This window comes from Strongylocentrotus purpuratus, unplaced genomic scaffold, assembly GCF_000002235.5.
Source record: "Strongylocentrotus purpuratus isolate Spur 01 unplaced genomic scaffold, Spur_5.0 spur5_scaffold_3, whole genome shotgun sequence".
Classification (NCBI taxonomy): Eukaryota; Metazoa; Echinodermata; class Echinoidea; order Camarodonta; family Strongylocentrotidae; genus Strongylocentrotus; species Strongylocentrotus purpuratus.
Genome location: NW_022145609.1, coordinates 28294567 through 28438745, shown reverse-complemented (window position 1 = coordinate 28438745; position 144179 = coordinate 28294567). Strand labels below are relative to the sequence as shown.

General features: G+C 36.1%; 6 protein-coding genes across 9 annotated transcripts in view; 1 reads left to right on the top strand and 5 right to left on the bottom strand.

Moving 5' to 3' along the window:
• The first annotated feature begins 1785 nt into the window (after positions 1-1785).
• On the top strand, positions 1786-39072 carry LOC100893985. 2 transcript variants are annotated; one of them, XM_030996230.1, is made up of 29 exons: positions 1786-1877; positions 3229-3510; positions 4320-4580; positions 5661-5795; positions 6894-7043; positions 8818-8946; positions 10038-10205; positions 11178-11306; positions 13780-14049; positions 14980-15122; positions 15663-15849; positions 17365-17536; positions 19320-19405; positions 20268-20530; positions 21054-21141; positions 21923-21999; positions 22543-22579; positions 25777-25874; positions 26303-26425; positions 27102-27253; positions 28243-28378; positions 29763-29912; positions 31039-31132; positions 31867-31946; positions 34295-34423; positions 35564-35689; positions 36267-36457; positions 37596-37731; positions 38723-39072. In XM_030996230.1, the coding sequence occupies exons 1-29, from the start codon at positions 1808-1810 to the stop codon at positions 38888-38890; spliced, it is 4230 nt and encodes a 1409-aa protein (XP_030852090.1). In that variant the 5' UTR covers positions 1786-1807; the 3' UTR covers positions 38891-39072. The 2 variants fall into 2 exon arrangements, with proteins under 2 accessions (XP_030852090.1, XP_030852089.1); XM_030996229.1 differs by having other exon boundaries at positions 20265-20530; positions 38723-39070.
• Positions 39073-45253: 6181 nt separating this feature from the next.
• Positions 45254-63019, bottom strand: LOC753250 (beta-1,3-glucan-binding protein). 2 transcript variants are annotated; one of them, XM_030996570.1, is made up of 13 exons: positions 62718-63019; positions 60598-60699; positions 59815-59940; positions 57381-57494; positions 53224-53366; positions 52625-52699; positions 51939-51999; positions 51364-51546; positions 50674-50751; positions 49198-49315; positions 47637-47711; positions 46466-46607; positions 45254-45893 (listed from the first exon to the last, which is right to left on the bottom strand). In XM_030996570.1, exons 1-13 carry the CDS (start codon positions 62839-62841, stop codon positions 45660-45662), a joined length of 1575 nt encoding a protein of 524 aa, XP_030852430.1. In that variant the 5' UTR covers positions 62842-63019; the 3' UTR covers positions 45254-45659. The 2 variants fall into 2 exon arrangements, with proteins under 2 accessions (XP_030852430.1, XP_030852431.1); XM_030996571.1 differs by lacking the exons at positions 57381-57494; positions 59815-59940; positions 60598-60699; positions 62718-63019 and adding an exon at positions 53892-54137.
• A 2977-nt stretch (positions 63020-65996) lies between these two features.
• Positions 65997-84154, bottom strand: LOC591008 (beta-1,3-glucan-binding protein-like). The gene is made up of 14 exons (XM_030996817.1): positions 83771-84154; positions 82441-82619; positions 80375-80476; positions 79609-79734; positions 77944-78132; positions 73056-73201; positions 72455-72529; positions 71501-71561; positions 70585-70767; positions 69967-70044; positions 69224-69341; positions 68470-68544; positions 67577-67718; positions 65997-67157 (listed from the first exon to the last, which is right to left on the bottom strand). The coding sequence occupies exons 2-14, from the start codon at positions 82562-82564 to the stop codon at positions 66924-66926; spliced, it is 1653 nt and encodes a 550-aa protein (XP_030852677.1). The 5' UTR covers positions 82565-82619; positions 83771-84154; the 3' UTR covers positions 65997-66923.
• A 4516-nt stretch (positions 84155-88670) lies between these two features.
• On the bottom strand, positions 88671-109378 carry LOC100893902 (receptor-type tyrosine-protein phosphatase kappa). 2 transcript variants are annotated; one of them, XM_030996309.1, is made up of 19 exons: positions 109317-109378; positions 107570-107639; positions 104914-105041; positions 102079-102452; positions 100887-100974; positions 100162-100238; positions 99656-99692; positions 97511-97608; positions 96528-96650; positions 95504-95652; positions 94707-94842; positions 94351-94503; positions 93253-93352; positions 92586-92662; positions 91704-91835; positions 91056-91178; positions 89950-90089; positions 89351-89486; positions 88671-89025 (listed from the first exon to the last, which is right to left on the bottom strand). In XM_030996309.1, the coding sequence occupies exons 1-19, from the start codon at positions 109342-109344 to the stop codon at positions 88717-88719; spliced, it is 2478 nt and encodes an 825-aa protein (XP_030852169.1). In that variant the 5' UTR covers positions 109345-109378; the 3' UTR covers positions 88671-88716. The 2 variants fall into 2 exon arrangements, with proteins under 2 accessions (XP_030852169.1, XP_030852170.1); XM_030996310.1 differs by lacking the exons at positions 104914-105041; positions 107570-107639; positions 109317-109378 and adding an exon at positions 102707-103288.
• An 8058-nt stretch (positions 109379-117436) lies between these two features.
• LOC115919008 (CMP-N-acetylneuraminate-poly-alpha-2,8-sialyltransferase-like) lies at positions 117437-126132 on the bottom strand. Its single transcript, XM_030996854.1, has 8 exons — positions 125979-126132; positions 125132-125375; positions 123782-123907; positions 122405-122576; positions 121257-121369; positions 120118-120207; positions 118790-119028; positions 117437-117780 (listed from the first exon to the last, which is right to left on the bottom strand). Exons 1-8 carry the CDS (start codon positions 125995-125997, stop codon positions 117548-117550), a joined length of 1236 nt encoding a protein of 411 aa, XP_030852714.1. The 5' UTR covers positions 125998-126132; the 3' UTR covers positions 117437-117547.
• Positions 126133-130255: 4123 nt separating this feature from the next.
• Positions 130256-144179, bottom strand: part of LOC100892251 (MAM and LDL-receptor class A domain-containing protein 1-like) — a 43286-nt gene continuing 29362 nt past the window's right edge. The window contains exons 10-20 of the mRNA XM_030995868.1: positions 142453-142718; positions 140395-140485; positions 139363-139614; positions 138515-138798; positions 137924-138032; positions 136430-136558; positions 135497-135768; positions 134298-134523; positions 133321-133610; positions 131395-131482; positions 130256-130881 (exon numbers count right to left, since the gene is read on the bottom strand). Coding sequence (XP_030851728.1) covers positions 130586-130881; positions 131395-131482; positions 133321-133610; positions 134298-134523; positions 135497-135768; positions 136430-136558; positions 137924-138032; positions 138515-138798; positions 139363-139614; positions 140395-140485; positions 142453-142718 — 2303 coding nt within the window. The 3' untranslated portion in view covers positions 130256-130585. The remainder of the gene's footprint in view (positions 130882-131394; positions 131483-133320; positions 133611-134297; positions 134524-135496; positions 135769-136429; positions 136559-137923; positions 138033-138514; positions 138799-139362; positions 139615-140394; positions 140486-142452; positions 142719-144179) is intronic.

The following is a 144179-nucleotide window of genomic DNA, read 5'->3' as shown; positions in this document are numbered from 1 at the left end:
GGTACGAACTACTATAGTATATTATATAGACATTTTGTTACGTATCTGCATGGTCCTTTAAAATCTACCCACATGTGCGTATCGCTTATAGAACCATGATTTGATGATCCCACAAAATCAATTAAACATACCTTAACTTCATCTTTTTAAACAATTCCATTATTTTCATGTAAAGATGAAAGTTTGCAAAGTAATCATGGCTAACAGCCCATAAAAAGCTTAATGTCGGTCTCTCAACTTCCTCATGTCTCCAATCTGATCTTTTTTGTTAAAGGGTTCTCGAGATCGACAGTTCATCATGTCATTAGTGGTCTCATTACCCCCACCCCCACTCGCGAGGTTGACAAACCGGGGATTAAACGTTTTTGTCATGATACAACAATTATGAGGAAGTAGTAGGTATTGCTCTTGACCATCCTGTGGAAAAGAAATAGCTACGTGAAAGCCTATACTCACGTTTATGAAGACAAATAACTACAAAATATCGTAGCCATGTGATAGGCCTACGATAGTTTGATTTATCTCTTTAAACAAATTGATTACACTCATTTCATTTTCTTTAAAAAAAAAAATTCCAATTTATTCTCCTTCATATCATTTTAGATATTTTTATCCCTTCCTATACAGTGCATCCCAGAAAAATCGGAACCGAGAATTATCGATATGTTATCATAACTTAATCACAATTATAATTGATAAATGACACATATTTATAAAGCTTAGATCCTCCTCTTTCATTTGATATATCTCATATAATGCATATTTCACGCATGAGTGATTAAAATCAATTTGAAGAGAGGAAACCATTTGGCGAGAAAAATTGTATCTGAATTTCAACGAGAAAATCACATTTCCAGAAAGTTGAGTTTCTGCCCTTTCGTATGACACCTCAATCATGAAAAATGAGCGAGGAAATATCATAACAATTAGTTCTGTTCGTTTCGACGACGCATAGTTTTTTATGACCATGCTGTACAAGAAGTATGCAATGCAACTTAAAAATGTACTCTCTCTTTTACACAATTCTGCATGGATCCGATCCTGCACGTACATGATAAATTTAATCATAAGTTCCATGAGACGATCTATATGACAAAATGAAATATGAATGAATTTCTGCTGAATGTGATATATCAATTCAAATATTGGCAACTACCATGCAATAATACCCCGGAATAATACCTATATCTACTTTGTTCAACGAGAATCTCTGCTCCATACGGGAAAGCATGAAATATATGTTAAACGGTTTGAATGTTTTTTTTTTTTTTTTTTTTATCTTTACTCGATAATCCGACATTATCAATAAAATTTGTAGGAACCAATTCCCAGACTCTGTATAGATCTAGGCATTATTTGGTCCGGACAAATTGTTCTGATTATTTGATTATCAAATTTAAAAAAAAAAAATGTTTTTATATTTTATATTAGTGACTAGATTTAAACACACAAAATATTTCCTCATGTTTATTCGGTGACACCAAGATTTTGACTGCATGCCGGATCCAGCCCCAGGGGGGTCACTCCCAACATGACTGGCTACGCACCCGCGCGTCCAGAAAAAGCGTCGTGATCGCACAAAAACCGAAAAAAGGGACCTTTTCAGATTCACAGGTTTAGCGTCGTCGACATTTTCTTTAAAAAAGGGTCATTTCAGAAAAGGTGCGATACGCCCTTACGGATCCATTTCGATATTTCAGAGGTTGGTTGATATGTATGCGAGTGCCCCCCCCCCCCCCCCCCCCCCCCGGGATCAAGCTATATAGCTAGCACTTCATCTTCAATTACGGACAATGAATCCAAAATCATGGAACTGGTAGTCCGTTTCCGGGTGATATTTTTACTGATTTTGAGCAGTTGGATATTCTTTGTACCAGGTAAACTTCATAAACAACTTTTTATTTAAAAAATGTTCACACATAGTTTAATCTAAGTTGATTTTATCGTTTTTCTCACTGAAATTTAGAGAGTTATATGATATATGTGATGGCGCAACTGAAATTTCAATAACCAGTGGCGATTGCTACAGCACGGTCCCAAAGGTTAGATCTCATGTAGGGTAACTCCAGGGAGCTCCGACGCCAAGGGCGGCGGCGGAGCTCCCTACCCTCCCTGGCCCTGCACTGCACTTCTGGAGTTACATGTAGGGGGTAGTATAGAACTAGAAGTAGATAGTAGTGGGTCTTGATGTTTAGTTTTGTACTTTTGTTTTCTGATTTTGCATTCAACAATAAATGTATGTATCACTATCAGATAAACGTATGCAAGAGGGTGTTAAGCCGTCAGTTCAGGCAATTTTATTTTAAAAAATCCAATGGCTGCTCATTTATTCACTTGCATGTCTGCGGTCATCCGATATCGGCGAATCGCTGTCTCATTTGACTAAATTCGCGCCGACAAGGGCCCTTCTTACTGGCTATCGCTGGCTTCCATTCAGTCAATGTTTATAAGATATTTGTGCAGGGAGCAAGTTTACAATTTTCCATTTCATTTGATACCAAAATTATGATATTTCAGTCAAACCCGGCCTCTAGACTATTTGTTACAATTTTTTCAGCATCCTTAAAAGATTAAGTATTTCACTTAAGTTTCAGTCTTATGTAACTATTTTGTAATATTTAAGGTACAAACTCAAACTTTTTTCTGAAATGTTCGTTGATTTTTCTATTTTATGTGTGTGCAATGCCATGTGTGCATCAGTTATGTGTGAAGTGCATCACCTGTTCAAAGCATGACATGTCAGTGTGTTATGTAATATTACGTATTGGCATTACCCTTAGACTAAAGTTGCGCTTAAGTAGGCCCTCCCTCACTTAAATTCAAAGCCACTCGAGTGGATCGGCCAATGGGAGCGCGTAAACTGACTGTACAGCGCTCAATGCGCAAGTTCTACATGTACGCGCGGCGTTTCAAGCCTTCAATTCATTCATCTTTGTCATTGATGTCAGATCAATCCCAGTTCTGTCTTGAGGCTGATTGTTGTTCGGGGGTCTGGTGGGAATAGGTTCCCACTCTCATATCGTGATGTATTCGCTTAGTGATATTTTTCTAGTAGTTGCTCACCGATTAAGTACATCGACCACCAGGACTCCGACTCAGCTCACAATGCTTTTTTAGGAAAACTGAAAAGGTAAAAATCTAGTGCAGTTTTGATATAAATGAAGTGATAATGTTTTGAAATAATTTATATTTATGTATTTTATATTTTACTTTCTTTTCTTTCTGCAGTTGAAAGCATTTCTATTATAGGTGTTACTTCTACACCCTATGGAGCTGGCCAGGAAGCGAGGTTTGCCTTCCTTACAAAGTCTGGAACTTCCACTGTTATAAGAGCTGTCAAGCTAGGCAGCAATCCATCGTTAGAGAACCTGTCTACATTGAATTATGGATATGACTCAACAACACTTAACTTCTTAAGCACAAACAATAACAATGCAGTAGGAGCATTCCGTGGTACGGACACTACTGGAGATGGTCAAGATACAACCATTATCATTCATGCTTCCAATAGTAAGTTAGATTTCTCTTTATCTAGACCTTTGTAGTCTTGTGGATAATAAGCTACTGGAAGGATTATAAGATACAAGGTTTGAGTACATTATGTACCTGCCACCACTGGCATACTTTTAATTGTACTTTTCATAAATATCCCCCCCCCCCCCCCCCCCCCCACAGCAGAAAATAATAATAATGATTAATAAAGACACCGTCCAACTGTCCATACATTCCTGGTGGTAGTAGTAGTAGTAGTGGTGGTGGTGGGGGTAATGGTGGTGGAGGTAGTAGGAGTAGTAGTAGTAGTAGTGGTGGTGGTGGTGGTGGTAATGGAGGTGGTGGGGGTGGTAATGGTAATGGTGGTGGAGGTAGTAGTTGTAGTAGTAGTGGTGGTGGTGGTAATGGTAATTTTGGTGGAGGTAGTAGTAGTAGTAGTAGTGGTGGCAGTGGTGGTGATGGTAATGGTAGTGGGGTTGGGGGTGGTGGTGGTAATGGTGGTGGAGGTAGTAGTAGTATTAGTGGTGGTGGTGGTGGTGGTGGTGGTGGTGGTGGTGGTGGTAATGGTAATGGTGGTCTTTGTAAGATGTCTTTGTAGACAGGTTCCTATAGTACATTTTTCAATGAGAAACCATTTTCAAGGGGTTACGCAAAAAGTGGTCTTTGTAGACAGGTGGTCACTAAAGCAGGTTTGACTGTAGTGACTGGCTCATTATGTTGGTTGATATCGGACTCTAATGTCCTCATGTGTGAATTAGGTTTGTGACATGGATTCTAATATCCCTCAAAAACTTACTATTTTTCAATGTATAATTGTGTTTCCCCAGGGGACTTTGAGCCCTCCGGAGGACGTGTAACAGTGAGAGCTAACATAGGAGACACAATCACACTGTCGGTGGAGAATCTGGTTGGTGCGAATGAGAGTGGGGTGGAATGGCAACGCTTCTCAGACTTCACTTCTGTTCAGATGGGCGGTCTTTCATACACTATAGTAGATGTACAACCAGAGGATGCTGATTATTATGGCACCTTCCAGACAGGCCAGAGAGTACTACTCAGATACAGCCTTATCAAACTTATTATTAGAGGTATCCAGTCTTTTTGTTCTTAGGCCTTAAAGGTAAAGACCAGTATTGGAAATGCCCCAATTTCAAAAAAATGATACGGAAGCTCTTATTACCAATCATGTGAAAGAATATGTTTTGACTAATACATGATGATAACAATTTTGCCGGAAAACCGCCTACCGGTACTAATTGATATAATTGGTAAATTAGTTTATCTATTGGTAACTGAGAGATAAACGCACGTGTCACGCACATGTGCGTAGTCCCATATACATCTTTCTGTGTACAGTGCTTGTAACTTTACGAAGACTGGGCCAAATTTCTTATCATTTTGATGATTCCAGAACCTTACACTACACACCAATACTTATATGCTAGATGATCAACCTTCTCTGATCGATTCCACAACATTTCTTTCACAATGCAATCAGATGACCAGAACTGATCTTTATCTTTAACAAAAAAAATGTTGTATTGCCCTTTGCAACTGACCCTAAAATCTTGAAATCTAGTCGGCTTTAAAAAAAAGTTTTTTCTTTTTTCAAAGTTAAAAAAAAAATGTTTAAAGAATATAAAATGTTGTATTCAAGCATTAAAAACTGAGAAATATCAGCCCAAAGAGGAAGGAAAACAATTTTTAAAAAGTTTTTTAAAAAAAAGGATTTCCGACCGACCAACCCATGTTTTGGCAACTAAAGGGCAATACAATTTTTTTTTGTTAGGCCTTATAGTGTCACTCGACTCACTTGTGAAAACCAAATACACTGAAGGACAGTGAGTCATTAGCTCAGGAAAGCTCTGATAGAGCTGTGGAAAATATTTGTGAAAAAATTAGGGTCTGAAAAAAAGAGGCATCACAATTTGTGCCTTTTTCATCTTGATTCAAACATTGTTTCTGTTGAAACATTTCATGTATATGTATTATATTAAAAAAAGAATAAATAGATGGAGAAAATGGCCAGTTTCTTTTTGTCTAAAATATGAAATTTGACATTATGCCAGTATAAATATATGTTCACTGCAATGTAAATTGCTTGAAACCAGAATTTCAACAGAATTGATACTAGTGATTTAACATTGTATTTTCATTTTATTTTTCAGCTTGTCCAGCTGGTTATTACAGTGCACCTTCATGTAATGTTGTATGTCCTAACTGCTACAATGGAGGTGTGTGTAGTGATGTAACTGGGGAATGTATATGTGCCCCAGGCTTCGATGGACCTAACTGTCTAACAGGTAATGACAACAAGAAATTGTTTGATGGAAACAAAAAATCATAGTAACTTGTTTTTACATCCAGATGCATGTACATGTACATGATCATGTTAAAGCCCCACTGTCCTACTTGTAGCTACTTGCTCCCTCTATATAGAAAAATTCCCCAATCGGTGCCTGTTGGTCCCCTGTGATCCTCTATTTCCTATGTTATTTGAGAGCTGAGTTGATGAGATAGCCACCTGTCAGTGACCTCGCTGTGTGGTTTATAATCCCTCATAGCCACACTAGTATTGATTCTCTTTAAATGAAAATGTAATAAGCTGAGTGCTTCTAGATTATTGCATGTTTATTTCCTTCCTGAATGACCATAAAATGCAAATGCAATATATAATGTTGATAACCTTTAAATGAAAATGTAATAAGCTGAGTGCTTCTAGATTATTGCAAGTTTATTTCCTTCCTGAATGACCATAAAATGCAATACCACTGATTACAAAAAAAGGAAAAGTTTTATGCCCTTAGATACATGTAGGGCACCATTTGTAATATACTATGTTTCCTGTATGATTACATACTTCTTGTATACAGAGTTGCACACATTGCAGCTGATTTGACATTCCTTTGCAACATATATTGTTAAATGTAGTTATTATTGGTACCCTTTCTAATATCCAGTTTTAATCCTTTGTTGATGTCCTTGAACAAGGGGTTGTATGATTTGCACATGTATGTCTCTCTCTCTCTCTCTACCATGTATAGTGAGTGGTACACATGAATGTACTTTCTTGTTTACATGTTTCGGACTTGTGCTATGAATTATGTTGATGCACCACCCTCTCTGCCCTACATGAAGGTGATACATCCAACTGAGAATATTCATGATGTACTATGTCTGGACAAACTAAAACTAGATTTTATTTAATGAAATAGAAATTAGAAACAAGTATTTAGTCTATATTTTCAAGGTTGTTTTTAAGAAATAATTTTTTTGCATAAATCTGGCAATGTGTTAGTTCATTTGTAAATTTTTTTCATAAAGTTACTTGAACAATACAGATTAATTTGTTTATTGTTAGGCAATCTGATTGTTTTCACAATTTGTATCTTTTATTTGAGGTTGTGGTGAGTCTAAGTTTGGTTGGGACTGTAGTCAATCCTGTGGAGAAGGCAATGCATTAGCTGTGTGCGCTGGTAGTCATGCATGTCTTCCTGATCCGTATGGATGTAATTGTCTCTCAGGATTTACTGGAAACGACTGTAACTCAGGTGAGTACAAGCGAATTTCAGCTAATATTTTTTATCAATCTACATATCAATAAACTGTTCTGAAGTCATCTTATTAAGCAAATGACAAATATTGATTTTATAATATGTAATATGCATTGTACATGTATGTATCTGTAATCTCTTGGAAAAGGTGATGACTACGTTCTAGTTTCCTAAAGGTAAAGACCAGTTTTGGAAACACCCCCCTCTCAAAAAATGAAATGGAAGCTCTTATTACCAATCATGTGAAAGAATATGTTTTGACTGATACGTGATCATACAAATTTTGCCGAGAAACCGCCTACTAATTGATATATTTTGTAAATTATTATATCTATTTGGACCTGATGGATATAACGCACGTGTCACGCAAGTGTTGCGTAGTCCCATATACGTCTTTCTGTGTACATTGCTTGTAACTTTACCAAGACTGGGCCAAATTTCTTATCATTTTGATGATTCCAGAACCTTGCAGTACATACCAATACTTATATGCTAGATGATCAACCTTTTCTGATCGATTCCACAACGTTTCTTTCACAATGAAATCGCATGACCATAACTGGTCTTTATCTTGAATCCATGTGGGAGGTCAATTTGATGTTTCATTTTATTATGCCTATATATTTTGATCATAGGAAGCCAGTAAGAGAGCATTAGCATGTGCACAGACATTTTCTTTAATAATTGCTGTTGTTATTGCTTAGATACATGGCAGAATGAAATAGACATTATACTTGGTTTATGGATAATCTATCTCATCATTGAATGTGTACATGTACATGTAAATTTTAGGAGAGTTACGTCCTCACTTTTGTCAAATGTACATTATTTTATATTTTTCAGATAATATTTTTAATAAGGTAGCCTACAAACTGAAATTAAAGATAAACTCGAGTTCTGGTAGAAAAAGAAAAGAAATTCTCACAGAATCAAACGAAACTTACACTGAATGTTCAAGATTACAAATAAATGTTATTTGCCAAACAATTTTGATAGAAAATGTATAATGACTGAGTAATGAGCATAGAAAGATAAGGAAATCAAGGTGTCGGGCACCGACACCATTTGTGTAGTCCCATATACATCTTTCTGTGTACAGTGCTTGTTACTTTACCAAGACTGGGCCAAATTTATTATGATTTTGATGACTCCAGAACCTTGCAGTACACACCAATACTTACATGCTACATGATCAACTTTTTCTAATCCATTCCACACCTTTTCATGCACAATGCAATCGCATGAACAGAACTCAATTTTATCTTTAACATGTAGTTTGAGGTTAATTCCCGTTTCATAACTGCAAAACAACAAAAAACAAATCCCTTTTTATAATGATAATAATGATGGTATTAAGGAGAAGATGAAGAAGAATAAGAAGGAGGAGGAAAATGATTTTACCCTCATGATCCTCTGGGACCTGTTTCACAAGGCCTTTTTTCAATGACAAATGACAAAAATCAGTGACAAATCTGCTGATAACCAATCAGAAGCAAGGATTTCAGTAGCTTATAAACAAAAACTGTCATTTGTCACCGATGACAAGTTTTGTGAAATGGGGCTCTGGTGTATACATGATACTTTCTTGCAGCTCTGGGACCCTTTTCACAAAGCCTTTTTTCAATGAAAAAGGACAAAAATCAGTGACAAATCTGCTGATAACCAATCAGAAGCAAGGATTTCAGTAGCTTATAACAAAAACTGTCACTTGTCACTGATGACAAGTTTTGTGAAACGGGGCTCTGGTGTATATTATGATATTTTCTTGCAGCTTGTCCTGCTGGTATGTATGGAGCTGGTTGTAGTGAGAGCTGTCACTGTGTTGCATCATGTGATAGGTTTACTGGTCAATGCTCTGATGCTCAATGTGAAGATGGATGGTCTGGATCAAATTGTCAAGGTAACTATCTCAAATCCATCCAGTACAATGAACACAAATATTATGTGTATATGAATGGCGAGTGGAGCTGAAGAAACGTTATGGTCCGAATTCACCAAGGAGGTTTACATTTAACCCATGGTTTAAACCTTCATTTACATAACCCATGGTTTAAAATTAGCGCAAAATAAGCGCAACACAGTCAGAGGTCCAATATTAGACTCGCACCAGGCAATGGGTTAAATGTAAACCTCCTTTGTGAATTCGGGCATATGAGATTTGCGTATCATTGAGTCAAATATTTTATCATGAACTGCATACTGTATACATAGACTTGTTTCACAGTTGGTACAGATTGAATTATTTAGTATCTATACTGTACGTACAGTATGAAGCCCTTGTTTCAATGTCAACATCTGTATTGAAGAGCATAGAATGAAAATATAGGCTGTTGTGCACTTGGGCCCTTTTGATGTCAAGACCTGCATGAAGCTTTTGTTTCTAATACAGGGTCAAGCAAAGAGTAGGCTTGGGTGCTTGAGCATTCCAAATTTCTTACCAAATTAGTCTGCTACTTTGATGTTTGCAGGGATGAGATTCCTACGCCGATTTCAAGACCGTTTCTTTTTCTTCTTCTAACCCTTACCCTAACCCGAACGCGAACCTGAACCCCAGCCAGGAGCATTGCCCCCAGACCCCTATTTAATCTTCCTCCTTTTGGGGGATTTCTCTGTCTCATCCCTGTGTTTCCCAGACTGTATTGAATCTATACTTTTGTCTTCCAGTACATGTAGTTCCTAAAGACTGTATTTAATCTTAGTATGCCCATGAAGAAGATACTCTCTGCGACTGCGGAGAGACTCAGACCATGGACCACACCTTGCAGTGTGGCGGAACGGGTTGCACAGATGAAGACCTGGCCCTTGTTAATGAAATGGCCATTGCAGCAATCGGGCGATGGAAGACCTTAATTTAATTTAATTTAATTTAATTTAATTTAATTAAGGAATGTTACATAACTATCTTGATCTAAGGAGACACAAACGAACGATTCCCTTGTTGCAGCTACTTCCTGAAGGCTTATAATAACACTTTCCATGTTGTATTGACAGTTCCTGCAACATGTCCTGAGGGCTACTATGGGGTGAACTGTACAGATCTGTGTCACTGTTTAGACAATGGAGCTTGTGATAAAACAAGTGGTAACTGTTACAATACTGGAGGACTATGTATGCCTGGCTATGCTTCTAATCAAGTTCAACTTGCTGACTGTCAATCATGTAAGTTCTCTCTCCTGGTCAGTATTGAGATTAACCTTATGTCTCTGCAGAGGTGCCCACCAGTACGATTTAATCATATTTAGTATGATAATAAGAGTGGAATACGATAATAAAAAAATTTATTCTTTAATACCCATAAAAACCACGGAATCGCATTAAAACATAAACAAGTAAACCCCCGCAGCCCCAACAAAAACTTTGCTTTACAATTTTCGTTTAAAATTTTAATGAAAGAGCAAACATTTTACTTGACTGTACGTACCAGTATCACATTTTTCTGAAATTTTACTGGCCCGGGGCCAACCGGCCATTGGTAGTGTCGAGTTTTCGTGAAAATCTGATTTTTCTCTCCAAAATCTGATATTTTTTTTTAGGATACTCAGTCTGTTTTTTGTGTCAAGAGGTTGGCATCTCTGCCTCTGGGAACCATGTGGTCCATGTATTTAGCCTTGGAGAATGAGAAAAGTCAGTTGTTAATGGGTTAATTTGCTTTACACCAACCATTCAGAATAGAAATGAAATCAACACCACATTATTTATCTGGTCTGTGTTTAATAAAACTTGTTATCAAGAACAAGTTCCAGTAACTGTTATAAGCTACTGAAGTCATGCATTTGTTATTGATAACAAGTTGTATGACCGATAGTTCCCTGCACTCATCTAGGTGTACTGGGTGTTGTTATGATAAAGCCCAGCGCCAGTAGAACATAGAGAAGGAAAGGAAAATGAAAAATAAAATAAAATAAAATGGGGGATGCAGTTCCGCCTCCTAGTTTCAGAGTACATTTCATGTTATTTCAAATAAGCCTCTTTAAAGTTTTGACGGGATGTTATAGCACATTCTTTCTAAAAGTTGATACATCATTCTATATTGTATGTATATTATTCTTGTACATGTAGCTTATGTTATATCTTAGAGGCGTATTGTACTCCTATTTTTGATATTTGTCTATCTTTTTTTTTCTTCCTCAGTTGAGGGATGCTTTGAGAATTGTAGTAAAACCTGTCACTGTCGGGGTGGTGCCTCGTCATGTGATGATGTAACTGGAGAATGTGCAGTGAGATGTCAATCAGAATGGATAGGACCGGCATGTCAAACAGGTAAGACACTAAGACACAGTCCTTCATCTCCGGCATCACATCACCGATTAATATCTTGGCATCAATAAGTAGTTCCTCATTTTCAACTTTGATTGACATGAAATGAATTCCTTTTACATTACATTGAGAGGCCTTAACCCTATTTAGCCCGGGCTATTTTGAAACTGCATAGCCCGGGGGTGGGGGGGGGGGGGGGGCTTCTAAGGCCCCCCCCCCCCCCCCCCCCTCCCTATGATCTTGGCCGTGAAACGACCGATCGCCGCAAACATGTCAAGTGAAGTGTATAGAATACTATGGTAATTTCAATTTTTTGAAAAATTCACTCATTTGCATATTTATGGTAATTTATGCAAATAAGGTCATGAAATTCACATTTTTGCCCATAAATCAGACATTATTCATATTTAAGCATTCTTTCTCACTACATATATTTGTTAGACCATTCGGAATAATAATACAACACAAAAAATTGAAAAACCATTTTTTTAATAATTTCTTATGTATTTGTTTTTTTAACTTATGTATTTTATTTTTTTTGTTGTTTTATTTCATTTCCAACTATAATTCAACTATTTTGACCTCAAAATAAACATCTCAACTATAAACAAGACCAAATAACCAATGTTTTATCTCTTTATTTGAAAAATGAGATTTCCATATGTTTTGTACACAAATCACAAAAATGAGCGATTTTCAGGCTGACATGCAAATACAAAAAGACACGTGGCTTTGTAATGGTAGGTCCGATTTATGTGCAAGACTCGAAAGAAAAAAAGTCACAAAATTTCAGTGCAAGATTTTCTTGCGTTAAAAAATTATCGCGAAAAATGTCGAGGCTTTAGAAGCCCCCCCCCCCCCGGGCTAAATAGGGTTAATGGTTGTAAATGTGCCAATTTTCAAATTATCACAAAAAGGATTAATTTGTGAAGATAATAAGCATGAAAATGAAAATAATTTGAAGCCTTTTTAAAAGCACTATTCAGAGAACCTTCAAAAGATATATCATCAACAGGACACTGAGAATAAAATCATTTTCTTTTTAATCGTGTTCCTAACATCTTTTAGCAGGTTTTTCACTTATATCACGCACACAAAGTTTATTGAAAACATTAACTTATTTGCTAACTCTTTTTTTTACCTTCCGTGTTATTGTATTTCAAAAAATAGACACGGTAAATATTTGATTTCGATATAGTTTACCAAATCCACTTTAAACTGACTACACCTTATAATAACATCAGTAATTTAAAACCAAAAATCCATCGTCATTGCCGTAATGAGAATTGAACAACTTCCTTATCTTCAGAAATTCATGTACAAAGATGAGGATATCTTTCTTCTTTTTTTCATTAATTCTGTGTTAATGTATCTAAAAAATAGACAAGGTAAATATTTTATGTGGCCATCGATATAGTATACCAAATCCACCTTAAACTGTCTACACCCTTATAATAACATTAGTAATTTAAAACCAAAATCCATCGTCACGGTAATTGCCGTAATGAGAATTGAGCAACTTCCTTATCTTCAGAAATTTATGTACAAAGATGAGGATATCTTTCTTCTTTTTTTCATTAATTCCGTGTTAATGTATCTACAAAATAGACAAGGTAAATATTTTATGTGGCCTTCGATATATAGTATACCAAATCCACTTCAAACTGTCTACACCCTTATAATAACATTAGTAATTTAAAACCAAAATCCATCGTCATTGCCGTTATGAGAATTGAGCAACTTTCTACTTTCAGTAATTTATGTACGAAAACAAAAAAATTCTCAATTATTTAGAGCAATGTGCAATCTGCTTTAATAACATGAAACCTATACTGTTTTTCACCTGTGGTATAGGCACAGCAAGAGTAAAGATCAATCAATCAATTCATCCATCCATCCATCCATCCATCAATTGGTCAATCGGTCAACAAATTAAAATAAATGTTAAAAAATGTTAATTTAAGATCATTAAGAAGTTTTGAGTTGTGAAACTTGTAAAAGAAATGTTACATTGTAGTCTTTTTTTTTAAACAGCCTCCTAATACAAATAGTGGTAAAGGATGATTGTTATACTAGTATCAAAAACTAAAACTTACAAAATACATGTAAAATATCCCATTCTCGGATGTAAAATGAATTAGAATCCTCTTATTTTAAACACTGAAAAGGTCAGGGATATTTCTTTTAATCTTTATTTAAAAAATGTTTTCTTTTAAGTTATAAAAAAAAAAAAAATTGCTTTCATGTAAGTGATATTATTGAATGACACTCTGTAGTTTAAAGCAAAGATCAAAGCAAACTGTTTAAACATCTAAAGTGTAGAGTTTGTAGCTGATGAAGACGCAAATTAGCTGGCTAATTTGAGATCGGGCTAGTTAAAATAGCGGGTTATTTTGCAACTTCGGTCTGATGAAAACAGGCCTAATGAGTTTTGATGTGTAGATAATGTTTTCCATGTCATTTCTCTTCATTACAGGTGTTGTTCACTCATCCTATAAGAAGGTCAACCAAGGTCAACCTGTTAGTGTGATGTGTGTATTCCAGTCTCCCGAGAGCATGTCTTCCTTGACCGTGTCGGTCAGGCCTGGTGCAGCTGATGGTCCTCTGGTAAACTCCACCGACATTGAGATGGTTGGAAACCTCTTCAATGTGACGTTTATAGTTACTAATGGAGAGACTGTAATCTACTGTGAAGTCTCTACTGATGGACAGTCAGCTTCTTCGGGAGTTCCTCTTGAATATTTTGGTAAAATCAATTTTCAAAACTTTATTCTATGACGAATACCTTGTCCACATTTTCCCCTCAAAAAGTTTGTAATATATCTACTGATGGACAGTCAGCTTCTTCAGGAGTTCCTCTTGAATATTTTGGTAAAATCAATTTTCAAAACTTTATTCTATGACGAATACCTTGTCCACATTTTCCCCTCAAAACGTTTTGTAATATATCTACTGGTGGATTGTCTGCTTCTTCGGGAGTTCCTCTTGAATATTTTGGTAAAATCAATTTTCAAAACTTTATTCTATAACAAATACCTTGTCCACACTTTCCCCTCAAAACATTTTGTAATATATTGTACTGTCTTGTAGTTAGATGCAGTGAGATTTCTGGTGTAGTGAGATTTCTGGTGTATCAGTTTGAGCAAAATGTAAATGACATCAACATGTACTGACTGCTTTTTCTGAGTTTATTTCTCACTTTTAAAATTAACTTCTTTTTCTCCATTAAAATAGATACTTATTCAGATTGCATGAGTTCCGAAATCTAGCTTATGTCCCCAATGACATAAATTTGATTGCAATTAAAACAGTACACATCATTGGGAATATGTATTGAGGATCCTCCTCTGTGAAATTAATGCATTCATGCCAACTGTTCCAATTTTCTGAATTTTTAAAACCTCAAAATTCTGAATGACCAAATATTATTGTTTTCTTATTTTTAAAGCCAAATTTGTCTTGTTTTGCCATGTGCCCCGATTTGAGAGTTCCCTTATTGGGTGTGTTGAATGGCTGCCCGATCGAGTAGCGAATTCGCTTTTTTGCATAGATTTACCGCGTATTGCCAGTTACACTGCTGCTGCATACAAGGCCATGGTAAGGCCGTGCGATCGCCTGTTCAATACATGCTACATACATGTATATCTTTACTTTATCTACTTATTTTTACTTTCAGCTCTTCCAACATTGACGATGCCTCCCTCTGTTCTTAGCTATGCTAATGAGAATGCTACTATTGACTGGCTTGGTTGGAAAGCAGAGAATAGTTCACTAGATGCGGGAGAGGGTCCGATTGTTGGATACATCGTATATTATCATGTAAGTGAAGCTTATTATTTCACTTATTTATTCCTATACGTAAACTGAATGAATGTAAAAGTCTACTAATGTATAAACTTTAAAAAACACCTCTACCTGGCATTCTATATAAGGAGTACATGTATGAGCAATGTTCATATGCATGTATATATTTCATATTGTATCTTTATATCAACTTTTTGTTTTGGAATTCAATTTACTCTGCTTTACTCTAAATTGTATTGTTCATGTATTCTGTATTGCAGTTTAATTTTGGTAATTTTTAGCAAAGGAAATACAAAAATTAAATACTTTTAAAGATATACATTTTATTATAGAGAATGAACTATTATAAATATGGATTATTGACTAATTGGTATCTTTATGTGCACACATGTTGTAGCCATTTCTTATTTCATTCTTTCCTACATGTATCAACATTGGCAATCCCATTGAGACAGTAATGCCTTAAAAACACATCTGGTAAGTTTATATGTAAATATGCATTGATGTAGAAACTATAGAAACTACATTTATTTACTATAATTATAATGTCTTTAGGTTGATGGGAGTGTGCAGATGGCTGAGTTTGTATCATCTGATGAGAGTGGTATGATGGGACGCTATGAATACACTGTGATAAACCTCTCACCAGGCATCACATACAGCTTCTCTGTAGCAGCAGTGAGAGAAGGAGAAGGGGGAGAGGGACCTAAAGGCCCTACCTCACAACCAGTAACACTACCAGGTCAGTTCCTTGATATCTCCTCTGATCCAGCATATATCAACCCATTTTCAGTCATGTCACCCTTTTTGCGTCATCCCAATCCCAAATTCATCACAGAATATTGATTGTGCTTCAATCTGAAACTTGTCAAGTACCATGTACACACTTACGAGCACAAAAAAATGACACGTTTAATGTTATGTTAAAAATAATTTTTGTAATCAACACTAGATATTAAGATATAAATGAATATGAGAATCTTTGGGCGACTCCGCTCAGAATTTTCCATTTCTAAAAGTTGCGAGCGAGTGAACCAAACATGGCAAAAATACTACTTTGATATAAAAGATAAATGTTTTTATTTGGCACGTCGCTGTCAAATAAAATGATATTCGGGCACCTTGTTGCTAAAATATGGATGTATTTAGATAGTTCGCTGCCTGAAGTCATCCTGTTTTTGAAATAATGCGAGTTGGAAAGAAAGACCCTTTACTATCTGGAAATGCTATTCCCTCACAAAATTACACACTCTAGCGGCTGTTCATCTATGGTGTTTGACATGAAAGGATGTTATTCCAAAATAATGGAGATGTCTTGCTCTCTCAGATGTCTTGCGTCACCCTGGTTGAAAAATGCTGCCCTAATCTATCTCGTAACAAGCCCTTAATGGTTTAGGGTTACCGTGATAGTTTATTAACTTAAGAATATATTATATTTAGCTTGGCAAACTTTCAAAAAACTAAATAATCACCTTGGGACAGGGTGCTGATATTCATTTAATAATAATAATGGTGGCTTCTTATAGAGCGCACATGTCCGTCACGTTGTGACGCTCCTGGCGCTGCCCTGATTATTACCCAGGCTTTAGCAAGGCAGCCACTGCGGCTCTCTAGCATTTCAAGGAATTAATTCTTGCCAGGTACCCATTTACATCACCTGGGTTGAGTGTGGCAAATGTAGATCAATGTCTTGCCAAAGGATATATTTTTACTCTCTGCCTTCTGCAAACAGTTGTAAATCCTATGTCGAATCTTTAAAAGGTTATCAGTCATCATTGAACTTAAATCCTGGTATTAAAGATAAACTTGAGTTCTGGTAAAAAAAGAAAATGAATTCTCACAGAATCTAACGAAACTTACACTGAATGTTCAAGATTACAAATAAATGTCATGTGCCAAACAATTTTGGAAGAAAATGTATACTGGCTGAGTAATAAGCATAGAAAGATAAGGAAATCAGGGTAGTACTAGCCCCGACACCATGTGTGTTGTCCCATATACATCTTTCTGTGTAAGTTTTTGTTACTTTACCAAGACTCTGCCAAATTTATGATGATTTTGATGACTCCAGAACCTTGCATTACACACCATTACTTACATGCTATATGATCAACTTTTCTGATCCATTCCACACCTTTTCTTTCACAATGTAATCGCATTACCAGAACTAAAGTTTATCTTTAATATGTAGAATGAATTACAGTCTATTATAGTGAGTGGTAAACATTCTCAACTCATAATTTCTGTATTCATAAAGCCCTAATGACAACCGTGCCAACGTCAGAAGCAAGTACAACGACAGCCTCTGGAGTGACATTAGCTCTTCCTACCAATGATCAAGTACTCCTCTACATCATCATACCAGTAGTCATTGTTATCTGCATCATCATCATCATTCTTATCATGGTTACCATTGGGGTTCAGAGAAGGTAAGAGATGATAGTGGGTAGGAAGTTACTGATGGTGATGATTTTGATGAGTATGATGATGATGGTGTTAATAATAATTTTGGCAACGATGAAACTCTCTCTCTCTAAGTGCCATATCGATTGACTTTGGCAATCATCCTGTTCCACAACCCTCGGTTCCTAGCCTTCTGTATTAGTACCACTTCCAGTTCTTTCACTCCTCTCTCTTTCAACAATTTCTGCAGACTGTCCATCCAAAGTATCCTCCTTCTTCCCCTGCTCCTTCTTCCCATAATTTTCCCTGTCAAAGCAAGATTCTCTAGGCCTTCTTTACGTGTAATGTGACCCATGAACTTCAACTGCCTAATCAACATCTCACGTATCATTTTCCTTTGCACTCCAGCTCGTGTAAGAACTTCCTCATTACTAACTTTGTCAGTCCAGGGAATTTTCATCATTCTTCTTAAAAACCACATTTCGCAACTTTCCAAACGCTTTTTAGTATCAGAGGCTAAAGTCCACGTTTCACTACCATACATAAGTACTGGGTAGATGTAACAATTCAATACTCTGATACAGTATACCAGTTTGTAGTTACTACATGGTACAAAGACCCCAAATAACCACACATCTTATAGATATGGAGAAGCTAGTCCCATTTCCTTCATTTTAGAATAATCACTGCCAATGTCATGGAGGTGCTTCATAAATACATTTTGTTTGCCCTCATGGGAAGAATACTTCCACCTTTGTATCATAGAATGGACCGTTGTAGCATAAATGAAATGCTATGACGCAATACATGATCGACTGTGTAACTGCAGCCGGACAAAAAGCTGAATTAAGACGGCATCTGGCTTGCTGCCTATGGTGTCCGCAAAAAAGCAAAACAATTTTTTAAATCATTATTATTATTATTTTTTTTGTCTACTAAATGTCAAAATCAAGGGTGCGACCTATTCAGCGCTGCGGCCTTAACGCCGGTAAATACGGTAGTTTACAGCGTCTTTTGGAGGAATCCTACCAAGTACAATGACTACCGGTAGTTACACATAGTAAGAAACATGATTCAATATCCCCCGTCTTTCAAAATTTACATTGGTTACCAGTCCAGTCTTGCATCCAATTCAAAATATTGTTATTAGCTAATGAATGTTTTATGAATTAGCTCCCTCTTATTTAAAGGTAAAGACAAGTTTTGGAAACACCCCCCTCTCAAAAAATAAAATGGAAGCTCTTATTACCAATCATGTGAAAGAATATGTTTTGACTAATACGTGATGATACAAATTTTGCCGGGAAACCGTCTACTAATTGATATATTTGGTAAGTTATTGTATCTATCTGGACCGGATAGATATCGCGCACTTGTTGCGAATCACAATATTATTGTTCATATCGGATATGAACAATAATGATGATGTTGTTTTTGATTATGTAATGATAATGATAACATGATTTATCATGATGATGATGGGTGATCCGATATTAATCTTACAACAATTTATCTGAGCTTTATTTTTGTCAAAGGTATAAGGTTAGGGTTGTGATGGTGTTTAAGATTAGGTTTAGGGTTAGAATTAGGGTTAGGTATAGTGTTGGGTCTAGGTTTGGAGTTCAGTATTCAGTTCAGGAAATGGACCCAGAGCAATTGTCGCACAGCAGAATGATGGTGATGATGATGGTGGTGGTTGATATCGGTGATTATTATTATTATTTGATTATTATTCCAAAAATAGAATATATGTACAAGTATGTGAATATTTTCCATATATTTGTTGTTCCTTGCTACATGTTTATGCAGGAAAAGACGAAAGATGTACCACAATAGAAGAGAACGCATCGTCTTGGAAACCCAAGCTATGAATGATTATAATGATGAACAACAAGGTAAGTATTCTCATCAAAATGGAGGTTTTAATGGAAATAATGACAGAAATATTGCAATAATAATTGCAAAATAAGTCACGGGTAGTCCCGCCTGCGTATTAAAGCAAGATACAGGCTAGATGCTGCTTTAAGTATCAGCTTGCATGGTGATGTAGATATACAATGTACAATACAACGTTTCGAACAGGTTGACTATCCGTCGTCATGAGTGTATCCTCGACGGATAGTCAACCGGTTTGAAACGTCGAGCCACTCAAGTCAACCATCCTCTCCAAGCGCTATAGTTCTTAGAACTATAAGCTAAGAAAGATAACCAACAGTCTTTTTCAAGACTACACCAACAGTCTTTTTCAGGACTACACACCCTCAAGAAAGATTACAGAGAGTCCTTTTCAGGACTCCTCAATCCTCCCTCTCTCTCACATGGTGCATCCGCAAGCCTACTGTATCAGATACAGGCTGTCTTTATGACAACAGGTTTGATGGCCTCATCTTCTTGAGCCCCATCGGTTCAGTAAGTATCACACTTTGCATGAAACATCAATAGCTGATATTCTCCCAAAATGAAAATTGCATGGATTTGATGAGCCAATTTATCTTAATTAACATGTAGTGCTCTTATATTAATATTGGATTTTTCCCTTTTATGACATTTTTCATAAACACTTGAATATTCAAACTGAACATTCAAACTATGACAGCAGAGAACCATAATGATAATTGCATGGAATCGATGAGCCATTTTTTCCAGTTTTACATGTAGTGCTTTTATATCAATATTGGATTTTGCCCTTTTATTACATTTTTCATAAACACTTGAACATTCAAATTGAAGTATTCTCTTCAATATCTATGACAGCAGAGAACCATAATGAAGCATATGAAGAAAAGACTTACCTGACTGCCGCCGGTGATGAGACGGATTCCAAAATGAACAAGGAAAAAAAGGGGAAAGCCCCTTCTCATCCTCTATCAGCACCTCCTGAGGTCCCTGGTTCCTGTGAGGCGCCCCCTCCTACTGCCCTGCGACCTGCATCACATAGCCAGAGACCTATCATTGTAGCAGACTTTGCTGATTATGTGCAAAATAATCGCAGATCTCGGGCATTTGAAGATGAATGGTCGGTGAGTATCAGAATCAGTGAATTGTTTGTAGGCAAAGAAGGTTTTCATTGTGTAAAGAGTTAAAATGAGACAACTGTCATCTTTACTTGTGAAATTTGTAGATTGTTCTTTTATCAAATTGTTATGAGATTTTTGACACACATGTAGTAGTAGTAGTAGTAGTAGTAGTAGTAGTAGCTCTATACAGAGCGAATTTATTTTTTATTTCTTTTCACATAATATAAACAATGACGGACAATAATAAACGTAATGATATAACAGAAATGAGCATACTGTTTAGCATAACAGAAATGATTACATAATTATTTGTTAGAGGAATATAGAAATATCTTGTATGAATAGAAACAAATCTTACAAATCTTCAAGGGTCACAGATATGCAATGTAGGGTTGCCCATCATACATTACCAATTATGACTTTCATGTATACATAATTGCTTCATGTGTTTGAGGGTAGTTCATTACATGTACCGTTACATTGTAAAGTAGTATAATATCTCTTGAATATTGATTCTCTGTAATAGTTGCTACCCTCTGGCCTCAGTCAACCGAGTCAGATTGCCAGCTTACCAAACAACAAGGTCAAGAATCGATATCGCAACATATTGGCATGTGAGTATGAAAGGAGTTGGATTTTACCTTTAAAGATGAAGTTGAGTTCTGGTCATGCAATTGCATTGTCAAATAAACGGTGTGGAATCGACCAGAAAAGGTTGATCATCTAGCATATAAGAATTTGTGTGTATTGCAAGGTTCTGGAATCATCAAAATGATAAGACATTTGGCCAAGTCTTGGTAAAGTTACAAACACTGTACACAGAAAGATGTATATGGGACTACACAAACACGTGGCGTAAAAATCCTACCCCCGAGTTTTACATTGTTACATGACATATTTAGAATATAAAGGCATTTGAAGAGCCATGCTCTTCTGGGAACATGTCTTATCTGATGTTCTTCCACACTTGCATAATAAGAATGATAACGCTCACAAATTATTTTTCACCTCTTCCCAGAACTCAACCTTCTCTTTAATAGTTACATGCACATGTAAACTATACCATAGTACATTTATGAAGTAAAAATAAGATTATAAAAGTCAGTTTTAAACAGCATGCATGGACATGTGTAATCTCTCGTGTTTCACCCAGCTGCAACTAAATATGGCTTTCTACAGGAATGTAATTGATTCCAAGCTATGCGAGGGAGAGAGAGAGAGAGAGAGAGAGAGAAAGAGAGAGAGAGAGAGAGAGAGAAGAGGGGGAGGGAGGGAGGGAGGGTGTGTCCTGGATGTATAATTTACTAATGTTGATTAAATAAATTGAATTTTAATGAGATATTAATTCCTGAAAAGTTTTCTAAAAGTGTTTTAAATGGATTGAATTATTTCCAGACGATCATTCCCGAGTGATGTTAGAGGAAGTGAAAGGGGTGCCTAACTCAGACTACATCAATGCTTCATATATCAATGTAAGTAATGCATTTTATTAATATTCATATTATTGATACAGTCAAACGTGTCTATAGCGACCACCCAAGGGAAACACAAAAAGTGGTCTTTGTAGACAGGTGGTCTTTGTAGACAGGTTCCTTTATTACATGTTTCAATGAGAAACCATTTTCAAGGGATACAAAAAATGTGCTTGTTGTAGACAGGTGGTCTTTGTAGACAGGTGGTCACTAAAGCAGGTTAAACTGTAATTGGAGATAACTGAACTATTTAATATTGTTTGTTCATCCACATGCATGAAAATAAAATGTAAAAAAAGAAAGTATAGATGTCTCAGCTCTGTTTGATAACGTATGCATGAAGTGCAATACGAAATGGCATATTGATGTACATATACATGCATGAATAACCAGAATGAAACAAGATTAACTGGTTGTTATTTTGTGTGTCATCCATACCTTAATGAATTGAAACATCTAGTAAAGTAGTAAAGTATGTAGTTTCTTGTTCATGGAATGTGATATGTTAAAAAAACTCCTCTTCCCCTTCCCCTTCATCTGCAGAGTTTTGATAAAGAAAAGATGTACATTGCAACCCAAGGTATTGTTTGTAACCATCCATGTATATCAATGCATGTTTAAATTAATTGGTCATTGTGGTGTGTTTAAAGGGAAGTATTCTTGGTGGCTAACCTGTTCCTTTATTAAAAGGCCAATCTAACTCAACTAACATAGCCTTTCAATATATGAATACGCCTCTACTTATTAATATTCCAGCCTCTGATTTTTCAGAAAATCTCTAAATTGACCAAAAAATGATAATAACCATCCATTCTTCACAGTTCTTACGCTTGCTGGGCTACGCCCCTCAAAAAAAGGTAATACGATCACGTGACCTTGATGTCATTGCGGGCTTACAATAAGGATCTTACAATCTCAATGACGAAATTGCCAGAAACGTACTGAGATTATCAAGTGCATATTATTTTTCGGATAGATTTTTTTTTTCTCCAATTAATATCATACTTTGCCTTTTTAAAGACATTTTAATGCCTAAATCACCCTCCTTTTCACCGGAGAGGCTCCTGCAGTTTCCGTTTTCTGAACGGTCTGAGTCATCATTTTTAAAGCTATTATTGATGATTTCTAAGAAAAATCATTGACATGTTCGGAATTCCTGTCAAAAAATTAAAAAAAATTGTTTACATACCGCACATCAAACAACTGCCCTAAAATGGTGATTTGATCACAAATTCAATAGAAAACTAAGGTTAAAACATACTTGAAACATACCTGAAGATAAAATATATACTGAAAAGGAATGAAAGAAGAATACTTGTATGGAAAAAAACAGCATAAGGAATGGACATTTCTGCATTGGAAGTGTGTCGCGCGTGGTTGTAAGTTTCATTTTAATGAATTCCTTTCTTTTGCCTGAAATTCCTTTTTTTGGTCGCACAAGGTTGGCGGCTCTGCTATAATACCATTCCCTCCTTTTGCTCTTAATTTGACCATCTAGTTGTTTGGGGGTGGGGGAAGATTTTCATCTTTACAAGATTAAGAAATTCCCATCTCCTCAAATGGTATGGATGTAATCTGTGTATTGTACGGTGATGTTTCATTCTCATTTCTTCTCTTCTAATAAACTCTTTTCTTGCAGTGAAGTCTCAATTAATTATATTTTCTATGCTTATATCTGCTAATTCTACATTCTAATTCAAATGTGAATACGTCATTTTCTCAAGCTTTTCTTTGTGGAATGAGTGGGATAATAATGCCTAATGGTGTAATCTTTCTTTGTATCATAACCTTTATCTTATTATATCTATGCATATTTTTAGATTGAACAACAGTTCTTTATACATGTATGTAGCATATATTTAATTTGGGCAAAAATCCAATTGAGGAAAAATATTTGACCACTAAAGTATTGAATAAAGTGAAAGAAAGTGGGAATGCCATATGTTTAATAGAGTTTCCATCAAAATATTGATTTGGACGATATTTTGATGATTTGTCTATTCTTTCTGATAAAACAGTAGTGTGTATAGGCATGCCAAATTGCAACTATTTAAGATTTTAACTGAGCTAACGTGAGAGGTTTGCATAGAAAACATAGCTGCACATATACACACATAGCTGCACATATACACACATAGCTGACATAGGTTTGACAAGTCCATATGTCAGATACATATGGACATTGTTGGAAATCCACGTGCCGAGCTGGGCATGTAAATTATTGTTAACCTCTTATTGTTTGATATTCCTATATTGATTTTTTTTTTTTAAACTTGAGTCAGTATTTTGTTACTTATTTTCTAAAATTAGTGAAATCTCTGATTGATTTTTTTTTTGATTTTTTTGATTTTTTTTTTTTTGGGGGGGGGGGGTTGAGGGGCGGGCAGTATCCTTAAAAATTGTATTGCTACATGAACTATTACTACCTGTTGTTGTCATTGTTATTGTTGTTTTTGCTAGGTATGGCAGGTCTGATTGGCCTTCTTGATAAAGCACAAGCCTAGGGCTTTGTCTTTTTCTCTTTATTTTTCCTCTAATTTCATTTTTGTGGTTAAGGTAACCCTGTTTTCTCTTTCCCAACATGTATGTGTGGAGTGAAGACTGCTTAAGCTTGACTGTATTGACAAACACGGAAATGCTTATTTTTATAAAAGAAATGTTGTGCATTGTAAATTATGTGCTCAAAATTTACAGTCATGTGGCAATTACATGTAAAATGGTGATATGTTAAAAGAAAGAAAAATTGTTTAAAAATCTTGCCCTGCAATCACGGCCTGTCATGCTTGCCCCTTCTGTCCCCTCCCCCTGTGTTGTCTCACGTCCATCCCGTTTTGTCGACGGCCGGTGACCTGAAACGTGATTGCCGTGGCCGCCGGGAACATGATGTACATGTAAACCTAGCATAATACTAAACATGTACATGTAACCTCACTATCCTATCTCTACAATACCTGAGGGTTATACTTTTTAGTTAATATTTTTCTTTTGTCGGCATCCATGTGACTCACTTCAAATGTTACTGTTGTTTTGTATTCACTGTCTCTTTACTTTGCCTTTGCCAAATAAATAATGATAACAAGTTAACACCTTATCATTGATGAAATAGACCTGGAGCATATGTAACTTACATTAACTAAAGCAAATGTTAAGAGTATTAATCCTTCTTGGTGGAGGCTTTCATGTACATGCATATAGATTTTTTCTCTTTCCCTGCTCATGCACTGGTATTATGTTCTGTCCTCTAACGTTAGTGGGGGTGTCGTGGTATACTATAGTGATTCATTCAATTGATTCTCAAAGGGTTGAGGGTTTGAATCATAGCCCAAACTAACGTCCTTAGGCAAGACCTTAATCCATGGTGCCACTCTCCACCCAGGTGCTAAATGGGTACCTGGTAGGATGCAAACATTATTGTATTTTGCTGAGCATTGTGAGGATCTATAAAATGGTGCCTCACTGGAATGCTTAGTAGTAGTAGTAGTAGTAGTAGCAGTAGCAGTAGCATCAGTAGCAGAAGCAGTAGCAGAAGCAGTAGCAGTAGTATATAGTAGTTGTAGTAGTAGTAGTAATGTTAGTGGTAGTAGTAGTAGTAATAGTAGTAGTAGTAGTAGTAGTAGTAGTAGTAGAAGTAGAAGGTAGTACTATCAGTAGTAGTAGAAGTAGACGTATTAGTATTAGTACTATTATTACTACTACTATACTTCTATCATCCTCATCATTAATATTGATGCTTGTGTTCGTGAAATCAACATGTGTATGTGTAATGTTGTTTTTTAGGACCTAATAAAGCATCTCTATCAGACTTCTGGAAGATGGTATGGATGGAGAATGTGCACAATATCGTCATGGTGACCAATCTGTTTGAGGAGGGAAAGGTAGGCAAAGGTTTAAGTATTGTTTTCTTTTGGTAGAGAGTAGAGGACAAGGTACTTGTATGTCATCCGGCATTTTACAATATCATTTAATTTCATGTTTACCTTTGAATCAAATTAATGCAAAATAATAAGATTGTGGAGATATGAAACAATGTATAGCCCTGGCATTCCAAATAGGATATTAGAGATGAATTGTGTGTTTCTGGAGAAAGAAAAAAAAACAGTTAGGAAATTGAATTGTGGCAGACAATGTCATTTCTTCAAAATGTACATGTACATGTATGTACCATTATGTTTTATTATGCATTCGTTGGAATTTATTTTCTGATCCAATGATTGGTATAACGATTACTGTGTTGTACATGAATATATTGTTATGTGAGAAGTAGAAATGACTTTTAACTGTGTACTACACCCTTCCTTGACAGGTTAAATGCTTACAGTATTGGCCCAATGAAGGTGACACTGAGACGCATGGAAGCATTCAAGTTACATGTCATCGCGTTGATGTCTGCCATCGATATGTCATCAGGATTCTAATGACTACAAATGTAAGAAATCTTCCAATTCTCTGTATTTCAAAATGATAATTTACATATTGGCTCATTTAGATATAACTTAAATATCACTTTAGTTATATTGAAAGTAAAAAGGCGAAAAAAGATGTAATGTTAGTAGAATATTTATTTTTTATTGAAGCTCTGCTGTTTTCACAACTAACTGAAACACTTGTTTTTGATCAAAAGACTGTAATTTATCCTAGTACCCCCGTGAACTGAATCAGTTCCCATTTTGCAATTACAGTACAAATACAGTACAGGGTATATTAGAGGGAGGTACTAGTTATAGATGACATATTTCGGGCCTAATAAAAACCTGATTTAAATTGGTTTTCTGCTTTTTAAATAATTCTTCCGCAATTTTTTTGTTCCCGTTTTTTTTTTTTTCCCGTTTTTTTTTAAATATTTTTTTCTCGATTTGTTGTTGTTTTTTTTCTTTCCTGATTTTATCCTGATTTCCTGATTTTTCCCTCACTTTTCCAATTCTTCCCTATTTTTCCCTATTATTTACCAATTTTTCTTACTCAACAGGGGGGGGGGGGGGATGTTAGATGCCTTTTTCCCCCTGAATCCTCTTCCCTTTTTTTTTGGTCAAGGGGGGCGTGGTTGAGGGGGAAAAAAATGTTTGTTATTGCTTACTATCACCCCTGATATTTATCTTGTATAGGGCATAGAATCAAGGACATTAAAGCAATACCACTACCAAGGCTGGCCTGACAAAGGAGTACCTAAGTTTGCTGGACCTGTACTCAAGATGATCCAAGATGTCAATGAGAGCCAGGAGAAAGCAGGGAATGGACCACTGCTTGTTCACTGCAGGTAACTTCTCCTAGAATAAACAGTAAATTCATATATGCTACAAGGGAAAAAATGTTTAAAAAATTTTGGGGGCTACTTTTCAAGCTTGCTTGCATGAAAATAACACCCTTTAATTTGTTTTGCATTGAACTCTATGAAAATTTTAGGGGGCTTTTTTATGACTTTCGGGGGCTCTTTGGGTATTTCGGGGGCTAATTTGCCCCGAGCCCCCATGTATTTTTTTCCCTGATATGCTATAGACTACAGTCATGCGGTCAAACAAGATTATAGGAAATTTATAAGAAAGTTATTTAAAGAAACATGTAATTAAAGAATCATTGTATAGCAAAGGAGTTCCAGCCTAGAAAACAACACCGTCAAAAGATTTTTTTTTGTCAAGAAAACTATTTTGATGAGATCAATTGACGTGACTTCTGGCCAATTATCAGGGCATTCTCACAATGAGTCTTCCCATTTATACAATTTTCAAAGGATATGGTGTTCAAACTAGCGTAAAACCCTGATTCTTTATCAACTTTGAAACAATGCTCAAACAGTAAACAACATTTCAGACGGACAAGCAGACGGACAAGTAGACCACCCATTCCACTCTCCGATGACTCAAGCCCACACGGTCATGGATAGTCAACCTGTTTGAAACGTCAAGCCACTCCCGCCACTCATCCTCTCCAAGCGCTATAGTTCTCCTTAAAACTATAAGCTAAGAAAGATAACCAACAGTCTTTTTCAAGACTACACCAACAGTCCTTTTCAGGACTACTCACCCTCAAGAAAGATTACAGAGAGTCCTTTTCAGGACTCCTCAATCCTCCCTCTCTCTCTCTCACATGGTGCACCCGCAAGCCTACTGTATAACATTTCTTTATGCCACTTTCAGAGTATGACAAAAGTGATTACTTTGCTAGTATTTTTGTAGATATACCATTGTCTTTAGGGTCCCTTTATTATATTTTGTGATCTAACATAGATTTGTTTTGGTTTTATAACAGTGCTGGTGCTGGAAGAACAGGTGTGATCATTGCTGTAGATAGTATCTTACGAGAAGCCAAGAGGTCTGATCAAATTGATATCTTCTCTTTCATCAACTCAATGAGAAACAACCGACCTCAGATGGTTCAAACTCCTGTGAGTTACTCATATCTCATTCATTCCTCTTTATTTACATTTGTTTGCTTTTCTCTTTCAGTTTTTATTTTTCTTCTTCTCTTTTCTTGTGTCACTGCCATATATTTGTGTAGAATTCTTTTTAGATTTTTATATGCGTTCTTCTATAAATCTATTGGATGTTTATGGCCCTACATGCTTATTCATGGAGAATTTGTGTCTAGTATTTAGATTTAAATGTCAACTTAGTAAGTCTGCCGATACTGAACATCTTGTCTTCATGATTATTTTTCATGTAAGAAATGTGTTTCAACTACTCTAATGTGTTCATCTCAAAGGATGTCAATTTAATCGAATTGGTGCATTTTTTTTGAGGTTGAATACTTGAATCATTTATTTGAGCATTATATTTAAGCATTCACAGATTTCATTATCATACTGTACATCCATTTGCATCACAGGGTACACATGGACTAAGAAAAATGTACATCTTCATTTATTCTAGGATACTTGAAGAAAACATAAGAGTATATTGGTATTGATAATTCAAAAATACATGTATGATGCATTACAAGATATATGTAGATTGTCAAATTCTAGGCTAAATCACTTATTTTCTGGAACTTTGAGCAACTCATGTGAAAAATCAAATCATGGTTACAATTTATGGTGTTTTTATGCCAGTGCACATATATTTGTGCAATTTCTCTCATACACTAAGTCTTGTGTTTTTATTTATTTTTCTATTTACTGATCATTTCTTATTTACAGATCTTGTTGAAATTGCCATTACTTTATCTTGTTGCAATTTGTCTATAAAAGTACATGATGCACTAAAAAAATTAAAAGTAAATTTAAAAAAAGATATATAGATTTCCCACAAGTCATAAGCTAGGTGAATCATCTATTTCATAAGAGTTATCATTAATGCCAACTTTCATTTGACAAGTTACCATTAAAGGTAAAGACCAGTTTTGGAAACTCCCCCCTCTCAAAAAATGAAATGGAAGCTTTTATTACCAATCATGTGAAAGAATATGTTTTGACTAATATGTGATCATATAAATTTGGCTGAGAAACCGCCTACTAATTGATATATTTGGTACATTATTATATCCATTTGGACTTGATAGATATCGCGCACGTGTCGCGTAGTCCCATATACATCTTTCTGTGTACAGTGCTTGTAACTTTACCAAGACTGGGCCAAATTTCTTATGATTTTGATGATTCCAGAACCTTGCAGTACACACCAATACTTGTATGCTACATGATCAACCTTTTCTGATCAATTCCACAACATTCCTTTCAAAATGCAATCGCATGACCAGGACTGATCTTTATCTTTAATGCCAAGTTTCATTGCAAGTTACCATTAACACTCTTATCTTTCATTTGTTTTCAGGAGCAATATGCTTTTGTTCATGAGGCTGTGTTAGAGGGTTTGTTATGCGGTGATACCTTGATCCTAGAAGACGATATAACCGAGAGAGTGGAGCAAATACAGTGGCCAAACCCACATACAGACAAGTCTCCATTGCAACAAGAATTTGAGGTATTCATAATATATATGTACATTTGTGTTTTGAGGAATTATGAATATTGGGATATTAATCAAACATTTTTACATCTATGCGAAAATGGAAAGCCTTTTTTGTTGTTGTTCTTTTGCAGACATGCCAACTGATCAGATTAAAGAGGAACATTCCTCTTTTTGGGAGAAGATAATTATCATTTTAATGCAGTTGTTCCTCTTCCTGTACAAATTTGTCTGTAGTATTGAATAGGAGAGTTAGGATTGTTCCTCTTTTTTTTGAAAATAGCATAATTTGTACAGATTTCTGATTTTTAAATGTTGGCATGTATGCTTTTGTCATGATTCTGTGCACCATCTACAGTCACTCCATTTTTGTCTCGCCTGCGTAGCAAAAAGCGAGGCATACATGAAGGCGCCGCTTTTCCGGTGACAGCGGCAGCGTCAACATCAAAAACTTAACCCAAGGAATTATGAATATTGTGATAATAATGAAACATCTTGGATGTATGCGAGAATAGAAAGAGATTTTTTACGCAATTCTTTTTTTGATGATTCTGTGCACCATCTACAGTCACTCCATTTTTGAGACATTCCAGCCGGTCAGCAATTGACAGACAGGCGCATGCTATCCCAACCACATGATGTCTGCATAATACAGGGTATACCAACACCTTGATGCAGAGAAGCAATACCGTGTCAGTCAAAAAAAAGTTTACACCTGGAAAATTGCTAATTATTTTAAAAATCATCTATGAACAGTAAATCCTGTTCATCCAAGCGTGAACACATACCACACAAAAATGATACCAAATGATTTGGGATAAAACACTCTTTCATAAGATGTATAATCATTTACTATTCATGGTTTTTAAAATAATAGCAATTTTCTAGGTGTAAACTTTTTTTGGACTCACACTGTAAAGAAATATGTCTCGCTATTTATCTGACATATTGCTTCCTTTCTATGGCTTGAGCCTGTGATCACATGGCAAGTGATTAACATCAGCTTTTATGTTTTTATACTGATTGGAAAACCAGAAAAAGCCCAACATCAGAAATTCAAATTACAAGCCTTGAAATGTATTTTTCTTGTTAGAATCCACCATTTTGAATGTAGAATGAATGAGAGTTTGTTTTGTTTCAGATATTGGACATTGTATCATCAGACATGAATGTCAGCTGTTCCGGTAGTAGTCCTGAGAATGAGACTAAGAACAGATATCCAAACATTCTTCCTCGTAAGATATCTCTCTTCATATTTATTTATTCATGTTACTTGTTATTGTTATTATCATTATTACTATTATTATTACCATTATTATCATTATCGTTATTATTCTTATTATTATTTTATTTTATTTGTATTTATTTATTTTTTTATTTTATTTTATTTTTTATTTTTTGTTTGGGGAGGGGGGCCTTGGTTTTTTTGCATTCATTTTACATATGCCTCTTCATTTATTTATTTATTGTTATTTTTTATTTTTTTAGGGGGAGGGGACTTGAACTTGAGCCCCCTACCCCCTAGAGCCACCACTGCCTTCACCAACTGTAAGATTTATTTGAACATTCCAGGTAGTCATTCAGAAGAACCCAGTATACATGTACATGTTGGAAGTCTTAGCCAATGATCTTTGAAATTGAAGATGCTCTCAAAAATGCAAGGGTTCATGCAGTGAATGTTTGTTTTTTACAAACCTTTTACCAGCTACAGTCAAACCTGCTTTAGTGACAACCTGTCTACAAAGACCACCTGTCTACAACAAGCACACTTTTTGTTATCCTTGGGCAGTCGCTGTAGACAGGTTTGACTGTATATGGGTGCATTTATTATCTATTCTTTTAATGAAAGGTTGGACTTTGAATTAAAATTAGACTCTCCATTCACCTTTAGTACAGATATGATTACAATCTACTCATTAAACTTGAATCACTTTCTAGTAATTATTTTTTCACATTATTCTTCCTATAGAGGACCGAAGTCGCCCCTATCTGATGACTCCCGGTGACCGTGCAGGCTCTAATAACTACATCAATGCCAGCTTCATGTCTGTAAGCATTTGTATAATAATAGTCTTGATTTTTAGGTAATGTTTATGACAGGGATTATCAATAACAAAATCAGGCTCATTCTTTGAAGTTTTATAGTCTGTTGAATTAAGTAATGCATATTTGTCTGCAATATTAAAAAAAATCATTGTCTCTGCTTTAGGCTGATGTATTTGTATTTGTATTTATTAACATTTATTTCCTTCTCAACAGCACAATATAAAACACAATGTATATATACATGATATATGTAACAATTATTTCAACATAGAGTATACAGTAATTAATTCAGATACGGAAGGAGGCGAAAACCCGGAAAGCGTAGCTTGAGTTGGGAACGCCCATAATAAATTAACATAGTTACCGAAAGAACACTATAGATATTATTATGAAAATTACATTGTATATAACAGAACGTTGCTAGGGAAGAAAAAATAGTGAAAGGAAGAGAGGAGAGAATTAAGTATAGGAAGGCATGTTCACTTATAAAGAGAAAGTTACATCAATTGGGCTGTACATGTGTCTGCGATTACATCATAAAGATAACGAAGTACAATTGTAAAATAGACAGCGGGTACATATCATTACAAACAAGCAAAATCATCAAACAGACAACAGCTTTATCCGACAGCATTGTCCTGGGAATATACAGATGGTACTAGCAACAAGTTATCAAAGTAGATAAATAATCGGTCATACAAACATGTCATTAAATTCCACAAAAGATCATTTCACACATAAATACAAGAGAGGGTATCAATATCGAGCAATTATATACATTTTTGCCTTACAGGAAAAAGTCTGCAAGGAGAGCGATTTGTGTAGAATAGATGGTAAGGTGTTCCAAAATTTTGGCCCAGAGTATCGAATGTCAAATTGAAATCTTCGGGTTCTATGTTTAGGGAGACGAATGTTTGCAGCGCTTCTCGTATTATACGTATGGGTTTCCGAGTTGCATTTAAAATTGATAAAATCACTAAATTGTGATGGGAAGATGTTATTCATGTGATTTAAATCATTTGATATGTCATATTTTGTTTTGCTTTCATAATCTTTGATTTTGTAAGCACGTTTGTACTAAATATCTTAAGTGGCTCCTAATATCCATTATTAATGTTATGAACTACCACTATGTTGTAGGCATATATATTCAAGCTTTTCTCTGAATATACAGTTTCTTCTCAGGAGAGTTCTTCATTAGATGTATCCATTACAAAGTAGCTGGCAGCATAATGTTTTCTGGTTGTCCGTATGTCTATTAGTGTTGTACAGGATTATAATTGTTATGTGAGAAGTAGAAATGACTTGCGATCGCGTTATCTCACGGATTACCGCCAAACTCAGGACATGTATTTATCTTGCAGAGCCAATGAACTTTTAGGGAATTTAATCACCTAAATAAAAGAAATAGAAATAAATTTCTTTCCTACCTTGTCGTAGAAACACCTGTTGAGTACAGATACTTGGAACATATATTATATCACAAGTAGTAGTTCAAATATTGCACAGCACCCGTAGAAAGAATATGTAAGACCATGTACAAAGTAATGACGCTTCTTTGCGAATTAAGTAAGGAAGAAGAAACTTATAATCTCTATAAAGTATTAAGGCCTCAGAACCGAGTAGAGAAACAAGCGAAGAAATAGGACAAGAATTAAGATGAAGCTGAATTAGCTTTGCTGTAGATCGACTCAAGACTCTAGAATAAGTGTGCTCAGGAGAAGTGATGAAAATAGGTGTGGCAAGCAAGTGTAATGTGCCTGTATAAGCTATACCATTAGGCGGTTGCACATCCCAACCCATAGGGTGTGGAATGTGCTTGCCAGAATAAGTATGTGTGGCATTCTGGTAATGTAACAGGTGTCACTAAAGAAATGAGTGACAGTGGAATAAAAGGCTAGACTTCAAGCCACACAATATAGACAAGACAATAATATATACAAATGCAAAGTTCTCCAAAGGTCAAGTCACTACAAACTGATTAGATTTTGGGGTCACAGGGTCAAAGGTCATAGGTCACAGGGCTCATTATGTATGCAAAAATAGCTTGTGATTGCATTATCTCAAGAATCGATTAATGGATTACCGCCAAACTCAGGACATGTATGTATCTTGCAGAGCCAAAGAACTGATTATATTTTAGGATCAGGAGGTTAAAGATCAAAGGGTCATACATGTATATATAAAAAAATAGATTGTAATCACGATATTCTGAGAACCTGTTAATGAATTGCAATCAAACTTGTATTTTCAGAAAATTCCTTCTGTTTTGGTTTGTAAAATTGCTCTATGGCAGAGGCATCATTTTCTAGGTAAAGCTCGTTATTCATTTTTCTTTTATTATCCATCAGGGTTACTCCAAGAAGAATGCTTTCATCGCAACACAAATGCCTCTTGATAGCACTGTGCTGGACTTCTGGAGATTAGTACATGACTACCATATCTCAACTATCATCATGCTCAACCAACTCAATGATAAGGTTTGTCATATTCACTCAACTATCTTCATAGGATATCAAGTATGTTATACACATACTATCTCCAGGCCTGATAATTACCCGATTTAAATCGGTTTCCCAATCATTTTATTGTTTTAATCAATTTTTCTCCAATTTTTTTTCCCCAATCTTTTTTTCTTAATTTTTTTTTTCCCCAATTTTTTTTTCTCTCCCAATTTTACCCCTATTTTCCCTAATTTTCTTACTCAAAAGGGGGAATGTTGTTAGATGACATTTTTTTTCTTTGCTGAATCCTTTTTAAAAACATTTTGCTCAAGGGGGAGTGGTTGTTAAGGAAAAAAAAGAAACCTATTTTTTTAGTGCTCACAATCACCCCTGTATCTCCTGCTTTGACCGTCTGTGTTAAAAACTATTGACCCACCGTTACATGTATCTTGAAATGCTAATATGACCCCTGTATCTCCTGCTTTGACCGTCTGTGTTAAAAACTATTGACCCACAGTTACATGTATCTTGAAATGCTAATATGACCCCCAACCCTTGTATGGGGCTTTCGTGGTAAGAGAACATCATTCTCATCTGGGTTTACGCTCGTCAGGACTACTTCTTCTCCTAGTTCCACGTTCACGACTCCCAATTTATGGTGCTCCTGCCTTCTCGTCAGTTCCTCCATGCCTCTGGAACCCCCCCCCCTCCCCCCTCCTATTCTGCGTGACACATACAAGCTAGAAAGCTTTAAGTCGGACCTCAAAACCCATCTTTTCAAGCAAATGTGTAGTCCACGACTGTTGGAGGAGCGGGCCCCTTTGAATGTTTGAAATGGCACCATACAAGTGCTGTGGATCATCATCATACATGTAACACAGTCTACTGATTATTGGGGGGCAGTTTTTCAACAATGAATTAGAATAAAACGTGCAGTCAACATTTAATATAGAAACCACATGTATGTGATGAATAGTAAGTATGGTGTAAGTGGAAAAATGCAAATGCTATATTCATGTCAAATGTCAAGACTTACTAAGATCATCATTAAATTTACTAATCAGAGATGGTGAACATGTAGCAAATGTCTCTAATTTGTCATCGGTCCAATCACCAATACCTAGTATTTTTGTATCTTCTCAATTGTATCTTGTGTTTAATTTAAACTTCTTGCAGACATGCAGCATATACTGGCCTGTCAACACTAGAAGCGTGACCTTTGGCCCCTTCACCGTGGGTCACAAGGGGTCAGAGAACATGAACAGGGTCAAAGTTCGCACACTAGAGCTCAAATACAAGGAGGTCAGTAACCATTCAGTAACATTATTTGAGGTTGTATCTTTATGTAGCTGCCTGTATTTTGTTTTTTCTTTCTGAAGCTGAGCAAATATTGATAGTAAAATTTACTGTACACAAAGTGGGGGTGTGGACAGTTGGGTTGGGAGTAATAAGAAGCAGGGGTATGATATCGATGACCATGTAAACATTAGAGGCTTATCATAATAACTTAATTTGTTGTTGTTGCTTGCTTACTTGCTTGCTTGTTGGACATCTGTTGCAAATCGCAAATTTGGCAGTAAGGGCAAGCAGTCTCAAACCTTGGCAAAATGTGAAAAATCTAAATATGCCATCAATTTTTGACTAACTGGGCTCAAAACTGTTTGTCTAATTGGACCATTGGGATTACTACAGGGCAGCTAGCCACTCAAGTATACCACCCTTAGATTGTCTGTCCATCAGGAAACTGCTGATGATACTCTTTTAATGATGATATCGCTACTGCAATGATATGGTGTGTTATGTATTATTACAGGGTAGAAGACATGGATGAAATAGTTTCTAGCTCTCTATCGTGACAATGAATGTGTCTTGTTAACAGGAAGTACATGAGATCCGTCAGTTTGAGGTTCAGACTTGGCCTACTTGGATCCAGTCTGACGGGGTCCAGTCTCAAGAACAGTGTATGGATGCAGTCCTCCAACTCATGGACTACCTTCACAAATGTGAGATCCAGAGAAGTACTGAACAGAGTAGACCTGGAGATGGACCACCTATCCTAGTCCATTGCTTGTAAGTATGGGTAGTGATTTCACGGGACACCTATGTACATGTAGTCTAGTCCATCGTTGCAAGCATGTCTCACAGTATACTATTCATAGGACACGTTTTCTAAACCATGGTTGGTAAGCATGTAGTGTAATGTAGTCTACTAGTAATATCAGTATTCCATCTACATTTCTTATTAATTCTTCATAGACTAAGAGACCTGGGGGGTGTTTCCGAAAGATCCTAAGTTGAACTTATCTCTGAGTTGGACTTAACAATTATGGAAAGCCATTAGCATCCTTAAAAATATTTTGTAAAGGTTATCTTAAAAGGCATAAAATGTTGGTTCAAATCATTCATATTTTCTGTTATCATGGGAGATTTCATGTTTATTTCAATTTATGAAAAGTTTAAAATACTTCAATTTTTGCTTTTGAATATATTCATTATAAGGCTACAAATGGCTCTCCATGATATTTAAGTCCAACTTATTAGAGTTAAGTTCAACTTGGAATCTTTGTGAAACACCCCCAGACCTTGTAGCATGTATTTTGTAGCGGTACAATTTTTCCAGAATAATATAGTGTTCAAATTAGAAGATCTACATGTATCTGTAGGTGCAAACATTCTTGGCCCTGTATTTATGGTGCTGGGAAGGATCACGTTCCTTTGTCTGTTGATTTACAAAAGATAGAATGTGAACTTAATTGATCAAAGCTTTATCTTGTATACATGTATCTTTTCACAGCCATGAACAAAGCTTTGAAATCAGCTAATTTGCTTGGCAGGAATTAAAACAGATAACCATTCTGTTTTAGGCTATTTCAACCTAATCCTTATCTTGGCCACATTCTTATAGTCAATAGAAATTATCTTTGAACTATTCTAAGTACATATTACATGTATTTAGAAAAAGTTCAGATAATACAATTTGTCATTAATGCTGAAACATAATGTTATTGTATCATACACTGCTGTTGTTGAAATAACATGGATTTATGTGAGAGAGTTATACATTATTTGAAAGCAGAGAATCCCTAGATTTAGACAAGATAATGATATTGAATCCTGGTGGTTTACTGGTTGATAGGATGAGGTTATCCAAGATTGTAATTCAATGAAAACATATAATGAGATGAGTTCTTGTATGTTTCCTATATAGGAGTGGCATAGAGGAAAGTGGAGTTTTCTGTACCGTGATGAACTGTTTAGAACAACTCAACAATGATGGCGCTATTGATGTCTTCCAAAATCTCAGGCTACTAAGGCTCTCCAGGCCAAACTTTGTTCCAACTTTGGTAAGATATTTTCCCCTCTTTTTTTCCAGTTTTTGTTTTCTTGTCTTGTGAGTAAAAGGTTATGGGGTGGTATTCCGGTAGCGCATACTAAGTTAGCCCACACTTTTATGGAGTGCCTGTTACCAACTCATTTACCCTGTACAGATTATTTTAATCCTTCAATGAAAAGTGTCCACAAAAAAAAAATCAATTTTGCAATGAAATGGGAAGAAAAAGATAATATGAGTACCGGTATGAACTGAATTTCAACACAGTCTTTGGTAGATTATCTTTGTCATGAATATTGAAGGAGGAAGATGAAACCTAGCATTCCATAGAAGTGTGAACTAAAATTCTTGTTTAGTCTGGACTTTGAGAAGACTCAAATTTGATGGAAGATATCTCTCTCTCTCTCTTCTGGCATTCTCATTATTTCAAATGGTGCGATTAGAAGGCTTCTCAATTCCCCTATATAATAATGGCCAAATGGAATTATCATGCAAGATTTGGTTTGTTCAGTACAAACAAATCTTGCCAACAGCATTCCTAATGCCAAATATATTTTTCCTGCACAATAAATTAAAAATAAAACTAATTTAGTATTTCTCTCTTGTTAACAACATCATGATTGCATTTTGCATTATTTGAAAAGTCATTAATTTTACTCCATACTGCATGAAATTGTAATGCTTGTGTGCTGTGCTGCATCATATGGGGGGGGGGGGGGGGGGGACATGATGTATGCAATACACTGATAAAGTCAAAGAGGGTTCCCCTATCACAATAATGTTTGATTGGAATGATTGTTTAATTGAGATATGGGAAGGCCAGCTTGATATCATGTTGGTTTCAATGAAATAAGTAAATGAGAGAAACTGATTTGTGTGAATGTTCAAGGAAAATCTGGTAATGGATAACTTGCTTTGGCAACTTAGTTTTGGCTTTAATGTTATTGTATGCATTCACTAGTAATGATAAACAATGAGTGATCGTGGTTCTGTTATATTTGCAGACTGACTACCTACTATGTTATAAGCTGCTCACCCATCATCATACCTTGTGTAGATCAGAGGAGGAGCTGGACTATGAGAATCGTCTTCCTACCGAGGGTTTGTATGAGAACGTAGATCATTCTAGAGTTAAACAGAGTGATGTACAATCTCTAGCTTCTGAATGCTAGACTATGGCTTCCTATAGAGTATTGATATCTTCATCATCATCAAATTATTATATAATTTCATGTTTAGCACCTTTATATTTTTCTATTTGCTCACTTTACGCACAATTTATTCGTCTTTTTTCCTGCTTAATTTTTTAATAGCTCTTGACTTTCTGTCTTCAGTTTTGTTCTCCTTCTGTTTTTTCAGATAACATTTTTTGTAAATGATTTGTTATTACAATGAGAGTTTAATATAGTCATTATGTAACAACTGGTTCATCTAATGATCTGTTCACCAAAGAAGTAATCATGTCAACAACAGCAAAATATGATGGACCAGTGATGGCCTGGTGGTAGAGTCGCTGCCCGGCAAGCAGTAGATTGCAGGTTCAAATTCCGCTGGTTCCAAGATTTTTTCTGACTTGTTTTTCAATTACAGATCGATCAATCGATCTTATTTACTGGGTGTAAGCCACAAATATAATCAAACTAACAAAAAAATAATTCTTAACCATCATTTAAAAGTTAACGTACTGGTTGTAAAATGCCTTTTAAAAAACACTCTAGCAAAATATGAACCTTTTTTTGGCTAAGTTTTTATGTAAATACTTGGTATGATTTGAAGGCAATTTGCACCATTACATTGGAATGGTAGTAAAACAGCAAGGATGACAGAAGGAGTTCCATGGTCATACTGATGGATGCTTGGCTTATTGATCAACCTCAATACATTAGTTGTTTTGTCAGATCTTCAAAGAATACAGAGTTTTTTCCATTTTCGTCCAAACTTTGGATACATCCCATACTCAGTTACATCTCATACAATGGGCTTTCAAATGTAATCATTCTGATGCACACTGCGCCATCTTTGGACCACATTATTGCTATAAACATTATATAAACATATAAACCTACATTCATGTATCAAGTACAGAGTTTATATGATCAACAGTATTACAATATGAAGTATATTTGATTAAAAAAATTAAACCATTTGAAAAAATACACCTGTTGTGTATAATGAATGATGAAAGTATTTCAACGTGTAAGTCGAATATATCTGTTTTTGGATTACATCACTAATATATATCACCTACTGTACATTCATGTATCAAGTACATAGTTAGGATCAACAGTATTACAATATGAAGTATATAGGATAAAAACATTTGAACCATTTGAAAACATACACCTGTTGTGTATAATGAATTATAACAGTATTTCAACATGTAACTTGTATATATCTGTCATTGGACCACAGCACTGCTATAAATTACCTACATTTATGTATTAAAGATAAACTTGAGTTCTGGTAAAAACAGAAGATAAATTCTCACAGAATCAAACGAAATGTACACTGAATGTTCAAGATTACAAATAAATGTCATTTGCCAAACAATTTTGGTAGAAAATGTAAAATGGCTGAGTAATGAGCATAGAAAGATAAGGAAATCAGGTGTCGGGCCCGACACCATTTGTGTAGTCTCATATACATCTTTCTGTGTACAGTGCTTGTTACTTTACCAAGACTGGGCCAAATTTATTATGATTTTGATGACTCCAGAACCTTGCAGTACACACCAATACTTAAATGCTACATGATCAACTTTTTCTGATCCATTCCATACCTTTTCTTTCACAATGCAATCGCATGACCAGAACTCAACTTTATCATTAAGTACATAGTTAGGATCAACAGTATTACAAAATGAAGATTGTAGGATAAAAACATTTAACCCACTTGAAACATACACCAGTTTTGTATAATGAATTATAAAAGTATTTCAACTTGTCAATTGTAAACAAAAAAGCAACACAAAAAACATTCCAAATGTGAATGTGAATGCCTGGAAGAGTTATCTTGTGGATAGCTCATGCATGTTATGTTGGTTATCATTTTGGGAGCAATTCATGATATCAATTATGGGCATTTCTTGATTTATTCAGTATGGCATTACAAATACATGTATATATGTTCTTTTAATCTCAGTTATGTGTTTATCATTATGAATTCAGAAGATTTGTGAATTTTTTCAAGTCTAGTAGTTATTTCTTTGATTGGTCTCTACTGTCTTTAGGTCACTGGAGTAAAGATAATACCAAAAAGCCCAATTCAGTCTGGGAATTCATGTGCATATATCAGGAAAGTTACATATATATTTGAAAACGTTGGCTGAATAGTGCTGATTTTGTTGGCATTAACAAAAATATATGTAGAAATGATTTAATCACATCATGGCTATTCATGTAAGAGTATTTTTCTTTATCAGGGCATTTCTCAATGTATTCATTATGGTAGTATTATATCATCATTATCTCTATAAACAAGTATTGCTTTACGTATAGTTTATTATATTTATTGTATACGTCGATGTATATAATTATCTTGATCTATTATTGTTTATATTATTCACAGCATACATATATGTCATATGAAACGAGTTACCAAAACTATATATTTATCCAGTACTGAATTCACCAAAGTAGAGTTCGAATAAACCAATATATTTATATATAATCTATACAGGGTAATTGATTGTAAAGCATACATGTCCATGCATGTTTTTATTTTGGACGATTATGCACTTTTTGTACTGTTTTTGAAGTGTTTGTTTGTTTTTGTTTTTGTTTTCTCATGATAATCAAATATAAAAATCACTGAGAGGCTCCAGTTCAAATGATGAATTTGTTGAGGTTACAGTCATGAAAGAAGTTCTTTAAATGTATTCATCCCTCATTTTCATCCATTATTGAAAAGTTGATAACTGAAGGTGTAAACTCTATGAATCTGAGAATAGATATCAAATCACCATCTTTGATAAAAATCAATGTAAGAATCTATAAATCAAATATACATAGCAGGCATTGAACCACGTACTTTGTGATCCACAGTCTAGTGACTATTCTACTACACAACAAGTGGTCAAAAAGTACAAATTTGATTACAAATTAAAAGCATTATTCAAATGATTTTGAAGAACTTTCATAATTACTTTAATTCCACTTGCACTCTGTACCTTAGTAACATGCAAAGTTTAGCTTGGTACTTGTCATAACTTCAATAAGGTCAACCAAAAAATACAATTCTAGTGGCATTACTATTTATCATTGTGATTTGACACAGGAGCAGTAATGGTGTATAAGTGTATTAAAGAAAAAATATTATGTAAGAAATAGACATATTATTATTAGTAGTATTTAGAGGGTATTTTGTGCAGTGTCGGTGAGATGTCATGCGTTCTGTGATTACATACAGAAGAGAAAAAACATGCTAGTCAGTCACCATATGCATTATGATATATAGAATGCATGATGAAACCTCCCCTTGTGTTGGTATGAAATATGTAAAGGGCTCATGTTAATAGTTAAGTGGCTGAATCACGTAGATCAATATTCAACCTAAGTTTTAGGTTTTAGAAGAAAACAAATTAGATTGTATGAGAATATGTTAAAACAAAACTGAAATGGAGTGAAATGGTATATCATTTGCTAAGTGCAACTGTTTACATTTATGCATAAGTACATGCAAGATTGAAAAGCTGAAAAAGGCATGAATTGAGATTTGAGTTACAAATGTCACAATTTAGATTAGATAAAATTGGCGTTGTTTAGTTTAGGTCTTAAAGAAATCATATTTTTATATTGGTGTGAGATGCATGGGAACTCTTCATGTTCAGTCACTATAAAATAATTGTTAATGGTTGTGCATTTTACAAACACATGACTTAAAGCGGGACTGCACTACTTGGAGCTACTTGCGCCCTCTATATAGCCAACAATGCCTAGGCGGTACCTGTAGGTCCCCCATGTCCCCTTTTTTAATGTTAATTGAGCGCTGATTTGATGAGATAACCACCTGTCAGTGACCATGCAGGGAGGTCTAATCTCTCCTGGCCAAACTACTAGTAGTGTAGAAAGGCTTTACAGCTCATTGTGTCTCTGTTTTGATTAACTATTGTCTGTCTTTTTGATAAACTTCATTTATATATAATATATAAATAATACTTTAATTTGTTATAAATGTTGAAATAGATATTACATAATCCATCTTCATATTATTCTTATGATAATTCTGAATAATTAACAATACAGCACACTGAATATGATGGCACTTTTTGGGGTGAAAAATAATAGTTAAATAAGATACATGTAGAAAAGGTGAATGTATAAACTCACATATCTTATGTGTGCAAGCAGGTCTTTGCAACTTTAAAATTAATGAATGATAAATAAATTAGAAAATCATATCTATCACATAAAACTTTGTTGTATGTCTTTTCAATGACTGTCTGCCTTTTACGACCAGTGTATCTAAATTAAAATGAGTGAGATAAAAGTAGGTAGACATGAAGAAGGAAAAAAAGAAGATAGATGATAGAGAGTGTGAAGAGATGGGGTCAGTAAGGTAGCTGTTTGTAACTATAAATTACATTTATAATATACCTCCTCAGTTTCTATTCATCCCCTCCATTCATCTCTCTTCCCCATCTACCCTTATCTCCCTAGGCTTATCCCTCCTCTGCCTTCCCTCATAGTGTGGTACGGTATGTCACTGAAACAGCTCCCGTAGGGCTTTTGTGCCAAAATTGATTGATTTTTTTTTTTGCATTTTTGGATTCATTGGGGTCCAAGCTATCAGAAATTGATGGGGTTCAAATTTGATGGGGTTCATATAAGCCGTTTTGACGCCCAATATGGACCCTACAGAAAGTGAAGGAGGGGTCTGAAAATTTGAACCCCATCATTTTGGGCCAATTGGGACCCTTTTGAAGCCAAAACGGCAAAAAAAAATCAACTTTTGCAAAAAAATCCTACTGGATTACATACCATACCGCACTATCTGAGTTATTCATCTTCTCTCTTCTTTTTTTCCCCTTTTTTCTTCATGTTTTCTCTCGTTGTGTTCGCTCTGTTCTCCCACCTCTCTCTCTCTTTGGGTTCTCTCTATTCTCCCATCTCCATCTCGTTGTGTTCGCTCTGTACTCCCACCTCTCTCTCTCTCTCTCTCTCTCTCTCTCTCTATCTTTGTGTTCTCTCTGTTCTCCCACCTCTATCCCTCTCTCTCTCTCTCTTTAGGTTCTCTCTATTCTCCCACCTCCATCTCGTTGTGTTCGCTTTGTACTCCCACCTCTCTCTCTCTCTCTCTCTCTCGCTCTCTCTCTCTATCTTTGTGTTCTCTCTGTTCTCCCACCTCCATCTCGTTGTGTTCTCTCTGTTCTCCCACCTCTCTCTCTCTCTCTCTCGCTCTCTCTCTATCTTTGTGTTCTCTCTGTTCTCCCACCTCCATCTCGTTGTGTTCTCTCTGTTCTCCCACCTCTCTCTCTCTCTCTCTCTCTCGCTCTCTCTCTCTCTATCTTTGTGTTCTCTCTGTTCTCCCACCTCTATCCCTCTCTCTCTCTCTCTTTGGGTTCTCTCTATTCTCCCACCTCCATCTCGTTGTGTTCGCTCTGTACTCCCACCTCTCTCTCTCTCTCTCTCTCTCTCTCTCTCGCTTTCTCTCTATCTTTGTGTTCTCTCTGTTCTCCCACCTCATCTTCCTCTCTCTCTCTCTCTCGTTGTGTTTTCTCTCTCCCTCTCTCTTTATGTTCTGGGCCCCTTAACACATAGCTTGGCAATCAACCGTACGATTGATTGATTTGTGCGACTCATTGCACATAGTATTCAATGCGATCAATCATAAAAAATCAATCATACGATCAATTGCCAAGATTCGTGTTACGGGGCCCGGATCACAACAACCAGACAGACAAACTGAAATTATCTATATCTAGTGCTGGCAAGTTAATTTATTGATGATTCATTTCAATCTTCATTTTAACTGTAATTCCAAGTGATGCTGAAAGTAGCATACAAACTCTTTAGCAAGGGCAGAAATATTCATGAATTTTGACTTCAGAAACCACTGATTTGTATTGATAATATACACCTATACAGATGGTGATACATTTGTAAATTTGAAGGCAACCCACGTCATCAATCCATGAGCATAAATAAAATTCAATAATAATAATAATAATAGCTGTTCTTATATAGCGCTTTTCAGGACCGGAGGCCCTCACAAAGCGCTTTACAGATAAGTATATTATTACCCCGGTCATTGGATTCAGGCTTACCCGCACACAATGTATGCACATTCTCCACTCCCTGGGGAGCATTCCAGCCAGGCGTCATTTTTACATGCGCTCACTTGCTAATCTAACCACATTAGCTTTCGCATCCTACCGGGTACCCATTTAACACCTGGGTGGAGAGTGGCAAATGTAGATCAATGTCTTGCCAAAGGACATCAGTGCTGCGGCGGGACTTGAAGTAACCATTGATAATATTTAAGTAATTGATAACACAGTATGGGTTAGTAGGAAGCAATGCGAGTGAACCATTTTGATAAGTGCATGCTGACAGTCAGAGATGGTGTTATCCATCAAGGTCTGGAGGGAGGTTTTATGAAAGTATATATTAATAGTGTTGTTTACCCAGGAAACCTCATCAGTATTATTTACATGGTTCTCAAAAACAAAGTAAGAATTTTTCTCTTGTATAGTTTCGTATTGTCATTATTGTAGTCATGTAAACTACTCATGTTTGTACGCGTCGTTTTGGAATATATTGGAATATTATATAGACTATAATATTAAAAGATCATGCTATATTTACGAACATCTACAAAATGGTCTTTCTATTTCATTGGAATCCCATCATTAGAAATAACCTTCTTTTAATATGGAAATTATGGGGCTAATTTGCGTGGTTCTTTTACTGATCACGTACAGCAGGTTTGATGGTACATTATTTAACGATCACGTAGGTGATAAGTTGTCTGCCCTGGTTCTGCGTACACACGAACATAGTTGACCTGCATTGCTGCTTCCTCACCATTCCATGTAGGATACCAAGTGTTAAAGTCAGACCAGAAATCCTTAGAGGCCGTAGGGGAGTCATTAGACCATGGTTTAGCGGGGGTGTATGTCAACCCATCACCGAAATAGTTGACTCCTCCTACAGCTACGTTCAGGATCAAGTAGAACTAGTTTAAACAAAAAAAAAGAGATAAAAGAATGGAACGAATGCTAATTCTTTCGGTACACTATAATCCCATCTAAGAAATTAAGTATGGGACCAACTCGTCGTTAGAACGTTTCTAACGGGGGAAGGGAGAGGATGTCCGATCAAAATTTAATTGGCCGAAAATATTTGTTCAAAATATTGTTAAAAATAGAAAAAAATCATTTTCAAACTGACCAGGGGGCGTTTCACAAAGCCCTTTTTCAATGACACATGGCAAAAACCTGTGACAAATTTGCTGTTAACCAATCAGAAACAAGGATTTCAGTAGCTTATAACCCAAAGTGTCATTTGACACTGATGACAAGTTTTGTGAAACGCCCCCCTGGTTTATTGAATCAGAAGGAAATGGAGCTCTTGAGAGAATAGAAGAACTGCATCAATTTCGCTATTGATGCATATTGTAGAAATTCCTCTTCCTAAAACCAAATTGCCCTTGTTCACTTTGATTTCTAATCTAAAGTATAGGATAATAAAAGTAATTTCAATCAATAATGTTATTTTACTAATCTTAGAAGTTTATACTGAACGTACCTCTTGATCGAATGGAGTGAGTTTATTAGGATTGTAAGCCCATGGATTGTCAATGCCTGGTGCATCATTCTCAAATTCACCCAAGTCCCAAAAGCCTGTAGCAGGATCAACATTCAATAGAAGCTCATCATCCACGTAGAACCTATAATTGTTATCATACAATCAATAGAATCATCAGTATTACAATTGAATTCTTTTTTACTATTCTAACTGTACATTGCAATTTTCGTTTTAAAGGCCCACTGTACTACTTGTAGCTACTTGCTCCCTCTATATATAAAACAATGCCTAATCGGTGACCATTGGTCCCCCATAATCCTCTTTTTCTTATGTTAATTGAGAGCTGAGTCGGATGAGATAACCACCTGTCCAGTGACCTTGCAGGGTGGTCTAATCCCTCCTATAAACTAGTACAGATAAGCTTTAATTATTGCTATCTGATGTACCCATATATCACTTGCCATAATTAATGCAATACACGAGCAGGTAAATTATCAACATAACAAGGTTATGTAAGAATTATCATTTGTCATTTTCTAAACATTTAATCTAATTTGCAGTAATGCATAGATACATAATTGTCTTCTTCAATTATTTATGTTGTTTCCATGATATATCTCTCAAATGATCTTTTCCCTTCATATTTTTAATACTCATTATGCCTTGGTTTTTGTAAAAATATTCATGTACCATGTGAATGAAATTTTAGAATAAATACAAATACATTATCAAGAAATTAAGACTGATAATTGCGGTCTAATCTCCGACCTAGTTGTCTACAAGGACCATTGCGCTCCGGACAATCTCGGTCCTAGCCTGTTGCAAACAAAAATAGCATTGGTGGTAATTTGCCATTAATAGTAACTTCCATGGAAACCTTGATTTGGTTGGCTGTTGAGAGAAAGTTACCATCAGGGGTAAGTTTTATTCAACAGGGCCTGGTAGCATCCCTATATACCTAAACTTATCATCTCAAAAATACAAACTAAATTTGCTCACATTTTCCTCGGGATTGAACCAAAGTTCATTAAGTAACTGTACAATTCAGCGTGGAAGCAAAGCGATCGTTTACTCCTTATTAATAAACGCATTTTCTTGTGTATTTTACTGGCAAATATAGATCTGTATTGCCAAAGGACATTTATGATCATATTTAAATCAAATGACATACTGCATTGAGTCTTGAGTCCAGTCCAATGTGTACTTGTGAAAGCCTGATCCAAAGGTTTGTCCCTCAGGGAGATTCCTGATTAAAACAAGAATTCATAGTGTCCAGTAAATAGGGACTTTTAGATTCGCACGAAGACAATATTCTATGCTGCGATCGACGTCCTTTTAATGCACTGCCTTGAATGGACGTCACACGTATCAGTCCACGCAAATCTAAAAGTTCCTATTATCAATCAAAGACGCAATTCAACACGACACAAGCTACGAATCACAGACGAAATTCACCACGACACCAACTGCATTATGAATTTATGTTCAAGATATTGTTATGAATATTATTATTTGTTAAACTATAATGCACCTCATTATGTTTAACAGGGCCTCATGGAAGACCACTATTATTGGTGATAATGAGTCACCCTGTCTAAATATCAGAAATAAATAAATAAAATAAATACAATAGAAATGTAGAAAAGATGGAAGTTCCAGAAGGTCCACAACAGAATAAAGAAATCCCTAGGAAAAGATAACGGAATGCCAGTCTCGTAATAATTTTGTCACCGTCAAAGGGAGTAGGCTATTTGATGGGTTTTAGGAACTAATTTCATCTACTGATATTTGATAAGATTCAAGGAATAATGAACGAAACATTTCCTTAATAATTGTTAAAGACAGAATATTATACTGACACTACATGAACCGGAATCGCTCTATATGTACGCTCTCTTTGGACGATGGCGCAATATATTAAAGCGGTAGACTCGACCCCTTTTAATTGCAGAGTATAGTCTAACAGTAAGATTGTAAGATTGTAAGATTGTAAGACTTTATTGACTCTATCGACCCCCTCTCGGGTATGAGAGTACAAACATATTTACAACATAGTATCAATATAACAATAGTATAACAATGATAAACATAATAAGATAATATGAACAACATGTGATAATATGAACAATAACAATAACAGTGGTATTGATGTCTGTAAACTACTCTCTTAAAAAAAAGAATGAATTTTCACTCTATTTTCACTCTCTTGGGAGTGACGTCCGTGATCACTTGTTTAGGAGTGAAAATCGATTGATTTTAGAGTGCTCTCTAAGAAGAAAAGAGTGAATGTTCCCTCTATTTTCACTACATTTTCACTCTCCAGAGGAGTGACGTCCGTGATCACTCGATTTTTTTAGTTAGAGAGTAGGAGTTAAATCCACTCCAAATTGGCCTATATATTTCTTTTAAAAGTGGATCAAATCTTAGTGCAAGCCACTCCCAACAAATTGACCCCCTAATATGACTCCCGAAGCAGGTATTCACTCCTCTACCTTTAAGCCTCGTTCAGACATGCAGCGGTCAACCATCGTATGAAGAAAGTATGATATAGGAATTGTGATACCCTTAATATAACATTTCTGTAAATATTATACAGGAATACGCGTTGAACCTTTACTCCGCCCAGTTCACTAACACATACAAAACAAAAATCTGAAAAACTATATCTGAATGAGCTATTAAATGCCATATATAATCAAGGAGATTTAATCTCCTTTGTATAATAGACTTACTTTGTTGCGTGTGTCTTTGGATATCCGTTCAGAGGCCAGAATGGTCCCCAATGCATAGTAGAGCCCATCTGATCTACTCCAGCTGACAAACCATCCGCGTCTTTGATATCAGCGTTACCTAATCAAAATAATTACTAGTAAAATACAGTCAATCGCTTTGTTTTGGCCGAGGGGAGAGGAAAGGGGAGGGCTGGGCATCTACCCTTTGTACCCCTCCCGAATCCACCCTTATTATATCTAGTTATCATCTTAGAAACAGATTATGCCTACTAAATGCATCATTGTAATAAACGAAATGAAAATATGTGAAACGTCGTAATTACTCCAATCTGTATGTGAAACATCATATATGTACATAACATTACTCTACAGAGTGAGTCAGAAAAAATGTCCTACTTTTTAAAAGTTTGATTGTTTGAAGTATGAATATTTAATCATGGGTTTCATGATATCCTCCCAGTATTAGGTACCCTTTAATGCCAGATCTCACTCCGATACCGGCTCTGATCTAAAACCACTCCTCAATACCACTCCTGATTATGTTGGGAGGGTTTGTAATTTCATTTTTAAAATATGCGTTCGATTTAAAAACGTTCATGGCAGGCGCTATTTGATCCATAATCTTCACCCTGTTTCTGATCCTGAAAAAGTTGAGTGCTGTTTTAATTGTGATATTTTATAAAGATGCGATGAGATTATAGGCCTATACAAAATGAGAAGATGTACTGTTATTCTCAGCAGAATATTCAGGATTATAAGGATGTTAGATCATAACGTCATATGATGTGAGGGTCGGAATGAGCGATTGTTTGCTGGCCAATAAATGGAAAGAACAGCATATATTCGCCTTGCACGAGTGTGAAGTTCCCTCCGCCATCCTTCCCAGGACCAAAATCCAATTGAAACCAGTTGAAATCTCCAACTGGTTTCAATTGGTTTCAATCGGTTTCAATAGGAATACAAATTTTCCAGTTGAAACCAATTGCCTTAACTGGAAAAAGGTTGGATGGTGTACGTGTCAATTCCAGTTCAACCCAATTGAAGATTGCAACTGAATCCAGTTGAATCTTGTATTTAACTGGAACCAGTAAGATCATTTTTCCAGTTACTCATTTGGTTCCAATTAGAAGGCCATTTCCATTTCCCCAACTAGTTCCAGTTAGAAGTGCAACTGGAACTAGTAAGACTATTTCCAGTTACCCAAATTGGTTCCATCCCCGGTCAAAATTCCAGTTGATACTAGTTGATACCGTAAAACCAGTTGGGAATGTTCAACTAGTTTCAATTGGAACCTGTTGGGAATGTTCAATTGGTTTCAACTGGATCCAGTTGGCTGTATTCAATTGGTTTCAACTGGAACCAGTTGGCAACTGGTTTCAATTGGTTTTGCTCCAATTGGTTTGAACTCGATTTTGGTCCTGGGTCCCCAAGTCTTCCTTTCGACCATGTACAATATCAAGGACAGGATATACTCACCTCTGCTTTCAACCAGATCTATTTCTCCAGAGGCAGGCCACTCTCCATATCCGTTATGCTTTGGCAAAAGCCAGATAGCTGTAAAAACAATTACCATCTCTTTATTTGATTTTTCAACTTAACAATTGATTACTAGGCCTATACGTTTATTTGTACCTAACTAAGTATGTGTTCTATAAATAAAACAATACTTGATTAGGGTGTGAGGCCCAAACCCCCTCTTAAAACTCCAATGTGGCATACCATAAGTATTAACAAAATTAAAATGTGTAATTTTTTGTGATTAAAAAGAAATGACTTTAATTGTAAGGCAATTTTCAATAGACTACAGCATGTAAAAGCTCTATTTCCTATTTTGTTCTAGCCAGGATATCTTCAGGTTTATGCTCCCCCCCCCCCCCCATCCCCTCCCCTCGTGCACACAATTTTGGATCTTTCCTACAGCGAGAAAGAAGAAAAATTCAACATGAGAATGTTTTCCCTCTAGATTGTAAATTACTTAGGTCTTTGTTTATTTTATCATACAATTATCAATGTGATTATGTTAGCGATTCTGAGGTTTTTGAACAAATTTCGATCCTCATATTAATAAGTTACAATGACTTTCTATGACGATAATGGTTTTAGGAGTCGTATTAAAAATATCATTATCCTGTTTCGTTTAATTATATCATTGCAATGACGTCATACCTGGCCAAAGCCAATCACCAGTGGGTAGCTTAGCCTCAACCTCCAGTCGTCCATACTTGAATGAGAAAGATTCGACAGTACGTAGACGAGCAGACTGTATCGGATTCAATAGATTATCATTGGATCCCGTTCGCGAACATCCATACCATGCATTACCGGTACACAAGTTAGCTGGGGATGAACCTATATCGTAAACATAGTGATAAAAATGCATAAAATTATGGTCGAATTATTAATCTTTTCTTGATACAGTTCTGTCAGTTTTCTCACCATCATGATGGAGAATATTTCCACAATCGTGATATGTTTAAGGTTCAAATCCTTGCTATATCATAAGAAAAACTTTTTTTCTTCAAATCGTATCTATAAGAACAGACATTCTCAAATATCTTACGTGTTTGTTTTCTGATCCTGGTGAATAAATATTTACCAATAGTACCAAACACATTGCCTGCCCACTGAACCGGCAGGCTACGGGAGCAGCCAGCCCCCGCACTATCTTTTCCAGTACTGACCAAATTGTGTAACACATGATAATTTGAATGTTGGGTGCTCTATAGAAGCTTTGAACTCACCCCAAAGGTCTAACGTTCCAGATGACAGCGAACCCTCTCCCAATTTATCGGTGGTAAGTGTCTGATCAAAGATGAGAGATAAACAGAGATTACAAAAAAGGGATACAAGGATAAAGAGGGGGAAGTTAAGGGGTGTGTGCGAAGCAAGAAATTAGTATTGATAACCACATTCATCTGTCCAAATAGTGTGCTGCACTGTTGACATTAATTTGTATTTTTATTGCATCATGTCGATTATTATTTATTGAAGACACCATTGTAAGGGAGGACACAAACCAAATCAGTTTAGTTGATTAACCAATAAATATCATTTACTGGGAAATTAAAGTCTCTTCTATAAACTGACGAAAGATTTTGAGGTTTTTTTAGTTACAACGAATGAGAAGGGTATTTTAGGCGTGTTTTTCAGTATAATCAGAGAACTAAATTCTGAAAAGTCTATAACTATCCTTTTCTTTGTTCGAACTTTAACTTTCATAGTTTCCCTGTTTCGTATACCTTTATCCGAGCCAATTAACTTCATGGTATAATTTGCTTCTCGTATCCTTTCAAAAGGATAAACAAAACCAGCATTACAATGTTTATCGAATATAAGTATTGAGTTATATTGAAATATATATCATACAAACTACAAAATAGATGAGAAAAAACACGAAAAACCCGGGGATGGTGATGATGATACTTACTGGTTTTATGAAGAGTTTTCCATCCCGAACATAGCTGTTTGATCGGTTGTTGGTATAATATTCAAATTCCCAGTTCTGCAAATAGAAATGAATATCAAAGTAAAATAAACTACAACATAACTTTTATTTTCATGGATATTTGCCATCAGCATCAGCATATTTCATTGAAATTTGTTCATGCAGTCTATTCTTCGCAATGGGGTTTATGACAAGAGAGCTTTTGTACCGGGGATGGTCCGAAATGAATAAATAAAGAAATGATAACGATTTTCTTAAAAAGCCCTTAAAGCGAAAAATACAAAACACAGCAAAACAATACAAAATAAATACAGAAGAAACTTAGGAAGAACAAAAGAAATGAAGACGGAAAGTAAGAAAGAAAGAAAATAATGCAAGTGATATTTCGATACTATTATTAGTAATGAGCTGATGTGTTCGTTTGTCTCTTAGATTTTCTTGCATTATACTATAGCATAATGAACGTAACTCACTTTAAAAAAGTAAGATTTACAGGCAATCAGTTATAATGAACTCAGTTTTTACATTGTTGAAAAGAATGTGTGATTACTTTTCATTTGAAAATTAATGATTTAACATACCCCTCCTCCTCCAGCAGTCATTTCATGCTGCCAGATGTCAAGATTGAAAGAATCAAACTCTTCTTGGAAGATGAGACCATTGCAAGGTGGAGTTGACATGTCACATGCTGCATCGCAAGGATACTTGCTACACTGCGACGTACCTATAAACAAAAATATCATTCACGCATGCTAGATGTTTGCGTTTTAATCCACCACTTTAATTTAATAATTTTGACAGACCTAACTTCAACGAACATGTGTATTTGGAATGATATGTTTTACCCTGGTAATGATGTCCAACGAATATGGATATTTGGGAGATTATTTTCTTACTGTTTCGATATCAGTAAAATATTGTATTTATGGGATGTAAAATAGCATATCGAAATCGCCCTTTTGTTGTTGATTCAAATGAAAAATCTATAGTTTTCTTTAATAGCAACTATAGCTTCGCAGTACAAATACTATAATAAATATCGAATGATAAATGGTCTATTGATAACAAACAAACATCATTGCGGTAAAGCCGAGTTACTGATTTTACAAAGATAGAGTTCATACATTATAAAGGTAATCAGTATGAAGTAATCAGTATATTAAACACATACTAATGTTTTTAAAAAAAAGTATTATATAATCTAAATAACTACATTTATGTGAAATAATCAGTACAAAAACCTCCGCACCAATGAGAGGATCATCATCACCAACAAGAGGAGGAGCATCACTGGAACTATTTCCTATCGTTAATACCAAAGTTGTGATGATCACGGCACCAATCGTCAGAACTACTACGACTCCAAAAGCCTTGCAATATGGTGACGAACTCTTCATTATCTTTTCCTCACTAATTAAATCATTCTTAGATTGATGGTTCCCATTGGATTTCATTTCAATGGTTGCCGTTGTCATCTTGAAGAAACACTGCTTTCGATAAGATAGAATATGAACGCGAATATTGCAGATGAAGAGAGTCAGGTGAGATGACTAAAATCTTTTGCTAAATTTGATTGTGCTTTTGATGTTTGTACTGTGCTTGTTGATACTAAATTTCCTATGTCCACTTAACGGCAGCAAATAGTTGCGATTCTCATGCGTTCTTTGCCAATTACTACCAATTCACCTTAGTACAAATTCTTCAGAGAGCTTCTCTTCAAACTAATAACGATGTGCAAGTACGAAGAGCTTTTATACGAGGTGGTAAATATTGACGGCGATGGGGTATGCAAGTGCTTATATCATCGTCATTCAAGGGGCGTTTCTCGTATTAGTAGATTTGGCTGAATTGTAAGGACGTTGGCCAAAATATATCAAACCCTTGGCAAGTTCAAATAGAGAAGCACAGATTGTCGGGACAGCATGATTGTTTGCGCAATATTTATGGAAAGGTTCCCCGAGAACGGGATTTTAAAAACTTCCTTTAAAAAATATTTGATAGGGATAGGGAGAACAGTTTCTAAATAGATGAGCATGTTATTTCTCTATCATTTTTTTAAAGTTGGGGGGGGGGCGGAGTGCGTTAAATATAAGAATCTGAAGAGGTCCGTTGTGTAAACCAACACCTGTTATTACGTCAGGAATTACAAAATATGTTCGTTATCTGATGGGGAGGAGATGGTATAGGGGGTGATAGTATAAAACATCAGATGTAAACACATTATGAGATCAGAATGGGGGAGGGGGGGGCTAGCTGTAGCCAATTGAAATAAATTGTGTTAATGATCGCAAAATATTGATAGTATCAGTTTCTGATAAAAAGTAATTTGTTTTTCTCTTAACACCCCTACCGTGCCCTATCCCTCATCAATCCCTATATAACTCTACAAGCCCTTACTTACTCCCTAATACTGTGCTCGACTTATCTGTCTAAAACCGAAATGGTCGTATGCTACCCTATTGATAACTCATGGATATATTACTAGTGACTCTGGTATGTTTTACCCTTCATCCGCCTTAACATATTAATTCCTACCTCGTACCAGCCTTCTCTAATCATGTTGGTCTGTACCTCCTCTCCCATCAGTCATTACGTTCGATCCCTTCTTACAATATTTATGTTTTACCCCTTGCAGACCTATAAACCCACAAATCATTTCATAGTTGACTATAAACTACCCAACTGCCACCTCTAACCTACTTACTTCATTGTTTACCATCTACCTCTCTGCCAGCCCCTTTTTTACCATGGACCTACGACGTGCTCTTATTTCTTTGTTTACCTCTTCTTCTGCAGCAGCCTTCTCTAGCCTTTTAATCTTAATTTTTATCAGCTGATTATTTTACCTAGACAATGAGTCACGACTTAAACCAATCGATGGGAACATTGCCGTCTGTTATCACCAAAGCTAAGCTAAGACAGTCAGTTGACATGACAGGATAAAGATACAAAGTAAAGGTATTCGACATTTGTGGATAAAAAAAGGCAAAATAATCAAGAGCCCCCCCCCCCCCTCTCAAAAGTCTTGTAATAGTCCAAAGTACGAGGGACTTATGATTGAGTAACTTTGTTTAATTTCTTATGTCCTTACGTTTCTTATATCTGAAATGATAAAACAATTTTAGAGGCAATAAAAACACAGCATTAACCTTATGATAAATTGATTTTCTGTTTCATAAATAACTATTAAAAATGAATCCTCACAAAGTTTCTGTAAAAGGCACATGAACCTTCTCTATTTGTGAAGAATTTTCTGTCCAACTTCGCTTGAGCATGTCAAACTATTAGTCTATTAAATAATCCTGAATTATATGCAAAGAGAAAAAGGCATGGGACGTATCTAAATGTAGTCCAAATAACAATGCAATGAAAATCATTTGATAATTATTGAACAATACTCGTAACAAGATAAATCTGGTTACTAACGGCTGTTTGAGAAGCCTGCTCTGCATGAGCTTTCGTACTGGGCAGCGTCTCACGAAACTGTCAGAAGTACAAGTTCACCGACATCCCATCGAAACGCGTGTATTAAGTTTAACACGCGTTTCAATGGGATGTCGGTGAACTTGTTCTTATGACGGTTTCGTGAGACGCTGCCCAGGGCTTTCTTGCATACAGAAAGCAGTTGTTGCTACATCAGGCAAATCCCATACAAGCTTTTGGGTCATTACAGCACATTATGCCCGGATGTATGTATTCAAATTAACCAGGGAAATGTACTGATTTGACATTTGAATGCATTTAAAATAGGAAATTTGTTATTTAAAAAATGGTCTATTATCATGTCACGAATAATTTTTGCATGTAAAAAAAAAATTATATTTTGATCAATATTCCCTGTGATACAAACACAGGCTCTTTAAAAATGCTTTCCATACTGAAAGTAAAATGATGACAGTTAGCCAAAATACCCTTTTCTCTCCCAGCTAAGGTTTGTATACTTTACTGCTGCCGCATGGCAATGTTAAGAGGAAAGCTCACAGATTTTGACTTTACAAGTTTACCTTAAGTTCTCTTCAATACATTATTGTCTAACAGAAAACTTCAACTTGCATCAAGCGGGTTTTGATGGAGAAAAAAGGACTTATAACCAGTAAAATTTGGAGAAAAATTAAAATAATATGAGTCGAAAATCACATAACACAATGAATTAACTCAGGTTTTCATAATCATGATCAGCGAGCAACTCACCATGTCTTTGTACTTCATGAAAAATGTCACTCTCCCGCTCACTGATGTCGACATGAGATATTTTTCTCCGTATGGCAATTATATAATATTTTTGTATACAAAAACGGCAAAATGTTTAAGAATTTTACTGACAAATTCTAGAGTTCTTTTCACGAGGAAAAAAAAGTTATCAGTTTCTGTTAATTGTAATAAAGAAATTCATTTTGGTAATGCTTTATTAAATTTTGTAAACTTCTTCTCCCTTGTCTTTTTTTCTTCTTTTCTTTCTGGAAAAGAAAAGATCAAAAATGACCCTGCAAATGATGCACTACATGCAAAACTATTTTGTGCCATGGACCTTGGTTTAAACAAGTAATTCTGTGTTCGTGATGTTTATGACGATACAGCTTCGTCCTTCCTCACACTCTTGTATCCTCTGTCACGAAGTGATTTTAATAATGTGCAATAAATAACATTAATTGATGAACACATGACTGATTATTGGATTTTAGTTCATTGGTACAAAGTTATCAAGAATTCTGAAATGAAAGCATGACTAAAACCCTACCTCCACCACTAGACTGTGTCGTGCCGGTGCCTGGGTTAGGGGATTCGGTTGCAGGGGCATTGGTCACAGGGGATTCGGTTGCAGGGGGATTGGTCGCAGGAGCTTCTGTAGTTTCTGTAAAAAAAAAAAGATGGGCAAAGACATGGGGACAGACAGGTATGTAGAAGATTGATAAACATGATAAAAGAGAAAGCAGAAAGTAGTAGAAGAAGAAGAAGAAGACGAATACGGCAAGAGACGGATAGAGAGAAAAAGAGAGAGGGGAAGAGGGAGAGAAAGAGATAATGAAATACTTCTTTATTTGTTCCAACATAGATAGAGCGAGAAGGGTGCCACATTCAAGATATAATACTAATTACGTGGGGGAGCATAACATTGATTTTTTTTTCGTGCGTCAGGGGAACATGATGACCTTATTTACTTAGCAAGTCAACACCCCTACGCAGTAATTTAAACAATATGATACAATTTGCCCTTTTCGCACAACGTTCACATGCATAAATTGTCTACATTAGACAATCGTAATCAATTAGGCAGACTTCTTTTAGGGTATATGCATCGGAATCCACGAGGAGTCAAGAGGGAGATCTCAGGATTCGTCACTTGATACGCATTAATCGAGACTAATATAAGAAGTAGCAAAGCCACTACGTATCTTAATTCGACCATCTTGATTAATGTCTTCTTCAACGACTAGCCGATCCTCGTACATCAAACGATGAATACTGTCAAGGAATTGATAAGGTACCAGATATGACCACGATATTGATAACGTGAGATGCAACCATATGGTTATAACCAAAGACGTTGACTAGAATCTTTTGCTAAACTTGTTTGTTCATGTGTTGTTTGCACTGTGCTTGTTGATACTAAATTTCCAGTGTCTACTTAATGGCAGTAAATAATCGCGATTCTCATGCGTTCTTTGCCAATTATTACCTATTCACCTTTGTTACTTCTTCAAGAGCTTCTCTTTAAACTAATAACAATGTACAAGTACAAATAGTTTTTATATGAGTTTGTAAATATGGACGGTGGTGGGGGATGGGGTCATGTGGGAATACAAGTGCTCATATCATCGTCATTTAAGGGGCGTTTCTCGTATTTTAAGAAATGGTTGAATTTCTAAGGACGTAAAATATATTAAACCCTTGGCACGTCCAAATAGAGAGGCAGAGATTGCAAGGACAGCATAATTGATTGCGAAATATTTATGGAAAGGTTTCCTGAGGACGGGATTTTTGAAACTTCCTTAAAAACTTATTTGATACGATAGGGAAAACAGTTGCTAAAGATATGAGCATTTTATTTCTTTATCATTTTTGTTAAGAGGAGACGTCAACTATAGGATACCTTAGAGGTGCGTTGTGTTAACCAGCACTCTCTGGTTATTACGTCATGAATTAGAAAATAAGTTCCTTATCTGCTGGAGAGGGCATGATATGGAGGGAGATGATAGCTTATAGTATAAAAACATTAGATGTAAAAATATTATGAGATCAGGAGGGGGGATTGTAGGTTCTAAAGTTTGTAATCAGCGAGAGATTGAAAATTGCTTTTAAATCCAGTTTCCAGTGCCCCTGTAAAGTTCTCATTTGTTTCATGTGTGTCACTTAAAGAGAAGGTTGAGTTCTGGGAAGAGGTGAAAAATAATTTGTGAGCGTTATCATTCTTATTATGCAAGTGTGGAAGAACATCAGATAAGACATGTTCCCTGAAAAGCATGGCTCTTCAAATGCCTTTATATTCTAAATATGTCATGTAACTCGTAAAAACTCGCGGGGTATGTTTTTTACGCCACGTGTACGTGTAGTCCCATATACATCTTTATGTGTACAGTGTTTGTAACTTTACCAAGACTTGGCCATATTTCTTATCATTTTGATGATTCCAGAACCTTACAATACACACAAATTCTTATATGCTAGATGATCCACCTTTTCTGGTCGATTTCACACCGTTTCTTTCACAATGCAATCGCATGACCAGAACTCAACTTCATCTTTAAACATGATCAACCATGTAATACCTTGTTTGCGATATATCAACACGGGTCTAACAATTTCGAATGGAGTGTCACATCCTTATGTCTCTGATTAAAGCACACGTCCTTTTGTTTTGAAATTATGATTCTTCATGAAATAAATGAAAAGAAAAATATCAAAGCAATATTTTACCAATGGGTATTTCAGCTGACCAAGGAGCTCGGAGTACGTGATTACATATTTACAGGGTTGTGTCATATGGTTGGTGTCTATTGGCTGATGAAGTCTTATATATGGTATGAACATAATCAATGTATACATGTATGTACCTACCGGGAGTTGTCGTTGATTGGCTGAAGCGCTGTATATAAGCAATGCCCATAATGGACATTTCCTTATCAGATATTGCCTATACAGAGGATATGAGGTTAGTAAACACTCCCACTTACCAGATGCTGTCCATGATTGGTCAGTTAGTTGGTAACCAAGGCCCGTGTAAACTGTATACACCCAGTAGTACACCACATCACCGTTCTCAACATCCACGTCTCTATTTTCATGGACGAAGTATCCATCTGCCATACAAACACAAATACAATTTATTACTTTATTAATACAACTATGAAAATAGACTCCTCAATCCTCCCTCTCTCTCTCACATGGTGCACCCGCAAGCCTACTGTATACGAAAATGATGCATAACAAGTTAACAAGACTATAAAGCGCATAATGCATGTTCATTCTATATACGGCGGATCATGTAAAATAACTTAATATTTAATTTTCTATTGATATCAATAAGTTTAGAAAAGAGGCATGACATTACTTATACAAACTGTATTTTTTATATAACTTTCAACCATAAATGCCGGTTTAATTTGATTTATTTTAATCTAATATGTACGGCGAAGAGAACACTAGTTATATTGACCACCCCAACATTTATAATGCATTATAACGCGCCAGATTTGATATTACTGACCAGTGATTATATACCAATTGACCATAAAACAGGAGCAATAACAAAAATTTGTCTCTCGAAATCCAATACAAGTATGTCACTTGGTATGCTTGGTGGTAGTGTCAAGTATGTTGTAAACTATAATGACGAAATAAAGGATGGGATTTAAGTGTTATCTGCTCAGACTGTCACAATACACACTGATCAAAGAGTAAAGGTCTGCCATCCTTACTTTAAAGCCAAAATAATTTTTTTAAATGTGAATAATTACCTGTTGTAGTAGTGACATCATAGTTATATTGACCAGCCCCAACACCAGATAGTGGTGTATTGATGTTATAGTGAAAAGCTACCAGGGTTGTGCCAGATTCATCTATATAAAAAAAATAAGTGAAGTAGCGGTCTAAATACTTTATGGGTCTTATCAAGACATTCAAAATGAAAACACAATGATAAAAATGAAATTGATTTCAATCTAATCACCGTGCTTATTATGAAAATAGTAATGATCATGAAATTCTAGCCTTTGTAGCCTTTAAAATTAAGTCAGAAATTATGATGAAATTAGTTTTCATCCAATTATTATTGTCAAAAATGAGGAAAGTAATAATATAATTCATATCTTATTCAACATCCAGTGGATATTACAAAATTTCATGGTAAATGAAAACCAAACAAAACAAAAAAGTGTCCTCTTAGCCTCCCCCCCCCCCCCCGCTTATTCAGCGGCTGGCTGAGTCGTTGCAAAATTTTCGGCTCGATTTAAAAATGTTAACCCCCCCCCCCCCCCTTGAAAAAATCATGCATACGCTAGTGGTGAACGTTGTGCATCATTTTCTGTTAGTTTTTGTTATATATTTTGTATAGGATCATCTACCTATAAGTGTTTATAACGTTTTATATCTTGACTTAATTTGTAAGAAATCTAAAGTGGTATGATTTGACTTTGCATGTTGTATGAAAGTGGTGAGTAAATTCTATTCAATGATGATGAAATAAATTTCAGTCTTAACAAAATGCTTAATACAATGAAGAACATAAATATTATATAATATCAGTTTCAACTTTCATGATAATGATAAAATTAATTTCAGTCTAATCAGAATGCTTACAATGAAGAAAAAGTTAATGATGATATCACTTTTAATCTCATTAGAATGCTTAATATGCAAAAAGTACTGATGATTAAAGGAATTTCAATTTAATCAAAACGAAGAAAGTAATGACCATTTTTATATTAAATTTTATTTTAATCTGGATACTTATATTTAATGAACAGGAATGCACATCTTGTCCGAATAAAGGTAGGGAAAATATACTTCTGTATGTGAAGAAAGCTGGATGTGCTGTGAATTGTACATCAACTCTAACGATAAGTTTCACTAAAGAAAATAATAGTATCATATATACTTATTTGTAATTTGACGCAGATTATAATTTTACGATGGGATTTGTGATAAATAAAGACGACTTCTTATAAACTTTTTAAAGTTGTTTGCTTCATAATTGAAATAACCAACACGTAATGATTATTATATATATACATCTACAATTCAATATTATGATGAAGTTAATTTCGGTTAATCAAAAAGTTTATAATAAAAAAATCAATGATTATATTAATTTCATTTAATAATAAGGCTTGGATTAATGAAAATCATGATTGCAATAATCAACTTCTTAAATCTTAAATAATGCTCGGGATGATGAAATAAATGATAATATTTATTTTTAAAATTCTTCTTCTTTCCTTTGAGGCAACATAATATAAAAAATAAAGCTTTTATATGTAAAATGTTGAACGTAATGATGACTAGCAAACGATTAGAAATATATTTGAGAATCAGAGAGCGAAATCGGTAAGTCTAAGGTATTTTATCCCGAAAATGTACCAACTACATCATAGATGTTAGTATTTCTGATAACTTTATCAACATGATAGACTTGTTATAGGGTAGATCATAGGAAATATAAGGCAACCAAGAAACTTTCAGTGCTGACGATGTTAACGATCCCATGACACTGTGTTATGTGTTGAACACAAAAACACACATCTGCTACAGATTTTTAGAGATAAAAAGTAATACTTTAAAGTTAATAAATGTTTGCAAAGACTGCATCTGAGGAAGCTTTTATTTATTACAATTCAGTTTTTGTCTAAATTCCGCTACGAAATATTAAGTTCATTTGCGAAAATTCGGACATTAAAGATTTCATCATTTAATGGCAATAATGCATTATACAACATTTATTTCTATCTGTTTCATTTGACGCTTATGAGCGGACATTGACTGATATGATAGGAAGCAATATGGTATTGATGAAGTGGAATTATAACATAGTGATATAGTGAATTACTAATGTTAAATATGAATGAGAGAGTCTACTCACCTGGGTATGCGAATCGGACTCCCCGAGGAGTCAAGAGTGAGATCTCAGGATTCTTAACATCATACGCATTAATCGAAATTAATATAACAGGTAGCAAAGCGAATACGTGTCTTAAGTCGACCATCTTGACGAATGTGTCCTAACGACTAACTGATCATCGTACATCAAACGATGAATACTGTGAATTCATGGAAAAATTACCAGCTGCGACCACGATTTTGATAACGATAAGATGCAACCATAGGTAGCTATCAAAATCTCACGTAGAAAATTCCTCAAAACATTAATCATTAATTAGTCGATTCGTTGCTTATTGTCAGGAAAGAAATGTATTTGTTTAGCTCTCTGGTCTGGAGTGTTCTTTGTTAAGGTCAGGTGAAGATGTTAAGGTCAGATGTTTTCTTTTCAGGCCAAGCTGTATTGTTCCCTATGAATAGGCCTGGGGAAGTCATTAATTCAGTGTACATGTTTTATCTGTTGTTTGGCACACATTTAGGAAGCCTCTTTTCAATACAAGTATTTTCCTTTGTAAGATGATTTCCTCTCCAAATATTTGTAGTCATGTTTTTAGAATTTACTTAGTAACCGTATAGGGTATATTAAGAGGTGGATTTTCTGCAATCGAGGAGAACCACCTAAGCTATAATAGACTGAACGTCATGTTAGAAGTCGGCAATTAAAGTCAATATCTGAGGGTAATTCCACGTCGGGACGAGAGGCTAGCTCAACTGCTACCGGGTTATCCATAGCTTTCGTCGGGGGCTAGCTCTTGTCTGGGATCGGGACGCACACCATCGTATCTCAGTCTGCGGAGGTCAAGAATCCGGGGCGACTACCGGGGCCAAGTGGAGCAAAGACGCCGTCTGCGGAGGCCAGGGCCAAGTGGACGACACGAGCTCTGACCGGCGTCGATGTCAGACGGGAAACTACCCATCCAGAATTATTTTTGTTAAAGATAAGTTTAATTACATAGACCTACTGTATTATTACTGAAGCCAAAACAAAGTGTGTGAAACAGGAGAAATGATTGGAAATTAAACGTTACAATTTAACTTTAATTAACAAGCTCTATTTCCCTTTATTCTGTGTGTCCGTAGCAATAATAATTTTTTTTTTAAAGTCTCTCACGTGACACTTATGAAAATGTCTCCTTTCTTTCTATTTCTCTCTCTCTCTCTCTCTCTCTCTCTCTTTCTCTGTGGCTCTCTCTCTCTCTCTCTCTCTCTCGCTGGTATTCTCTCCTTTACAAAAATAATACAAAAAGACGATAACAAGTCAACATCCCACAGCACAGCAATTTAAGCAATATGATACAGTTTGTCTTTTTCTCACAACGTTCATATGCATCAATTGTCTAGAATAGACAATCGTTATCAATAAAACAGACAGAGTATCTATATTGAAAAATAGAAACCGGTGCAACAATGCAATATATACATGTGTATTATGGAGCCAAGGGAAATATATTGAGTAAAACCAACAAATATTAAATGAAGAAGCAAGAATAATTTTAACGTATGAAGGCAGAGTATTTAATACAAATCATACATAATTGTTTTAATACGCATGATCAGATGCCCTTCATAAATGAGTGATGAAATCCCATCTACAGCACCATCCACTTCTGCTAGCATTCATCACGCTATTATTAGTAATACTAGTCCAGGACCAGGACCGGGACCAAGTAGTACTGCAGCTCTCGTGTCGGTACAACACAAAGAAGAGACTGCATCGTCAGAATTCAGCACCACAAATAAACTTTGTCTCTAACAAGCTAGCCTTGTGGGAAGGAAGACCTGTGGGTCATGGTAATTTAGTTAACCTTTTCCAAACCCAGGCAGCCCCATCATCTCTGATTCAGGTCCTTTCTTTATCATGTATATATATATATGTTCCTGTAATTGCTGTAATTTGCATATTACTCTGTATTGTTCTTGTATTTTGAAATGCCGAATAAATAATAATAAAGAAGCGGCAGTACAATTTTTATAATTGTTATGTACGTCCTCTTTTACAATTAATGTGGTTTTGACTACCTGTAGGCCTACATAGACCCATCATCTAGACTCTAGAGATTAGACAGAGACTAGGATTAACTGGATTTTTCATAATTTTCGTGTATTTTTTGTGCGCGTTTGACTTTGTGTGCGTGTGTGTGTGTGTGAGCGCGCGTGTGTGTGTGTGTCTGACTGTCTTTGTTCAATGCACTGTTTTATTTCTCACCCAGTAACTTGGCGCAAGTGAGATCTGGTAGTCTTGTAAAGATTGTCTGATGTTCAAGTCATGCATGCAGAGATTAAAATTAAAATTGTACCTAAACATATTGAGAGGATAACCATATCAAGACATATCTTGAAACTCATGATTAAATGTTCATACTTCAAACAATACAACTTTTAAAAAGTGGAGAAAAAAATTCTGACCCACTCTGTATATTATTTTGTAAATGAATGGAAAGCTTTACGCGCAGAAATCATTACGAGAATGTCGTTAGGCTCCGTCTCTTTTAGATCATTTGAAACGGAATAAGCAAAGTAGGCGGCATTATGATTGGATGAGAGCGTCAGGAATATGTATTTCATCGTTCAGTAGTATAGTATCGTTCAAGAAACATGGTAATTATTTGACCTCATTGCGTCAATTCAAATATGCAGATTAATGCACGAAGAAGATTCAGGTGACGGAGAATAAGTGAGTGTGATTGAAATAATATGTAAATTAAAGTGAATTTAGTAATTTATTTAGACATCTGTCTCATTGTGTTCTCTCTGTTCTCCAACTTCTCTCTCTCTCTCTCTCTCTCTCTCTCTTTGCATTATGTTTCCTCGGTTCTCCCACCCCTCTCTCCCTCTCTCTTTGTTTTCCATCGTTCTCCCACACCTCTATCTCTCTCTCTCTCTTTGTGTTATATCTGTCCTGTTGCCCTTCTCCCCCTCCCACTCCCTCTCTCTCTCTCTCTCTCTCTCTCTCTTTCTCTCTCTCTCTCTTTATGTTCTCTCTGTTCTCCCCGTCTTTGTGTTCTCTCTTTTCTCTCACCTGCTGATTCGTAGGCTCATTAATCAATAGTAACCTAAGCCCAGCAGAATATTGGCATGTTGGGCCCCGTAAAACACAGCTTTGCAATTATTCGTACGATTGATCTGTGTAATTCATTGCACATAGTATTTAATGCAATCGATCGCCAAAAAGAACAATCATACGATCAAATCGCTAACTTAGATTTGTGTTATGGGGCCCAGATCATACAACAACCAGACAGACAAACTAAAATGATCTATATATAGTTCTTAAATGTTAATTTATTAATTATTCATTTCAATCTTTATTATATATGTATCTTCAATTGATTCTGAAAGTACCAGATGAACTCTATAGCCAGGGTTAATATGTCACACAGAGCAGAAATATTCATGAATTTTCACTTTGTTAAATCACTGATTTTCGTTCATAATATACACCTTTACAGATGGTGATACATTTGTAAATTTGAAAGCTACCTACGTTATCAACCCATGGGCATGAATGGAATTCAATGATAATAGTCAATACTCTGATGTAACTAACCATTTTTTATACTCAAGTAATTAATAACACAGTATGGGTTGCTTAGTAGGAAGCAAAACAAGGGAACCATTATTTGTAAAGCGCTTTAGAGACATTTGTATTAAGCGCTATATAAAAATTAAATATTATTATTATTATTATTATTAAAAATGCATGTTGACAGTCAGAGATGGTGATATCAAGGTGTGGAGGGACTCGAGGGAGGTTTCATGAAAATATAATAATAATTAAGTTTACCCAGAAGGCTTCATCAGCATCATTTTAATACATGGTTGTCAAAGAGGAAGTAAGAATTCTACTCTTGTATAATTTCGTATTGTCATTATCGTAGTCGTGTAAACTACTCAAGTTTGTACACGTCGTATTTGATTGGAATATAATATTCAATTCAATTCAATTCAAATAAACATTTACTTCTTCCATTTAATTTGACAACATATTTGACATCTGTTCAAACAATATAATTTATAAGGAACATAAATATAATTAAAGAACACGCTATATTCACAGACATCTAAAAAATTGCCTTTTTTTTTTCATTGGAATTCCAAAATGAGATATTACCTTCTTTTAATATGGATTGAAAAGAACTAATTTGCGTGGTTCTTTTACATATCACTGCAGGTTTTGATGGTACATTATTTAACGATCACGGAGGTGATAAGTTGTCTGCCCGGGTTCTGCGTACACACGAACATAGTTTACCTGCATAGCTGCTTCCTCACCATTCCATGTAGGATACCAATCGTTATAACCAGACCAGAAATCCTTAGAAGCCGTAGGGGAGTCATTAGTCCATGGTTTAGGAGGGGTGTTTGTCAGCCCATCACCGAAATAGTTGACTCCTCCTACAGCTACGTTCAGGATCAAGTAGAACTATATATATTTTTTGTGTTGAGAGTTAAAAGAATGGGATTAATGCTAATTCTTTTGGTAACTATTTTTCAATCTAAGAAATGACAAGCATGTGACCAAGTCGTCGTTAGAACGTTTTAAAAGGGGGAGGGAGAGGATGCCAGATCAAAATTTAATTGGGCGAAAATATCTTGTTAAAAATATTGTTAAAAATAGGGGAAATCATTTTTTACACTGACCTGGTTTATTGAAACAGAATAAAATGGAGTTCTTTAGAGGAAAGAAGACCTGCATCAATTTTGCTGTTGATACATATTTTCAAAATTCCTCTTTCTAAAAACCGAATCGCCCTTGTTCACTTTGATTACTAATCTGAAGTACAGGATAATTAAAATCGATAATTTTATTTTACTAATCTTATGAGTTTATACTGAACGTACCTCTTGATCGAATGGAGTGAGTTTATTAGGATTGTAAGCCCATGGATTGTCAATGCCTGGTGCATCAGTCTCAAATTCACCCAAGTCCCAGAAGCCTGTACCAGGATCGACATTCAATAGAAGCTCATCATCCACGTAGAATCTATAATTGTTATCACACAATCAATAAAATTATTAGTATTGCAATTGAATTCATTCTAAACTTTACAATTTACAATTTTACATTAACTGTATACCAAAATAATTTAAATTGCAATTTCCGTTTTAATTATTGCTATCTGATTTACCCATATATCACACGACTCAATTACTGCAATATACAAGAAGGTCGATTATCAACATTATGTAAAAAAATTACCGTTTGTCATTTTCTAATCTAATTTGCAGTAATGCATAGAAACATAGTTGTTCAATTATTAATATTGTTTCCATGTATCTCTTAAATGACTCCCCCCTTTATATTTGTAATAACTTTGTATTTATTTATTTTTTATTTATTTATTTATTTAAAAAAAAACGGGTAGCCCATTCAACAAAAAATTGGACTCCCATGGAGCCCTGTGATAATATACAAATTAAAGGATAATTGAACGATCAACATAAACATAAACATAATATAGAATAATAAATGAAAAGAAAAATGGCATAATAATAATAATAAATATATATATATATTAATCATCAACATTAATTTACGAGCTTTACTGTTCTTGCTACTGTAACTGCCTTTACCGACTTACATGGCTCTTCAAGATAATTACAATGGAATCCAGTAACATGATTAAGGTGCATTATATCTGCATATTATGATTGGTGTTTATATCCATGACCAACATAATACATGGAAAGGAGTAATACGAATTTTATAGATTGCTGTAAATCAAATGACATACTTCATTGAGTCTTGAGTCCAGTCCAATGCGTACTTGTGAAAGCCTGATCCAAAGGTTTGTCCCTCGGGGAGATTCCTGATTAAAACAACAATTTACAGTGTCCAGTCATTCATACACTATGAACATTACGGACAAAGAAAGAGGACAAAATATACAGTTCCTCAGGTAGATAAAGGAACATCCCTTCCCTGCTATTATGTAAAAATGTCTAGAACAGGTGTCACATGCATATTCACCTGTTCTACACATTTTCACATGATAATAGCAGTGAAGGGATGTTCTTTTGTCTACCACAGCAATGGTTGAGGGTAGAATGAGGAACTGTATATTTTGTCCTCTTTCTTTGTCCGTCATATTCATAGTGATATCAGCAAATCAAAGACGTGATACACAAACTACGAATCAGAGGTAATTCAGCATGACAGTTTTCACTCCTCTACCGTTAAGCCTTGTTCAGATATGCAGTGGTGAACCATGATATTAAAAAAAGATATTGTTTTGTTAGTTCTTTCTAGGATTTTTCGCGGGATAATTGATGACAGATAGCAAATTATCTAGATAATTGGCCTCTGCCTGACACCGCCTTTTATATCCTATAATACAGAGCTTATTAATGAACACGCGTTGGACCATATATTGCTGCGCGCAGTTCATTTACACATACAAAAATAAATCTGAAAAACTATATCTGAACGAGCCATTAAATGCCATGTATAATCAAGGAGATTTAATCTCCTTGGTATAATAGACTTACTTTGTTGCGTGTGTCTTTGGATATCCGTTCAGAGGCCAGAATGGTCCCCAATGCATAGTAGAGCCCACCTGATCTACTCCAGCTGATACACCATCCGCGTCTTTGAGGTTAGTGTTACCTAATCACGATCAAAAACAATTACTTTAGTAATACAGTCAATCGCATTGTTTTGCTGAGGGGAGGGGTGAATGGGGCACGTACTCTTTGTGCCCCTCTCCAATTCGCCCTTTTTTTTATATCTAGTTATCATCATCTCAGAAATAGATAATGCGTACTATTAGTGCATCATTTTTCAAACGAGTACCAAGCAGATCCTTTTCACCAAGAGCTACTAAGAATTATTATTGTATTATATCTGATATTGTTTTGTTTTTGTTCAGATAATACTCAAGTTATTATCATATTGCATTTTAGCACCTTGAGGGGTACTATAGCAGAAAGTGCACACTCTGAACAATTATTATTGTTATTTCCGTTATCAATATTATTATTATTATTGTTTTATCATCATTATTATCATTTTTTTATCATTGTTATTATTTTTATAATTTTGTTATAATTGTTATCATCATTATTAATAAGATTATTATTGATATTATTATAATTTCTACTATTATTATTAATATTGTTATTATTTCTACCATTATTATAAGTAGTAGTGGTAGATTTTTTCAAAATAGTAGATTTTGTTTTCATAGTCCTTGATTCATTGTTACCCATCATGACAGTATGCTTATACTCACCTCTGCTTTCAAGCAGATCTATTTCTCCAGAGGCAGGCCATTCGCCATATGCGTTATGCTTAGGCAAAAGCCAGATAGCTGTAAAAAAAAAAATACCATCTATTTATTTCATTTCAACTTAACATTTGATAACTATTCGTTTAATTAAGATGTGGGGCCATGTTCCCTTTAAAACCCAATGGGGCACTTGTGATTTTTGTGATTTAGAAAAAATATATATTTTATATTTTTTCTAGCCAGGAAATGGGCAGGTTTGTGCCCCTCCCCTCTTGCACACCGTTCTGGATTTTTCCTACAGCGAGAAATAGGGCAGGATAAATTCAGCATGAGAATGTTATCCTTCTAGATTGTAAATTAATTACGTCTTTTTTAAATGTTATCATGCAATTATTAATGTGATTATGTTGGCAATTATGAGGTCTCAGAACTTTGAACAAATCTCGATCCTTTTATAAATGTAATGTTTCCTGGGAGAAATTTCAATTTCAATTAAAAATTACGATCCATTCTGACTCATACAAATTGGTTGCTATTGACTTTCTATAATGGTTTTAGGAATCATATTAAAACCATCATTATCCTGTTTCATTTAATTATACCATTACAATGACGTCATACCTGGCCAGAGCCAATCACCAGTGGGTAGCTTAGCCTCGACCTCCAGCCGTCCATACTTGAATGAGAAAGATTCGACAGTACGCAGACGAGCAGACTGTATCGGATTCAATAGATTATTATCGGATCCCTGTCGCATACATCCAAACCATGCATTGCCGGTACACAAGTTAGCTGGGGATGAACCTATATCGTAAACATAGAAACATAATGCATAACATGATGGTTGAATTATTTCTCTTTTCTTGATATAATTCTGTCCGTTTTTTCATTATCATGACGGAGGATATTTCCACAATTGGAATATGTTTAAGGTTCAAATCCTTGCCATATAATAAGAAAAACTTAACAAAAAATCGTATTTATAAGAACTGGCATTCTCAAATATCTAACATTTTTTTCTTCTAATCTTTGTGACTAAGTATTGACCAATAGTACCACGCAAACTGCTTGGTCGTTTGAGATTTAGAACGCCCAATACTTCGAAAAAACGGAAGAGATGACATATCTCACTACCTAGAAGGCAGATTGACTGAACTAACAAATTTCTTTTTTTTAAAGAAGAGAAAGGAAGAAAAAAATCAGCCACTTTTTCTACAAGAAGTAATAGCAGCTTTATAGAGAATCAACAGAATTCTAAGTCAATGTACATATAAACGAACGAAATAAAGACACGTTATTTTGGACAATTCCAACCCCCCCCCCCCCCCCCCATTATCTATGTTTGGCCTTCCTGGGGCCAATGTCTGGATACACTGCTGACTCGCTCAGATATGATGGGATTCAATAAATACATGTACAATTGACCAAATTTCAATTTATAAAGCAACATTTAATACATTTCTTCACTCATTGTCTCTCTTTGTATTCGACTGCATCATTGTTCGATGACTTGGTGGATTTAAAGCTTAGAACTCACCCCAAAGGTCTAATGTTCCAGATGACAGCGAACCCTCTCCCAATTTATCGGTGGTTAGGGTCTGATAAAAAATGAGAGATAAACATAGATAAAAAGAAGGGATAGAAGGATAAAGAGGGGTGTACGAAACAAGAAATTAGTATTCATAACCACATTCATCTGTGCAAATAGTGTGCTGCACTATTAACATTTCTTGCATCATGCAGTATTATTTACTGAAGATACCACTGTTTAATATGGAGAACAGAATATATCGGAGTGTTGGCTCAGTCAGTAGAGCGTCCGCCTCACAACCGGGAGGTCGTGGGTTCGAACCCCGGTCGCGTCATACCAAAAGACGTTAAAAGATGGGAGTTGTTGCTACCTTGTTTGACGTTCAACAATAAGGGATAGAGCAACGTCGATCTGGCGCTGCTCAGTGGCTGCCGGGCTCACGATCAATTGGGCAAAAGGAATATCCGTTTCGGTTTAATAAAATTTGGAGTGGAATATTAGGCTATCATTATCATCATTATCATTTTCATTATTAGAAACCCAATCATTTAATCAATTAACCAATCAATATCATTTACTAGGAAAAAGTCTCTTCTATAAACTGAAGAGATATTTTTCAGGGGTATTAGTGTGGGATCAATGAAAAAGGTATTTTATACATAAAATCACACTCCATGACCGAATTGCCTTGGGAGAATTTTTCCGTTTCTGAGAAATCTATAAATATCCTATTCTTTGTTCGATCGCTTTCATAGTTTCCCTGTTTCGTATACATCTATCCCAGCCAATTAACTTCATGGTATAATTTGCTTCTCGTATCATTTTAAAAGGATTTATAAAAAAAGAACATTACAATGTTTATCGAATATAGGTATTGAGATATATTAAAATAATATAACAAATTCGACAAAATCAAAAATACACAAACAAACACCCGGGGATAGTAATGATGATACATACTGGTTTTATGAAGAGTTTTCCATCCCGAACATAGCTGTTTGATACGTTCTTGGTATAATATTGAAATTCCCAGTTCTGCAAATATAAATGAATATCAAAGCAAATTAATGTACAGCTTAGCTTTTATTTGCATGGATATTTGCCATCAGCATCAGCATATTTCATTGAAATCTGTTCATGTAGTCTATTCTTATCAATGGAGAGCAGGACAAGCGAGCCCATGTACCGGGGATGGTCCGAAGTGAATAAATAAATAAATTACACGATTTTTCTTTAAAAGCCCCGAAGACGACCAAAAACAGCCAACAAACCAATACAAAACAAAGACAGAAGAACCTTAGAAGAAGAAGGGAACGAAGCCAGAAAGAAAGAAAGACAGTAATGCAAGTGATATGTTGAAACCTTTATTAGTAATGGGCTGGCGTGTTCGTTTGTCTCTTAGATTTTCTTACAGTAGATTATAGCATAATGAATGTAACTCACTGTTTTAAGAATAAGATTTAGAAGCAATACATTCTAATGAAAGCAGTTTTTACATTTTTGAAAAGAATGTGTGATTACTTTGATTATTTTTCATTTGAGAAGTAATGATTTAACATACCCCTCCTCCTCCAGCAGTCAGTTCATGCTCCCATATGTCAAGATTTAAAGAATCGAACTCTTCTTGGAAGATGAGACCATTGCAAGGTGGAGTTGACATGTCACATGATTTATAGCAAGGATACTTGCTACACTGCGATGGGATACCTGTAAACAAAAATAACATTCATAAATGCTGGATGATTGTGTTTCAATCCACCACCTTAATTTAATAATTGTGACGGACTTCAACGAACATGAATTTGTGGAATTATATTTTCTCCCCAATGTAATGATGTCTAACGAATATGGGTATTTGGAAACGATATGTTTTCCCATTGTAATTATGTCCAGCAAATATTAGGTATTTAGGACGATATTTTCTGACTGCGTCGATATCAATAAAATATTTTATGACATAAAACCTCATCTCAAACAGAGACAACAAGTATTGCCCCTTTACAAATAAACTTTTGATCAAAGCATTATTCTAAACGCATCCGTTTATCACACAATAGTACAAATGATAATAAACAAATATATGAATTTTTAAAAGAAGACATAAAATAGATATAATACTTTGGTGAGAGAGGAAATCAGCATTGACAAATATAACAAATACTGATTCTAAAACAAAAAGTCGTATCCAATCTCAATAATTAAAATTATGTGAAAGAATCATCAAGACAACACATCCATCAACGTGACTTTCTTAACTCCTCACCAACAACAGGATTAGCATCACCAGCATTACCAGAGCCATTTCCTATTGTTAATACCAAAGTTGTGATGATCGCGGCACCATAGGCACCAATCGTCACAACTACTACGAGCCCAAACGCCAACCAATATGATGACGAAATCCTCATTGTCTTTTCATCACTAATTAAATCATTCTTCGATTGATGGTTCCTATTGAATTTTATTTCCATGGTTGCTGTTGACATCTTAGAGAAATACTGCTTTTGTAAAAGGTATAGTATAAACGCCAAATAAACAACTGCTTTTGATAATGGAAGGAAATGACTTTGTAGCTTTTGTTTGATGTCTTCTTGACCTGCACGCCTAATTCCCTGACATAGCAACCAGGCATGCACTCAGGTGGTAGAATTTTAAAATCATTTTAATTGATGCAAATGTAATGTACTAATATGTGTCTGGATTAAAATGCTAGAAGAAAGGAGGAAAGGGCGCCTCGTGTATTGGCACGAGGCATATAGACTAGAGCATGTAGAGATGAGATGTACCAGTAGGAAGTGGCAGAATGACTTTGAATTGTATACACTTGAGCCTGCGTTCCTATCTTCTGGCTTCACTATAATAAGGTAGAATATGAAGGCGAATTAACTGCTTTTAATAAGGTAGAATATGAACGCGAAGTTTGGAAATAAAGAAAATCAGGTAAGGTGACTAAATTCTTTTCAAAATTTGATTGTTCTTTTGTTGTTTGTACTGTGCTTGTTGATACTAAATTTCCAGTGTCTACTTATTAGCAGCAAATAGTTGTGTTTCTCAGGCGTTCTTTGCCAATTACTACCGATCTACCTCTATTACTTCTTAAAGAGCTTTTCTTTAAACTAATAAAGATGTGCAAGTACGAAGAGCTTTTATACGAGGTGGTAAATATTGACGGCGGTGGGGGTGGGGTCCTGTGGGAATACAAGTGCTTATATCATCGCCATTCAAGGGGCGTTTCTCGTATTTGAAGATATGGTTGAATTCTAAGGACGTTGGCCAAAATATATATCAAACCCTTGGCAAGTTCAAATAGAGAGAAAAAGATTGCAAGGACAGCCTAATTGATTGCAAATATGTAGGGTAAAGTTCCCTGAGAAAGGGATTTTTTAAACTTCCTTTAAAAAAGTTATTTGATAGAGATAGGGAGAACAGTTAATAAAGGGATGAGTATTTCATTTCGTCATGATTTTTTTAAGGGGAGGGGGTTAATTATAGGATTTCAGGTCCGTTCCGTAAACCAGCACTTGATATTATGTCAGGAATCAGAAAATATGTTCCTTGTCTACTGGAGAGTAGATGATATGAAAGGGAGGCGATAGCTATAGCTTATGTAGTATAGAACATTAGATGTAAATGAGATCACGATGGGGGAAGGGAGGGGGGTTGTAGCCAACCAAAATGAAGTTTGTTAATGATCGGATAGTATTTATAGTTCGTATCAGTTTCTGATACAAGTAAAACAAAATTAACTTAACACCCATACCGTGTCCTATCCCGACCGGTATCTGTCATCAAGCACTATATAACCCTAATAACCCTAACCCTAACCCTAACAAGCCCTTCTAACTCTCTAATATAATGTGCTCGACAACTCTGTCAAAAACCGAAATGGTCGCATGCGACCTAGTGGTTAAATCCCGGATATACTAGTTACGCTAGTATAATTAAGTCTTCACCCGCCTTTACCTCCTCATACCCCCTCTCCCATCAGTCATAACGTTCGATCCACTCTGACCATTTTAATGTCGTACCCCTTGCAAACCTAACCCTAACATCATGTCATAGTTGACCCAACTGCCACCTCTAACCTAGCCTTTTGACAAGGCCTCGTGACTCTGGCTAAGCGGCTGAGATGAGTCTAGAAACCCGGGGTGAACGCGCGACCGAGTGACGACTTGTCTGGGCAATTCGCAATTCGCAATTCGCACTGGCGCGAAAACCTGAGTGAACGCCATGGCGTTCACTCAGGTTGTCGCGATTAGTCTCTTTTTAGTCGCTCGGCGTCTCTCAGACATGTGGCCTTGTTTAAAGGCTACCTCTCACCCTACCCTCTACTCATTTCATTGTTGATTATCTACCTCTTTGCCAGCCCTTATCTCACCATGGTCCTACTACGTGCTCTTAGTATTTCTTTGTTTACCCCCTTCTTCTACAATAGCCTTCTGTAACCTTTTAATCTGATTTTTTATCAGCTGATTATTGAACCTAGACAGTCACGACTATTAAAAACGAATCAATGGGAACATTGCTTACACAGTCACTTGACAAGACATGATAAAGATACAAAGTAGAGTCTTTCGACTTAAATAATTGATATGTGTAGATAGAAAAGGCAAATCAAGCCCCCCTTACGTTGTTGATACTAAATATCCAGTGTCTACTTAATAGCAGCAAATAGTTGCGTTTCTCAGGCGTTCTTTGCCAATTACTACCAATCTACCTCTATTACTTCTTAACCCTTACTGTACTGGGCTATTTCGAGCACTCTCTGACTGGGGGGGGGGGGGGGCCTGGGAGCCCCCCCCCCCCCCTATGATCTCGGCCGTCGAATGTCCGATGAACGCGAAAATTTGCATGTTTGTAGATATTTACGTAAGGAACAAGATGGTATAATTAGTTTTTTCCTAAAATTTTTGTCGTTATAGCCTAATTAATTATGCAAAATGCAAATTTTATGCATTTTACAGAAAACTCTACATATTTGTCCGTAGACTTGTGAAGAATCTTGAAAATGTATTGAACAAATGTTTCCTTCATCTCAAATTCATGAGGTTCATTATTTTTATGATATTTGAAAATGCATAGGTTAATTTGCATAAATTATGAATAAGCATTTAAGAATATCAAATCTGGAAATACATATAGGGAACTAGAATCATTACAAAAATTGTCAGACTCCACTTTTTGAATGTTGAAACTCATTATTCATATGAAACTTCTTTTCTAACACAAAATAGTAATTTGATGTAATTAATAATGATAATTTATGCAAATTTTATGCGATTTTTAACTATTTATTTTCTTATGTATTTTATTGTTTTTTATTACTTATTATATCTATTGTTTTATTTCTAATGTATTCTTTTGTTCTGAAATACATCAAGTTACTTTGAGAAACATATAAAAGCAATTTGATATCAATTCATATCTTCACATTTCTGCTTGTACATGAATATATGCAATTATAGCACTTTTTTGATGACATGCGCATACTAATTATTATGTAACACCTTACAGGTATATCCGATTTCGACGAAAATGATATCAAAATGTGCGTAAGACTTGAGGGAAAAAAGTCATGAAACGACAATTCAAAATTCCGAGCGGTTGCGGTGCAATCTCCGAAAATGTCGAGGGGGGCCTCCCAAGCCCCCCCCCCCCCCAGTACAGTAAGGGTTAAAGAGCTTCTCTTTAAACTAATAACGATGTGCAAGTACGAATCGATTTTATATGAGGTGGTAAATATTGACGATGGTGGGGATGGGGTCATGTGGGAATACAAACGATTATACCATCGTCGTTTCAGGGGCGTTTCTCGTTTTAAAAAAAATAGTTCTCAGTTTCTGTTAATTGTAATAACGAAATTCATTTTGTTAATGCTTTATCAAATTTTGTTATATTTTCTGCTTCTTGCTTGTTTTCATTTTTTTGTTGAAAAAGGGACCACAGATGACCCTGCCAATGACACACTACATGTTAAACTACACTGTACAATGTTCCATGGTTTAAACAATTAATTGTTCTTGAAGTTTACAACCATACATACATGGATATTTAAAGCTAGGCGCCAGAGTATCACCCTCCCTCACACTCTTGTGTACTCTCTCACGAAGTGACTTTTAATGGAGGCGCGATATGGCTCAGTGGTAGAGCAGTGTTCTTGTAACAGGGAGGTCCCGGGTTCGAAAACAAGTCAATGCGCTCATGCCCTTTGGTAATGCATCATTCCTCATTACCAAGTCCCTCGGAGAGGACTTAGAGCCGTCGTTCCCCTGGTTGTTTACTTACACGCATACAATGCTTCCTTTGCGGTCAGGTAAAACAATCACCACCATCATCATAGTGTGCACTAATTAACATTAATTGATGGACACGTGGCAGATCATTGGATTCTATTACATTGGTGTAAAATTATCAATGATTCTGAAAAGAAAGCATGACTAAAACCCTACCTGTGACTGGTTTAGGAGGATTCGTGACTCCAGGAGGGTTTGTTGCAGGGGGTTCGGTTGCAGGAGGGTTGGTCGCAGGACGGTTGCTTGCACGAGGGTTGGTTACAGGGGGTTCAGTTGCAGGGGATTCGGTCGCAGGACGGTTGCTTGCAGGAGGGTTGGATGCAGGGGATACGGTTGCAGGAGCTTCTGTAAAAAAAAAAAAAAAGGAGGAAAAAAAGACGTGTAGACAAAGACATGGGGACAGACAGGTAGGTCAAAGATTGATAAACATTAAAATAGGGAAAGAAAGAAGAAGCAAGAACAAGGAGAAGAAGAATAAGAACTAGAACAAGACGAAGACGAAGACGCCGACGACGACGACGACGACAAGAGACGTATAGAGAGAGGAGAAGGGGGAAGAGAGAGACAGTGAAATACTTCTTCAATTATTCCAACAAGGATTGACTGAGAAAGGTGTGAAATTCAAGATATAATACTAATTACGTGAAGTAGCATGGAATTGATTTTTGTTCCTTTTGCAGCAGGGGCACATGATTGCCTTACAGTATCCCCGATTATTGTTATCATCAACTTAGTATCAGAAATTAATGCATCCTTTTTGCGTTTCCATAATATTGTTGTATATACCTTCAGGTATGTCAATATCTAACATAACACACTGAAATCATTGAATAACGATGAAATTATCGAAATATACTGAAAGTAAAGAAAACATGTGGCAGTTTTAGTAACTGAAACCTAAATGAGAAACAATTATTTTATTGAGTACCCTGTTTTTTCGGAGGAACTCAGAATTCAATCATGTCAATGGTTATATCAAAAATATTAGAAGAGAAGAATCTGTGAAACATCCATACATGTATTTAATGAGCGAGAGATTGAAAATTGATTTTAAATACATAATAGATGATAATGCACACGGAGTCAGCAGTCTAAAAAGTAAAGTTCTAGTTTTTTTTTCGATTAGTGTCACTTCACCAATTTGAATCAATATGATCAACCATGTCATCCTTTTTTGCGATATATCAACACGGGTCTAACAATTTCGAATGAAGTTTCACATCCTTCAGTTTCCGATTAAAGACACACGTCCTCTTGTTGTTAAATTGTGATTCTTGACGAATTAAATGAAAAGAAAAACATCAAAGCAATACTTTGTCAATGGGCTATTCACCTGGCCATCAAGCTGGGATTACATAATTACATATTTACATGTTTGGCCAAGGTGCTCGTAACCACGCCCCTAAGAAGGTTCAGTGGCTCAATGGTAGAGCAGGGTTCTCGTAACCGGGGGTCCTGTGTTCGAAATCAAGTTAATGCGCTGGTGTACTTTGGTAAGGCATTAATCCTTATTACCAAGTCCCTCAGAGAGGACTTAAAGCCGTCGGTCACCTGGTTTTCTTGCTTCAGAGTACATTCATGCTTTCTTAGCAGACAGGTAAAACGATCATGAATCATCATAATATAGGACATACTTACCGGTAACTGACCGAGGAGCTCGTAGCCACGCCAATGGTATAGTACTAACATAATCTATATATACGTACCTACCGGGAGTTGTCTTTGATTGGTAAAGCGCTGTAAGCAACGCCCATATTATAAATCTTCCATATCAAATATACCTATAGAGAGGATGTGAAGTTAGGAACCACTCCCACTTACCTGATGCTGTCCATGATTGTTCAAGTAATTGATAGCCAGGGCCATAGTAATTCACATACACCCAGTAGTTCACCACATCACCTTTCTTGACATCCACTTCTGTATTTTCATGGACGAAGTATGCTCCTGTTATACAAACATAAATACACTTTATTAATAAAACTATGAAGATGTATCCAAAATTAACAAGACGAAGCGAATAATACATGTTTATTCTACGATGGATCATGTCAAATAATTTAATGTTTAATTTGTATTGGTATCAATAGGTTTAGGGAGGAGGCATGACATTACTTATAAAAACTGTATTTTTTAAATTGCAATAATGTAACTTTAAACCATAAATGCCGGTTTAATTTGATTTATTTTAATCTAATATGTACGGCAAAAAGAACACTAGTTATATTGACCATCCCCAACACCACCCCAACACCTTTCTGAATAAATCTTATAACGGCATTATGAGTCCGGCGCTAGATTGAATATTACTGACCAAATACTATAAACCAATTGACCATAAAAGAGGAGCCCTAACAAAGATTTGCCTCTCGAAATCCAATACAAAATTCCGATGCAAATAAAACGCTTGTATATATGGTCGCTTGTCATGCTTGGTGGCAGTGTCAAGTATTTTGTAAACCCTAATTAAGAAATAAAAGATGAGATTTAAGTGTTATTTGCTCAGACTGTCAAAATACACACTAATCAACAGTAAAGGTCTGCCATCCTTATTTTCTAACCAAAATAACTTTTGTTGAATAATTACCTGTTTTAGTAGTGACATCATAGTTATATTGACCAACGTTAACACCAGACAGCGGTGTATTGATGCTATAGTGAAAAGCTACCAGGGTTATGCCAGGTTCATCTAGAAAAAAAATCAATTGATAGGTGATGTAACGGTCTAAAAACTTTTTTAGGTCGTATCTAGATATTCAAGATAAAAACATAATTATGACAATGAAATTAATTTCAATCTAATCACAATGCTTATTATGAAAATAATAATGATCATGACATTCATTTTTATATATGAAGCTCTTAAAACAGTCAGAAATGATGATGACACTCATTTCAATTTAATTACTGTTTTCAAAAATTAAGAAAGTAATAACATGATTAACTTTATACAACAGGTTAAATGCCTGACCTGAAGTCTGAACAATTAAATCAGTAAAGTTTGTGAGTGGATTAACACGAACAAACTGCATCTTAGCTATAAAAAAATCTGTTATGTTTTAACTGTCCCAAAACCTATGTTTGTTATTACATGATTTTCAAGTGGGTATTTTTTGTATTCATAGTACAATGAAACTTTTACCAGAATTTTGTTGGTAACAATTCACAGAGGGAAAAAGATATTCATAGAAGAAACTGAACATGCACTCGTGTAGTATGAGATAATTCTTCCTTTTTAAATAATATCTTTTCATGCAAAGGACCCATTCAAGAACGTTGTATAAACTATCCCAAGCGTGAACATTGGACATCATTAAACAGTTTTAAGCATACCTTCACTTGGTGCAGAAGCTTTGAATCTAACAACCGCCAATTGTATCTTTATGATTTCATTGTGCAATTGTATTTTTTATTAATTTAAATTTGATCATAATTTTTTTCAAAATGAAGAAATTAATGATGAAATTAATTCCCCCCCCCCCCCCCAGGGTTGCGTGCTGTCTGCACCATTATTTATCATGTATACAAACGATTGTACCTCGTCAAATGACAATGTCTCAATTGTTAAATATGCCGATGACGCGGCTATCATTAGCATGAGCCATGGCAACTATGAACGCCAATATCGGGAGGAGCTTTCATGTTTGAGAATTGGTGTGAAGAAAATATGACAAATTTATATAGCGCTTGTGACAAAAGTTTCAAAGCGCTGTACATGTACACAAATCAAAATTACTTAAAACAAAAATCAATATTATTGAAAATGTCTTGGTATTAAACATAGCTAAAACGAAAGAGATGACTTTCGGTTTTCATCCAAACAAAGGTAAAGCAAATCCCATCATGCTTAAAGGAGAGGATAAACTCAAGAGTTCTAAGTACCTTGTTACAATAATTGATAATGAACTATCATGGAAAGACCAATGCCAATGTCTGTATGCACAGGCTCAACAACGAATGTACTTTCTATGAAAACTAAATTCGTTCCATCTTGACAGAACCATCCTGAGGTTATTCTACAAGTCAGTAATAGAAAGTGTAATGCTTTTTAGTCGTGCGGTTTGGTTTGGTGGGTGCAGACAGGAGAATCTTTTTCTTTCTTTATTTGAGACAGGAGAATCTTAAGACATTGCAGAGAATATCCAATAATGCTGGCTAGTTTAATATATACCGTTTAAGCTATGAAGAAAAAAGGAAAGAATTCAGCTATATAACCGTGGCAAATAATGATTATAAATACTGTTGATGATGATGATAATAATAAATAATAATAGAGACAATAATAACAATGATAATAATAATAATTATGATGATTTTAATAATAATGATTTCTATTGTATATTGTTCATGTGCTTAATGTAATGCCAACAACTGAATTTTCAAATGGACCAAGAAGATTAATCTGAATCTGATCTAAATTTTTAGATATAACAAGTAATACTTACAAAATTAATAAATATTGGCATAGAATGTATAGAATTTTGGACAATAAAGATTTCATCATTCAAATGGCAATAATGCATTATACAATATTTTCATTTGACGACTATGCGCTGACATTAAAAGAAGCAATATGGTATTGATGAAATGGCATTATAACATAGTGATATAGTGAATTACTAATGTGAAATATGAATGAGAGAGTATACTCACCTGGGTATGCGAATCTGATTCCCCCAGGAGTCAAGAGTGAGATCTCAGGATTCTTCACATCATACGCATTAATCGAAACTAAAATAAGAGGTAGCAAAGCCAATACGTGTCTTAATCCGACCATCTTGACAAATGTCTTCTTGGAGGCCAGCTGATCCTCGAAAATCAAACGATGAATACTGTACATGGATAGACAAGGTTATAGATGTGAGCACGACATTGATAACGTCAAGATGCAAGCATATGATTATAGCTTTCATAATCTTATGTAGAAAATTCCTCGCAAACATCAGTCATTGATTAACTATTTGCTATTGTTTGAAAATGACTGCAATATTAATGTACACTGTAAGATATGTATCAGTGGTCGATTCGTTTCTTGTGACAATGTCTTCTTTCTCTCTATTTATCTCCCTCTCTCTCTCTCTCTCTCTCTGTCTCTTTCTCTCTGTCTCTCTCTCTCTGTCTCTCTCTGGTTGGCATATCTCTTTTACACAAATAATAAATAATAGCAATTCAACACCTATACGCAGCAATTTAAACAATATGATACAGTTTGCCTTTGTCTCACAACGTTCATATTCATCAATTGTCTCCATTCAAACAATTAAAATAATATGAACAAAAACGGTGCAACAAAATATTGGATAATTTTCCAAAAGGAAATATATTAAGTAAAACCAAGAATATTTAATGACGAAGCAAGGATGATTTTAATGTATCAAATCAAAGTATTTGACAATAAATCATACATAATTGTTTCGATACTCGCGACGTATACAATTTTAAAAACGGAAGGAGATGACAACCCTTAAAATAGTATCAGTCATAAAATATAACTTGTTGAAGATTCAAACAGTATTGGAACTTTTATAACAGCGACATGTAATTTTTCTCCCCCATATGGATACATAAAAGATGGGAGTTGTTGCTACCTTGTTTGGCGTTCAACAATAAGGGATAGAGCAACGTCGATCTGGCGCTGCTCAGTGGCTGCCGGGCTCACGATCAATTGGGCAAAAAGAATTTCCGTTTCGGTTTAATAAAATTTGGAGTGGACTATTAGGCTATTATTATTATTATTATTATTATTATTATTGCGCTATATAATACACGAGATTCCAGAGTGTTTTAACTTTTTCTTTCTTCACATTAAATTAATTGAAAAAGCAAGATAGCGATAAAAAGTAAAACTTCACAATGTATGTCCAATGTTTCGAAAATGTAATGAAATAGGAAAATTCACAGTGGTCCCTTTCTACAGACGTGGTAGTGACATAGAAATTTAGCCAAAATAGAAAGAAGGAAAACGAAAAACGCAAGATCTCACCTTTACTTTGTAAAAAAATGTCTTGTCACCCTGGTAAGGTGAAAATGTCGTCTGCTGTATCGAGGTAAATATATCGTGGTCGAGACTTGTTGATACTTGCTTGTTGGATCAAGGTCGGTTCATTCAACAAAACTTAAACGACACCGTCTTTTTGCCCCTTTTTACAGCAATAGGAGAAATCATGCACACAACTATTCCTCTTTTTATGAGCTCATGCTTGTTTGTATGCGTATATAGAACAATGCCGTGATTTGTGATTACTCACTACAGGTCACGTTTATTGTTAATAGTCCTATATTTTTCCGATTAAAGAGTGTGATAGTTTCCTTAGTTGACTTCATTCGCAGCATCGCGAGCTCTACTACCGGCAACAGAGGCGCGACAGACTCGATAGTCCAGAATCTGACCGGCTCTTTAAATACTCCCTACAAATGATTCAAGCCACCGGAGATGGCGTTATCAACGAACTCATATAAACGCTCACAAGCCCAGTCTTAGTCTATCTCTGGACCCTATTGATTTTTGTTATTCGCCGACTATATAAGCGTTAAAGCCGAGTGATGGCGCGATCCCCGAGAACCGCTCGGTTCTCGGGGATCGCGCCGTCATTAAAGGGAAAGTCCACCCCCAAAATAAGTTTGTTTCGATAGAGGCAGAATAATAAGAAAATCAGGTGAGTGAAAGTTTGAGCAAATTCTGAATGAAAATAAGAAAGTTATGAATTATTGAAGTTGTGATCAATCAAATACAAATTGGCAACTCTGTGACTTATTATACGAGCTCTCCTTCATTTGCTTTGTGCATAATATTCCATAAAATCATGTTTTCTTCGTTATTGATGACGGAATATATATTTGTTCCTTGCAGGGGGAGTATAGAAACATATTTGCAATTATTATATTTAGGGTGCATGTATGGTTGAAATTTTTCTTGAGGGAAAATGAACATTTTAGATTTTTTTAGTACTGAGCAAATGAAAGTTGAGCTCGGATGATATGTCATAGAGTTGCCAATTTGTGTTTGATTGATCACAACTTCAAAAATCCTAACTTCCTTATTTTTAATCGGAATTTGCTCAAACTTTCACTGACTTGTTTCTCTCATTTTTCTACTCCTATTAAAACTAACTTAATTTCAGGGTGGACTTCCCCTTTAAGGATCGCGCCATCACTCGGCTTAACGCTTATATAGTCGGCGAATAACAAAAATCAATAGGGTCCAGAACTAGTCTAGCCCAGTCTAAGCATTTCGTCCTAATTTAAGGATCACGCCATCTTCGGCTGGCAGTATGTAATTTAAGTAGGGTTGAGGTCGCATATTGCGTCGGTGTGGTGGAGATCAAAATCAAATAGGCCAAATTCTGGACTAGCTCGACACCTGCTGGGGCAAATGTCGAAGTAATCGCGAGCGCAAAAAGCACATCAGCTAGCAATTAAGCAACCAAGGAATGAGCGCAGCGATAGCGAGTACACCGAAACAGACGTCTCGCCTGAAACGCCTGAAACACCATCACAACCTGCAATTATCGAAATATACCCAGAAATTAAAGCGGGAAGATCGAAGAAAAAGGAAACTTCAACTTTTTCCTGCTAAAAAGAAATAATTTAGCTAACTGATCGGACATGGAATGAGGAAGCTATCTGTATTATTTTTCATGACCCTTGTCATACCTTTTACATGGTTAGTTATAAAAGGACATCCTAATGAACTAAAAAATAAAATAATAATGTTACTTTATATTAAAATATTAACAAAGAATTCATATATCAAATTCAATATCATGATTTTGTTTTCATTTTATTTATTTGAACGTTAGAGGTCTTCGTGAAAAGTTAAAAAGCAAGAACAATGTTCGACCTTGCAAAATGAGATACATAATTTACAGGGGGTGTACTTTAGACCAGTGTGTTTTCGCTCCTGGTAGTAAGAAAAAAACTAGTTCAGCCCCCTCGAAATTATTCGTTGATTACGTCACTGGTGTGACGCCATAACGTCAAAAATAAGGGCTTGTAAGATGACACACGGGAAAGGGATTCGATTTCATCATTTTAATTTCCTCTTAGATGTGAAGTTCACAGTGATATTAAGCACAAATAGGTCCTGTCGCATGATTTATCTTTGATTCCCTAAATCATCGCATTATCAAGCATATTACAATTTTTAGAGATACTTGATTGATCTTCCTTTCGAATCGATTTAGATGTTACCATGTGCCGATTGTTTCTGGAAGATATTCAAATACTCTGAGAAGCATGAGATTGTATAATTTGTGTAACCTTCCGGTTCTAGGGGTTAAGAACCATCATTTATTTGGGTGCCCGTTGTTCGGAGATGAAAGAAGATATGTCTATGATAACTACAATACAAAGGAGATAAAGAGAGAGAGAGAGAGAGTCAGACAAAAAGAGAGAAGAGGAATGGGCGTTTGTGTGTGTGTGTGTGTGTGTGTGTGTGATAGAAAGAGCGAGTGAGAGAGAGAGAGAGAGAGAGAGAGAGAGAGAAAGGTGAGATGAGGCGAGGGAATCATGTACCTAATGTATACTCGATAACAAAAAATCGCATGAACATGGTTTTAATATGGATTTTATAGTGCATAGAATTTATTGCAAAATCATCGTGAATTTAAAATGTAATGTTCTTCAAATCTCTACAACCATTCTACATTCACTACTATTATAGGCCAATATGACATTAAGGAACTAATATTTTCTTTTTGTGTGAATACGTTTGGTGTTTGCTCATAGAGAATGGTTTTATTGAAATATTTCCTTACTCGAGGAAGAAAATTTCAATGAATATCTTGGTACTTAAATACTTCGTATTAAAAGAGAGGTAACGGCGATGTTAAAATGTGAGAATTCACAGCGATATGACGAATTCGGTAAAAGTGTGAGAGATTAGGTGTCCATTATACATGTTTATCTTGTTGACTCTCAAGGCAACTGTCTGTAGGAACAACATAGCCATACATAAAAATATGTACTAGGTGATATGCTGCTGTCACACCAATATACGTCATTGTCACTACCTTGAAAGATAAATTTCAAAGTGATCATCAATGCATTTCAAAATGGAATATAAATGCATACAGGCCTATGTTTCTTTAAATGAAAATAAGGTGAAATTGGGATAGGAGGATACAAATAAATAAGGAAACTATTTTTGTTATAGTATACTTAAAATTTCAGTTGAAGTATACTTGTACTTTTTAGTGCTGACAGTTATCAAATCCGTATTGCAGTAACTCCATGTCAGTTCCTTATCTAAACGATGATGTAGGATCTCGTGTTCTTATTCTAAACATAAACAAAAACAAGCAAACTTGCATATACAGAAAACTACATCAACATTAGCATGCCTAACGGGTGGATTATTGCGAGCAAACCATAATCATATACATTATATCGATATTAATGATTAGAAATGTGCAGCTAAGATTTCAGGGGGGTGTTCATATCTGTTTCTAAAAGAACGCTTATATGATTGTGTTTACTCTTGTTCATATTTCACTCCAGCCACAGTGCATAATTACTTTTAACAACATCATTACCTTATATTTCACATTTCATTCTTTCAAGACAAAACATTGGAGGTCTCGTCAACCTAATCTTACATCCAGATTTTGTTTTATTGTAAAACAGTTTGAGATATCCCACGTTGTTGCCTGTACTACAGAGTACGCATACCATACCTACAAACTGAAATACAATCTTCAAGACATTTTGAGATATATCACTTCATAGCATAAATTACATAGTGTTGAATATCCTTACCAATAGCCTCATGTTAATTTTCCACTCTACAGATTACAATCTTGTTTGAAAGTCGTTCACGCGTCCCCGATCTATCCCCATCCGCTACACGCCTTTCAAAGCAGGGAAAGCGTGACTGCTTGAGGTGCACGGTTAAACATAGATGATCTCGAATCTGCACTGTGCCCGAGACGAAGTTGAGGCATAGTACAATCTTGAGATCACCAATGAGCCATAGTTTTAGTGTCGGTATCATATCTGCGCGCTTCTGACCTGAATGCATCCTTAATGAAATCAAGAGGACCCGACTCCAAATAAAGGCATGAGATTGCAAATAGCCTCAAATTCATAAAGCATCTATTGCATTTTCGGTGTTCAATTTAACTATTTATATTCTCCTCCGCATTCAGAATTTTCCTCATGCCACTATGTTTAAACCTCGATCTGCGGCGTCGATGACATCCCTCAGGATATTCTGAATTTGTCGGTTCATATATCTCATTACATTGAACGCTGGAACATTCAGTAATTGACCATATTCGCTTACATATTTTCTAAAAGGGATATTTTGACAAAACACCCCGTTCAAAAAATACATCCAAAACATCTTTTCGAAAGATTGTCGCTTTGGGGGACGATCGTTTACACTACTGGAAAAAAACCATTACAAAAACCGTCAAAGCTTGCTCACACAGATTTTATTGTGTGAGTTGTGGGCATTTACCACTCGTCGGTTTCCTGCATGCGTTTGTACGTTAATAGCACGGAAGTGAAGAGAGTCACGTGAGCAAAAATCTGTATCATACCGAATTTTGCCTTTACACTGCCACAAATTGTTGAAACTTCGGCAACCGTTTCAAAAGTCCACACTCCAGAGGTGGATTTATTGATTTCGATTTTTCGTCTTGATGCATCCCGGAATGTGAGAAAAGTCGACATTTTTAATTGCAGTGTAAATGCAAATATTAACATAGAGCAATTTATCAATCTGAAAGAAATATGCGTTTCTACTGCGCGTATCCATTGTTAATTTCAAGTGCATAAGTTATTGCGTCATTGGAATGTACACGTTAATAGAGCTTTCCCCGCTCAATATGTTTTCCCATAATGCCTAGTAATCAGTGTTGGATTCTTGACTGCAGTACAAGAGTTTCCCTTTGACAATAAGGAATCGGAACTGTTGTGGTAAGACTACTAGAGCTTAGTAATGGTCACCTCATCGAACTCGGAAAGGTGAAGATCTCTTGTTAGAGATTTCTCAAGGTCATGTAATCCTTCCTTGCTATCCGCGTCTTCATCCTGTATATCATCGTCGTTATGAGCGTAGTACTCAATGGGATCAATTTCAACATCCTCACACTCTTCATCACCCGTTCTTGTCGATACACTCTCCGATAGACCGTCATCCTTTTCCATGTCAAACTCCTGAGTGGATTGTAGAGTGTTCTCTTGTGACATCGCCATCAGATGATTTAAAATGCGGTAGCACAACTTATAATCCTCCTAAAAGATAGTGAAACAAAATGAAAGAAACTCCCTGAATATAGCATTCCAATTTTAGATAAAACATAAGCTAAACAACAAGCTCGAGATGCTTTAAAATATATACGCGTAGAAAATCATGTGGCCATATTATGAACCAGCCATCCACGATATTTTGAATCACAAACTCATATTCTTATAGGATGTACTCGTTGTCGTTTCTCTAACTTTGCCAACATGATATTTCAGTATAATGTCATGAATTAAAGATCATAACCAATCGAAGCCTTGAAAATCTATTCAAATTGAAATTAGAACAAAAGAACAAAAGAAATGCTCAACTTACCAAACTCTGTATCATCTGGAAGTTGTCATGTCTCAGAGCCTTCACGATCTGAAAAACATCGACTGCGTCTTCAACCTCCAGTTGATCTAGACACATCTTGACTACACAGAACACTCCCGTCCGTCCAACGCCATTCCTGTAGTTTGTTCATTTGAAATGGATATTCAAACAAATTAATTTAAAACTAGTTTTGTATAGGCCGAAATTCCGCCCCCTCCCCAATCACGGGTCGGAGAAACCGCATGCGTGTTCCCAAAATGTCCGGTAAAGGGGTACTTTTCACGCACCAAATTCCGGCTCGTAGTACACAAAAATCCGGCCCGTGTTGACTTTACACCCCGGACTTAGGGGGTGTTTTCAGAAGGAGGGAACATTGCATACGCTTACCCTAAATAACAGTGAGTGGGGGGGGGGGGCCGGGGCCGAAATATATATCCTCTTTCCAGAAGTACAGTACGACATCTATGAGGCAGAAATCTATGCCCTTAAGTTTTTGTTTATCATTATTCAAAATTAAAAACAACTTTGAACATAACACAGTGTTAATCTTTATTTAGGAAGATGCTAATCGGGAATTAGTCAGTGAGATTGATACTTACAGACAGTGTACAAGGACTGGGCTGTCACCCCCTTGCTGGCTCGTTACATTGTTCATGAAGTCGAGTAATGTTTGGTAGAAGTCTACTGAGTCCACTTCCTTCCATGATAAGAACTGGAAATGTTGGATGATCCTTGTGTTCTATCGTATTGACGTGAAAATTAAGAAGCAATTTGAGACATTCATATAATGCGAAATTCCAAGTCACAGTGATAAACTGTTGTCATTCACATTAATAATAATCTCAAATTTTGTAGGCCTCAGCAGCGAAGCCTTTTGTAGCAAGAATGCATAAATGGAGAGACCAGCAAACGACTCTTAAAGGGAAAGTCCACCCCCAAAATAAGTTTGTTTCGATAGAGGCAGAATAATAAGAAAATCAGGTGAGTGAAAGTTTGAGCAAATTCTGAATGAAAATAAGAAAGTTATGAATTATTGAAGTTGTGATCAATCAAATACAAATTGGCAACTCTGTGACTTATTATACGAGCTATCCTTCATTTGCTTTGTGCATAATATTCCATAAAATCATGTTTTCTTCGTTATTGATGACGGAATATATATTTGTTCCTTGCAGGGGAGTATAGAAACATATTTGCAATTATTATATTTAGGGTGCATGTATGGTTGAAATTTTTCTTGAGGGAAAATGAAAATTTTAGATTTTTTTAGTACTGAGCAAATGGAAGTTGAGCTCGCATGATACGTCATAGAGTTGCCAATTTGTGTTTGATTGATCACAACTTCAAAAATCCTAACTTCCTTATTTTTAATCGAAATTTGCTCAAACTTTCACTGACTTGTTTCTCTCATTTTTCTACTCCTATTAAAACTAACTTAATTTCAGGGTGGACTTCCCCTTTAAAGGATGGTTTACTTAGTGGAGTCACACGACAAATAATATTATGGTTCAGATAATTACTTTCTGAAAGACAACAGTTGAAAAAAGAAAGGCTAGTCTATAAAACCTTTTTTGTTAATTTGCCACCTTGTATAAGTCATCGTATACGGAACGTCCGTATCATGATATACTTCCCTTTGACGTACTTTGAGACATAAAATATTACTCAAGTTTGAGAAGTGTGATTATGAAGGCCAAATAAATACCTTTCTGTGTTTGAGTTCCAATGTACGTTCTGTCCAATGCTCAGATTCCACTGTGTCCAGTACATTCATGGAGAAAGGTTGCTTGATGTTTGGATTGGCCTCATCCCAGTAAATAGAAGAAGCCTGTCCAAACACCATTGGTTAATATACCGCATGCAGATTAGATATTATTCTCATACAAAACATTGTCAATACGTGGCAGTTCAGTTGAATTCGTTCCGTGATTGAAAAGATAAAGGAAGACACTTTGAATTTCTGCGTCGATGATAGCATGGGGAACCCCAGTGGTAGAAAGATTACAGAACATACTTTACAATTTTGACTGATATCACCTCGACCTATATACTTTGGTTTCAAATAAACCGCTTTCAATTACCAATTGCGCATATAAACATTGGTAAAGAGAGGTAATGACAGGAGACTATACTGTCTGATGGATAGGCTATTCTTTAAAACAACCGTATGCTCAAAATGTCTGCATGCCATCTCTACCATCTGAGAATTAGCTTACAGTTGTAAGTTGCATCTTAGTAGCATGTACAGTCTCTGTTCTATTTCTTCATCTTGATCTTTATTACACGAGAGTTAAATCGAGGGGAAGGGGTAATAATATAAAGTAGGACAATGAAAGATGAAATATTTACTCACATCTTCTTTGGAGAGATCGTTGAGCATGACGATGGTACTGATACGGTAGTCGTATATCAGTCGAAGAAAGTCAGTAACAGTCTGTGATAGAGGCATCTGTGTTGTGATTATCTTTTCACGGTCTTTGTAGCCCTGAAAGATATTCACTTTCCATTCTTACATACTATACAAGTAAAATTCAATACGATACGATAATATACGATTCAATACGATACGATACGATTCAATACGATAATATACGATTCAATACGATACGATACGATAATTCAATACGAGATTGAAACATCCTGATCTACATAGCATGTGATTAATGTGCGTTTTCCATTTCTTCATAAAAGCGAGAACTGACAATAATAATCTAAGCTCTATTTGAATTAAACTTCATTCCCCTTCCCATCTGCCTCTGTTTCTCCCTCTCATCTCCCTCTCTTAATAAGGAATCAAATGCTGAAAGGGGCCGTACCATTCCCCAAACATGACGAAAAAAAAATCTAAATAATCATTTAGCACTGCCTAATCCCATCACTTTAGTACAGTTCACTTTAGTTTATATAGCCATGCAACTTTTTATTTTGTTTGAGTCTGAAGGCGACCTCGCTAAATAATATGTATAATTCACAAAAATATATAACTATAAAGCACACTCGGAAGTATAGCCCCCCCCCCCCCCCTGGGGTGAGACACATTTTAAAGTCTTCATTTTTAATTTTAAAAATGAAATACCGAAAAATAAGCCTACAAGGACATATGACAATGTTTCCCTTCCAATATCTGTGATTATATTCACTCAATTAGCGTTGACAAGGAAGGAAATATTAAAAGTGTATATCACTTAGATATGTTTCCCTTCTTATTATTAAATGATGTCGAAAAGAAAATTACCTGACAGAATGTTGCGTTGATATACTGGGTGGATGTATCAGTACTGAAGGATATTAACAGAGGCCGATGTGTATCTCCTAAACATTAAGAAAATAGTTCAAATGTTTGAAATATCACTAATACAAACAACAGTTAATCTCGATTGACGAAATTTAATCAGTGATTATTCAAAATCATTATTTTAAATCTAGAAATCGATCAACCATAAACTCATATTTTCAAAAACCTTTTAAACATATACAAGATAATGTAATTCACCACCCTTCTATCGATAGGAAAACGTGCTGAATAATGACCTTGTTTCACGCATCTATTCATCAAATCTCAATGACATTTTATTGCATTCATTATGGAAAAACAAATGTGTCTGGCTACGGGAACTACAGTGTGTTCTCCTGATTGCTATTTAGACGAGTATGTATACCTTGTTCTGATATTCAATTCAATTATTCTCAACAGCAAAGAAGATAATTACAAAGATAGAACAAAATAAGGAAATTAAAAGAGGCCTGGGAAACCGTAAAAATTAGGATTTCAGAATGAACAAATTATGAGTCCGGGGGTGGGGGTGAGTTATGTACACAATGTAACCAGTGGGGGCGGGGTACTGCCCCCGTCCCCGTTGATTGATGTCTATGACTAAAACCATATATGAAATTATATTTACGAGGCAAGACGTTTTGGTAGCGATTCTTTGATGCGTTTTCTTCCAGTTTTCCAACGTTGGTGGCGTCCATCGGTGGCTCATGACAAACTTTGTTCATGATCTAGAAGAGAGAAAACTTAAGAGTTAGGCCCCATGACAGTATAGCGGTAGTTTTCTAAACGTGGTAATTAGTAGCCCATGGACGGATCTAGGGTGCTAGGGTGGTTCGGGGGTTTAACCCCCCCCCCCCCCCTTGGGCGGCCAAGTGAAGGAAACAAAGGGGGGAGGGCAGAAGAAAAAAAGGGAAAAAAGAAGAAGAAAAAAGTAAAACTGTATAACGGCGCGATTTTTGGAAAATCCTGGATCCGCCACTTGGTCAAACCCCACTCTTGGCAAAAAGCTAGATCCGCCCCTACGTCATCTGATGAGGGCATGACTCACAGCGGTCCTCAAGTTAATATTTGAATCTCTTCTAATCGTCAACCCCAGTTGGTTTTCTCGACATTACGCCTTCACAGGCATGCATCTGTGAAATATTGAATTTACATTACGTTGATTGCTCCATCAGTTTGTTCCTGAATTCTACAATGACATGGCCTTTCTATTTCTTCATTATTTTCGACCTTTCTTCCTTCTTATATTCTTCCCCCACTTCGAGCATTATTTTCATCTAAAACAGTCAATAACGACCTACTCTTCATAAAAGACAGATCTTAATGTACAATTTCTATTAATTTGTTTTATTTTATAAGATTTATGAATCTAGAAACCTATATGACAACGCCGATAATGTTAAGCTTCCTGGGAGAAGTTTCGATTGTTGTAAAGAAATCTGGTAATAGAAAACAAGTCAGAAAAATCTTGGATCAAGCGGGTTTTGAACCTGCAATCTTCTGCTTGCCGGGCAGCAACTCTATTGCTAAGCTATCACTGGTCCATGGCACAGTAACGAACTGAAAACAAAAACCTCAGCTCTCCTTATCCTGACCTATTAGAATTCATCAGTCCGCCATTAGGACAATACTTTTGAATGTTAGACTTCATAGAAAAAGTTTCACTTGTAAAGAAAATATTCGCTTTCACCCAGTCTTCTCAAAGTCAATGTCCGTATTACTGTACCTCAAATTCTTGGTCTAGTTTAGTCAAGGTGACATCTTGATCTGATTTGGTCCGCAAGTCAGCGAAATGTTCGATGAATCGATCACGTGGTATCATAGTGTCATGGCCGACAAGAAATTCCAACATGGCGTCATGGATGAATTCATACTGTTCCTAAAGAATAACACAACACGGTTTAACGATTGGTTATTCGAGCAAATGTAAATGTAATCATGAAAACAACAAACAGGAAGAAAGACCAGAAAAAAAGAAAATGTACATACACAGACTCGCACACATGTAGTTGAAAGAAGAATTAAGGATATGCGTTAGTGAAATCAAAACAACTGGGACTATGTCTGCTATTGGCTACTTACAGGTGTTTGAACCATTTGTGGTCTGCGTTGTCTCATCGCTCGAACGAAGTTGAAGATATCAACAAATCCAGTTTGTTTGGCTCTTTGCATCTCATTATCCAATGCGATCACCACTCCTGTACGACCCACGCCAGCACTAGGGATAAACAGATAATAACTATCTCACTATAACACCAGGTTGGGGGATGTTTCCCAAAGATCAGAAGTCGAAACTAATTCGGACTTTAACACTGAGAGATCCATTTTTTTAATCAAATATATTTAAAAGCAAAAATTAGAGCATTTTAGATTTTTCATGAATTCCACTTCAAGAAGATGAAAGCTTCTTGATGTTAGAAAATATGAAGGATTTGAATCAACATGTTATGCCTTTTAAAATAACTTTTTTTTTAAATATCTTCAAAGATGCTAACGGCTTTCCACAATTGTTTAGTCCAACTTAGGACCTTTGTGAAACACTCCCAGTTCTATTTTAGCAATGAGCATAGAGGAATTATCCCCTGAAAATGAATGTCAACCTTTTCAAGGTTAGCGAACAAATAGGCACTTTTCTTTTACAGTATCATCAAGCTTACAAGCATTACATAATCAAATTTCACACGATCATGCCTATGACAGTTGTTGTCATTCTCCCGTCGTTCAGTATTATAGAAATCTCCATATAACTTCTAAAGTCATAAATCCTGGAAACCCATCTCTAAATGCACACAATATTAATGGTTACCCTACATTCATTCTCTTTCTCAAGCCATATTCTCAAATGAAATAATTTGTTGTATATGTTCCTGATGATGTACCTGCAATGAACCAATAGAGGTGTAGATTTATCATCACGTGACTGATTGACCTCTTGGATGAATCTGAGTAGTACGGATACGTTCCTAGGAACTCCTTTATCTGGCCAGCGAGTGAAATGAAAGTGATCCAAGCAACGAACCTCCTCGTCCTATATAGTATGTGTTAAAGAAGATACAGCAAAGGCGATGAGGATGGGGAAGGGTAGGGGGCGAAATCACAATTGTTATACTGATGTATGGGGGCAGTGACATAAACTTGAACAACATGCTAGTATTCAATGATCTCTTGATGCTTGAATTTTCTTTCCATTCCCGAGTATTCAAACGGGATTTAAAAAACAACAACTGTTGGAGAGACAATTAAAGGGAAAATTAAAAGCAAAAATAGGAGGGAGAGGGAGAGAGAGAGAGAGAGAGAGAGGGGGGAGAGGGAGAGAGAGAGAGAGAGAGAGAGGGGGAGAGGGAGAGAGAGAGAGAGAGAGAGAGAGACAGCGAGAGATAGACGGGGAGGATTAGAGTAGAGGAGAAAATATACTACAGGAGAAGAAATCTTTGACTTATTATCAGGTTATAGCTTTTAAATTATCATGCACATGGAGGCCCTGCATGTTATCACAGGGTTAGCAATACGAACAGTATTGTTCCTGAATTCTTTAGGAAGGACTCACTATGAACATGACGGACAAAGAAAGAGGACAAGATATACAGTTCCTAATTCTACCCTCAACAATAATTGCTGTGGTAGACAAAGGAACATCCCTTCACTGCTATTATGTAAAATGTGTAGAACAGGGATGTTCCTTTGTCTACCACAGCAATTGTTGAGGGTAGAATGAGGAACTGTATATTTTGTCCTCTTTCTTTGTCCGATATATTCATAAAATAAACATATTTGTGGCTTACACCCAGAACACCCACAAATATGTTTAAACTATTGAAATTTTTCCCAGGAAGCATTACATTTATTTAAAAAAAAAAAAATGTTCATAGTGGTACTTGGAATAAAATCTTGTTTTAGTGATACCTTGTGAAGAACGAGCGATCGTCTGGCGTCATGTATGCCATGAACCTCAGCTTCACACGTCACTACTATGTCCTCAAAATACATCTCCTCACCCTGATCAGGCCAGTATTTCTCACATTTGATCTGTAACGACAAACGTTGTACTTTTATTTATTTATTTATTGCACATCTTTAAAAAGAAGGGTAGCCCATCAGCAAATAAATACTAGTTTTCGTTGAGGCCCTTCATGACAAAAACAAGTAAATACATTTTATCAACACATCAAAATATAAATAAAAATAAACAAATTACAAAATACAATTTTAACAAACAAAAAATTGCAAACCAGGTTATAAATACAGATTTGAACATAAAAATAGCGAAATGAGTAAGGTATATGATACAAATATGTAAATGCAATATATCCTAATTAAAGCAAACAGTGAATTGTAAAAAATAAAAAACAACAGCAACATACAACCACACTAATAAGCCAACAAGTAAAAACAAAAAGGAGATGTAATACAATATATCTGTAGGATTTAGCCTTTTACGACAAATATTCTGTGTACGTGAACTACCGAATTTTGATTTAAGTAGTGAAAGGGTATTGCAGTTCACACAATGACGTAACTGCATTTAAAAGTGGTGTAAATATGAAATCGAATACTGTACATTAACGAACAAAAGACAATATCACATATCTGTACGAGCTAAATTGATATAATTTATGGCACAAAATGATCCTCAGTACAAATACTATACCAGGGTAGTATAATTAGATGTTTGTTTCCTTTTTCTTTTGTAATACAGCTCCAAGACATGCTTTATGCTATCTGAATCAAATCATATCAAAGTAATAACCATCAGTAGTGAGAGAGAGAGAGAGAGAGAGAGAGAGGGGGATTGCTGGCAACGATGATAGGTTACGAATCAATGAGGATGCACATGGACACCAATGACGGAGAAAGGATAATTATTTAGAAAAATGCACATGTCCTACCTTTCCCTTGTCTACCAGATTGGTTGCCATGATAATAGTTTCCACCTCCTTCTGCCAAACCATCCTCCAAAAATCAGCTATAGAAGTTACATTAGGTCCTAGATAGATAGATAGAAAGAGAGAGAGAGATAGAGAGAGAGAAAGAGAGAGAGAGAGATAGAGAGAGAGAGAAAGAGAGAGCGGGGAGAGAGGGAGAGAGAGAGTGTTTATTGGGCTGAGCTGATATCTCTATAGTTGTATGCGACACATTCGTGGGTACTTGTAGTCCAGATTCAGTCCGTTCGTTCTTTTTATCCCCCACACACAGCGCGGTCTCTCCACTGATCGCGCAATCCCCAAATAGATTCAGTCCGTTCGTTCTTTTTATCCCCCACACACAGCGCGGTCTCTCCACTGATCGCGCAATCCCCAAATTTCCGTCCACACGAACCAGGACCCAGATTTAGAGGAATGGCTAGGTCTACTTTCAACGTTGAGGGTGTGTTATTTTATCAGCTGATTGGGTGCGCTAAACGAAAACGGTACAGAGGCTGGACTAGGGTACTTGACGCCATGACTGTTTGTTACTCACCCCCGCCCCACAAAAATATTCTGTACTGTATTATGATAACAAAATTAATTGTCTAAACTTTCTGGTTATAACGGGATAAGAGAATAGATATCAACGTGGCTCTAATAACATAAGCAGCAACAACACCATCACCACCACCAATAACAAAAATAACAACAAAAATAAATGATAGAAATGTGTCAGTGAAGGTTTAAAGCATACTGAACATAGGATGTTCGAAAATTCTGGATTTCTAATCGTTGAAGCAAAAAAAAGGCTTGTCTATAGAAAAGATAATTTATTTTTTTGTTGGCAGAAAAACGTAAATCTATGAATACCTGATGCAAATTTGAGAGGAAAATGATCTCAAGTGAAGTCACAGAATGATCAATCTGTGTTTGATCTACCCATATTAACGTCCACGTTTCAGAACTTTTCCCTTATTGGATTTCCTCAAACTTTTATTCTTCTGCACCTCCATCTATGAACTTGATGCCAGGATGGCCTTCGTGTTTACAAGTCATGTTACACTGTCATATTTGAAAGGTTGTTTTTAAACGTGGAAATAAATGGATCTTTGTTAAACTTCCCTATAACATTTATACAACTTTACACCAGCTATCTCTAGTCAAACATTTAAAATCAAACGATGTTTAAGAGCAGTTGGGATTTCTAAACATGTTAAGGTTGTACTTCACGCATTGGGACATTTTCATTAATTTAATTCCACAACTATAACAATTACGAGTTCGTATTTTAGTTTGGTAATTAACTCATAAAGCTTTGGGGAAAGTTTGAAGAAGTGTTCAGACATTACGCAAATCTACAAGACGGTGTTATCTTTTTCTAATAACTTGGTACTTGGTTGGGTAAACCCTTTGGCAGCTCACTCAGGAAGGCTTCGAGGAAGCTATACTGGGATGGTAGGTGAGGCGAGTAACCACAATGAGTCACATTAATTGCTGGAATGGTGCGTGGACAAAGCACTTATTAATTTACAGTAAAATATGCTAAGTCCAGTGCAAGTATTTGAAAAAACAAGCTAGTAAGCTTATATGATGTGAGAACCAACATGGGGCTGCATCATTCTGATGGAGGGTAGAGCATCCTCCTTGAAGTGGGTTATTCCTTTTGCATTTTGGTCCCTTTAAAGATTGCACTTTTTCAATCAAACCACATGACTTGTTATATACTTCTTAAAGATGAAGTTGAGTTCTGGTCATGCGATTGCATTGTGAAAGAAATGATGTGGAATCGACCAGAAAAGGTTGATCATCTAGCATATAAGTATTCGTGTGTCTTGCAAGGTTCTGGAACCATCAAAATGATAAGAAGTTTGGCCAAGCTTGGGTAAGTTACAAACACTGTACACAGAAAGATGTATATGGGACAACACGAACACGTGGCGTAAAAATCCGTCCCGATTTTACGATGTTACATGACATATTTAGAATATGAAGGCATTTGAAGAGCCATGTTTTTCAGGAAACATGTTTGATCTGATGTTCTTCCACACTTTCAAAATAAAAATGATAATACGCTCACAAATATTTTTCACTTCTTCCCAGAACTCAACCTTCTCTCGCTTTGCTTACCCTGTGATGCGATGTAGGTATTTTCCTTTGTGAAACTCTGCAAACAAATATTTAAAAAGGTTATTGATAATAAAATGTATAATATATGTATTGATAATGTACCTCGTGTGCAACAGGCATCATTAGTGGTTCTTGAGGGATTTTGGGCGGCTCAAGCTGCGGAGTCAAGGTCTCCCCCACAAACAAAAACATTTCAACTCCACCCCCCCCCCCCCAAAAAAAAGGCGAGGCACGTGTAGAAAATGAATGCAAGACACCCTAACCCCAAGCCCCCCCCCTAAATAAAACAGTTATCATAGAACCGTTCCTGACCGGCATTGCATATACACTTCATTTCCCTATAAAGAAGACACATACTCTTGTTTGTTAGCGGGATAAAACCAGAAAGATATAAAGACCCCTTTTCACCTCAATAAAGCACTTTGCTAAAGATACATCAACTTTTTACATGTTATCTTTATCTCATATTTTAAATGGCATGTGTTTTTGTAAGAGCCCTCACTTACCTGGATGTAACTAGCATTGACGTAATCACTATGAGGGTCATCTCCGATCAGGTCAAGAATCACTCGAGCGTGGTCATCTTCAAATAAGCATATGATTAATCAGATAATTGATATCGAATAAATAAACGAGATTGAGTAAAAACTTAAGCCATGACCAATAAAGATTTATGTTTTATTGATAACGTATAGAGATAAGTTTGTGCTACAACTTTCTCAATTTAAAGATAAACTTGAGTTCTGGTAAAAAAAAAAGAAAATGAATTCTCACAGAATCAAACGAAACTTACACTGAATGTTCAAGATTACAAATAAATGTCAGTTGCCAAACAATTTTGGTAGAAAATGTATACTGGCTGAGTAATGAGCATAGAAAGATAAGGAGTAGCCCCGACACCATTTGTTTAGTCCCATATACATCTTTCTGTGTACAGTGCATGTTACTTTACCAAGACTGGGCCAAATTTATTATGATTTTGATGACTCCAGAACATTGCAGTACACACCAATACTTACATGCTACATGATCAACTTTTTCTGATTCATTCCACACCTTTTCTTTCACAATGCAATCGCATGACCAGAACTTTAATTCACTTAAAGATCACTAAACGTACGTGCAATTTTCTAATTCAAACACAAATACAAAAATAGTTCTACCTGAGTAACAAACTCTTTAACGATGATAAATTAAATTTTAGGTTTTGGTGAAAAAGTTGTTGACTCACAAGGAAGAATGTTTTTGTAGCGGTTCTTCTTGAAGTTTGCTTCCATCATTGCAAAGGTCTGTAACTTGTATCTGTGGTCGTATAGTCGCTGTAAAATTAAACATGACAACAGATTATAAATCTTATGACGCAGTTCTCTCTCCCTCTCTCTATAAACTTATTAAGAACGTGTCCCTCGGTAATAGGGACTTTTAGATTCGCGCGAAGACAATGGGGATTACTACGATCGACGTCCTTTTAATGCACTGCCTTGAATGGACGTCACACGTATCAGTCCACGCAAATCTAAAAGTCCCTAGTATTGAGCATCAAGCAAATGTCGTTGAACCCAAACATGATGTCATGGTTGAAAATACACGTAAATAAACACAAATTATAAATATCATATTGGTCATTTTTTTTATGAACAGAAGGGTTATCTGTGGTTCAGAGAAACCTTTTTTTTTTTCTTTTTACTTTTCGGACAAATGGGTGGGATGAGTGAATTCATTAGACATAGAATTATCTGTCTGACATAACAGAATCTAGCAATGTTTGTGATAACCAAGTGATTTATTTAAATCAAGTGGAGTAAAAACTTTTTTACATAATGGAACAAGGGGAATTATCGTAACAGAAACACTTAAAGCTTATCTGCCATAGTTTACAGGAGGGATTAGACCGCCCTGCAAGGTCACTGAACAGGTGGTTATCTCATCAACTCGGCTCTCAGATAACATAAGAAAAAGAGGATCATGGGGGACCAATGGTCACCGATTAGGCATTGTTTGTTGTATAGAGGGCGCAAGTAGCTACAAGTAGTGCAGTGGGCCTTTAAAAAACCTAGTTTAAAGAAACAAAATCAAATAATCGAAAGGATTATTGATTATTTTCCTAGTATGCCCCTCATGTATTAATGTTCGGTATTTTTTTAAATGTCGAAGCGTTTAATTTGTGTGATGGGCAAATGAGTTATGCACGTTCGACAAATGAATGAAATGAAAATTAAAAATAATTTGATCAAGTCTCTTGGTTTTCCATTATCATGGCAAATTCAACCAAAATGCAACCCAAGTATGTACCTATACTTACAAGAGGTAAGGGGAAACATATGATTTAGTGTTAACAGAATCATTAAAGCGCACCACACGCATGTATATCTTGAACTAATGTGCCCATTCATTCTGTTTATTCTGAGTTGAAGATAACTTACGGCCCATTCATCGTCGAAAGTTGTACTGTCATCTTTCATTATCTTGACATGGTCTGCAAACTCCTCGACTGATACAGGACCGATGGTAGCTTCTTCTGTATGTCCACAGGACTCCATGTCTTCTTGATGATTGAAGCCTTTTGATTCATCCTCCCTCTTCATCTCTTCGACCTCAGCAACATCCTCCTTTCTCTGCTCATCTCCCTGACCACCCGGTGATGGCTCCTCCTCCCTATGCTTGAAGTCGAGGACCTGTGTTTCCTGAGAACCGGCTGCATCCATTGGAGGATGAGAGGGGGCTGGTCTCAGGCTGTCAGACCGTGGTTCAACCTTCGGAGTGCTCTGGGTGATACATACAATCCCCGCAGTTTTGTCTGCATCGTGTAATATTCAATGTGATAGCATAACAACGGGATTAGCTAACTATACACAAGGTGGCTTCATTTAATAGTTATTAATAGACACATCATGTATCCCTCCGTTTTACGCCTAGACTATAATCTCCGTGGAGGTAACAAGGTATTACAAGAGTGTAACAATGGAACAAATAATATAAATCAACAATGATACAGAAAACTATCATCAGTTGGGGATGATGATAACATGTAGCTTTTAAGCTTCTACCAACCTTAATTTTGTTATGCAAGCTTTCGTCCACTCCTGTGGACTTTCTCAAGGTAAGTGATCAGTCTGAGTCACACGTTTGCTTCGCTGCACTGCCTGGTGTCCTGTGATCACTGTACCAAAGATCGGTGACAATAGGTACCCAGAGTCCCTGTTTAGTGATGGCTTAATTCTCTTAATCCACATGGACTCTTTCACCTTTCTTGCCCAGAAGTTACTTTCAAAGTCTATTACGAGGACATCCTGTTCAGCTAATGCTGAATGGGATGGGTTGCTCAATCTGAGGGCTCTTTTGTAATCTTTTAGACGCTCATTAAGAGTTCTGCCAGTTTCCCCAACATATGAATTGTTACAGTCTGTGCACGTAATCTTGTACACAATACCTGTCTTTTCCTATCCTGAGATTTTGTCTTTTGGGTGGACCAACCTACTTCTTAGTGTGTTAGGGCTTTTGAAGGCAACACTGATGTCCTTGTCTTGGAATGCTCGTTTCAGGCGAGAGGATATAGTGTTGACAAAAGGAAGAACTATACTCTGTTGTTCACTTCTTCCTTTTCCTTTGGGTGGGGAGGGGGATCTTATAGTTCTTATTATGTCCTTCGCTCTTTGTCTCATCCATGCTGGGTATCCACAAGACATACACGCCTTGTCAATATGTTGGAATTCACTCTGTAGTGCATCATTGTCCGGGGTACATTTTGAGCTCTCAGATACAATGAGCTAGCAACTCCAACCTTTGTGCTGAGGGGGTGGTCCGATTCGAAGTTCAAATACGAATCAGTGTGGGTTGGTTTCCTGTACACGGCGATGGAATCTGACAGGTCAAAGACCTTTGTGTCCAGGAAGTTCAGTGACCTTTGAACCTCTTCCTCAACGGTGAACTTTATGTTTTGGTCGATGCTATTGATGTAATTAGTAAATTCGTCAATATGCTGATGATCAATGATAACAAAGGTGTCATCAACGTACCTCCACCATATCCTAGGGGGGTGGGGGCATGATTCTTATTTGAACTTCGAATCAGACCACCCCCTCAGCACAAAGGTTGGAGTTGCTAGCTCATTGTATCTGAGAGCTCAAAATGTAACCTCGGACAATGATGCACTACAGAGTTAATTCCAACATATTGACAAGGCGCTTATGTCTTGTGGATACCCAACATGCATGAGACAAAGAGCGAAGAACAGAATAAGAACTAAGACCCCCCCCCCCCCCCAAAAAAAAAGGAAAAGGAAGAAGTGAACAACAGAGTAGTTCGCCTGTTGTCAACACTACATCCTCTCGTCTGAAACGAGCATTCCAAGACAAGGACACCAGTGTTGCCTTCAAAAGCCCTAACACACTGGTTGGTCCACCCAAAAGACAAAATCCCAAGAGAGGAAAAGACAGATATTGTATACAAGATTACGTGCACAGACTGTAACAATTCATATGTTGGGGAAACTGGCAGAACTCTTAATGAGCGTCTAAAAGATCACAAAATGAGCCCTCAGATTGAGCAACCCATCCCATTCAGTATTAGCTGAACACGCCCTCAATACAGGACATAACATTGGATGGGAGGATGCCCTCATAATAGACTTTGAAAGTAACTTCTGGGCAAGAAAGGTGAAAGAGTCCATGTGGATTAAGAGAATTAAGCCATCACTAAACAGGGACTCTGGGTACCTATTGTCACCGATCTTTGATCCAGTGATCACAGGACACCAGGCAGTGCAGTGCCAGGTTGGTAGAAGCTTAACAACTACATGTTAATCAACATTGTTTGCAAGTTTACAAAATATTAATAATTGTATGGCAATAAGAAAAGTATCAGACATCAAGGTATTTTAATACGTAAAACAAATGAGAGAGTATAAAAATGGTCACAACAACATCAAAACAAGAAAAAAAATGCCCATTAAAATGAAAGGATAATATTTATCAAGTAATTATGTAGCTCTCGTGTAGTTCTATCAATTATGTTTTTATCCAAACCATCTTTTACCAGAAGAATGGCCCCGTTGTAAATCAGGCATTATTTTATGAGTCTAATTAGTCTGTAGTAAGACATGTTAGAAATAATCTGACAAAGAAATTACAATACACATACGAGGGTTTATAGTCCCTGGTAATTATTCGATATTTTTAGCCTTATTGATTTCTATTCAATCTCCATTAGAGTATTGAAAATGCCTTTTTAGAGGAAGCGGTTTTCAAAGTGATACATACCAGTCACTGTGATTGCATCCCCGTTACCCGTTTTAGAGTGAGTCAGTCTTCGCGGATAAGTAAACTTGACAGCATACTCCATATCGATTTTACTCTGCCTTCGTCTTGGTTTCCGGTGTCGTTTTATCCTTTTTTGTAAGAATAAATCAGAGTTACCATAGTTACCGAGTCGTCTGAATAAGTGGTACTTCTCTTCGACTGATCAAATAAGTCATTTAAGTTGTACACTTATAAATAGATTTACATATTACACACATTTCCGTAATCATATTTCCCACGATCAAATATAATTACCTTAATGGTTAATGGCCTGAATGTTTAAGGAGATTGTTACATATTACACACATTTCCGTAATCATATTTCCCACGATCAAATATAATTACCTTAATGGTTAATGGCCTGAATGTTTAAGGAGATTGTTGCATTATTTCATAGTAGAATATTATTTGATTGTCATGCAGGTTATAGGTTTTCACTGACCAGGTTGGAAAACAAAGAGCAATATATAAAAGAAGAGGTGCAGTGTATAAAAAGTTTCTGGGTTCAAATCAAGTTCTGTTTGGATCCGGAAGGGCATTAACTATAAATATAAACCAACTTACTATAATTTCAAAAGCAGTTTATAATATTTGTAATATCATGTTTGACTTTCAATAGCAAACAAATACAACTGATTTGTTTTTCATCTAATTCTTTTTCTGTTCGCATTCTTCTTCTAAATTAGGGCTTGTTTGGATTTCTCGCCTTCTAACCTATTTGTATATATATATATATATATATATATGTGTGTGTGTGTATGTTCTATTCAACTTTTTATGTTAACCATGTTAATCTATAATGTTTCCATTTATATCCTGGTCGCACCGATGAGACTGAGAAAGACTCAGACTGAGACTGAGAAAGACTAGGCAAAAATTGAGAAAGACTAAACATGAATTAAATGTATGGGCTATCCAACCGTTTGTCTATACTTTACACATTTACTTATTTTCTTATCGTTTGAAATATGTTTTATATGTGTGTGTTTTTAAAACTTGTATGTATATATGGATTTCGGACAAACGAACAAACAAACAAGGTTTCATCGGATGATTCGGAGGCGGTTTGAATATAGGCCATTTTGTTTGACATGTACTTTGATCCAGTTTTGAACTCGGAATTGATTTCGAACGAACGTTACATAGTTGCCAGTGTGTTAATACTAAAGTGCAATGTATCAGGAAATAATGCCATCCACTTGAACAGAACCCCATCCATTAATTTATATCAATCTTTATCAAATTATTATTTTGTATTTTATTTTCGTTTTCATTTAAGAAGATAAGTCTACGAGAATTTGTTGGTCTACTGAGAAAAAGTCAACAGACTGTAGATCACAAGGTACGAGGTTCGAATCCCAGCCTGGTACTATCCTGTTTGATGAGCGCTGGTTAGTTTAGCCGCTCCGTTAATTCCATAGTATAAAAAAAAGGCTACAAGCGTCGTGAAACGTGACGAATGTGAATTTTTTTTTAAAGACCATCAATACTACTGGGCCAGAAGGGATTAGACCACACAGCGAGGTCACTGACAGGTGGCTATCTCATTAACTCAGCTCTCAACTAACATAAGAAAAAGAGGATCATGGGGGATCAACAGGCACCGATTGGGGAAGTTTTCTATATAGAGGGAGCAAGTAGCTACAAGTAGGACAATGGGGCTTTAAAGAAGAATTTGTGAATGTTGTTTTCTTGAATCTAACATTTGCACTTTTGTGAAATAGCACTCTGACGATTATCCAATTGTAGTAGGTGGCGCTATATGTAAACTGCTTGGCATGGGCAATTCCAAGGAAAATAAAAAACAATCATAAAATCGGCGATAAGTCCAGGAATATTTGGGCTACCTTTTCAAGCTTAATGATAATATCGAAAGAAATAGTAGAAAAAGCTGCATTTGATTCGTTTATCGATATTTTGAAGTTCGTGTAGGCCTACGTATAATTATCTTAAAATCTCACTTTTGCCGGGGGCAAAACTTGGCAACAATGATTTTGGTCAAAAGGTCGAATCCTGTTATTAGTTCTCATCATTTCAAGCTAAAAGTATGTGAGATTCAATTTTTGGTATTTTATTGCAATGAATGTAGCAAAGACTAAATATAAAAGGTTTATATAACCAAATCAATGAGCAATCTAAAGCAAACATATAAAAGTCTATAAAAAAGTGGACAAAAGTGTAATGCATTACGCTCAACTTTAGCTCTGCCTATGTGCATGCAATCTAATATTTTTTTTAAAACACCAAAAAAAAGTAAAAATGTCATGTCCGATAAACTGTATTTGCTGGATCTCCAGAGTCTCCCCGATAATTCCCAAATCACTTTCCCTGGTCTTTCGCGTCGGTCGCATATGAGGACGCCATAAGAACGTAATAGAGACGTAATGAGATCGCCATAGACTCAAACTGACAAGACACTGTGAATATTTGGGGCTCTCAACATCGTAGATATGACGAACTCTTCCCCACCCCCCGATACGACCTAGGCGTTAGAGTTTGCTCCAACTTCTTGATATATCCAGGTATATTATTCGCAATAAGAGCTCATAATGTCGGAATGTCAGAATGCGACAGAGCGATTTTAAGAATGATATAACACGGACATACATGTACTTACCACACGCACCATAGTAACGTAATGATGATGACACACAGTAGGCATACGGCAATGGTTGTTAATTGCAAGCCTGTACGGTAAAAAGAGATGAAATACATCTGAATCAATCGGTTGAATCTAACTACAGTCAAACCTGTCTATAGCGACCGCCCAAGGGAAACACAAAAAGTGGCCATTGTAGACAGGTGGTCTTTGTAGACAGGTTCCTTTAGTACATGATTCAATGAGAAACTATTTTCAAGGAAAGCAACAAATGTGGCCTTTGTAGACAGGTGTATATAGTTTGCATGCAGACTCAAACCATTGTAAGTCATAACTATAATACATGGCAGAGTGTCTGAAATAAGAGACTATTCAACTACACGGTCTACTGAACTCTGTACTGTAGCTGCTCAGGGCCAGAGATTAGAGCTAGCTAGGCTCTGCTTTAGATTTATGGAATTGCGTTTGACTGTCAAATTAGAGTCAGACCAGGGCCCCGTTTCACAAAACATGTCATCAGTGACAAATGACAGTTTTTGTTATAAGCTACTGAAATCCTTGCTTCTGATTGGTTATCAGCAGTTTTGTCGCTGAATTTTGTCATTTTTCATTGAAAAAGGACTTTGTGAAACGCCTCCCAGCACCCAAACGTGATTTGATTCCAGATTATCTGATAGCTTAATCACAGACTTAACAAAACACATTAGTTTGATATGAATATAGTTATATCGAAAACCTATATAAGCACGTGACTTAGGAGGACATAAACTTCCAATATCGTTTAACAATGTTTCTAGTTTTACAAACCTGAGATGCATGGCCCTACGTGTTATCGGTGTCTGTGATGATAGGTGTAATATTGAAGCCCTACAAAATTGTGCTTCAAAATGATCATGAAGTGCCTCAAAAAAGTAAATAGCTTTGTGTGACCGATTTTACCATACTCATTTCTCGAATAGACTGTAGTGTTCTAAAACCGTTGGGAAAACGGTTTTCGAAATTTCGAATTCCAATCATAAATATTTTGATAATCAGATAGGCGATCGGCTTGTAAGAGTAATGGAATTCCTGACGGACCTAAAGGTTTATAATTATCATTGCAGCATGAGCTAATTCCAGGATTTTGTTCAGAATCCGAAGGCAGAGATGCCCAATCCCTTTAACAGAAATAGCCCCGTTCCACTTTATCTAGACTTCATTAGCGTAACATTGTATTATATCTACATTCATAGATTAAGACAGTACTTTAATGAAGTAAGCTTTCATTGAAATAAGCAACAATATATAGAGTAGCTTGGTAAATCCTTTTTTTACACCAAAGTTTACCAAATTGTTTTTATCCCATAGTTTGTTTTCAAATGGTTGTTCCGCATGACGTCTATAGGTACGATAATTTGTCACGTTTGATGTGATGTTGTAGGTATTATCTTTATTATCTACTTTTTTATTTCATCATTTTTCTTATTGAAAGAACAAATTTAGTTCTCTGTTTTGTTTTTGCATTACAATAACGATAAAACAGACGAAGATCGCAAATATTAGTTAATCATATCTTAAAGACTTAGGCTAACAATGCACATTTTTTCAGAGGTCTTGTATTCCATTAACATAACCACATGAAGCATGTAGTAGGAATATCTGACCATTATACGTTAATGATAACACTCATTCAAGTTGTAAAGGCCTAGTTGCTTTCGACAGCTTGTTCTGACGTTTCAGTAATGAAGTAAGATTAGACAATTCTAGTAAATGGCAATTACTATACCTGATATGTGTGAAGAGATAGATACCATGATGGACTGCTTATCTCTCGGTCAAGCTTCAAAATTAAAGAATGTGAAACAAAATCAATATATCTACTGTGTTATCATGATCATAATGAAAACAGTATCAACATCATAAATAATAATTACAAGTATGTTCGAAAATTAATGTGTTTCATATTAACAGATATAATAGGCATACGTGGCACCCCTGAGTATTTTAAAAAGAACAATCTGGCAAGCAAACAAACACACAAACATATTTTTTTTTAAATTATCTCTTATTCGGGCACTAAAGTATTTGTGATTTTTATATATTTCACTGTACATGTTGATAGTAGAAATATTGGCAAAATTTAGAGACGGAAATTTTTATGATAGAACAAAGACGTCCCCCCCCCCCCCCCCCCCCCCCCCACAGTGACAAAGTTATGTCTTTATATATATATTACGTTCAACCATAAGAATTTCCACACAAAAATATCACATCAAATGATATACATGACAGGGATTGAGTATTCTTAGTATCACCTCTCCCTCTATCTCTCTACCTCACCCATCCCTCCCTCCCCCTCTATCTATACTCTCCCTCTCTGAAATATCTGAATTATGTTATGGTCTGAGATTATTAAATATGATTTGTAAATTGGAAGTGGGTAATCAAATAATTTTCCCCTGATGTTAAACCAAAATTGTTAGAAAATGAAAGATGTTAGTTGGGAAAGGAAGAGGATCTTATTTAAATACTACATAATTATATATACCACCGAAATGCCATATCATGCTAGTTATTGCTCGCATTTACCACAAGGATCGTCTTCACTTTTGGTTTCATATGCGTTTTGAGTATAATACAATGAGGAAGTAACAGCATTGCATGTGTATGTCTGATTCAATACTCATGTAATATAAAATTTGTCTTTCATGTATCCTGGCACATGTCATTTTTTTTAAAGGGCAGACAAACAAAAAAAATCTGAAAAAAATGTGAAATTCTATTTGGTACCGAAATTCGTGTCAGGTATGATCAATTACTGAAGATATTTTCCTTAAGCCCGTCTGTACTTCTTTGGCCTGGAGTGATTAGACCACCCAGCGTGGTCACTGACAGGCGGTTATCTCACCAAATCAGATCTCAAATAACATAAGAAAAAGGGGATCATGGGGGACCAACGGTGACCGATTATAGGCATTGTTTGCTATATGGAGGGCGAAAGTACAGTAGTGCAGTGGGGCTTTAGACATAATTAAGCGTAGGCCTACAAACATTGTAATTGCAATCCAAATCCCAATCCACTGATACAAAACTGCAATAAGAATGCAATAAAACAATACAATACAAATTCAATAACATTTGGTTATTCAGGAAGTCGTACACTTATTCAGTCAAACGGTCATTAAGTTTAATTGACAATTAAGTCCAAGAATAATAACTCCATCATAATATTGCAAATCTAGTTTTAAGTGCAAAATAGAAATGATTTGAATTCCACGAGCGTTATCTCTTTGACCAAAGTCAATCTTAAAACTCTAGTCTCAATTGAGTCAACTTATTTCTTTCGTATTTCAAAGGAAAGCAAACATCTTTGAATCAACTTGAAAAGAGAGAGAGGGAGGGAGAGAGGATGCTAGAGAGAGAGAGGAAGAGAGAGAGAGAGGGAGTGAGATAGAGAGAGAGAGAGAGAGAGAGAGGGGGAAAGAGAGAGAGGAAAGAGAGAGAGAGAGAGAGAGAGAGAGAGAGAAAGAGAGAAAAAGAGAGAGATTCACTAAACCACGACATGACAACCAGCGATTGTCAAATATCATCAATATTCGTCATGTGAATATAATTAAAGCATGTGAAATGAATACGAATAAAATAAAATAAGACATACCTTGTTGGGAGACTGCGTGAGAGCTGATTAAGAGCCTATTTCCAGCGGGTCCTATTAAACCTAAACAACAATCATAATGTCGTTTGCATATTACTTACGATCTCAACTTGAAATGAAGCGATGATGAATTGTGCTGGTACGCCTTAGCCAGCCAGGCCTACAAACTGACATTACAGGCCTTAACATACAGTGTTCTCAAATCAACTCACTACTAACAATATCATACATATAAGCCATGTTATAAAGTTATACAGTGTGTATACACAAATTGTACCCAACTTTGGTAGCTCCTAATTAAAAATTCCTAACTATATATGACTTTGAAATTTATTTCATGATGAACAGTAACTTGTTTTCTATCCAATGGTACCATATTCAAAAAGAATCTGCCACAAGTGACTAACACCAGCCATTAATTGCACGTGTTTCTTTGATCTTAAATGTATATAGTTAAATTATTCCCCGTGCCTCAGTGCATCGTTATTTAAAATGATGCAATGTATCTTGATTTTCACAGAACGTTGCTTAAATGTGTATAGGATAACCTTTCATTATTTTGAATAGCTTAATGAAAACTCAAAGGTTACTAAACCCAAATGCAAGTAGCAACACATGTGGTGTTAAAATGTAACTATTTTGTATTACTCAAGAGAAGGGTTACCTTAAACAAGGGATGCACATTATGGTCAAGATTTTAATCATTTCAACTACCTAATAGTCAAAGTGATTAAATGAGCGATTATTTTTGGAATGAGATAACAAGAGGGTTTAGACAATACTTTTTGAAAAGCCGGCTGCTCGGTCGTTTTCTTTTCTTTTATAAAAAACTGGAAATGTCTTATTAACTCTACAAAAAAATTACAATCATTCTTGGCAGCACAATTATAAATATGGTGTTATTAGACAGGGTATACGTTATCTCTTACATTGAAATATGAGTCAATGTCACATAGATTATAACTCTTATAAAGGTCGGTCACAAATACCACTACGAACTGCTACGAACGCCGTACGAACGATTTTCAGACAATTTCGTAAGAACCTTTTAAGAAGGCCGTAAGAAACCAACAATCGTAGACCATTCGTGGACCGTACTTCGTAAGCTCGCAGACTGGTCGATGGTCTTGTCCAAGATTTGTTCAACCTCGTACGAAATATCCTCTTCGAAAGGCGGCCGACGAGCGTCGTAATAACTTCGTAAGAACCACGTGGATCTTCGTACATTTCATAGGGTCGAGAGAAAATTCTAGAAGCCTCAAATTATTACGATGATCATAAGAACGTTTCAAGTACTTAAGAGAGGGCTTTTACGGCGTAAGAACGCCTTACGAACGGAGATTCGTATGGCCTTCGTACGAACGACTCCTGGCAGTCGTAAGGCGTTCGTAAGCAACAATTTATGCCATTTATGCAGCACTTGTTTTGCAAACCGACAATATATATATATTTTTTAAAGTTAACATTTTCTTACGAAGGACTTGAGAATGCCGTCAGTTACACCTACGACCAACTTGCGAGAACCAAAACTCGTAAGATGGCTATAAATCTGACGTAAGAAGAACTCAGAGCATTCTTTAATACGAAAAAAATGAAAAATTAAACGACGTTTATACGAACTCCGTAATCAGAACGTAAGAAATTATGCCCCATCTACGAATCACTACGAACTTTGGAATTCGTACGAACAGGGATATTGGTACGGACGCATCGTTCGTATGTCGTTCGTACGAACAATTGTGATCGTAGCTTTATTAGAAGCTAACAAAGTTGGGTACACTTTTTTAATACGCACTGTAGTCCACGTCCTTTTATTTTTCTGAATTAATCCCAACATCCCCACACGGAAAAGGTTTGAAACAATTGTGGGGAAAGATTTAGAATGCTCCACGTCGTTCTCTTTACATAGTGATTAAGTGCATTTAATATTTAAAAAAGCACCCGGAAGTATTCTCGCTCTCCCACGTTTCATGCTACATTGCTTATAATAACTGTACATCCCTGATTTATTGCAAAATTGTTGGCAAATAAAACAAAAAACAAGCACTTTTTAGTGTACTCTGCAAGACTGAGAAGTAAATAGCTCACAATCACACACAAACTGGATCTACATTTTCAAGTAATGAATAATGAATGTAAAGTAACTTGACTTACTCGACAGGTTAGGTTCGCATACCAATATCAGTATTGAATGAAAAATGTTGTCGATAGCATAGGATAGGATTTCATACCAATTTATATCTCACTTTACAGAGCTCTTAACCCCTTTCTCATAGTAAAGTTAATTTCAAGGAAATACCCAAAAGAGCTGGTAGAATCGGTTAGGATTAGATCGGGGAGATAGTTAGAACATGGTAAGACTGAAGACAGGTAAGTGATGTTTAAAGGCCCACTGCATTACTTGTACCTACTTGCGCCCTCTATATAACAAACAATGCCTAATCGGTGACCATTGGTCCCCCATGATCCTCTTTTTCTTATGTTAACTGAGAGCTGAGTTGATGAGATAACCACCTGTCCAGTGACCTTGCAGGGCAGTCTAATCCCTCCTGTAAACTACGGCAGATAGGCTTTAAGAGTTAAATTTAACACAGGTGAATGAAGTTTAGATGGAAATGAGAGAGAATAGACGAGATCAAAAAGTAATGCTTTAGTTGGATAACTCCATGCTTAATGGTCAATCTATTCTCTTTCTTTCGGAAGTAGTATGATTGGTTTACTTTAACTGGTACATAGCAAAGTATTATTATTTGAATGTGAACCAGTGATCTTAAGTGAAAGTAAATCCCTACAATGAATCAAGATTAATTATGTCATGTGACTTTGATTATGGTTTCACTTGTATTTTTAAAGGATGTGGCTGTATCAGCCATAAGACATAATCAAGACATGAGGATAAACAAGTACAAGAATCATGAGAGGATTATTTTGCTTTTATTTATAAGTTGTGAAGTAAATACAGACGAGACAATAGGGACTTTTAGATTCGCACGAAGACAATAGGTCTATGCTACGATCGACGTCCTTTTAATGCACTGCCTTGAATGGACGTCACACGTATCAGTCCACGCAAATCTAAAAGTCCCTACTACTGTCTGAGTTTAAACGAAAGTAAGATGCAGTGTGTTACCGTCTTCGATTGTATGTTAGCATTTCCCCCGGATATTTCCATCGCCTGTGAGCTTTATGGAGTTTGTGAGTCGTATATGCATCAAACCCAACACATTTATATGACTTGCTGAAAGAGGATTTTTCTCAACCAAACAGTAACATCGACAGTTCTTTAGCGCATGATCAATATTAACTGATTATTCAAGTGTGAAAGAATAGTTGTGTACGCGCTAATCACAATTCTGAGATAAGATAAGGTGAGGAAGCTCATGCGCGGTTCTAGGGCAATTACCCCCTGGGCAATCACACCCGGCCAATTACCAGCGGGGCAATTACCCCCGAAAAATTACCCCCCCCCCCCCCCGAGTACAATCAATTAACCCCCGAAAAAATGGCCTTCATTAAAACCAACTTATTATCAGGGTAGGCTTCCCCTTTAGTGAACAGGGGGGGGGGGTTAAGGGGTGGGGAGTAGGCTAATTGTCCTCGGGGGTTAATTGTTAACGGGGGGGGTGATTGTTCTAGTGGGTAATTTTCCGGTGGTTATTTGTCCTCGAGGATTATAGGCCACGGGGGCGGGGGTATTGTCCTGGGGGTAGTTTTATCGGGGGGGGGGGTTTTCCGGGAGGTGATTGTCCATGGGGTAATTTTCCTAAAACGCTGATTGGCTTATATTATATCTGCAGAATCCCGATCATTTCTCTAGCTTCGATAACCCCCCCCCCCCCCCCAACAGCAACAAAAGAAATGCCTGATAGATCCCACAATATTAAGCCCTGGGATTTGAAGGAGCTTAGTGACCGAAAAAAAGGGCAAAGTTGGGTTACTCATCCGGAAAATAATTTCCATTTAAAAAGTAACAAAATATTAGCGAGAACTAACTTTGGTTTCTCTAGGAGCACCTGATTAAATTTCATTTACTTTCTCTACAACGTCCCAATTCAGTTGATTGTCATAACTCTATACACAATGTCTCAAATCCTTTCATTAAATCGTTTCATATCATTCCTCTATACAGGTATGGAATGTTTGCATACAACATATCAATACTACAAAGAATCGCATCTAAAATAAATAATGATCTGTTCAGTAATTTACATTTGTACAATAATAATAAATAAGAAAGCCAATCAATAAAAACAAAGAAAGTCTCATACAATAAAAATTACATTCTATTCCAAACCAGTTCCACAGTAAATATTTCTAAATAAAAGCAAACAAAATCATAAAACACATGTATTAGAAAGAGTATAATTATGGCTCGAAAAACATAGAAGCTGATATAAACATGTATATTGGACAAACATTGGGTATTAAAATCATTATTCGTTGACGGTTGCCTCTAATTAACTTGAATCAATCATTCATAGATATTTAACAAAAATGGCTCCATAACATACTTGAATTTAAATCATACGTGAACACCTACACTTGTGAAACAAAAATTGACAACTCATTTCCTATGGATGAAGGCAGCATATGATATCTTTAGATTCAATGATGATACTTACAAACTTAGACTAAGTATAGTATACGGTTGATTATAGTTGCTTTCATTAAATTAGAGGGTAGAATTTTACAACAAATATCAATCTCAGCGCGGCGATGCCTTTATTTATCCTCTCTTATAATAATTGCTCTACATGGAAGATGATGTTTTTCCTCGTGCAGATGCTTGATTCCTCACCTACATTAATAACTCCCTTTTCCCAAGAACATTCATTTTTAGTATTTTCTATAACTTGCTTGTGAGCTTAGGTGTTGGCTTCTGACGGCTACAAGATCGATTGACTCCTATTTTAATGTGCCCTGCACCCCCCTCCTCCCCCATCCCCCTCCCCCTCTCTCTCTCTTCTTGATTAATTGTGAGCAATATTTAGAGTTACTGAATTGCTGAGAGACTATTCTAATTCAGGCATATACACGGAGACCTCCAATTTGACCATCGTTTTTATTTCCTTATTAATTTGTAATCATCAATTTTCTATATTTTATGAACAATGTGGGGCTTAGGCCTATGCATTACAGTCAAGTGTTGTTTCATTCCCGAACTATACCATGCCTCGTAGGGTCTTCGTCGGAAACCCTCATATAGGAATACAAAACCTATGAACAAGAAAGGGAGAAAGCGTGGCGAGCAAGCCACATTATGACTGAATAAGGGAGTTTACAGATAGCACATGGTATAAATGACCCCAAATATCCACAGATCTTTTACACATGGAGAAGTTCCACTTTGAGCATCTTAGAATAATAACTGCCAAAATCCTAGATGTGCTTCATGAATACCTTTTGTTTGTCCTCTTGAAAAGAATACCTCCACTTGCGTATCATAGAATGTACCGTTGGTGCATAAATGAATAATATTACATAACTTTTATGAGCGCATATCCAGTATCACTATGAACATGACTGACAAAGAAAGCGGACAAAATATACAGTTCCTCAGGTAGACAAAGGAACATCCCTTTACTGCTATTATGTACAAATGTGTAGAACAGGTGTCACATGAATATTCACTTTTTACATAATACCAGTGAAGGGATGTTCCTTTATCTACCTGAGGAACTGTATATTTTGTCCGCTTTCTTTGTCCGTCATGTTCATAGTGTATTCATCTCTGTGGGTTTTACCATTTCGGCACAAATGACCTTTATCTGCCCCTGCGCAGATTGTTTCTATGAACTGGCTTAAATTGCACCGTCTTGACGACAAGAACAGCTAAGTGGACATTTACCCTTGTCAATGGGAGGAAGAAAAATAATGGCAGTGCTACGTCATCAAGTGATATGGGTGGTGTAAACAGAAATATTTGGCCATCTTCTTTTACGAAAATACAACTATAATCAACCTTTTACATTACATGTAGCGTTAGACAGTTCGTATAACGTCAGTTTGTTTGAAAGGAAATGAATCTCAAAGCAAAATGTGATGTGAACTATGCTGTCAACACAATTGGAATAAGCACCAATATAAGGCAAGAACAATGTATAGGGGACAGATCATATGATCAAGGTAACATTCAAGGAGGAGGCGCGATAGCTCAGTCGGTAGAGCAGTGGTCTCGTGATCCGGTGACCCGGGTTCGAAACCAGTCGATGCGCTAGTGCCATTTGGTAAGGCATTAATCCTCATTACCAGGTCTCTCGGAGAGGACCTAAAGCCGTCGGCCGTCTGCTTGCTTACTTACAAGCATTTATGCTTTCTTAGCTGTTAGGTAAAATAACCACCACTACCACATCCATGTTATTTCACGAACATTTTCCAACATGCATTTGTAGAAGACCGTGTTTGTGCATTTGTAGAAGAATCTGGAATTCCTTGTTCATGTTATGATTCTTTGTGACCTTCAGATTATCAAAGTAGTGATAGGGTATGTCATGGACCTGCCCTGGAACTGGGTCCAGTTGAGATGAGAAAGGCCAGAATCCATATAAATGTATTTCTTCACATACACTCAGTGCTACATGCGTCAGATAGAAACCTGTTGGGTATTAAACAAAATATCATTCATATTATTATTCATCTATCTATTAAATCAATTTTAAACAAATAAATTCTTTCTGTCTATAATCTGGCAAACGTTGAGAAAATCATGTTTGTTTCCCTATCATCATCATTTTATTCTTATTCTTTAGTATGAAATCCTTACCTACCTTTTGAAATGATGCCCCATTTGTTATGAGTATGTAACGGTGGAGGGAGGGGTGATACACCTAATTGTTGAGGCGTTCCGAAGTGACCAAAATGCAAAGTGCAGAGCTACATGAATGTTCAAAGGTGAAGTTTTCTCTTCCTTATACTGTATGTGTATTTTTTATAATAATATTTAGTTTGATTGAAAATATCTGGCTTGGTACAGTATCATTTTACTATATGGCGCACATTATAGTGACAATGTCACTTTGAAGGGAGGGGATGGGCGGTGGTAAGTGCATTACACTATTTCACCTCCATCTTTTACAAAATTCGAAATGAAAATGTCAGAGCTGAGATACATATCCCCAAGAAGGATTTTCTTTTTTAGAAACTAAAAAAATTAACAAAATTTTGCGCCGCAGAATCTAATTCTTTCCGCCTAAATGATACATTATGCCCAGTGGCTTAACTACAGATAATGGGACCCAGGGCAAATACTAGAAATGCACTCCCTCCCCAAAACCTATCTCGTTCACTTCTTTATAAGCGAGGGAGCAAAACTACGGAGCGGTTGATGTTATGTATTTTTAGTTCTCAAAAACGGAATCTTTGGCATTTCACCAAAACAAATTCGCAAGGAACCACTCTAACAAAGCGGTGAAGAGTACAATTTCGAACATTACTAAGCAGTTTTCCTTCCTCTGTCTCTCGTTTGAGTTGTTGTGCCCACTCTCTTTTCCGTTTTTTTTTCTTTGTTTGCGCCCCTATAGGTACGCTATTGATTAAGCCAATGGCAGAGGTGTAAACAAATAATAATAATGAAAAAAGAACAACATGGGTTTGAAAATACGCACCTGTAGAAAGTGGTTCAGTTCCGAACTTTCTTTCCCTCCAGAAATCCCATACGAGACGAAAATGAGCTGGATTAGCCACGAGTAGTCTAGGGTTGAGTCCCTCGTATACATCCAGTGATTTTAAGCATGTTTGGGTGTGACTCTGGATACCGAAACAAGGCAACCAGATGTCATCATTGTATTGGGAAATCGCCTTGGCAAACGAAGATATGTTTTCTTCCTTTTTTAGACAATTGAACCTGAAGTCCAATGGAAAAAGAAACAGGAATGGTATTTTAAAAATTGGTGCATAGACTATCAGTAATCTTCATTATATGAATATTGAAACTAAATGCAAATATATGTCATTAATTTATTATTTAAATTGTCCGTCCGTAATAAAGTGCTACTTTCTTACTCAACGAATCTTTATCCAAATAATTTTAACATTAGAATATCTCTCTAATGACATATAAAGTCTTTAAAATTGAATGAATGAAGGTTTTGTCCATTTACATGTTTTTCTTTTTCATTTTCCTTTTATATATTGATCGTTGATAAGTTTTAGATTTAATACAGTATAGCCGATAGCTGAATAAGCAAGCGCAGAAAGTAATTTGGTATTTATTTAGAAATTTGGGGCGTTTTAGATAAGTTTACATTCAACTGTATGGATGTGTTAAACACAGGATTTATTAATTGTGAGATGCGTTTTATTCCCATGTAGTCTCGCTCTATCTAACACCATAGACGTAATATGCTAACACTTAGCTCTAAAAAGACTAGGGTTATCCTGCCCCCCCCCCCTCCCCGACATTTCGCGACCAAAAAGCGAAAAAAGTTGCCCAACATTATTTCCAGAGCCTTGTTTGCGTTATGGGGTAGGGCGATTGGAGTTCCTTCTCCCGATCTCCTCTTCAATTTGTAGATGAATATGACTTTGGTTCTTTAATTTTGATATGACATGGAAATGGTGTATATGTACACACGATGTTTTTACTCTCACCAACAACGGTATGAATGAAGTCATAGCTATTTAAGACCTGTAGATCGGATATAAGAGCCAGCATTTTATCTATCAAACATTTCCCAAGGCCCCAATGACTCTAGTAATGACTACGAGGGTTGAACTTAAAGGCCGGCTGTACTAGTTTAACCAGAAAGGATTAGACCACCCAGCTAGCCAGCGAGTTCACCGTGATAGGTGGCTCATCTCATTAACTCAGCTCTTAATTAACATAAGAAAAAGAGGATCAATGGGGACCAACAGGCACCGATTGGGGAAGTTTTCTATATAGAGGGAGCAAGTAGCTTCAAGTAGTAAAGTGTGGCTTTAAGCTAGGTCATACCTTCTCTCGATGATACTTGGATTCATCGTCGTTAAGTTACTCTTCATTCCAGCATCACATTTAAAAGGCTCCAACGGGGCAGTGTTACACCTGTTATATAAATTGATCAAATTAATGTATTAGCACACACAAACGATACTTGTGATTGTAATTGATCAAATTAAAGGTAAAGACCAGTATTGGTAACGCCCCAATTTCAAAAAATGAAATGGAAGCTCTCATTACCAATCATGTGAAAGAATATGTTTTGACTAATACATGATGATAAAAAATTTGCCGGGAAACCGCCTACTAATTCATATATTTGGTAAATTTATTTCTCTCATGGTCGTGTGAGAGAGATAGGGTAGTCCCATATACATCTTTCTGTGTATAGTGCTTGTAACTTTACGAAGAATGGGCCAAATTTCTTATCATTTTGATGATTCCAGAACCTTGCAGATGCTAGATGCCAGATGATTAACCTTTTCTGATCGATTCCACAACGTTTCTTTCACAATGCAATCGCATGACCATTACTGGTCTTTACCTTTAATGTATTTGACACACAACAATACATGTGGTTATAATTGATCAAATTAATATATTATTATAGACACATGAGCAAGGAACGAGATTAGACTTATTTAACAGTCTCGGTTATGACAAAGTGGCATCCCTTAAAAATGTGGGGGATGTAAAGAAAAAAAACAAAAGTAGGCCTTGATATCTTTATATAAAATATGTGTCGTTTGGGTACTTTTGCTCAATTTGAGTCCACAGTATGCACGTATAAAATAGGCATATCTCTCTGATAACACAGAAAGGGATATACCTTTCCATTTAGATGTTCTCCGAGTGAGATTTATAAATGTACTTCACAACAATAACAGAATAAGGGTCCATCTTTCATCATACAGATTTATTCCTTGTTAGGCACTTGGGACCGGGCTTCACTACCCTCACCTGAACAATAATCTTAACTGAATTTGTATTAAGACAAGATGGACAACGTGCCAAATTGGGACACCTTTATATGAATTTAGCCGGAATTTAGTAAGCTTCAATGAACGAATAGGCAACTTTTATTTAGGCACAGGGTGAAAAAGAGAAAGGGTAAAAATGAAGATGAAAATAAAGACTCATATATATATATATACCTGAATACATAATCTGACTGATCAATCTGTTTTCCACAGTTACTGTCGAGTAGAATACCGCTATTCCCTACTACACTACACCGACCAAAATGACTACCATCCAACGGCGAAGCCTGTTAACAGAGAGAGAGAGAGTGCAGTTGTCGAGGGAAGGTGCGGACATGAGAGAGATATATATATATAGAGAGAGAGAGAGAGAGAGAGAGAGAGAGAGAGATAGAGTAGGAGACAGAGATATGAAGAGAGAGAGAGAGAGAGAGAGAGAGAGAGAGAGAGAGAGAAAGAGAGAGAGAGAGAGAGAGAAAGAGAGAGAGAAAGAGAGAGAGAGAGAGAGATTGATTATTTTTTTTGGGGGGGGGATGGAGAGAAAACGGTTAACGATAAGCAGAGAGGCCGATAGGGCTGCACTGATCGCAAGACACTAAAAGTAAGTGTAATATTTACACACAAAATATGCTAGTATAAATGCTGTGTATTATTTGTTTTATAAAATTATGACGTGGATCCTTGTTATTTGATAAATCACCCTCATCATTCACCCTCATTTCTTCAGTCGAAAGCATTTCAAACGTAGGCGTTTTAAATTCCGCGGCAGCCATTTTCGCGAGTAAAAGTAAAACGATGAAATCTCAACGGTTACGATCGCAAAACATGATCGCCAATGACCGGTCATTACCATAGGATAATGACCGGTAGTTATCAAAATTTCGCTAATCATTTGATTAGGATCCACGTCATCATTTTATAAGAGGGTTTACTGCACATCAATTGAGGAGAATTATCAGATTGCACATGACAAGTAGCATACCGTTTCGTTTTCGCCTCTTAACGAACAATACAATAATAGGCCTATTATCTGCCAACTTTATACATATTATATTAACCTTTACTTGTGCTTTTCCGTCCATCGTACAATATAAGTCTTGCCCTTTACAATGTCACTATAAGTATAATTGATGCATAGGCTAGCCTTTGTCTACTTTGTGGTTCGGGTCTTTCAATGGAGTAGGGTTGCGATTAAGGAAATCATTTATTATTGTTTGATGGACAGGTTATGGTATGATAAAAGAAAAATACATATATATTTATTGCACAAAATAATTTTAAAATATCAAAACATAAAATGGTGTTGAATAATGGATACTTACATTAGGAAGGTTGTCCATCAACTTCTTGGTGACTTTGAACTGCTTCATTGCTTTTCCTTTGACTTTCCGATTTAAGCTATATGTTAACGAATCATTCTCCTTTACATTTTGTTGTGTCAAGATGAAATCTTTATCAGCAGTGAGGTTACTTGCCAATTCGTTCCATTCGGTTCTAACATTGAACAAAGAAATGTAATGAGTTAGAACATCGTGTTACCAATCGCTCACGTAAAAGGGTGATGTGGGCGGGGGGGAGGAGGGGGGTCGAGGAGGAATATGCAGCTAAGAAAATATCATAGAACTGATTTTCAGCTCAGTAAATTCATTATAACAAGGTAATAATACATTTTAACAATACATTATTTCAACTGTTTGATTGCTGCTAAACGTCATATACTAACAAATTATAATTTTCATTTGTTGCTCGGCTGCAATATGATTGAACCAGCCACTCGCAACAAGTGGGAAGTATTTATATACAAATTTATATATTAAGCAAATAATTACCGTTGGTGAAGGTGATGGGACAAACTATCACTTCCGAGGCGATCTGGATGTAGCTATCTTTCCGAAGCGAAGCTGAGGAAGATAGCGTATACATTCTGATCGACGAGGAAGTGATAGTGTGCCATCGCTGAAACCAAAAGGTGATTATTTGCTTTATATTCCACATCTAAAACTATTTAACTACAAAAAGAAAAGGACGTGAATGCATCTACATAAAAGACACCTAGGCCCACATTCACACCAAAAAAGTTTAAGTTTAACCCAACTCCATGCATGATGAGGGTACGGTGCGCGCATGTGTTTTCTTTAACTACGCTCATTGGTAATGCGCACTTAATTACGCCTATTTCAGTGCGCTTTTGGCCTTCTTCAGTAAAATTGCGTTGCCCTGTTTAGATAGTACCTTTATCTTCAGTGAAAGTGCGTTGCACTGTGTAGATAGCAGTACTATCTACACAGTGTAACGAACTTTTTGCTTCTCCCATCAATAATGGGCGAACTATCTTTCATCACGTGATTTACTTTTGACCAATCGTAGAGCAAGATTCTTAGTATGTGGGATATAAATATATATATCCTTATAATATTATTATAAGCAACTCTTATGTTACATGACTCGAAATCCGTCTGAAATATCATAAAAAATACCAATCCAGAAACTGTAATTCACTGAAACGAAAATGCGGCCCAAATCTGTTCTTCCTCGCAAATTACCAGCAGTGTACAACAAAGATCATGCCAACAAAAGCAGAAAGCGGTGAATTTACTACATGTAATGTTTTTTATCAGAATTTATTTCAAAAATAGATCGTCATCTTTTATTATTCCGCTTTTAGTAAAATGCATACATTAAATACATTTATCGATTACCTCCACATTTGTTGATTGGTTGTATTTGGTTTCCAAGGTGTTTCTAGGAAGTGTTGGTATAGAAAGAGTTTCTCTGCTTCATTTACCACGAAATTCCACAGGTTGCGGGTGAAATGACTGTTAGATCTAAGAGGAAAAAAAATCACATATAAAATCCACGTTGAATGAAATTCACGATTTATTATTGCGCCTGTGTGAATCATTTTCACAGTCTGTGAATAATTTTCAGTCTATGAATCGAGAGCTGAAAATAAAAAAGGAGGTAAATAAATTCTGACCAAAACTGCTTTTCATGAAATATGAAGATATATGAAAATATGAAAACTATATCGCATTATTAAAAAGCTCTCAAATATACGGCGTAGATATTGCCCAAAGGAGGGCAATTATACTAGACCATAGGGTCCCTGGTTTGACCAACGCTTGGCAACGTAAGCGGACCTTGTGCAAACTTTTACCCAATCTGTAATACCCCCTTTTTACGAAAAAATTGAGGAAAACAATAACTCGGCATATGATTGGGGAGAGGTTGGTCTGACACATCAGTATCCTCCTGTTGGCGGGTAGATAATTCCTACTTTACACTTACGTAAGGTAGAAAAATCTTGAATACAAATTTGATATACTACTACTACTTCTACTATTAATACTTGTACTACTTCTACTACTAGTAAAACAACGATAAATGTATTGAATATAATTTATTAAATAATGATAATAATAAAGGTAACTACTGCTTCTATTACTGCTACTACTACTACTACTACTACTACTACTAAAGATGATGATGATAATAATAATACATGTAGGTGAATTTATAACATTTTGTCATGGCTGGGATAGGTAAAGCTTAAGTTGGCACACTTAAAATAATTCCTCAAGAATTTGAAATGTTATCATTGTCGATATAATTATGGAGAGTTATTATCAACGCGATAGAAAACTAGATATGAATTGATACGCTATTATAAATACAAACAGAAAATAGACCGGGGAATGAAACTATGGGAATCACAATCGTCATAATCAGCCAGTTCATAGATACAATCTGCGCATGGGCAGATAAAGGTCATTTGTACCAAAAAGGTAAAACCCACAGAGATGAATACTGGATATGCGCTCATGAAAGTTATGTAACATTATTCATTTATGCACCGACGGTACATTCTATGATACGCAGGTGGAAGTATTCTTTTCAAGAGGGCAAACAAAAGGTATTCATGAAGCACATGTAGGACTTTGGCAGTTATTATTCTAATATGCTCAAAGTGGAACTTCTCCATGTGTAAAAGACCAGGTGCTATCTGTAAACTCCCTTATAATGAATGGAAAATTAAAACAGCAACATACTTATGGTTGGACATGGGTTCAGCAGGCGGTGGCGTTTTGGGTGGTTTCGCTAATCTTGATGTACCGACTGGGCGTGCACGAGTCTCCATTAATTCTCTGGCATTTGCCGTGAAATATGTTATTGTGCAGACTGTTATCGTTGCGATAGTCAGGATAACTAACATGCTGATGTTCTCAGAGTGGAATGAGGATCTGTTATAAACCTGAAAGTTGTGCCTTAAAGGCTTGATGTGGTAGCGCCGAGCTGTATAGATAAAACAATTTTAATTACGCGATAAACTTCAATAATTGATAACAATTTCCACTAAACAACATCATTTGCTCTCAATTAAAGTTTTTTTTTTATTAATTCTTATTCCCAGTCAAATGGAATATTAAAAATTAATAAATTCATGGTCATCCAAGTTGAATAATATACGTATAAAAAGGCAATTTATAGTTATCCATACTTGAATATCCGCAATCAAAGCAGGCAAAAGAAAGAGAGACCGGGAAAAACTGCAAATACATAAACTACAATTGAAAGTTAAAAAAACAACTCCATCGTGTTTTAATCACGTTTCTCACGTGGATGGGCAATTAAATTCTATATTGAAATGTTTTTTTTTAATCCCACATGGGATTTGTAGGCCTAAACAAAAAGGGGGAAAGACTGGATATCAATTAACATTACCACCCCCCCCCCCCCCAGTTCCTTTTTTTTGGAATAGAAACTTCTGAAGAGCACATCTTTTTTTCATATAGAGATGAAACTTCCGTTCTTTGGTTGCCTTGTAAAGTGCATAGATTAACACAGAGTACAAGTTTCGTACATAATTTGTACATTAATAAAACACGATCATCTCACCCATGTGTGTGTCGATCATTGAAGTAAGTAACACCGAAGAACTGTAAAATTAGATCAAACAAACATCCCGGGCATCATTAACGCACGTAAGAGTTTCAGTCCTGCATGCGTCTATGTATTGTGGTGCACTTCCTTCGTTGTGTCGGGTTGATGTCGTATATATATGCCGTGACAATGCATGAAAGGTAGTCATATCGACCCTATTTGCGTTTCAACGTACAGCAGATCACTATTACGTAACAATAGAAAAATACAAAGCGACGAGTATTCATTGGGTCAATTCGAAAGTCTTCGTGTGTCATTGTAGTGAAACGTACTCTCTGGGCCGAATTCGAGTTTTTAACCGGTCAATATTAAGGTTGTTTCCATTGTTGTTGTTTTTTGCCAAAAAGGCGTTGTTGTCGTTTTCTGATTCCCGAAGGCCGGATAATTAACTTCATGTAGCTCTTGAGGTGGGGGCCAGGTGAGTGGGGGGGGGGTAGTCATTCTTATTCCTTAAGTTGTGTTTAAGACAACTGATTTTGATGATGCACTCACAGGAATTTTAAGAAATCAACTTAATGGCAAATCCAGTACCCTACTTCATTGCCTAAGGAAATCAAATCAAGCCCGGATTACGTCATATCATTGTAAATATGCTAATATAATGTATATACGAACATGGCATATATTTTCGCTAGGTTCGTACACCCCAGTATCAATTTCCCCGTCTTTCCATCATCTATATGAGAGCGGGAAAAAGAAAGCAAGCTTGTAAAACGAACAACCAATGCAAAACAAAAGACGCACAACCCACTTATAACTACTTTGTTAAAATAATAATTATTTTATAATACAAAAGAAACTAGATTATTATCACCCTAACCCTGTCACCTGTTGTCAAATGCATGGTCACTTGTCAAAAACTGTCAAACTGTTAACCTATTCAAAACTAGTCTTAAGACACATGTATTCAAAATTGCTTTCGGTGATTAATTAACTCACTTCACTTTGATGTACATGTACATGTATTGTAATTTGTTGGTATATTTGCACTATTTTGTTTTGTTTAATATTTAATTGTTTATCAATCTATTTTGTTTGTTATAGCGCTTAGAGACTTCGGTGGTAAGCGCTTTATAAGTAACGTTTTTATTATTATTATTATTATTGTTTGTGTATTGTGAGGGTATTGTAAACATAATGATAGTCCTAATAACTCTCCAACAAATTCTAAAATCAGTAAAAGTTGCATTTAAGGAATTTAAAAAAAAATAGATCGCCTTTCACATACTTCAATTGAAGCAAAGACACCCTCCTAACCATAATTTATGTTGTTTGGCATTTACGAGTTAAATAGAGAAGAAATATTACTAGAAAAACCATAGCTCCTGACAGAATTATCAACCCCCCTACGAGGCCTACAAGGAATTTGTATCTGCTTGAAGAGATGTTAAACTGTGTGTGTGACAGAGAGAGGGGGAGACAGAGGGAGACAGAGAGAGAGAGAGAGAGAGAATTTCATAGACAAGTGGAGAAGAGTTAGTAGATAAAATACATGTACGTCAGTTTGTATAGGACGCGGGAAAGTTGATATAATTATTCCCTTTCTTTCTCCCTTTCACCCCCTCTCTCTCTCTCTCTCCCTCTCTCTCTCTACATGTAAATATACAGGATGTCTCAACAAAAATCAAAAAAACAAAAACAAAACGGGAATATGTTTAGCAACATCCTAAATAAGCACCAAAAATTGAATTAATGATATCCAATCTAAAGAGATCTATGGATATTACGTAACATGTCCTTTACATTTCTTCATGCACATTCATTTCTTTGGATCCCTATATCTCTTTTAAAAGAAAAAGAAATTAACCTGAAGAATATTAATCTAACCACCCGTTTGTAATAATTGGAGTTTACTAGAGAGCTCATCAGCAAAATATTCAGGCGTTATATAGGTATACGATTGCTGTGCACTGGTGCCATTCAAGCCCCACACCTTGTAACATCTGACAAATGCTACGTCTTCCCGAAATAGATCCTTGCGCAATTCACAAAGGTATTATGATTGTGAGATACTACTACAACATTGCCTACAAAATATCATAAAGAATGTTGGGTATCTTTTAAGATGGTGCCAATTAAAATCTCGTTGCACACACACACACACGCACACATACATTTTGCGTATGGCTATTGTGTTTGATTATCGTTTGTACCGTCTTTGGCATAGAGTTAAAAAGTGTATCATCGAACGTACTATCGATTGTAATATTGTTATATCAACAAAATATCTTACCATTCGCACCATGATGTGGCTTAATCTTTTCATTGTTATTTGCTACAAAAGTCTTTATTTCAAATTGTTTCAAGATCTATATTAAGGACAAGCACACAACGAATGAAGATAATTTTGTTAAATATGGTAACTTTATTTTTCCAAAGAGATGACAAGACTAGCTTAACACCAGGTGAATACATCAATTATGAAAATCAACTACGTAAACAATTATGAAATCTTTCATATACAATACGATAACATACAAACCAAACAAAAATGATTAAGGTACTGGTTAAACCAATTTAAACGTGTTGGAATGTATTTTGAATCAATAAACCTGTACATAGTAAGCGAGTGGGGATAGGGGGTGTAGTGGTTTAAGCACTTGACTGGAAGTGCAAAGGTCCCGAGTTCGATCCCCGATACGGCACTTATTAATCGTCATTAATCTACATTTGCCACTCCATACCCAGGAGAGAAATGAGGGATCCGCTTTATCAAGGGGTGGCTTAATCCTTTTTAATATAACGATAAACTTTCTATGTTGTTGAATAAGTGTGACGTAACAACTTGCAATAATATCTAGTTCTTGTTTGCAGTAATCGATTTTGACCCCCTCATTGGGTATCCTCGCAAGACGAAGGAAATATAGAAGAAATAACGTGAATTGATTTCGATATACAAACATGTGCATGTATAACAAGTTTTCTCTTGTTCTAAAATGCAGTCTCAAATGAACGCTTTAAACTTAAATTTTCTAGTTCGGTCGCTACGATCCCTAACAAACTATGGATACAATTTTTCTAGTACTTTACAAGGCCCCCGAATTGGCGAGTTAGGGGCAGGTATTTCTCACTAAAAAAAGAGAGCGCAATATTTGTTTCTGTCCCTTTAGCAAGAAAATAATGCAGTAACAATCTTTTAAGTTGTAATACAATGTTCATGGAAGATATTCCTAGTGCCCTGAAATACTTTAAAGAGTATCGACATTAAAAAAATAAAATGTCCTTACTCCGTCACCTCTTCCTCTGATATCAAAGAGGTACGCATATAGTAAGAGCTACGCAGAAAGTAAGAGGTACGCAGAGAGTAAGAGGTACGCAGAAAGTAATAGGTACGCAGATAGTAAGAGGTACGCGGACAGTAAGAGGTACGCAGACAGTAAGAGGTACGCAGATAGTAAGAGGTACGCAAATAGTAAGAGGAACGCAAATAGTAAGAGGTACGCAGAGAGTAAGAGGTACGCAGATAGTACGAGGTACGCAGATAGTAAGAGGTACGCAGAAAGTAAGAGGTACGCAGACAGTAAGAGGTACGCAGATAGTAAGAGGTACGCAAATAGTAAGAGGAACGCAGATAGTAAGAGGTACGCAGATAGTAAGAGGTACGCAGATAGTACGAGGTACGCAGATAGTAAGAGGTACGCAGAAAGTAAGAGGTACGCAGATAGTAAGAGGTACGCAGATAGTAAGAGGTACGCAGATAGTAAAAGGTACGCAGATAGTAAGAGGTACGCAGATAGTAAGAGGTACGCAGAAAGTAAGAGGTACGCAGCAAGTAAGAGGTACGCAGATAGTAAGAGGTACGCAAATACCAAGAGGTACGCAGATAGTAAGCGTAGCTATATTTCGGAGCAACATTCGCCCGAAGTCTGTTCAAGGTGGGAGTCCTGGACTTCTTCTCTTTGCGTGGCACCACCAAACTGTTATATCATTATGCAAACAGTACGCTGTGCATTGAGTTGATGAGTAGTACAATGTTTTTACATTATATATTATTGGAGGGCATAGAATACTGAAATTTCACTTTCATTTCTGCACACCAGGGCCCCGTCTTACAAAGAGATACGATTGATCCAAATCAATCTTAAGTCCTCCAATCAATCGCAAGTTTGCAGTCTCCTATCTGTTATGTACATAGTTGCGATTGATATCAATCGCAAATACTGTTGCGATTGATATCAACTCTTTGGAAGACGGGGCCCAACTCTATACATGTATATATATATATATTTGTTTCCATAATGTAAGAGAATCACTTAATGTTATGCTTGATTACCAGCCTATATGAAATATATTTTACATGATAAACCTGTATCTGCTAGGTTCATTAAAGAAAAGAAAAAGACATTTAATACCTAGAGAAAGGAATAAACATTTCATGTATCTCGACTTTTGAATATCTAAGAACTACGAGACACTTGAATATTATGTCATGATGAGATATTCTTTAAAGTGTCAGTCGGAATAGTCCACTTAAAGCATGTTTGCACCAAGACATGCCCATCCATCCATCCTCTATCACAGACATGGGCAATGTTCCTCTTCTTATCGGCATTGATGAAAGACTATCCATCGACAACGGAAGGCTCGGGTGCATCCAGTTCTTGAGTAATGATGGTCGGAATCTCTACCGCTTCTTTCTTGTCTTCGTTGACGAAGGCGACATCGTGACGCTTATAATTCATCTCGGTGACGGACTGAGAACAGCGATGAACTATGGATCGGATGCGACTACGATAGATGAAAAGCAAGACAGCCAAGACAGCCACGATGATGAGGATGAGGATAATGATACCAGCAGCCATACCAGAACGGTTACTACTCCTTGATGACCGTGTCTGTGATCTGCCATTCAACGATCCTAATAATTCAAATAGAAGCACGAATAGAAAAAAGAAGATTGCAATGGGTAAATATATCGCCAAAGAATGCTTTGACATTGATATTGTCTGATCTCCTTTTCTTCAAAATCAGTCAATTAAAGACCGTCACCACTACTGGGCCAGAAGGGATTAGACCACACAGAGAGCCATCGAGGTCACTGTGACAGGTGGCTATCTCATTAACTCAGCTCTCATTTAACATAAGAAAAAGAGGATCATGGGGGACCAACAGGCACCGATTGGGGAAGTTTTCTATATAGAGGGAGCAAGTAGCTACAAGTATGGCAGTGTGCCTTTAATATTACTTATTAGCGGTCTTATAGAGCTACAAAACGCGTCACTATAGACAAGACACGAATAATACATGCACAATTTTGCACATGTATAGGAAAGTAACCTTCATAATATTACACCCACAGTCCCACACGCCCACTTGTAGGCGCGCGCACACACGCACGCACAGACATTTAATCAAATGACAATATATTTACCGAGAGAGTTGCAGGCTGCTGATGACACGACAAAGTTATCTATAGCAATTACTGCAGCATTGTTTGTGGATTGGATGGATACCACGACCTGAATAAATAAAAATTTCAACACTTTATTATCTATGAAGGAAAAACTTAAAGCCCACCAATTATGAATTACATATTTCAGCCTGAGAGAAGGGGGAGGGTTTGTGAGTTTGATGCTCTCAGCTATGAGAATGCAACGGTAGAAAACCGATAGATAGATTATTATTAGAAAGTTTGAAAAATATGTAATTCATCATGGTATTTTATCAACTTATCGCATAAGGAAGCGGAAAATTATCTAAGAAAAATGAACCATGTTCATAAACTATGGATCCAGATTTATGATATCAGCACCCCACTCACGCAGGTTAGTTGGAAGTATTAACCCTTACTGTACTGGGCTATTTCGAGCACTCTCTGACTGGGGGGGGGGGGCCTCGGAGGCCCCCCCCCCTATGATCTCGGCCGTCGAATGTCCGATGAACGCGAAAATTTGCATGTTTGTAGATATTTACGTAAGGAACAAGATGGTATAATTAGTTTTTTCCTAATATGCAAATTTTTGTCGTTATAGCCTAATTAATTATGCAAAATGCTAATTTTATGCATTTTACAGAAAACTCTACATATTTGTCCGTAGACTTGTGAAGAATCTTGAAAATGTATTGAATAAATGTTTCCTTCATCTCAAATTCATGAGGTTTCATTATTTTTATGATATTTGAAAATGCATAGGTTAATTTGCATAAATTATGAATACGCAAATTACGCATTCATGAATATCTAATCTGGTAATATACAGGGAACTAGAATCATTACAAAATTGTCAGACTCCACTTTTGTTATGTTGAAACTCATTATTCATATGAAACTTCTTTTCTAACACAAAAAATAGTTATTTGATGGAATTAATAATGATAATTTATGCAAATTTGATGCGATTTTCAACTTTTTATTTTCTTATGTATTTCATTGTTTTTATTTGTTATTATATCTATTGTTTTATTTCTAATGTATTCTTTTGTTCTGAAATACATCAAGTTACTTTGAGAAACATATAAAAGCAATTTGATATCAATTCATATCTTCACATTTCTGCTTGTACATGAATATATGCAATTATAGCACTTTTTTGATGACATGCGCATACTAATTGTTATGTAACACCTTACAGGTATATCCGATTTCGACGAAAATGGTATCAAAATGTGCGTAAGACTTGAAGGAAAAAAGTCATGAAACGACAATTCAAAATTCCGAGCGGTTGCGGCGCGATCTCCAAAAATGTCGAGGGGGGGCCTCCCAGCCCCCCCCCCCCCCCCAGTACAGTAAGGGTTAAGGATTGATTGATTTATTGATTGATTTTATTAGTAAATTATATATCATGGAATATACAATAGAGAGAGAGAGAGAGATACACCCTGACAGAAGAACCCACAAAAGCTAACAATAACTTAAAGCTTATTTCCAACGGAGAAAACGATGTGAAATTTAAGTCGGTCTTTGACCACATCTGTACACAACACATTTTTGACCAAACTATAATACGAAAAGCTCCCCAACCCAGTGTTTATGATTGCACATGGATCTTGCTAAAGGATTAAAGGGAGTGTATCATGGGAAATACTGGTTAACGCCATCTATGTTTTCTTTTGGACAACTGCACGTAAACGAATGGACTTGATTAACTGGGTCAGTGCGCAGCGTTCGCGAAACAGACCAAGTTCTCCTCACGCTCCGGTTTCGCGTATGTTGCATGCACGTGAATGCTGCGGTCGCGTCGTCCGTAGTCGTATTATTATATACCCGATTGGCCCCGAGTAGGGCCACGGGAAAGACACATAGTCTCGTCATGATACACTCCCTTTAATGTTAAATGACATTCAGGTGAATGGTTACCTGGTATACAATAAAAGGCTTCAACGAGTGAGACTGTAGCAAGGATGACGTGTACATCTTCCACTCAGTCATGTTCTTATCGGTCAAAGAGCCGACCTTTCTTCTCGTCCCGTCTTTTTCTTCCACAAACATAACTATCGTCTGTTCGCTGGTCCCCTCAATCACGTACTCGATGCTGACACAGAGATCCCCAGTGGTGGGTGAAACAGTCAGATGACCAGAGTAGAGTTCAGAGGGTTGCCGTTTTACGGATGATTGAGATAGCGCCACATACATGAAAGAATTGGTAGCTAAAATTAGAAGGAGAAAGGAGAAAAAACATTGTTTTTCTAAACCATGCACAAAGTATAATCAATATAAATTTGAATTCTATCAAGTCTATACTAAATGCCTCCATACCGACACTGAAAATGAAAATTTCGCTTCCTGTAGACCATATACATGTATTACGCTGTGAAAATGTAATCAGTAGTTATGTGTTGACCACACTTTTAATATAGGTAACAAAGTATCTCTGACAAGAATCATTATTTAATAAATATGATTGTAATTATTTTGTAGTCAAGATAACGTTATCCAATATTACCGTTCTTGTTAACTGCTGACCTGGACTAATCCTTTGGTTTCACGTCATTATACGTCTAATAAATCGTTTACAGTAACATTCTGTAAAAAAAATAAAAACAATAAATATTTACCTCTTGGTCTCTTCACTCAAACCTTGCCATTTTATTTGTTTGTGTACCTGTACACAGCTCAAACGCTATTATGTAATTGGTGCAGTTCGGTTTCTTATTCGTTACTTCTTTACTTATTGTCCCTACTTGGAAAGCAGTTTTGTTAAACTGAATGTACCTACCCTCTATTTTAAATAAAACTTGAATAATTAAGTTAATAAATTCCCTTTCTTCGCCTGTTCTTTGTTTTTCTTTTTGTTGTAAAGAGCGCATTCATTGGTTGATGAACAAACAACCTACCCACTGATTTACTGATGAGAGGAAAACCTTTTCCATAGATGGCATCGTACCAGTCCCAGTGGACCTCATTCTTAGCGGAGTTTGTAAAACCGCATGCATCGGGTCCTAACTCGAAGTCACATGATGTTTCGGTGACAAGGTCAATGCAAGGATGGGGTAGAATGATGATGTCATCGATGGCTATATCTCCCTGGTAACCTCGTCCAGCATATGCTCTGAATACAATCTGTCTAACACAAAATAGACCCCGTTAATGGTATCAATTTCATAAACAGACATCTGAAGGACAGTATATTTTTCTGTAAAGTGTTCTGTATGCACCAAAGGAATATTTTGACTGCATTTATCAGGGGGCGGTCACTGTGATCCGGGAGAGGGAGGAGGCTCTTTAATAATGCATTACAATTGATAACAATAAGTAAAGGTGCACCAACCTGTTGAGGCTTTTAGTGCTATAAAATGCAAATTTCACCATTCAAAATGAAACAATTGTCCCTATACCACATTTAATAAAGAAATGTCTTTTCTATATTATTCTATAGCTGTCCCTTTCGACCTCATGTTCTGATTTGCCTATCATATGTAAAAGTGGTGGGTGGGGTTGGGGTTACGTACTAAGTTTAAACAAACATCTATATCAACTTTCTTTTCCATGAGTTCCGAAACCCTCCTAGCAGACTAATTACAAGATTTGGATCATGGTTTATTTCTTTAAGGGCACAATGTAAAAATATTACGAATTACAGCACTCACATAAGTTACAAGCCGATAAAAGCAGTATTATTTGTTAACTTTGAAGTGAATATTACAACGGTTGGGCAGTTGATAACATGATTATTAGGATAGTTGGCCATTGGACATAAATATTGTGCAAGGACATAATGGTAATAGGCAAGCTGTGGGCTCTTTGTCCGATTTAATTGTGAATGCTTGTGGCTGGTAGTTGAGAAATAGATAGGGGTGCGCCCTCACTCCCCCCTCTGGATTGGCAATGGGTTTCGTAAGATCAATCAACCAAATGAATATGATAAAAGCCAGTTGCGGTCCTTTTTAAAAAGTAGGGAAAACTAAAATATAGTCCTTTACCTGAATTCCCACTTAATTATACGGATCTGAGGAATCCAATGGTTATAACGTTTAACTTTCTCTATAAATAAGATGGGTCATATTTGATAATGATCTTGTGTATGTATACTCACGTTAAAGTCCCCACTGATATCAATATCAGCATTGACAGGCATCCAAGTATTCTTCTGTTTGCCTTCAATCGTCTTCAAAAGTGTGAGCTTAGGATAGGTCGTGTACTGAGCAGGCTCTCGCAAGTACACCTCCAATCTACGAGTGTCATTGCCACCGGCATGGTAGTAGAAGCGTACACACTGCTTTCCGTACAGGTGCATCCGAGGCGAGAACAAATCCCCGTACTGGCTTGGTCGGACTGGCTGTGATGTCTCGTAGTACATGTAGTGTCCTAAGTCACACAAATAATTCAAACTCTGCACCGCTATTTTCTCATATAAAACCGTTACCATGATTAACATTAATCCTAGTAGTAAAAGGACTGGGTTATGTAACATTATATTCCTCACTTTAGAAATCCAGCCATCTGATTGGTCGAAAGTGAAGTCGTGATTTTAGATATTCCCGCAAAATGACAAAACCGGTCAATAGTCTTTTGAAAAAAATCCCTAGGGCACTTTTCAAAAGACTATTGACCGGTTTTGGCATTTTACGTATATGCGTGCAATATCTCAATGGAAAGGATTTTTGCACACAAACTCGAATGGTGCGCGATCAGACACCCTATTAAGACTAGGTCTCGATAGCGAACTTGGTTATCATGATTAGTAAGTCGCACATGTATTCTATGACCCTTTTCGGTATATAAAGTTATAATGACTGCTTTAATATTCGAGGCATAGTTGTTTTTATAGGCTCTCGGGGAGGATCGTGCTATCACCCTTCGGTACGCCTCGGGGCGACAGCACGATCATGTAACCTCCCCTTGAGCGTATAAATACAACTATGTCTCTCATAGCAGTCATTATTACTATACTCTTCTTTCCCACTTGGAAGCCCCAAAGAAACCAAAACAGAAAGAATGTCATTAAAACCGATAGCATGTAACTTACCGCTTGCGTTACCAAATGAATGATCACCGGAAGGTCCTGTAAATCTGGAAGGGGTTTCCCCACTAATCCTAGTCCATTTGCCAGAATAACCACAGGAATCCTCTTCAAAGTCGCAGGTTCCAGGGATTCCTGTCACCGACAACAACATAACAACAACAACAACAATAATAGTAATAATAATAATATTACAAATTAATGTTCATTTCTATTCCGACCTATCTCTATTCCCTTCTTTTCTAAGCGCATAGGGACTCTCTTTGTGTTAGTGATATGTGCTTTACAAATAACGTTCATTATTATCATTATTATTATTAATAATAATATAATGATAATAATAATAATAGAAAATGGGGATCATGGTAACTATACGTTCCGGTGTCCATATTATATTCGAGTGAGATTTAGACTCACAGTGGATGGCTCAATGCTAGACCAGTGGTTTCGTATATTGGGACGTCCTAGCTGCCAGATATCGGATTCGAAACAAGGTCGATGTATTACCGCCTGTGGTAAATCATTCATCCTCAATTACCGAGGAATCAAAGCCGTATGGTTGCATTATCTACAAGCATTATATTTCCTTTTCTTACCAGACAGGTTATCAAATATCGGGATCATATATTTTCATGGTCATATATACTGTCATATTCATAATTTTTTCGTGAATTTAACCGTCTTGCCACTTTCATAAGATCCCTTAAATCATACTTCTTTACTCAGTAATGATATGATTGACCTGTTTTATTTCGGAATGGGGGACCTTCACGGTTTGATTTAATTTGCCTGCCCCATTCCTGGCAACTTTAATGGTAGAAGAAGCTTGATGTTACTTTTAATAATTACTGTCGATGTTCAAACTGAATGTTTCTTTTAGTTTGCTGTTGTTACCCTGTGAATTGCCATTGCGTACGGGTAGTGAAAATGTTATACAAATATTGCTAAGTGTATGAATATTGTTTATTTTTCTTCATAATAAGTTTCAACTTAATTAAATTACGTTTTTTTTTTAATATACACAAGACTATGTCATTGTTGTAACTTTCGGAGCCTATGACCTACAAGCATTGCTTTCTCTTTAGGCTCCATCATATTTCTTCCCTTATTCAACTTAGTCTTATGTATCATTCTTTTTTGTTGTTTGTATAAACTCATCCTAAAATGAGTTCAAAATGTAACATGCTATATGTAATGATGTACTATACAACATGTGAGAAATATGAAAATAAACTGAAACTGAAAACTGAACTGAAACTGAAACTTGTAAATGCCCATGGGAATCACGATTAAAAAATATTAAATAATTTTCATCCTTTGTTTTGTATGATTTGTTCTTCTATGTAATCCTCTGTATACACTTTGTTTTGCCGAATTTATGTTTCTCTTCACATTCTTGGATTTTGTAAGCGCTCTGGCAGATTTGGCTTGCATGTAGTTCATGTTGAAAACAGTTTAAAGAGTCTCTATGCCGGGCGGAATAAGAAAACAAAAGCTCACCATTACTTCTAGGACAAATCCCACTTTCGACAGTGACGTCATCAATAATATACATCATGTATTGTCGATAACGACTACTCGGAGCTGGCACAACAGCTTCAAAGATAATCTAAGACACACAAAATCAGAGTGAATGAACATGTCAGTTAATCCAAGCTATTTTTCTATATATATATATATATGTTAGTAGTAGAATCTAGTTAAATATGTGAAATATATTTCGAACTGTTCTCTTTCTCACCATTATCTTCAATAGGCCATCTTATCATCATCATCATCATCGTCATCATCATCATCATCATCATCACCATCATTATAACTATTATCCTTATTGTCATTAATTATTATTATTATTATTATTATTATTATTATTATTATTATTATTATTATTGTTGTTATAGTTATTGGTATGGTAATGGCTGGGATAATAAATCACATGGCATTAATTCAATATTATACGTATTCCTTAAATTCATGGTTTGGAAAAAGGATACCTTCTACGTCTATCATAATACTAAACGTCATTCAAAGTTCTATAAAATGATATGTCTGATTGAAATTTGACATGATTGTAATCTTTGATAAACTTACATTCAATGGTCTTTGGGAAGCAGGGATATCGACGCGTATTTTCCACCATTTCTTATTCGTACGCCAAAAGTAGGCCCAGTTTGGATCGATTTCTCGTGTTTCTCCGTACTCTTTGATGTAGACATTTAAGAAATCGTTGGTGTAACCATCCTTGTACATGAAGAATGTGAGACATCTCGGTTGATTCGATCCACTCAACAAAGGTGATAGTACCCTAGTACGATCATTCCACATCAGCCGAGGTCTATCCCAGCTTCCACGATACCAGAAAGCCATGAACCATCCTGAACAACCGACAACAAAGAGGTAGATACAAGGGTCAAGGAATTGCAAATTTAATAAATAGTTGATGACTTTTGAAAAGATCAGTGTCATTATTATATTAGAAATGGATAGAAAGTGAATAGATTATTACTTTTCTCCTTAAGTTATTTCCCCTCGATTGTATCTTTATGTTTTTTACCCTGAAATTGCACACTCAAGTACAATTTAGTTTCACATCTAAGTTTATTCATATGTATTTCCTTATTCCCTTAATACCTTGCTCTTCTTGGCTCTGCTCTTAAAGTATATATGCATTGAGTAGTTGTATTTATACTCATTTTACATATACACGAAAATACCTTTGATGATTTAGACAGCAGTGAATACAATTATCCATCAGCATCATGATCATAGTCCTTTATTGTCAGATTATACCAGTGTTTAAACAGTATCATACCATCAGGAGTCTGTGAGGTGTGGTCACCGGATGGTCCTTTAAGTCTGTTCCAGTTTGGAAATCGATTATTCAACATGTTCATATTCCTCTAATGTCAGATTATACCAGTGTTTAAACAGTATCATACCATCAGGAGTCTGTGAGGTGTGGTCACCGGATGGTCCTTTAAGTCTGTTCCAGTTTGGAAATCGATTAATCGTCATGCTCCTGTAATAATAACCGTTGATATCTTCTTGAAGATAATTGGCTCTAACACGCCTCCAGTCCATGATGTCATCTGTTGCTTGAGTGAAGTTACACGAATCATCTTCAAAGCTGCATGACAAATCTGACAGGAGTCCTGCTGGTAATGTAGTTGGGATAGGTTCTTCTGTGGGATCTAAGGGTAATTCAGTAATACTAATAATAGAGTGCGTTTATGCTCAATTTTGAAGGCAGAATGAGTGATTTGAAACGCTCATCGTAAACGCTCAGGAATTCAGTAATAATAATAAAACGCACTTTTTTGTGAGTTTACGATCGGCGATTACGATCGCCGTTTTTCGGTGATTCTAAAAAAATGAGAACGCAACCGTGTTTTGAACTAAACGCGTAACAAATGCCTCATTCTGGCCAGAAAAAAGTGGAGCAAAAACGTACCCTTAGACTAGTAGACGCATAATCACAGCTTATCAAAATAATAATATTGAAAGACTTAAACATGACAAATGGAAAGCAACTTTAGAGTTGGCATTTCGTAATAAGCAGTACAACGTTCGTTCCGGGGGGAGGGGGAGGGGGGCGGGTGTCTGTGGTATTTTTCATTGACAAAACGGCCCATCAGTGTTTTCAATCGTGATTGAATAGTCTGAGAGTAAACCCTATCAAAGAGTAAAACCTTTCCCAGCCATATATTGTCAGAGAGTGAACCCCTTCTTAGCCATAATTATATGGGATCATACAAATAGCCTAACAGGGCTAATATCCATCATGTGATCTTACCAATAACATGGTGTAGTCCTACATTACATGTGTCGCAATGGCCACTATGGTAGGGTAAATGACGTTCACTCATGGCACTTTCGCTCCAGTATAGTATATATTAGTTATATTTTTAATTAATTGAATGATTAAGTAAATACTGTCGGTTGTCATTTTACCTTTCTATATATATACTTACACATTGGACAGGGTGAATTGGGAAAGTACTGCACGTCATCTATGGCAATATCGGTTCGATAATAGAGGCCGAGGACTCCTTCAAACACAACCTATTCGTGAAGAACGGTAGAAAGTGAGAAATCAATCATAATACTCATCAATTCATGAGTAATCACAAACCAAATTCCAGGCTTTCCGTAGTAGATGGAAAATAGACAACACCAACAGTCCTTTTCACGACTACACACCCTCAAGAAAGATTACCGAGAGTTCTTTCAGGACTCCTCAATCCTCCCTCTCTCTCACGTGGTGCATCTGCAAGCCTACTGTATAGATGGAAAATGTTACTGTTTATAATACGCAGTGGGAAGGTCCGATAGACCATACAATACCATATAATATATATACCATTGGTGCATAATCGAATAATAATTACTCAACTTTCATGAAAACGTATCCAGCATTCGTCTCGCTGGTTTTGGCAGATTTCGACACATGACCTTTATCTGTCCATGCTTAAATAGTATCTTCGAAGTGGCTTACATTATTTATCAGGTTCCTTCCTGGTTCAAAGATTATAGTAAGAAATGCTTTCATGAACATTATAAGACCCCCACCCCCTCACCCCCCCCCCCCTGGAATAAAAGGGTTATCTCGAATGTTTTGGTCATTTAAATATCAAGTTATCTTATTGGTAAAGAAGGTAAGAAAACGGGGCATGATAAGAATTGTTTTATTCTCAATAATCAGAATTCAGAAAGAAGGAAACAATACGTTTATTTAATAATCATCAAAATAAATGGCTTTTATGAAATTTCATTGTAAATATTTTTCAGAAGAGCAGTTTATAACTTTATATTTACAGATTTTCTAGATTGTGAATTGCTTTTCTAGGACCAAGGTATGTTATTTTCGGTTAAAACCATGGAAAATTGGATTTTGTGAAAAAACAATAATGCAATATGGTGAAAACAGTCTAAATTTTGTTCAAATTCACGAAGAATGTATTGAAGGTATAACCTGGACCTGGTGGTAATCAACTCCTTGGGGATCGATGAATAGAGAAAAATTGAAAATAACTTTTCAATTAATTTTGAAACTCAAGTCTAACATGCATATCGCTTGACCAATATTCATTGAATCAACTTAAACTTGAATTGGTACAAGGAGATATTGACAAAACCTTCTGTTTTAATCCTCACTGACAGCAGAAGTATGAATAAGGAATCATAGGACAGATCATTTCATTACTTTTTACCATGAAATAAATGTCAAGGCAAGAAAGGTTGTAACCTTCAATACAAAAATGACTAGATTTGGGTATACTGTTCGATATACTAATTGCAACTTATGACATGCGATATACAGTGTGAGTCAAAAAAAAGTTTACACCTAGAAAATTGCTAATTATTTTAAAAATGATTTATGAACAGTAAATTATTATACATCTAATGAAAGAGTATTTTATACCAATTAATTTGGTATCATTTTTGTGCGGTATGTGTTCACGCTTGGATGAACAGGAGGCACTGTATGCGAGAGTGCAAAAATCGACTTGCGCCAAAGTTGCTTATGTGATGATTGAATAAAACAATGGGATTTGGGTTCTAATTCGGTCTTTGCAGATCCAAATAACATCCCTAACAAAATCAATCAAGCCACACATATCAAATATCAAATATCAACAACATTTGTGCGCGTGTGTGTGACTTTCCTTCTGCAAAAAGGATATGCAGTGCATTTCATTTGATACAATCAATTCATTCTCTCATCCGCTAATCACAGCATAATACTGTAGGCATCACTTTGGCGCAAGTCGATTTTTGCACTCTCGCAAACAATGCTTCCTGTTCATCCAAGCGTGAACACATACCACACAAAAATGATACCAAATGATTTGGGATAAAACACTCTATCATAAGATGTATAATAATTTACTGTTTATAGATGATTTATAAAATAATTAGCAATTTTTTAGGTGTAAACTTTTTTTGACTCACACGGTAGTGTGCAGATCACACAACAAAGAATGAACGCGCAAGTGGCAATAACAAAGATTGAAAGTGAAAGAACATACATTGAAGTCTCGCGTCATGTCGGTGATTAAAGAAGATGCTCTGTGCCATGTGTTGCCTTGGTTACCAGAAAGTGACCAAGCTGGTTTATCAGGGAGGGCGCTGTCATTGTATTTGAAGTAGACATTCAACTGTCCAATATGGCTGCCATACATATGAAACCAAAACTCAAGACAAGATGAGCGTTGTGGAGCGTTGATAAGAGGAGAGATGAGTCTAGATTTACTTCCTGGTCTCTGGTAGACACTGTCTATGTGTACGTAGAATCCTGATTACAATAGAAACAATAAACATGTACTTATGTCAACGTTTTGATAGTTTCATACTTTTAATTGAATGTAATGTTAATTGTTATCGTATAATTGTTTTAAATGGGGGCACGCTACAAGAGTCCTATCTCGCACCCCGGGGTAACGTGTCTGACACGGCCGGTTGTAGCAACTACTCCGAAGATCAAGATACATTAATCTTGATCTAACGAGACACGAACGAACGATGTCAACTTTTCATAGCATGAACCAAATAGTCTTTATGCACTTACATTTTGAAGGAGAATATGGTCATAGTTGGGACGGAGCGAAACAGCGAAAGGGGTTCCTGGGGTGGATGTGTTTTTAGAGCCTAAATAATGTGTAACTGGTGTTCCGTTAATGCTATGGAGCGCAAGTCTTTCTTTTTTTTAAATTTAACTTGATTAAAATTATAAACTTGATTTGAAATGTACTATCGATTGGTGGTCTAAGTCAAAACCAAGAGATCGATCATTACAGAAAGGAGCATTGTATTCCTTTTGGATCTAACTTACCTAATTTATAATAATTTAAGCCCATAACTAGACATTGATAGTCATGACAGCTAGCTGAGGAAGGTAATACAGACAAGGAAGTATGAGAGAGAGAGAGAGAGAGAGAGAGAGAGAGAGAGAGAGAGAGAGAGAGGGCGAAACTGAGCACTATCAAAACTGTTCATTGCCTCCCGGTATAGATTACGATATTAATAATATTGATACTTAACATCACGAAAGAAAGATTTTACCTGAAATAATAAATTATGCAATATATCCATCTGATTTACATGGAGGGTATGGTATACATTTTCCAAATCACATTATAAAAACAATACATACATAATAGAAACGTAATATAAAATGAGGAATATATATATGGATAGCCCACTTTGTTAAGATATATCAGTTTTACAAATGAGCATTGTTTTTTTTAAACAAATAAACAACCCCAAAAGAAGAAACAAAGTATGTATGCTACTCTTGTACATCAATGTCGATATCCATACAAATATTTCATGTCAAACACAGCCAAGATGGGGGGGGGGGCGGAGGCATAAAAATAACCCCCTTCCCGTGAAAAACAGTTCAAATGGTGCCAAGTCAGATTGGGTACAGGCAACATTCGCCCTTGTTTTAAATAGTTCTTTCCTACAACTTCCTTTGGAGAGATTTGACGAAGTTTGGAGCATGGGTAACATCCCTTTAATGTGGGGTCTGTTCTGGGGACCCGTAATCCCGACAGCTACGGTTAGACCGACAACATATTTGTCAATGACTCTTAGTCTAACTACTAGGTAAGGGTAACATCTAATGGGCTAGATGGAGTGACTACTTTAGGTCAATCTAGACAATCTCTTGGCCTACAATTCTGGACAAGGCTTTATCTCAAGCGGCTTCCACGTTTATTTTTTCATGAAAAGTGAATATGCGAATACACGTCGG

Excerpts from the sequence above, each read along its gene's own strand:
- LOC100893985 (XM_030996229.1), top strand. The coding sequence starts at position 1,808 with ATGGAACTGGTAGTCCGTTTCCGGGTGATATTTTTACTGATTTTGAGC. Across the intron at positions 27,254-28,242 it reads CCACTGCTTGTTCACTGCAG|TGCTGGTGCTGGAAGAACAG; the intron begins GTAACTTCTCCT and ends GTTTTATAACAG. Across the intron at positions 31,947-34,294 it reads TCAATGCCAGCTTCATGTCT|GGTTACTCCAAGAAGAATGC; the intron begins GTAAGCATTTGT and ends ATTATCCATCAG.
- LOC753250 (XM_030996570.1), bottom strand. The coding sequence starts at position 62,841 with ATGGTCGACTTAAGACACGTATTCGCTTTGCTACCTGTTATATTAATT. Across the intron at positions 57,495-59,814 it reads CCAATCATGGACAGCATCTG|AAACTACAGAAGCTCCTGCG; the intron begins GTAAGTGGGAGT and ends TTTTTTTTACAG. Across the intron at positions 46,608-47,636 it reads TGGACTCAAGACTCAATGCA|GTTCTACGTGGATGATGAGC; the intron begins GTATGTCATTTG and ends TAACAATTATAG.
- LOC591008 (XM_030996817.1), bottom strand. The coding sequence starts at position 82,564 with ATGGTCGGATTAAGACACGTATTGGCTTTGCTACCTCTTATTTTAGTT. Across the intron at positions 78,133-79,608 it reads ACAATCATGGACAGCATCAG|AAGCTCCTGCAACCGTATCC; the intron begins GTAAGTGGGAGT and ends TTTTTTTTACAG. Across the intron at positions 72,530-73,055 it reads TGACTGCTGGAGGAGGAGGG|AACTGGGAATTTCAATATTA; the intron begins GTATGTTAAATC and ends TTATATTTGCAG.
- LOC100893902 (XM_030996309.1), bottom strand. The coding sequence starts at position 109,344 with ATGGTATCTATCTCTTCACACATATCAG. Across the intron at positions 99,693-100,161 it reads TCAATGCTAGTTACATCCAG|AGTTTCACAAAGGAAAATAC; the intron begins GTAAGTGAGGGC and ends ATTTGTTTGCAG. Across the intron at positions 89,487-89,949 it reads CCAGTCCTTGTACACTGTCT|GAATGGCGTTGGACGGACGG; the intron begins GTAAGTATCAAT and ends AACAAACTACAG.
- LOC115919008 (XM_030996854.1), bottom strand. Across the intron at positions 122,577-123,781 it reads ACCAATCAACAAATGTGGAG|AACCGAATGGAACGAATTGG; the intron begins GTAATCGATAAA and ends GTTCAATGTTAG. Across the intron at positions 117,781-118,789 it reads AACTGAACCACTTTCTACAG|GTTTCTATCTGACGCATGTA; the intron begins GTGCGTATTTTC and ends AATACCCAACAG.